General features: G+C 41.7%; 7 protein-coding genes and 4 long non-coding RNA genes across 32 annotated transcripts; 6 read left to right on the forward strand and 5 right to left on the reverse strand.

Moving 5' to 3' along the window:
* Nucleotides 1–3,788: 3,788 nt before the first annotated feature.
* LOC111249589 (choline transporter-like protein 2) lies at nt 3,789–21,724 on the reverse strand. 9 transcript variants are annotated; one of them, XM_022803647.2, is made up of 19 exons: nt 21,586–21,724; nt 21,255–21,461; nt 18,154–18,230; nt 17,709–17,864; nt 16,638–16,816; nt 15,692–15,770; nt 15,154–15,344; nt 13,614–13,716; nt 12,832–12,915; nt 11,728–11,840; nt 11,197–11,294; nt 10,020–10,147; nt 9,439–9,531; nt 8,741–8,993; nt 6,315–6,493; nt 5,607–5,769; nt 5,072–5,212; nt 4,859–4,943; nt 3,789–4,448 (listed from the first exon to the last, which is right to left on the reverse strand). In XM_022803647.2, the coding sequence occupies exons 3-19, from the start codon at nt 18,204–18,206 to the stop codon at nt 4,336–4,338; spliced, it is 2,211 nt and encodes a 736-aa protein (XP_022659382.1). In that variant the 5' UTR covers nt 18,207–18,230; nt 21,255–21,461; nt 21,586–21,724; the 3' UTR covers nt 3,789–4,335. The 9 variants fall into 9 exon arrangements, with proteins under 9 accessions (XP_022659382.1, XP_022659389.1, XP_022659364.1 ...); XM_022803654.2 differs by having other exon boundaries at nt 8,911–8,983; nt 18,154–18,234; XM_022803629.2 differs by having other exon boundaries at nt 18,154–18,234.
* A 1,861-nt stretch (nt 21,725–23,585) lies between these two features.
* On the forward strand, nt 23,586–27,021 carry LOC147758959 (uncharacterized). The gene is made up of 2 exons (XR_015325489.1): nt 23,586–24,457; nt 26,796–27,021. It is a non-coding gene; the product is annotated as an uncharacterized LOC147758959 (long non-coding RNA).
* Nucleotides 27,022–29,880: 2,859 nt separating this feature from the next.
* Nucleotides 29,881–50,304, forward strand: mim (missing-in-metastasis). 9 transcript variants are annotated; one of them, XM_086976944.1, is made up of 20 exons: nt 29,881–31,921; nt 34,394–34,441; nt 35,180–35,271; nt 35,499–35,560; nt 36,221–36,361; nt 37,785–37,894; nt 38,194–38,471; nt 38,688–38,855; nt 39,867–40,013; nt 40,725–40,970; nt 41,316–41,565; nt 41,886–42,084; nt 42,836–43,230; nt 43,664–43,972; nt 44,306–44,534; nt 44,795–45,064; nt 45,494–45,696; nt 46,098–46,296; nt 46,480–46,564; nt 47,097–50,304. In XM_086976944.1, the coding sequence occupies exons 3-19, from the start codon at nt 35,200–35,202 to the stop codon at nt 46,547–46,549; spliced, it is 3,348 nt and encodes a 1,115-aa protein (XP_086833070.1). In that variant the 5' UTR covers nt 29,881–31,921; nt 34,394–34,441; nt 35,180–35,199; the 3' UTR covers nt 46,550–46,564; nt 47,097–50,304. The 9 variants fall into 9 exon arrangements, with proteins under 9 accessions (XP_086833070.1, XP_086833065.1, XP_086833066.1 ...); XM_086976939.1 differs by lacking the exon at nt 34,394–34,441 and having other exon boundaries at nt 29,881–31,608; nt 31,704–31,921; nt 35,185–35,271; XM_086976940.1 differs by lacking the exon at nt 34,394–34,441 and having other exon boundaries at nt 29,881–30,947; nt 31,527–31,921; nt 35,185–35,271.
* Nucleotides 50,305–52,937: 2,633 nt separating this feature from the next.
* LOC111243193 (regulator of G protein signaling 2-like) lies at nt 52,938–74,718 on the forward strand. Its single transcript, XM_022788398.2, has 5 exons — nt 52,938–53,917; nt 57,891–57,949; nt 64,874–64,998; nt 65,439–65,644; nt 67,255–74,718. The coding sequence occupies exons 1-5, from the start codon at nt 53,465–53,467 to the stop codon at nt 67,381–67,383; spliced, it is 972 nt and encodes a 323-aa protein (XP_022644133.1). The 5' UTR covers nt 52,938–53,464; the 3' UTR covers nt 67,384–74,718.
* Nucleotides 74,719–76,705: 1,987 nt separating this feature from the next.
* Nucleotides 76,706–96,096, forward strand: LOC147758960 (uncharacterized). Its single transcript, XR_015318724.1, has 5 exons — nt 76,706–78,657; nt 88,386–91,876; nt 92,641–93,401; nt 94,969–95,049; nt 95,268–96,096. It is a non-coding gene; the product is annotated as an uncharacterized LOC147758960 (long non-coding RNA).
* LOC111243199 (reticulon-1-A-like) lies at nt 79,682–81,762 on the forward strand. Its single transcript, XM_022788412.2, has one exon. It carries the CDS (start codon nt 80,214–80,216, stop codon nt 80,835–80,837), a length of 624 nt encoding a protein of 207 aa, XP_022644147.1. The 5' UTR covers nt 79,682–80,213; the 3' UTR covers nt 80,838–81,762.
* Nucleotides 92,599–96,275, reverse strand: LOC111250598 (uncharacterized). Its single transcript, XM_022805997.2, has 4 exons — nt 96,090–96,275; nt 93,935–94,130; nt 93,455–93,624; nt 92,599–92,852 (listed from the first exon to the last, which is right to left on the reverse strand). The coding sequence occupies exons 1-4, from the start codon at nt 96,273–96,275 to the stop codon at nt 92,709–92,711; spliced, it is 696 nt and encodes a 231-aa protein (XP_022661732.1). The 3' UTR covers nt 92,599–92,708.
* Nucleotides 96,276–100,759: 4,484 nt separating this feature from the next.
* Nucleotides 100,760–114,192, forward strand: Pgd (phosphogluconate dehydrogenase). Of its 2 annotated transcripts, none has more exons than XM_022790523.2 (8): nt 100,760–100,983; nt 109,960–110,180; nt 110,491–110,750; nt 110,966–111,122; nt 111,368–111,583; nt 112,178–112,442; nt 112,690–112,912; nt 113,572–114,192. In XM_022790523.2, exons 1-8 carry the CDS (start codon nt 100,970–100,972, stop codon nt 113,689–113,691), a joined length of 1,476 nt encoding a protein of 491 aa, XP_022646258.1. In that variant the 5' UTR covers nt 100,760–100,969; the 3' UTR covers nt 113,692–114,192. The 2 variants fall into 2 exon arrangements, with proteins under 2 accessions (XP_022646258.1, XP_022646251.1); XM_022790516.2 differs by lacking the exon at nt 100,760–100,983 and adding an exon at nt 107,126–107,842.
* Nucleotides 107,836–109,963, reverse strand: LOC147758961 (uncharacterized). Of its 2 annotated transcripts, none has more exons than XR_015318725.1 (3): nt 109,765–109,963; nt 109,171–109,305; nt 107,836–108,905 (listed from the first exon to the last, which is right to left on the reverse strand). It is a non-coding gene; the product is annotated as an uncharacterized LOC147758961 (long non-coding RNA). The 2 variants fall into 2 exon arrangements; XR_015318726.1 differs by having other exon boundaries at nt 109,690–109,963.
* Nucleotides 114,193–126,025: 11,833 nt separating the features above from the next.
* On the reverse strand, nt 126,026–128,710 carry LOC147758962 (uncharacterized). The gene is made up of 3 exons (XR_015318727.1): nt 128,364–128,710; nt 126,844–128,187; nt 126,026–126,423 (listed from the first exon to the last, which is right to left on the reverse strand). It is a non-coding gene; the product is annotated as an uncharacterized LOC147758962 (long non-coding RNA).
* An 8,490-nt stretch (nt 128,711–137,200) lies between these two features.
* Nucleotides 137,201–143,508, reverse strand: LOC111252215 (uncharacterized). Of its 4 annotated transcripts, none has more exons than XM_086976950.1 (8): nt 143,428–143,508; nt 141,676–141,813; nt 141,213–141,282; nt 140,517–140,656; nt 140,111–140,222; nt 139,878–139,948; nt 138,350–138,472; nt 137,201–138,077 (listed from the first exon to the last, which is right to left on the reverse strand). In XM_086976950.1, the coding sequence occupies exons 1-8, from the start codon at nt 143,441–143,443 to the stop codon at nt 137,914–137,916; spliced, it is 834 nt and encodes a 277-aa protein (XP_086833076.1). In that variant the 5' UTR covers nt 143,444–143,508; the 3' UTR covers nt 137,201–137,913. The 4 variants fall into 4 exon arrangements, with proteins under 4 accessions (XP_086833076.1, XP_086833074.1, XP_022665433.1 ...); XM_086976948.1 differs by having other exon boundaries at nt 137,201–138,074; nt 142,746–143,433; XM_022809698.2 differs by lacking the exon at nt 143,428–143,508 and adding an exon at nt 142,746–143,421.
* Between the last annotated feature and the right edge of the window lie 671 nt (nt 143,509–144,179).

The following is a 144,179-nucleotide window of genomic DNA, read 5'->3' on the forward strand; positions in this document are numbered from 1 at the left end:
AATATGAGTCAAATGGTAGTAGGCCTATATGAAAATCGGGATACGAAAAACAAAGATATTCGTCTGTCGATAAAGAGTTAAAAAAATTACTGGTTAAAAAGGCAACATTCCGAAAGCTTGCTGTAAAGTACCTGAAGGTATACATTTACGTGTTGCTATGACATGGATAGGACATTCTTTTTTGGCCTGTCCGGATTCCAAACGGCACGTTCAATAAAAGAAAAAAGTTCCCGGCATGCTAACAATAGGGTAACGTGGTCTGAGTGGCTTATATGCATCTTTTGAGTACATTTCATGATAACCATAACATGTGAGTTATAAGGTATTATTATCGTTGAGGTCAATAGCTGCTTGTATGGTTGCCATGCTGATTCATGGATGTATTAGAAAAATCCCAGATGAGTCCAGCAAGACCCACTTCGGTTATACTCCTAATGGAGGCGAGTCCTTGATGCTGTTCCGAAAAATAGGGGAAAAACGTGCCAAGAATGCTGAGGGGACCCACTTAGAGATTGCGTATCTGCGAAGCTAAAAGCTTATACCTTACATGTGACGTAATAATGCTGATAACAAGACTTAAGACCAGAAACTTGTGAGGCATCCGAAGCCGAAAATCGGGTGAAAAGATCATCCTGTAGGACCTTATGTAGGTTACCCAATTTTTTTCCTGTTTAGAGAAATCACCACTATCGCGTCATAACGTTCCGTGTCTTTACTTCCGTATCAACGAACGCCATATGATTTTGCCTCTAAGATGCAATTTTTCAATTTTTTTTTCTCAAGAAAAGAGTCGAAAGAGTACTGGACTTCGCTCTATAATCCTTGGAATGAATTTTCTATTTTTCATAATACTTCTTTATTCCCGTAAGTGATACAGAATACACTTAACACCAACGGAAAACATTTTCCTAAAACGCGAGCATTATACACACAAGAGAGTGAATTATTCTCGCCTTCGAAACGTATGAGTCATGTAAGTATGAAAGAAATCAAGTTGACGGCACTAACAAACAAGTTACAAAAAAGCACCAACAGAAAATAGCTTCATGCCGTAAGTAGTGCTAAAAGTTCCATAAAGGCCCATTAACAATAAGCATTGTAGACGGAAAAAGCGTATGTTACGAATCCTGTTTACAGCGTGCGGAGTAAATCTGCCCCACAATTCCCAGTTCCGATTTGCTGATAGTTCCTATATTAATGCGGGCAAAATTACATAAACAAATTTCAAAAAGTACGAGCAAAACAAGGAAGAAAGGATGCTTTATAGTGCCGTCACCACCTGATGTTTTGTGCTCACAATGAACGTACCGGCACGAAATATGAAATGTTGTTTTGTACAATAAAAAAATGTCAGCTTGACATTTTTCTGTATTATAGCTTACCATTTACACTCACCAATATGCTGAGTATATCTAATTAGCTAAGTATTTTCTGGCAAAACGGAGTATTAGATCGTGTATTATACACATTCACAGACGCACCAATTAGACGGCTTTATTTAGATTAAAAGTGATCTAACCACACAAGTTAGCTTCAGCTTTTTTTTGGCTTTTTTTTAGCTAATGGTATAGCCGTTTAAGTCACCTAGTCCATTTAAATTAATAGTTACATGAGCAAAAATGCAAAAATCTATGATTGTTATAAGTTACATCGCCAGTTTTCGCTCGAGAGCAGCTCCAGTACATAATATATATGCACTTTTGTTAGTAAACCATGTATGAGCTGACAGTCTCTGTGACTTCAACATTTAGCGACTCCGACCCGCACAGCCGAAATCAGAGTTCAGTCACAAATTGTAATAATTGGCAGAATACATTGCAACTATACCAGCTGTGTTTCAACGTTTAGGTTTCACATGTCCCACGAATAGAGATCGTAAGGTAAAAAGCAAAGTGATTTATCTCGACAGACACTTCACAGTCAACAAAGCAGCTTAGAGAGAGGCATGTCAGATTCCTGTCGTACGATCCGCTTCGATTTTCGACTTTAAAAAACTATGAAAAATGAAACGTAACTAAGAAACATGCTTTTATTTCACGCAGATTTTCTCCTTCATCATAATGACTTTGCAGGTGCTAAAATAGGACAGCTGGTCGATCTGATTAGAATAGTCTTCCTAATTAATAGATACCTGTAAAATGTTATCTTACTCCTGTTTAGATAGTTCAGTTTAGTAAAGACTGTTTCATTCTGTTACAGTGAACGAGATTTATGACATACCCGTACAGCAGAGTAACTATGACATTGACGCTGGAGCAAAACTGAAGAAACCTTTCGTATCTGGGTGAATCCGTCCGCTAATTGAATGGTGCGAACAGAACAGACGTTTGATTATTGAAGAGATGGAAGCAGATTACGATAACGGTATCTATGGCTTTGTTGCTAATACTCAATAAGAATATAGGAATTGAGTGCATATCCGTTAAAGCTTTACACTCAAAGATGATCTTATGCTATACACTTGGCCAGCCTTCGTGATTCCCGCCTACATTGGCTCCGATGATGGTCTCAGCAGAGACAGAACAGCGCCGACAGAAAGTAAAAGAACACGCTAACTAAGATGTCGAAGTCTGTCATTTGTAAAAACAATAAACAAGTTAAAACTTTGTCCTGTACTTATGTGCCTTATATTGTACTAAAGTCGTTAAATGTAGAAATTCCATAAGGGCATATAATTTACATTGCTTACACGCTTGACTGTCATGGCACTGTGTGACTATTGTATAACTAATTGAAGTAACAACTCATTTATTATTTAAATTCAGTTATTGACATGTAATGCGCCAGCGTGCATTGTGGCGACTGTCACATTTAGCTTTGGAAGCGTCTTGTTGTCACTTCAGTCTAGCCCAACCTATCACGCTTGTGGGTTTACACAGCGCTGAAACCCAATTTATATTCTTTTGCTTTGTAGTTAAATTCAATGAGATTGGTTACTTATCAACAAACTTAATTATAAACTTAATATAAATGCCGACACGTTGCTGCTATTATAGTAAATAGTTTCCTGGTGAGCAATAGAACTACCTAGTGAATATATTTTCGTACATCTTTTTTAACGATAGAGCTAAATGCTTTGAAAGGCGAGCTGCAACGGTATCTCTTATATAATGGTTCAACATGATTCTGCCATTATCGCAAATACCTATTTATTATTATTTTAAACATTTTTTGAACAAAATTTGTTCAAAAAATATTTTACAACAGCTGTCTTAGACGTTTCCGTTAAGCGAGATTCGCAGATCTCATCCAAAAGGCCTCGACAGTGGCTAATACGGCGATCCAATTTTCTTTTTTATAACTATCTGCATCTTTGAAAGCACACCTTGCTCATCATTCTTTTGCTGAGGCGAGTGTCTCCGTGGCCACGTTGCCTTTCAACATTTTCTTTCCGGAACCTGACACGACTAGAATTCGAATTATACCAGTCCTTCAACACTCTCTTCCAGGATTTTTTCCTCGTAAAAAGTCGATCAAACCAAAACAAAACCAAAAAATTAATGCTATGTGACACTTTGAGCGGAAGGGTTTAACGAGCGAAGTTGTGTGAATTGACTCAACTCATTGTTGAAAACTCGAGCTTCCTCTATTTATATTTCTTATAGAAAGGACTGTGGCATCTGCAGCGAGCTGATTCTTGAATTTTTCCCCAGCTTCTTTTTGTCCGCCATTGACCTTTTATTCCAGCTAATTGGCTTGATTATCGACGTTGAAGATTTCCGTCATTAGATGTCATTTGATGAACAGAAAAAGCAAAATAAATTATAGATAAAAATAACAACGACTCGTATAAACATACGTCAGATTTTATGTCTACCGACACTAAGTAAGTATACTACAACAAACTTAAAGTAAGGAGTACACCGGTCCTGCTTGCTATAAAATAAAACGACTATATCGTAATTATTATTATATATAATTAAGTTAGCGTTTAATTTGTGACATGATTAAGTTTTTGCTTTTAAGCAACCATCCAAGGTAGGAGGCAGGTAGGGTAGTACCATATATTTGAGCTTCTAAGGTTGAATTAATGTTTAATTAACGTTTCTGTTGAGGATCGCTCAGTCAGTCAAAGATGATTTTATGCTACAGCGTTTAACAATACGCAAAGCACATTCACATATCAGTAACACACTTTGTTTAGAATCATGAGTGTGCATACGTCTATAGCATAAGGGACACCTCAAGAAAGAAAATAAATATCCGTGTATTCCGAAATAAATGTACAGTGGCAAATACTTTGGGGTACTTTTCTTACGGCATGATATTTGTTAAGCATATCAGTGCCGACGTTCATGCAGTCTTATAGCATAGACTGCTCCGCTCGATGCTGGCTCAGTTCTTCTTTTCACGTCTTCTGTAGTTCTTCTTTCCAAGAATCCGTAGTAGCTCACTAGGCATTCGGTAGGGCCTTTCTCGTGATCCGTCATTCTGGTTTGTGTCTTCAACTGAATTACGGTACGAAAGATAACAACTACTAATGAATGTGATATTTAACGAAAGGCATTTTTCGGCTTGCTTACAACGCGTCTTGCGCAGGCCTCTGCTGTCGAACTCGGCAAAGTAGTCTGGCTAATGAAATTTGTAATCGCCTGTTGTCCTTACAGCTGTTTAGAGTGGAAAATCTGGTTGACTTTCAGGTACAAATGAGAATCGATTAATCTTATTTTCTTCATTCTAGCAACCTAGCCGCGATTTGAGGCAAAAGAATAATATGTAGTTATGAGACCTTTTCTCGGCCGGAAATCTCTGTTAGCAGTGAATCATTTAAACATAGAAGCATATGTCGTAGTTAATTTTATCCACAGGTGCTTAAAATAAGCCTTACTAGAAGGTTTCATCAAATGGGACAACTTACGGAAGCACAAAAACAGCGTGTCTATAACGTTATTGTAAACGTTGAAAAAGCACGAAATAAGCACATATGAGCTTAGTGCTACCGCCTGTAAAAAGATGCGATGTTATTAGTTACTACAGCATATGGGCAAAAAGGACAGGCGCAGATGATTATCTTTAGAGTGATGTTTTACTTCCAATGACACACAATTTTTTAATTCGATATCTGACTTACCGCAACAGGGGCTGCAATATATTTGGGTTCCTTCAGTTCTAAACCGCTTCGTATATCCTCTCGATGTAGAATGAAGAAAGTGATTGCCGAAATGCTTATCGTAGTGGTTACCTTAGCAATGAAAATGATAAAATTTGTCACCTGAAAAACAAAAACACATTTGACGTCCGCAGAAGCCCTAATCTGTGTCTCGCTGGAAAGCAACTTTCTTACGTTTAGTGCAAGCATACTATTGATTATCTTTTAAAGTTGACTGGGACGCCTTGCTATTTGATCAGGAAAAATAGGATGAAACTTCTTTTGCATTCTTCTGGGCTAGCACGAGACTCTCAGTTGTCAACCTCTATATGCCGTATGTGTAATGAAAACACACAAAAATAGTCTAACGAAACTAGACGGAATGAGGTGAAATAAAATAAAAAGCTGTACTTTCTATGGATTTTTTTTCTTGGCAAAGCGCCTCAATTTTATGAATCAGTTATAGACATAATGGCCTGAACAACTTAACTAAAAGCCTTTAAATAATAAAAGATACCTTAGTAACGATTAGTGCTCGGAGTATGTTGCTGACGATTAGGTTAAATGTCTTCGAAGCAGAATAGCAGAAACTTTTACCGTACATTGCTACCATAATGTAGGCGTTCTTGTTCACGTAAATAAGAGATTTCGTAAGGAGCCAGAGACAGCATACGCAGCATCTGATGAAGATCGCATTGTACATTTTATCCCGATGAGAAGAGTAGTAAATTGTTCCTTTTCTTTTTGTTAGAAATCATTAGCAAAATAAGTACATGCACGCCAAGGGAATAAGTACATCCACTGCCTATATTTTCACCATTAAGGTATACTGGGTCAGCGATGAAAGTTAAGGAAAAACTTGCACCAGATAGAAATGAAATCCAAGATCTTAATTTTAGACTGGAGTCGAAAAGCTTAGTAAAGCTAAAATCCTTAGTGCAATTAGCACAATCATGGAGAACTTTGAACAAAAAAAAAGTTCACGAACTGTTCAATCTGCTGTTATAACAACATGCAATGATTGGGCATCGTACCACGATCTTGTTTACTGTTAACCAATAATATAGCTTCTTCAATGCCATAATAAATTATGCTTTAATGAAGGTACGTTGCATAACGGGTGAGATTAAACATATCAAAAATAAAAAGAAAACCATTTAGATAGTAGAATTAGGCCATTGAAATACTTAACAATAGAATTTCGCGTGTCCGCTGATATACATACCTAAGAAGCGTCTTCATGCATGAGCTTGAGTTCACTTTTCTGGCTTTATGTTGAAATTTTTCAACAGCCGCTTTTACGAGTCCAAGTATGGTAATTACCAACGAACCAAGAGCCAACGTGCCCAAATGATACCGGACTATTACACCGATTGAGGATACTACTGCCATGCATTGTGGTTCCTGAGCATCACAATCAGGAGCGAAAGTTATAGAAATACAGTGTAGATTTCTTTACGTTTCCTTTCGAATAATTGCCATTGACTTTCTAACGACACACCATTGGTGGTTATACAATTAGACTGTTAACAAGTAGTGCTAAACGAGAAATGTCAGTAGGACGCTGCGAATTACAAAGTTAAAGAAAAAAATTGATTGCGTAATGCGACTAATGAGCCTTATTTGCGGATATACGATCAAGATATCTAAGTAGAATCTGAAATTGTCGTCAGTGCCTAATGCTAAAAATAATACGTTTTTAGCTCGTCGCGGCAGCACCCGACTAAAGACGAACAGAATAAGAAGTAAATTCAGACCTTACAAGGTTTCCTTTATAAAACCAAATAGGATAGTCTAAGATAGCTTGAGTAACTGGATCGGCCCGAGTTCAATGTCTTGACTGTGTTAACATTAATATACGCAAAACTGTAGTGTACAGTAGACATATTTGTGCCACTATAATGCGCGTAATTTGGGAAGATTTTCCTGTGAAGAGCTTCGAACAATTACGTCATATTAAAGCTTTTTTCTAAAAAGAATCCTGGGACCAGGTGGAATTAACCATCGGAAAAAATGCCTCGCGTATCTGCTCGCCGGCTCTGCTCTACCTTCGACCAACGGAAGCCTTCAAAACAAACCCTAGAGGCTAGGAGCAAAGATCTACGGGGATTGATGGGACTATTCTGCTTCAACTGCGTTGAGAAGGGACAAATCGACTCAACAGATATACCTTCACTCGCTTTGCTGTACATAGGTTGAGATTTCTACAAGGACGACGATGCATGTAGGTGCTGCAGATTCGGAGGAAACTGTGATAAATATCATGTCGCTTCTTGTCTCCGGTACTATGTTTAGAATATCTGGGAAATTTCTCGAATTTGTTATAGAAACTCAACGAAACTCGTGTTAACACAAAGTATTTCAAATGGTGTTATCTATTTCCTTTGATATTGTTGGAATATTTTGTTATTAACCTGTATTTATTATTTACAACATACGTGAACATACGATATTACATAAAGTTTGATTAGTATTTGTGCAATCGGCGTAACCTAAAGTTGCTCGTCCACAGAAAGGCTGACGCATTTGAAAGCCGACTCTTTTACGTCGCCCTATACAAAAATTAATATGTAACTATCTAAAGCGATGCCTTCAGTCATCTAAAATTCTCTTATTGATTTTGCGTCTTTCAACCAAAATTATAGCCAGTTACCTTAAAGAAACAACGAGCACTTGGTGAGAACTTAAAAAGTGCTTTTGGGACTTCACAGAAACGCCTGATTGTTATCAAGTCTTTTTTACTCTTGTTCATGTATGACTAGATCTATATTTGGCCCCTGAAGATGGCGTAATCGATTTGGTAGATTTTGGTTCGAATCAGAACATAGGCAAATAAAATCTCAAAGGTGGGTGTTTAGGGAATTGCGCATGCTAATACATACCCTGGGTGCAGTCTCGAAGTTCGAAAACGAAATTAAACATACGACTTCAATGAAACAAGGTTAAGACACAATTTATTCCCACTGAATATTATCTTAATACAAGTGTCCTTACCAGCTCTTGTAAGTGTTGATACCGAAGTAATTCTTCCGTCCGAATATCACAATGAAGCTGGCATGTTCTATTATCTAAAGTAAGTCAACCGTTTTATTAGCAATTTCGAACACGACCAATTAGCCTCTGTCCTTTTTTATGGTTATATGCTAAAAACCCAAACCTATTTTTTCCGAATGTCGGTCGTTTATGCATTGAACACCATGCATACATACATACATACAGATCTTCCACCAATTAAACCTTATGCTACTGTATCTTAATCTGAGGTTCCCATTCTACTGATAACGACGGAGCTACCGATAGAGCAATCGCTAGTAACAGTCCAGAGCAGTTTATTGGAAGGATAACTCCCGTGATATTGTTGCTTAGGCAGGACTGAAGAAAACATAAACCATTTTCTTTGCGTACATCATATTCAGTGGCGCCTTCTTTTCAGAGTCGGCCTCAGGTCTCAGTGACAATACATAGGTACAGAGTTTTCGTTTCGACTTCTCTGTTAGGCAACACAGTCGTCCATATTGACACTTCTAGTCGAGCACTGATTTTAAACTAGACATGAGGTTGAACGGAGCCATAAGTTACCATGCAATGTGCTGAGTGACCTTCGTTCCTTTCAATGTAAAGACATAGGCAGACACAGGCATATTTGCTTACCTCACTTTTATGTGTCCAGAAGTATTTGGCTACAGCGTGGGCAACAACAAGGTATCCGAAAGCGTTTATAAATAGAACCAGCCAGGTCCCACAAAACACATTGAAAATCTGTATAGCTACAGTATGCTGTAAAAAATCGATGAGTACTCCACAAAAGCTGGCGGCCATACCATTGTTAACATAATCCAAGTTCTTGAAGTCGTTGATGCATGTAGACTTCGCGTTGTCTTCATTGTGTACTGCCTGTATTATGCTTCGCAAAAGAAACAGTTTTATGAAATCAATCTACTCACTTATGTAGATATGGGATTCAAGCTCATATTTTAGGTACCTTGCTTGTTACAGAGCGTCGAGTGCGTGTGTCTTTGCGTGTGTGTGTTTCGGAACAAATGCTATCAATTGAGACGAAGTGCTTCTGACAGGGCTAAATCTTTATCAAAATCAGGTTGCAAGCAGCGTAAGAAGAATACAAATTGTCTTCATATCAAATCAGAACAAGCAGATTAGGGTGACAGTCAATCGGATTTAGAAATAACGATCAAACTTGTAGTTTGATTGATTATAGTTCGAAATCCTAAACGAAATTTATTGCACTTGTCCTTATAGAGTTCCGAGTTGGCTGGATCAAATGGGGTGTTCTGTGGTTTTCCACACAACAAACGAGAGAAGATAAGTGTGTCTCACGTGGATAAACTCACAATCCAAGTGCAACCAGTAACGCTAAACCAGCAGCCTGTAAGATGTACGGGAATACAGGAAACACAACCAATGTCGGTAAACTGGCGATTGCCCTGCGTTAATCAAATGAAGAAAGAGCCAAATTACATACAATGTATAAGGAGGGGAGGGCAAAAGTAGTCTTAGTGTAGGATCAGACCTTAGAAGGAAAGCTCACATTCATTTTCATCGTTTGCTAATGTTTAATGAACAGTAGCATGCTATATAGCATCTATTTCAATTATAATCTTTCTTTTTTTCTTTTTTTTGTAACTTGTTGAAGTCAAACACGCGGACCCTTTGTGAGCATACTTTTGACCCTCCTTTATTTAGGCTTATTCTTTATCTGCGTTTTTTTCCAGATAGCAATTACCGATCACCTGGATCATCTGAGCCATGTTGCCAACGATTTTTTAAAAAAATTTTTCATCATAGGTGCTGTATACTATATTTATATTGTTTAAATAAGCATAATGCTGATAATAAAGTGATAGACGCTTTTGGATTTCATTGACTCAGGCCATTAGGATTGAAATATAGATAAGCGTTATACATGTCCTACCGTGACGCTTGTTTAATCAGGGCGATGGCTATTTGAACTCTCTTTCGTAGAAAAACCAAGAGGACGAGCATAAGCAAGAAGAGGAGACCCAGGACTCCGCTAATCCCGGCCCAAATATACCAGCGACTCTATGAAAGAAACATCCGTTGAACACAAATATGATACGGTTTGCAATTAATCTTGGTATTCTAATACTACTTAATTACCTATAGTTAAGCTTTGACTAGGTTCTAATTTTGTCAAAATTAATTCTTTTAATGTAACAAGTATCCTGATATTGTTTTAACCGTCATAAAACGGACAATTTCAGTAGTAAGCTTTCATATATTAAGGTAAAAGACTAACGTTTAGGTTAACGACCTTAGGAAAGTATAGGACTCTCGTAGAGTCATGCACAATTTCGTAAAAGTACAACTAATAACACTAATGTGTTTGTCCTGATTCTGTCTAAGGGAAATTTTTTTACTAGTCTCACTACTCAATCAAAATGAGACTGTTTGAAAGTTTAGTCAGAATGAATAAATTGCTCGATATTTATATCTTATACTTTTTTTACAGCTACGTTTACCAATGCAAACGGATCGAGCTCGCCGACTCATTTGGACATCTGAATAGAGTTTAAGATCACGATCTTTTTGTAGACCTGGACAAGTTATGAGGATCCAGTCTAAGAAGACTCCGTTGAAATTTCCTCGTAGTCGATGCTCGGCTATTTATGTCAGAGACTTATTCATATTTTAGAAACGTAACAATAGTTAAGAGTGCTTCAGTATATCCCTGTGGCCTCCGAAGACGAGTGGGCAATTTAGTAAAAATGGCACTACACAGTCATTCACAAAAATTCAGATTACTTCTGAAGTTCTTTCATGCAACACTGGGTATGGAATTTTGCAGCTGATCGATCGATTTGGTTACCCTGTTAGTTTAAGTTAATATTTGACAAGAAAAACGTCAACAGATACTACCGACAGTATCGCAAGCCGGGTTATAAATCAACTGAGAGAAAAAAAAACAACTGAACAATTGTAACAGGTGTCTTCATCTTATTTGTTGTTATTGTATTTAGGCATGTGTAGCAGCGTAGAACCGGCAACCCTCAAGCAATAAATGTAACACTATAAAAGCGTGTTTCTATATGTAATTGTTGAATCGCTATAAAAAGTTTTGGCCCACATACCTTCAGGTAGTTTAGGTCGTTTAAGGTTTCAAAATTTATATCGCTTTTCGGATCGATTAAACGCAGTGTGTATGCCTTGTGACCCGTGAATACAGCCACTATTAAAGAAAATAAGCCACGGAATTACAATATGAGTACATCTCGCGACTAAAATATGCTTCTTCATAAAAACGCGAACTTCGATAAACGCCCAACAGTCACCTTAGCTAGTTTTTTAATAATGTAGTTTATGGTGAAAAAAACCAATATAATGATAACACACACACACTGAGATCTGTTCTTAAGCTGAATTAATTACTATTAGTATTTACTATTATTAATAACTGTTATGAGGATGTTTTGTATGTTAAACATTGGTGAAAGGAATCGTTTTTTTTGTTTTGAAAAGTCTTTAACAGAGTGAATCGCTGAACAACGACTAAATGAATCATGAAAGTAGATTCAAGTAGGGACAATAGCGATACATTCTAAGCTAAACTAATTATATTGATTAGGCGAGACAATGTTAGGACAGATTAATAAGCTACTAACAGCCGCCGAAGACGATAAGAAAATTGTAGAATGAAGTCCAAACGATGACACTGGCGAAAAATCGCATCAATAGCGTCCATACAAAGGCTATCAGCAGAGCTACTCCTAGCAAGCTGAAATCGATTACCTCAGATTAGTTGAATAGCAGATGAAGCTTGCACTGTATACACCAAATCTACAATAGTTTTCTATTTTGTTATACATTAAAGTTTTTTTTTTTCTTCATTTAGCTCTTCAGGAGCTCCATGCGTTGACAAAAACAATATGTGTAGACTTGGTAAATCAATGCTTCATAGCAGGAAGTTTCAAGTACGTCTTCTCGTTTGCCATTTCACCAGGTTCTTATTGATAAAGCGAAAGGTAGCCCCCACTAATAATTATAGGTAGAAGGTAAACATCCTTTTCACCACGTTGAACCTAAAATGGAATCTCGCCGCTGCCAGCATGATCAGATTCACCCTTCAAATTGCAAGTTTCATTTCCCTTAATTATTTGCCATTATAATGTTATCAGAATTTGAGCTTGGTTATGCTGTAATGAAATGGATTAACGTTCTAAAAATAAGACAATTCGATCTTGCAGGTTTTTGGTGAAACTCGGAAGATTTGTGCCACAGAAAGTGACCGGTTTCACAACAGTCTGTACAGCCATGAGAACGGATAGGTTCGCTTTCAATGTGCTTAAATATTTTTTTTTTTTTTAAACAAGTATATCGAAATCGTTTTTATATTCTAAAAAAGTATGAAATTTATAATACGAACCTTGCCCGGAGTCAATCCTGTCAAAAATAACTTGATCAAAAAGAATTTCCTTAAGTTGCCTAAAATAGTTGGCTGCGATTTAGATAGTATTCAGTATATTTTTTTAATTATAATCTCACGTGGTACTCAATCGTAGCTTATTTCTGTTTAAGATAATATTCTGTAATGAAAATTTATAAATAACCATATCTTGCCATTCTATTAGTTCTTTCTGGACAGAAAGTGAATACTGTTTTGTAACCGCATGTGGATGCAGATAAATAAGAATGTAAAAAAGCTTTATTTACAGTCTGGTAAATAGGCTTGCATTGAAAAGTAAAAGTTGACTTTTGGTGGGACGTACCCCAGGATAACAGGGTACGCATCTGTTACGTCCCAGAAGATATAGAATGCCATACTAAATGCTTGTAGACGGTCGCAAACTTCTCTGCAAAGTATAATAATAAATAACTTCTTGAATTTAATTGCCGTGGCTTAGCAAAAGAAAACTAGTACTTGCCGATAAATATTAACGAGAGCACGAGAAACACTTATTTGTTAAAGCTAACTAAAAATATCTGTCAAATGGCGTGAGGAGTACGAACAAACTCTCGTAAAATGAACTTATCAATATCAATTATAATTATTACTGTTGTTATTGATAATCTGTTAACATAAATATTTTGGCAGAACTTATCACAGCTGTTTCTTGATATAGCTAACCTACGAGGATCAAATTCAGCCTCAGTAAAAATACGTTTCTTAAATGTAGTACGCTTTGTCTCACAAGTTTTTTAGAAATATCCCAGTACAAATTTAACTTCATTAGCATTTAACAAACTTCATTAGAAATCTTAATCACATTATTAATTAACAGAATCATTCAACCAGCCATGATGATTTCTACCATACTTTTTCCTACGGGGAAAAATGCCAAAATTTTATAGATGTTTTCATAGCTAGTTTGCCTCTTATAGCTCGTTTGCTTGGTGTAAGGTGTCAGCGCCGCGATTCTTGAGAAGCTCGTTGAGGGAACAAACCATTAGCTAAATTCGGTCACTGTGACTAGATCGGTGTCCTGTCACACCTGTCCCTGCAATATTTTTATGGGCTTTTTAAGTAAATAGGAAATCGTTTTTAACTAACGTGAGAGCTTCGCGAGTTGTATCTGGGTAGGGCGTGCTGGCTGTGCTGAATTCAGTAGTTTTGCTGGGCTCGCAGTTTCCTACAGGTATGCAAATACCCAGGACTGAAAAGCAATCTATCAGTTATTAACTCTATGCAGTTTTTATTCTAAGACGTACATTTACGTAAGCGCAGAGTGAGCGACGGTAACGCGCTTATTCCTGCCCGCCAACGTCAAGGTTAAAGAATGTAAATGAACCGCTGGTCGAAGGTTGACAGTACATCAGCTAGCGGCTAAGGATTTCATAACCTAACTGCGTTCGCTAGCAGCTCATTTGTCATCTACATTCACTACCGCAATACTCGGCCACCACCATTGCATAAACCCCGCGCATTTACGCTTTGCGCCGTAGTGATTGACATCACATCGGGTAACGCTTTGGGGCTAGTTACCTCTTTAACGGCTGCACGCCGTCACCACAGTTCTACAGTCGTCCACTGTCGTAATACGTACTGGGCGTCTTCTATTGTTAGGCTTCTTTACGGTTAGTGTGACAATATATTACAGCATGTGGCCATCTATCCCTCGCATAGCACGCATCTGTCTGGTCAGTCACACTTTTCGTGGTCAATAGTTTTCCGCGGCCAATTCTTTTTTTCTGCTTCAGTCGCAACCGGTGCTAATGGTAAGCCCATGAAACCTGCCTTTTGCAGTGATCTGACCGGGGGCTGATGTATTCCGGACAAGCTTGGTTGCTTCCACAAGTCTGAGCATAGGCAAGCTGCGTTCCCACCACCAAATTGTGAAACACTAGGGTATTGGTAAGCTAGCCGCTAGGGCTTTCATGCCCTACCTACATCTGAGCTAGCAGTTGCGCATCATTGATAGTTAGGTCTGTTGACCTAATGAGACCCCGACTAGGGATCAAAGTAGGATATGGTCAACAATTAGTTTATAAATGGGTTTGCAGCTCCTTCCCTACTAATTTTCTAGATGACAATTTTTGAGCAGTGGAAACAGGATTCGTAATTTTAAAGACCCTGCTATGCAGGGAAGCTAAACAATTAGGTCAAAGTAAGCCCCACTTACTTGATGTTATATACAGACCCCCATTAACTGTATTATTCTTACTAAGCATTTTCTTATGTGTAAGGCCCTTCCAGTGCAAATCCAACGCAAATCCTATTATTTTTCAGGATAAATGTATGTCTTTATATTTGGATGTATTTTTCATTGCTTTAAACAGATGTGAAGATATTGCCTTTGGCCACTCGTACCAACCTTGTGTAGAAACCTGCTATTAATCAGTGTGTTGCTTGGTATTGGGTGAGATATTGAGAAACAGTGAAATTTCCTGTTTTCCAAGCGCTTTTTATATAGTTCACGGGGCACCGTGCGTAAAAGCATAATAAAACAATCGAACTGAACCGTCATCATGTAGTAGTAGTAGTAGACGGAAGCAGTGATGAATTTCAGTGTTCAATAATTCATTAAACTCAATTAAAAATAATACGTTCAACATTTCGAAACATGAGTGAAGAAAAAGCACAGACTACGTACATTCGCGAGACTGAAGAACATAGTTCGTGCAAATATCTCTCGTGCAAAATTGACTTTCCTTAGACATCGAGGTCATGTTCGGGCAGCTCTCAACGCAGAATGTTCTAGTACACTTGAACGTTGGGAAGATCTTGCCTGATTCACGTGTAACGCATTGTTCCAGATTTTCTATGTACAAAATCCGTTTGTTCCTAAACCAATCAGAAAGTCAAATGTTATCAACGACAGTTGACTGTCTGCTTAGGAAATTCCAACTCCAGAGTGAAATGCCAGACTAGCTTATCGTGGAGCAAGAATCTCAAAAGCCCCTAGGTTTCGCCGACAACCGCACGACCACCACACATTCGCTGCTTGCTGATTATTTATAAATTATTCTTGATATGTAAAATTGTTTGTAATTGGTTCCGCTGGCTTATATCAAATTAGCGTCATTGGTAACATAATTTACTCTAGCAAATCACCAAGAAATCTTGCGACAGCGTAAAACAATACTCATATTCAGTAACTTTTGTTTCTCTTCGCCTCATACTTGACTTACGTTAAATGGCGAGTTCCACACAGGTTTCCATTGGAGTCTTTGTGTGGCATCAGATTTTCGAGATTGACATTTTTTATCGCTGAAAAACACGGTTAAGAGCTCGTACCTTATAACTATACCATACTGCTTGCATGTTGCTTCTACGATTTGACCGACATTTTTCTGAATTCACAAGAACGTTTCTTTTGAATGACATGATATATCAGAAATACAGTGCAAGTATGTTATAGCTAAATGGTTATTTATTTAAACAAGATGGACGCGTTCGAAATAGAGCCGTCGCGAGACGGGAGCGATGCTGTAAAAGATGTAGAAGATCAAACGACGATGGAAATGATGCTCCACACATTCAAGATCACGTGCCAGTTTGCAAAGCCCAGATCGTCGCAAAAATTAGTCTAGATCTACACAAAAACAACTAATGAGCAAAATGTGATAGAGAAAGGAATATAAGTATTATTATTGACAATGTCAACAGAATAAGTAATTAACATGAAAGTATGAAATAGGCAATCAGTTAATTCGGCTGAGACAGTTTTCATGCTGTTGATTGGACATCGCGTAAAGCTATTGATGCTGCCTTCAGACTAAACAGAACGAGTACAATTTTTCGAGAAGCTTGCCTATTTTAATGAATATAAATGTTGCGCTTCTCATCCTCGTCTCAATGTACTCAGTGGATCTGCTGTTGTCTAAATAAATAATCGTTCCGAAGTAGTTAAATCTACTGGCCGGTATTTTCGTTTAGTGCCGACTGGCTACAGTTAATAGTTATGGTAAGGAAGTTGCATAACGAAGCAGGAGTGGGTTCTACGTAGAGCAAAACGATTGCAGCCGGAAACGGGGACACGAAGGCTCTCAGTTCATAATGTGCAAACTATTGATACAATCAACAGAATAGAGTCGTGACACGAAAAAAAAAAAAAAACGTAAGCAAGGTACGAACCTACGAAGGCAACTAGAGACCACAAGAATATCACCATGAGGAACAGAATTAGGAAGGTGATGTCTGTGCACGATCGGTTTACTTTTGTCGGTATGTTTAGCTGCTTCAAATGTTGTCTGTCATCGTATATGTGATGAGTATTCACTGATACCATTTCCATAGGAGACGGTGATCGACGCCTGGAAAACAACACACTAATGAATCTTCAAATGATGGAGTGGAGTTTTCTGATTACCTAGTTAGTAGTGCAAAACTAAAAAAGCTTTGGTCAAGTTAAATAGATCTCCAAGATAATCATTACCGTGGATATGAGCAACAAAGCGTTGAAGAAGAAAAAAGTAAACAAAAGGTTTGGAGCTCATCCCCATTTGACTCAGACCTGACATACGAAGTCTCTGATTCGATCTCTAGCTAAACCTCGCCGATCCAAGTTCTCCATGTTAGTTTACTATTACATACGTTTGCAATAATTTGAATATAATTGCATTAATGCTGAGATATATGAGCTTTTAGAGAGAATGAATAAACAGAAGTATAAAAGACCCACCGCAGCGCAATTTTACATTGCTAGTAAAAAAACGTAAAAAACGGCAGGAAAGTAGCATAAAGGAGTTTAGAAGTTTTAATTTGTGATCGTTCTGTACATCACTCGCAAGATGATAATCGCGTAATCAACAGTTTTATGGTACCCAAAACACAGGTCAGTCCTCAAGAGGATATAATGTTCTCGGTTCACAAAGTACATCACTGAAGTCAGCAACTAGTGCTACAGAGGTAAGTGTTTACAGCCGAATCATGAGGTTTTCTATTTCAGTTTCTTTTGTAGTTAATGCAGTAACGCTTAACTAACCGCATGGGTGTCTGGATTGAATAAGAAGATACAGTTTAGACAGAACTGTAAGGCGCAACATGCCTGATGTATAACATTGCACGATAATCGGGACATTATATTGTAACGATTTCCTTAATTATGAAAGCAGTACTAGAGACGAAGTGCGCTATTTGCATCCGATTGGACTGATCAACGATAAATTATGGTATAACATTATATATATTTCCTCACTAATTTACCGAGATTGACCGTTTCGATTGCTGTAATGACGATGTGGACGGTGATTATCGTCCGAATCGTTGAGGTGGCTTCTTCGGTCAGTCCGCTGGCCATCACGATAGTCTTCGTGGTGACTGTCTCTACCTCGAGCGTTCCGATGAAAAGACCTGCGTGCCCTGCGAGCGAGGAGGTTGGTAAAGAAGTAAGGATGTTCATAATTATTATTAGTAGTATTATTTTAATAGCATTTATTATTATATTATCTACCTATATGGGGGGAGCTTAACCAGCGGAATAAATTCACAGTTAGCTTTACATGTACGGAAAATATTTGTAGGTTATGGAGAAGCAGGCAAAAACAACAGACATTCTCTAAGTCCTTTTATAAAAGTATATATATCTATATGTGAAATTTTATTCAGGTATTTACTATTCCTCCAGAATCGTCCTTCTACTTATTATTACCTTCCACAATGGTCGTCACAACTGTCGTCGCTTGATGAGTAGTGCCGACCCATCTCGGCATAGATTTATTGACGGGTCTACCTGAAGTTAGCGTCAAATTACTATGTAGTTATTTAAATCTTTTCTTTTTTTTTTTTTTTTTAAAATATCCTTCAACTTCAAACACTCTGAGCCATATGATGTCAACGAACAATGTCATAACACCATATTTACGCACATTTACCTTCGAATCTTTTAAAACCTCCTCCTTACCGAAACCAGAAGTGGTGTTCTTAAAAGTAGAATGTAGATTCATTGTTTTTTGTGTAAAGACATACGTAAATTCATGCGCTTATAATTGTAAATAAGCTAATGGGTAACAGTTGAAAGATTCAACAGTGAATTGATGACATAACTGATTTCACTTGACCAATTTTGCGAATTCGTCGGACAATTTTGACGAATACGGTGATAGAGATTGCTCTTTTATTGACGAGATCTTCGACAGGTGCCGCCATTTTATGCAGTTTTCTTGTAGTAATTCAAACCTAACCATCGACACCTACTACTACTACTACCTAATAATTTGTTTCCTTTCCATTGACTTGACCGCGGCTTTCTCTTAACTAACGACTTACATGACTGCATAGTGGGAAAAGCAAAATATCCTTACGTCTAAGTAACTATCAAAACGTTCGTGCAAAGAGCAGCGTAAACACTAACTAATTTATGAATATCGACTATAAATATTAGCTCCTCTTCCAGTTTTTCTAATGTGAACAATGTTGCAATACGTCGTCACTAATCCAACGTTTTATGTAACTCGAAATGCTCTTTGATTTTTCCACATTTCGACTTTTAACCCGATTAACAGAACTTTTCTTTGATGCTATCAAAATGTTCTGAAAAATAAAAATTGAATTTTTATTTTTCCTGAAGTATATTTCCTGAATTTTTATTTTTTTCTTGAAGAATAGTGTAATGGCATCACATAAAGGTTCTGTTAATTCTATAAAAATAAATTTATCGAGTTCCCTACTCTACTGGATATAACCCAACATTGCACCAACAAAAACATTGGAACTAGTATGTCCGTATCCCGATAACGTAACGGGAGCTCCAGCGATTTTTACAACTTGACAAAAATGCCGACAGATTTATAGGTGGCCGTTGACACACAAAGGTACCAGTTTCATCAAATCTATATCTGATGGCTTTCGAGTTCCACCAAAAGTTGATTCTCAACTAAGTAAGAAATAGTGCAAGGCCTCAATAATGATTTCATCTCTGCACTTATTTTCACATTGGGCGTTGCGGAAATTTGGGCGATAAATTACATAGCGACTATTATTGTCCAAGTTAAAATCAGATTTTAGCGCTTGTAGTGGTCTTACAACCAGCACAAGAAGTGCTAACAAGCTCTTTTCAAGATATTTACGAGCACACTATAGAAAAAGCTATGGGTTTATCAGAATAAAATTGATAGCAAGCAGGAGATCGTTAAATTAAAGGACAAGTGATCATAAAGACTGCAGCAAAGCTTAGAAAAGGTAGGATATATTTAATGAAAAGTCCTGCACAGACTGTTAGCGTTTGTTGCTTTAAAGATTCGTAATAGAAAGATTTGTTTTTTTCTTCTCCTTTACACATATTACGTAGTTTTTTTTTCTGGATAAGGAAAGCTTGCGTTGAAATCATCGCTATAAAGCTCTACGCTAAGGAATTGCTGATAAAATCTATTCAGTATCCTTCTTATCTCTATATTTAAACAACGTTGGTCTGAGGCCTAATGAGAACTTCTGAACTAGTGCCTGTCGCTTACTATATACATCGGCTGCCAAATCTACAAATAAACAAAGCCAAAAGTCTAATTTTTAAGCACTTCCAAACCGCTTGGAGTAGCCATTAGAGTTAACATTAAAAAAAACACTCCATAAGATATGCGTTCTCGTACTGCTCTCAATGGCTGTTTTCACTTTATTGATATTTTACTTATTTGAAGACGGAAGCGAAATACGGGATCGTTAAATCCTTCCTAACACTTCCTAAAATTTGGAGAAGCATCACATTTTCGAAAAATGAGTGCATTTGGTCCTGTTGTTTTGTAAATTACGCTAAGGCAATTCTAGTCTTAAGATCGATTTGCGGCGATGAATTTGCCTCTAGACAACGTATATTAACTGATAGACCAGGGTTAATAAGCTTTAATAATTTCTTAACCATGTAACGTTAATAATACATAACCCTAAATCATAAACGAAGGAAGGCATACATTAGAAGCGTAATGACCTTTATTCTAGAACCATTACCTTCGTGGTCTTGATATTTCAAACCACTCCTAGACCAAAATTTCGGCCGCCCTTTGGGCAATAATCAATTTCAAACATTTTTAGCTTTGCCAACTAAATGTAAACTTCTCATCTAATATTATCGGAGTCCACTGAAGCTGAATCTAGGCGACAAGCAGGCGAACAGGCGATACCTTCGTAATAGTTTATGCATGAGCTATAGGGATATACCTAAAACCCTGAGCATTTGCCTGGTAACGCAACAGGGCCATACTGTTATTCTATGTTCCCGTAGAAAATCTATTTATATCACTGTACTATATTTGCTAAGCATCGCTTACGTTGAAGATACGCTTCTGTTGCTATACAAGCGAGTCTTCTCTTTTCATCAGTCAGCAGGATGTATTGCCATGCAAACTAAGCGTAAGTCACTTTGGCTTTCGTAATTAAAATAAATCTTAACGAAACGCAGATTTGATTTATATTTGAAATAGAAAAACACATATGGGCTTTCGGGTAAAAGATGTATGCCTCTGCCCATAGATCTAAACTGTACTTATTTAAATGTACCTAAGCTAAAAGCTTCAACATCGTACAGTATAGAGATTCTAGAATAAACTTATATTTTCTAGATATCTTCCTATCGTTCCGGCCTATATATAGTTCCATATAAAAAAAGTCTGTAGTGCCGCCAAAACTACTGACATAAATACAAATTTGAAGTAATTCATAACGTAAGGGGCTGAATAAAAAATCAAGAACACGATAAGTCACACTGGAGTAGGTGTGCATTGCAAATTCGAGGCGCAAACCACGGTTCATCTGTTGGCTTACCTCAGTGTTACCGCACTGTATTGATTCACCGTTACGCTCTTGCGTTGGTAATTGTCACAACTTAGAAACGAGTCTAACTACACAATCGTTTCATAGTTATCCAGAGGTTGGTCAGTGGGTAGTGCTGAATACTTAGGCCGCAACAAGGCTATATACGCGGGAGAAAGGGAGCACGAAAACGTCGACGAGGAGTGACTTTTTATACCTCTGAAACGGGTAACACAGATTGGTACTTAAAGTAGAATAGAAGCCATATTCATTAGGGTGCCATTTATGAAAGACAGCTCAAAAAAGGGGATTTGTCTGTTCAATAAGCCACCATCAAACATACTCGACTGCAGTGTAGGCGAGACAAGTTATAAATTTCTAGAATGGCAATTGACAGTTACTACTCTAGTAGCTTATTTTTTGACTAACTGATAGGTCTGTACAGGACATGGCTCTCCCTTAAATTCTACGGTCGCATAACGCGCTCGCAATTGTACTATGGTAAACCACCACAGGTTCGCAAAAACGAATCCTTTTCCTAGTGACCTTGAATTCATGCACAAGCATGGTCAGCGATTTGCTGAAACGCGTAGTTCCATATCTAGACCCTTTCTTTTCCGGCCAATAGCGGAGTTATCCCGGCTTCTACAATGGAAAGACGGATAATGGGCTTGCTATGATTAAATGATAAAGCGTTAATACTGCAAACTCTCACATTTGTGCGGAAGCATCCATGACCTAGCAAAGATGCAACGAGGTTAAGGTACGAACGGCAATTCAGGGTGCAGCGGCACTTACATTGTCTATAATATCTGTATGACATGAATCCAATAATTATATGAATACCCTAATTCTTTACGGATCTATTGCCTCTTTGTTTCGAGATCTATGTCCGGTATCGTCGTTGGGCATTCCATCAGGCAGACGGCTGGCTCCCGGCACAAAACCGTTTGTCTATGCCGAGGTTCGAACCTGGACCACAACGTGTCCCTAAGATCTGTTGCTTGCGGCTTTTCTCCTTACCTACACCCCCTGACTCGATTCATTCGTTCGAGCGAAATAGATACTTGCGTATTTAGGCATATACCGAATTGTCGAAGTGGTCAGGTTGAAATCGTATCATATGACCATAGACAATTTAATAATAAGGAGCGTTCACGTAAAATATTTTACAGAAAACTACAGGAACATTTAACCTAACGCGTCCGGGAACGGTCAATTTGTTTGAAACTTCCCAGACAAAAGTTGCATTGCCATAACCTTAGCTACAGTATGTACTAATGCGAACTTTGTTGTAATGATCTATGACTTCGTATACCATTGTTAGGTGGATATGGCACCGGATCCAGCGTGGCAACGTGTTCTAAGTCATGAAAAGTGTTGGCAAGAGGCCAATGTTCTCATTTAAGATGTGAAGCGGCCAGTGCCAATAAAGAATAATAACGATTGCCACAGCCTGGGGCAGTTATGACTACTCAATTAAAATGAGAACCATCACACTTTGTGACCAAAACATTATTTAAATAGATACGTTCTAGCTTTGACAGCCCCTGTCGTTTCTATCATAAAAACAGATTTGAAGCTTTTAGATTTTAGATCATGTCGTCGTCGGTCACACGGTGATGTCTGGCGGATTTATCGATTCGCAGCGAACTTCTGCGAACTGATGACTAGTAAAAAAAAAAAAAAAAAAAAAAAAAAAATGTGAATAAAATCCTCGTTAAAAACATTCGCTCCGTCTCGATATTTCACCCAACAGAGAGCTCAAAGCACTTACAAATAGTTACTTAATAGTTCACTGCGAATCGTAACGACGGTTATGCAGTGTAATACAGCATAAATCTACCGTAAAAACGGAATTGTACTTTTATTATCATTTGCGCCAGAGAGATTCAAATTTTATTCTGTCTGAAATTGACTTAGCATCGATCTAATAATGATTTCCGTGTCATTCTATTACAGAGCAACTGTATTAACGTATTGGACAAACAAATAATGCTTTCGGTAATACATAAAAATATAGCAGTTTTAAGTTTAAAAGAATCAAAACCTAATCGCGCCCTCAGGCAATATGTACATTTTTGCCTATAACCTAGGTTAACGAATCCATGTACTGTGCAAAAATCTATGGCGCACGCCTATTCAGTATATAAGTAAGTTTTTAGTCCCATAGAAAACTTGGTAACCACTGCACTGTCTTGCGGATCGTTGAATCTTTGAGTGTGGACCGTTGGAAACAAGCCCCGTGCACTTTCCTAAAAATATATAAAAATATAAAAACTGACTCTAGTAGAAACTTGTAAACGAAAATATAATACACGACACTGCTTTAGGACCCGGACATCATTTGAATTTTTTTTTTTGGTACGCCTCAAATTCTAAGAAGATAAACGTTTTAGGAAAGTCTCCTAAAAATGAATACCTAAGTACTGCTGGGTAATTTAGGTTGGCCAACGATAGCAACAATTCTATGTCAGAACGGCGTTTTCACTCCGACTGTCCACTATCACTTCGTAGAAAACGCAGTATTTAAGTCCCTTTCTAACCTGTTTACAATACAGCATTGGGAAGACTTCATTCGATACTTATACGTACTACAACCGGGACGCAAAGAATAGCTCTGCTCATGCGTCGCGAACCTGTCCCATTTTCAAGGCTGTGAGGACAATAGCCAGAAACAAGGTCTTGATTAGGTGGAGAGGCTAGCTCCTGGAAAACATGATTCCTTCTCGAGTCGCCTAGAACAGAACTAGCGGAACTCGTGGAGTTCAAGTACGTCATCATCCAGTGGATGAGAACGCGGAGCGACCACAGTCAGCTAAATCCCTAAGGATTTCATAGGCTGTGGCCAAAGTGGAGTAAAGTGGGCAACAATGGAGAATGAACTGCTGCTATTGCCAAGGTGGCAGACGACGCGACCAGAATTTTGAGTTTACATGCGTTGCAACATATGAGTGGTGACAAGGGGCCCGTGTGTGGTTAGGGTCGCTTGATCCGAATACACCTGTTACTTCTTCTGCTAGTCCCGTGGTGTTACTTAATGAAATTCCGCGACGGCAGAGAGTAAAGCTTAAGGGACGAGATGCATTAGCCGGCATTAGTCTCGGAAGAATCAAGCCTAGCCATCGGGGTCGAATCTGACACTACCCGTCCAGATATCGTTCGGTCCCAGCTCTGTACGCCCGCCTCTGAATCTAGTATTTCGTATTGGATTGGTAAAAATGCTAAGAATTAACTACGTCCATATAACTAATATAGTTCTATATTCTGTACTTGCCCTAGTTTTTTCTGCAACAAAATTCTAATTATGCTATATATTATGGTGCAATGACGCTAGTTAGTTTGTTTTCGTACTTGAAAATAGGCGTTTGGCGTGAGTGAAACAGACAGCCGAACCTGTGGAGATCAACGTATTGCCAAAGGTAAAAAGTGTTGGGATAGCTCGTTCATATCTAAATAATTGAACAGCTTGAAATGATCTTGCCTCATAAGTCGTAGCCTAATTAACTAGCAGGATCTCTAAAATGTTTGAATATGTATTATTTGACTTTCCAATTGGAAACAAGTTTTGTCTTCCAAAAAACCCTTAGAAATTTCTGTTGTGAAGTGATTTGCAAATCGTGGATGTCTCATTTGTTTGTAATAGCTTATGAAATAGTTTGCATGCTAAGTTAGTCAAAGATGCGACGTTCTTGTTGCGTGTGGTTCCTTAAAAGTTTAACTATTTGAAAGGCACCGGCTACGCATAATGGCCAGTAGCATTCCAAAAGCGATTGATCGCTAAAATTTTCTGCTGTAAACTTTAAGATGCTCGACGGGACTAGGGTATTTTTCGTTGTTTGGAAGGTCTTTATCAAGATATGCCCTTATATTACGACGATAGTGTGCAGGTGTTCCGCCCTATGGGGTGTAAGATTTACCATCTTTTTTTACGGATGTGTGATAAAACTGATTCCTACAGGAAGCTAAAGTAAGTGGCACCGACCATTGTACTGTCAAAAAAGAATGGCTCGATTCAATTTATACTTTTATAGCACCCTATATTTCTATCGAATATCTAAGAACAGATCTTTAAATATCTTTACACGTTATGTACGGCATTCGGCAGATCTTTGACCAGCAATCACTTGTTTCAAAGCCAGATGAAAGGTATTATGCACAATAACTGTAGCTAGGGGATGACTACAACAAAGTACCTCCATTTATCGAGCAACAGAGGTAAGACAAGTAGAAAGATGGCTTTTAATATACGCTTGGTAATGTTGTGTTTTTTCTTTAAATGAAAAAAACCTTTCTGCAGCTGATGACACCACGGCCGACAATTTCGACCACATCGTTTCTGCTTACATCGAACGATTGAGTAAAAATGTCATTTTGACCGTAGCCGGCATTTGATACCGGTTTCGAAAATTACCAAAAAGAACAATGAATGACACTTATGGAAAGGAAATTAAAATAGACCTACGGTGACACTAATGAAACACATTTTTTTTTTTTGCTTTTTTTAAATTATTCGTCAGTACTCTTTATTATGAATACTCGAATCATCTCGAGCGTAATATATTGGTAAACATTAGTGGTGTGGTGTGGTGTAGTCTGGTGTGAATCTGGTAAAATCAACGAAAATATATATTTATCGGGTAGAGGGAAAACTACTTGAAGTGCCAGCTCATCAATAGTTTATTCATGTATAAATCGAGAATATTCGCGTAACAAAATTATGATTTTATCAAATTCTAGTATATTACGGTCACTCTTTTTAGACCTGATGTTAGCGAATTTAGTATTATGAGCAAATGACGTTTATATTCACGGAAAAATACTCATGACCAAGGGTGCCGGATTATCGGCACCCTTGGTCATGGAGTGTTTTTGTATTATTCATACGTAAATAAGAGAAACTCATCATCTTAGACAATACTTTAACAATAAGGCCAAACGATAAATTATCGTGTGCATCTAACCGTTCTAAGCCCATTCCCCCCCACAAAGAGTGACACTTTCCTTGCTTATTAACCTTCTGATATGCTGTTCAGGATTGATAAATACCATATTACCACTTCAGAGGTATGGGCTGAGGTCACGGGTGTTGGCAAGCGTCACAATGCAATGCGACTGAAGATCACTAATGTATATTGTCGCTATAAAAAGAATAGTAGCATACAGGAACCTCCCTAAATCATATCAGCAATCAGAACAGCCATGCAGGTTAGCTTTTGCTTTAGCTTTTTTACAATTCCCAAAATGGGTTGGCTGCACTAGACCCCTTCAGTCAAAATATGTCATCGGTGAGATATATAGAAATATTTTATTGCCAAACTACTGTAGAGGGTATGATCCAGTCATGGATAAGAAAATAGATAAGTTTAAGCATTAATTTAATCAAATGGTCTTATTACTTTTAGATGTTTCTGCTTAGAATTGATTGAGGGGTGTTGATTTCGGTAGATACATAATTTATCGCAAAATGATGTAATGGTTATTTTTGATGTATTTGCTTCGTTACGACTTGTTACTTTCAATGACTTCGAGTGTGCTGTCCTTAATTTACAGGAAACGCCGACGTAGAATATCAAAATGCGCCGTACATCCATCTTCCTAAATGGTATCCATAAATTCAGTGGAAATTATTGTTGCAAGGCGCAGTCACCTATCACCGACCCAGATACTCCGATTTCTATACTTTTTTTTTTCGTAGAAATTGCTGAATTTTCCCATCGTACCATTAGTTTAGCAAATGTCATGATATCATTAAAATTTAACCAGGATTGATTTAGAATTGGATTTTTCTTTGTTTTTTAGAACTGTGGATTAGCCGTAGCTAAAAGTCGTGTCGATGTTAGCCATATAGTTCAAACAGCAAATTCAAACAGGCACATTTGTAAAGTTTTATGACGGCAAATAGTTTGCGTAAAACGTGAGCAGCGTAAACGTTGAAGTGCTTTTCGAAATAATCGGAAAAAATAATTTTTGACTAAATTTTAAAAATTATTATTTTTCATTTAAAGGGGACTATTGGGGATGATGTAGTCTATTCATAGACAGGCAATTAATTGAATCATCGTGTTCGGATTTGTGAAATCCTCTCGGTTAGGTATAACGTAATTAAAAAGCACTGCAGCCAACCTGATTACATGGAGCTCTTCATTACTTACGAACAGTATGGATTTCTACATACGCACAACGCAAAAGCTGCATATATGTGTATCCGTATGTGCGAAGTACATCTTCACTGCCTTTTTTCAGACCGAGTTACGGGAGAAACATTCTAAGAGTCCTCCATGTATATTGGTTACCTATTGACCGGGCATTAGAAAGCGAATCCATGAGGTACACTGCTCGTATAATTTCGCAGATAGCTCATCGATTGTTCACTATATAAACGCACGACAAAAAAATACATTGTGCTAATATCTGTTCGAAAGTTAGCGCCGACGATAACTTCTGGTATTTTTAAGGTCTGGGCCCTTTAGAGCTGTCCTACTAATCCTTTTCTATTACTATTTAAACATATTTAGGCGGATAGATCTTGGTTGTATAAAGATGTTATGAGACAGTTGAATTGCACAATCTTAGTTTTTACTTTCATCACTCGATGGGTTCAGGGTGATACTTTGTTTCGACACACTGATAGTCAGGCAGTTGTTTGGCATAGCGACCGTAAATATACGATCACTGAACGTTTTTTTTATTTGTAATCTGTAGGTGTTCAAATGATAGCTTAGTGGATAACATATTTGCGTGCTAATATCAAGGACACGTTGTGGTCCGGCATAAAATGCATTGTGTGTCTGTTTGATGGAATACTTCACGGCGATGCCGAACGTAAAATTCGAAATACCTTAGAATGAGAAGTTTGAACTGAACCTGTTGTCCAATAGTTGTACGACATATAGTACATACCTGACATGCTAAAAAAAGAACATGTTGGCGTCGGATGATGGTCAAATCTAGACTACACAAAAGATATGTTTAAGAGTAAAGCTAATAACGATAACAAAAATTTCCCACCTTCGACGAATCAATATGGTACTGATTTCTATTGACTGTTTACGTAGATCAGCGCTGTGTAAATAGGACACTACCCGTTAGGTTTATTATTGACTCTTGGATAGCACAGCTATATGATATACTAGAAACTTTGTTTTGAGGGTTGGAAATATAATTAATTGCCAAACAAAAGAACTAAATTAGAGTTACGAGATGGTTTTAGAGACTTAACTGTTGTATTCCTTTCGATAAGCTGACACTGTTCCGCTGAAGCAGTCCTACAGAGGGATTATGTAATTAGTAGAGAAAATATGTATCATTGCTATCGAATCTATACGGGCAACTTATGTCTCGACGAGAACTTCGATGCTGAAAGTGTTGAGTTCGTGCTTATGACCCAGTGACAAATAGGTATTGCAATTGCTGTTGCAAACCGGCTGTCGAAGGTCTGTGTGTTAGAGTTTTAGCTCATGTTGTATGTATTTCATTTTTCTCCTTGTATATATGAAATCATTGTGCGATGTAAAAATAGGCATTGATCTGCCAGCTGCTTTAACTATCAAATCCTGCCGCGTCACAATGAAGGGGAAGCGAAGACAAGACGATTTAAAAATGGCAGATCCAGTTCACCAATTTTGCTCGTACCCAATCTAATTTCAGAATTTTGACCATCAACAAGGATATCCTGTGCTTTCAGGTAGATTTGGTGGTTGCATTAATCGAAATGCAACGCTGTTATAATTATTCAAGCCAATACTTCACTAATGAAGACAATCCAATAACGTGTCCAAAGTATTAAGAAGGTGTAACATTTTGTGTGCGGCCCTTGTGCTTGCGGGTTTCATCATCCATCCTTGACTTGAATCATCCAGGAATGCAAACTTACTATCGCAAACAACTCTGCAATAGCAGTGACGTTACTCATTGAAGAACACAAATTCTACTGCTATAACTGAAAATCACAGCCGCGTTACATTCTACATAACTTTTAGAGGGCTCAGTTTTTTGAAGGAGCTTTTTGGTTTTTCTGGCTATTTCCAAATGACGCATCAAATATATACATGCCCATATATATATATATATATATATAGATCTGACGTACATAATGAAAAATTAATTCGCTCCTGTCCTTTCCCTTGTGTCTTCTTCATGTCACCATCAGCCTGTAAGAGTAGAAACATTATGGTTTTCCTCCTTTTTTAAACTATGCAGTCATTCCCGAGAGCTTTACTCTGGCTATACCACTTCTCAGCTCAGGGTGGCGGTGTAGGCTGTCTGATGGACTAGCATTCTGAAAAAAGCGATCCTTGGTAAATTAAAACCAACTAATGTATCGGGCTCCCTTTCACTCAGTATATACAAGGTATTTGAGAAAAGTCTTCAACAGCACCGGGAAGCAAAGCAATGGCAGTATTATCGGGCAGCATGCAATTTACCTCTCCTTTTCTTTTTTCCTTTTTTCTCTCGTTTTTCTCCCGTCGTACTGTCCTTTTCGTTATTATACCGCTAAGTAGTCCTGTTTAAGGCTTCGTGTGTCGCGCCTTTGACCGCTGCCTGTTTTCGCCGCGTTTCCCCTTTCCCTGCTTCCCTTCGAGTCCAGCTCTGCTCCTGCCGCCGTCATAATACCCGATCGTGCAGCACCACTGATCTTTGCGTTGAGTGTCATCGATTCGACAACGAAAGAACGGCAGAAACATACACTTGACGACGACAACAACAACGATATACTCTTTGAGTAGCGGCAGATAAACAGAGCGTGGGTTTGGATCGGAGCGGGACAAGGCAGACGGTAGTGAGCACAGTACCGTCCGCTCGTCGATAGTAAAGTAGCGGCGCGAGAGCTCAGGCCGCTGCTGCCGAAAGCTCCTCTGCTCTGCTGTGTTATATTCGCCTTTTGTGGTGTTGAGCTCGGCTGTGCTCGTGACTATTGGGGTGAGTGGAACAAGTCGCTGTTTGTCCTGATCAGAGGTTATAGACTATAGAGCGCCAAAGCAGGCTGGCAGACGACCAGACGGCTAGTCGAGCGGGCAGGCAGACAGGCTCGAAGAGTGAGAGAAAAGGCTCTCCCGTAACGGCTTCCGCACTACTGCCAGTCTGCTCTCTGCTGTTAGTTGGATTGCTGGACCGTTGCTTGTTGTCGAGATCGCAGCGTTCGCTCCACTCCCGTCGCTTCTGCTACTGCTGCTTTTCCCACTCGTCATACTAGTGTTAGTAATAATTGTGCTGGTGTCTGCTCTCACTCGGTGCTTCCCAAGCCTTCGATGAACCGCGGGGCAGCGGTGCCTGCAACACCACTACCGAAGCGCCAGTTTACGAACAGACCGATAGCAAAGCGAAAGCGGACCACGACATAGCACCGCGTTGATATCGTCGAGCTGAGCTGAGCCGAGTTGACGATTACCCCACCCCTCCCTCCCTACCCCGCCCCAGAGAGAAAATCGTCGTCCTCTACCGTCCGTCACCTGCTGCTGGTTCCGTTGTTGTTCGGATAAAAACGTCCATCCGAGGCTCTGCCTAAAGGAAGAAAACAAATCAAAATCCGTACCAAACTCTTACAGATATCTTATTGGTGCTCTGCGACTGTTGGAAACTCGAATCGCAACGATTCAAGCGGCCTTTGCGCCGGGTCAGCGAAAGATGATGGCGTTAGCGCTGAGGCGTCGCCGACGACGCGTCAAGTGACCACAGTGGACACCAAATGTCTTTCTCGAGGAGGTAGGAAACAGCTAATAACGGTTTCATTTGGCAGTAAGAGTGGCACTAATAACTGGCAGCGTTACTTCGTTAGCAAACTCGTGTCGCCGTTACGAAGTAACTTTTTGCGTATATCTGTTCACGTATGATGTTTGCCGAGAGCTATAGTGTTGATGTACATCTGCTAAACATCTCTCTGGGCAGTAGTGTTCCGTGATGCGGTACTCATGGCGCTAGGTGCGTGATGGTAATGTTAGCAGTTCTTCAGATGCGTGCACCCTGTACGGGGTTATGAGAAAGCGTGCGGTTTTTGCCCGTTTGCTCTTATAGCTATGCATTTATTGGTATGTATTCTGTGCTCGCTATATACTTACTGTGGGTCGTGAACTAACCGCGTCTTCGGGAAATACCACAACACTACGTGAGCGTGAGCTCGTCGTAGGAAAGTGGCCGCAAGGTAGAGCCATTCGTAGGAGAGACGACGGGGAACAGTACCGGCCGACGGTAGACGAACAAAAAAAAGATCGATGCGTGCGTCTGTTTGTGTGTGAATTGTGTTCAAAGTTTATTATCCGTCTGATGTTCCCTTCTGTATTGCAGCCGCTAATCAACGAGGCAGATCCTTATTCTCTGTTTGCGGCTGCGTAGCGTAAGACAATTTTTCAACGAGATCTTCCTTAAGGTACATATTGTTTACGTGCACATATGTTCTACTGTCTTACTTATCGTATATTGATTATTGCGCCTCAGAAGCTAACTTGTCGTTGCTGATGGTAGTGATAACGGCGGCTGGGTAGCTGGTGTCTTCGTTCTCCCTATCGTCGACATCGATTGCTTTGTGTGCTGATTTCATTCATTCTAAGAAGAAAGATGTCGCCTGCTATGGGCTTCACCGCTCCGTTGATACCGCTACTAGTCTAATTCTGCCCAGCTTCTACTTACGGCCTTGGATGTTTGGAGGTTTGGTTGATTCCGCTCGTCGCAAAGTAAAAGCGGTAGGTGTGTCTACAGTACATACAGAAAGAGCAAAAAGATCGAGAGTGGGCGAGAAAGAAAATAAGAAAAAGAGGGAGAGAGAGAGAGAGAGAGAGAGAGAGAGAGAAACAAAAACTATAAACAGAGAATGTATATACATATATCTATTGTATAGGGAAATGAAATGTAGACGTTTGCCCATGTACGGGCGCAAAGACAGTACAAGCGCACACGCGCTTCGAGTCCCGCCGTCTCATATCTGTTATCGTTGCCAGATATCATTGTACTTGTAGTGCTGCTGCAACATCCGCAACAGTAGCCATTGCTGCAGCTCTGAGTGCTATTGTCACTAAAGTGAGTCGTACTCTGCGTCACCAGCTTATAGTAAGACCATCATGGAGTAGTCGGAAAAGGCACGAAAGATAATAGTGAGCGTAGGCCAAGCAAGCGATTAGGTCTGTTAGCGCTAGGGGGAGTGCGTATATTGGGGAAGTTAGGTTGGCACGACGCTCCTGGACAGAAACACCATCCGCAGCAGCAGCAGTAGCTGAAACAATCGTAACAGAATAAGCAGAACACGCGAAGGACGTCGGACCTCTTTCCGTGAGCCTGCACTGTGTAATCTATGTATACACTTGTTGATGGTATTTTAGCGGGACTGACGAAACAAGACGACCTAGCATTGAAATCTTTGGAGCACCTTTAGAACTTATCCGAGTGAACCCGCTAAGAAAGGGGATTTTAGTCAGGTAAAAAGAAGACGCATGAATGCGTCCAGAGAAGTTCAGTCGATTGAACTAGCAAAGCCTATTTTCTAGATGAAAATGCGGTTTGAGAAAATTGTCCCTTCGTCGTTGTCAGTTGGTGTTCTTGTAACAGTCGTAGAAAGACACAAACAATAGCATTTATGGAACTACCGATTCTAATATGAAGCTGCCATGGTCGTTTACCAATCACAACGGAAGATGATACTAGGGGGCGATACGTAGAGGACATTAAAGAAGTCTCTGTTAACGTAACAGTAACTGAGCACAACCTTAAAGATTTTGATATAAACGTGTGTGTAAATACATAAGTGCGTGTTGTTGATGATTTGTAACTTTCTACGTAGTCGCGAAACTATGCGAGTATATGCTTGCGAATGCGTATCATGTGCTATATAAACTCCATAGACATGTAGCTTTTCTAAAAAAGTCTAAAAACGCAGGCACAGGTTTATCTACTTGCTCTGATCGGTAGTAAATAGACCTACTAAGGCCTTGCCAAACGAGGAAATTTCAATTATTTGCAGCTGATCATTGTTTTATGTACATTATTATTTTATTTTCTATACTTTGACTTTTATTTCAATTAACTGTAAGTTCTCCCTAACTGGACAGGTACTCTAATTGACATAACTCTTCAAACGCATTAAGCTGTGTAGGATAAATTTGTAGATCGGTATATCTAGACTCATCCGCTAACTAAATGATATTCCTGATACGCTTTATGTATAATATACTATTTGTTAAATCGGCCGAACAACCTGTCCGTATTGTAGATGTTACTGCTAATTTAGTAGTCGGTTTTTTTGTGTAGAACCCTTTTCAACTTCAAAAAAAAGTTCTTCTTATCTCGTAGTAACGGCAACGGAATAGCTTATAGGAAATGCTTCTACGATAATAAAACGATACAACCCCTTGTTCGGTGAGAGACATCTTGGTGAGGGTTAAACGAGAATTGCTCATCGACGTTCACACTAATAAGTTCTCTGCACAAGTCATTATATCTTCTCAACTTCCTCAGGATGCTGCTGCATCACTCGTTATAATACAAAAACAAAAATCTGTATGGAATATACGAAAAGCATTTCGTCAATCCCATAAGTGTTTATAATTATAAAATTTATACATATATTTCTCGTGTTATAAACTATACTGAGTTTCGGCCACGTATCGAATCCGAGACTTTATGGTTTTTGCCTTTATCGAAGCGGCTATTGACAGCATATTACGAATGATTACCAAAAAAGATACATGGAATGGGGTTGTATAAACACCACATTTTCTTATCGACTGAATATGGATAGAGGGCTGACGTTACTTCTGAAAAGAAGTACATATCATCTACTTTAAAATATCCCTCAAATGTCTGTTCCCAGTCGTACAGCCCATTAAGGAATGACGTAACACGTAAGGACCGTCAGGCCCAGTTAAGAGAGCTACGTATTGGATAAGAATGGCAACTGATCGTTCCGAGCGGACTGTTCTACGAAAGGGTACAAATATAGCAATTGCCGCTTACCTGCGTATAGTTGGAGTAAGCTGTTGTCCTAGAAGGTGTATATACCTATGTACATGTCAGCCGTTTACAGGCTCTATGAGGTAATTATTTATTTGACATAGTACGTAAAATCAGACGACGAAAAAATATACTAGCAGTCCCCAAAAATATGCAAATGATAGCTGCTCAATGTCCTTTTTTTTCCCCTTTTTTTTTTTAATAATTTTTAGGTGACCTTTGTTAAAAGTGGCCTAAAAACTGAACCTACGATAAACGACGTGAGTCTAGTAGAACCTATTACAACTATGAATTACTCCTCCAACATATATTTTAGATCTATAGTATTTTTTTGCGCAAAAATATAGAAGTGTCTTCAAGTTGCTATCAAGCTCTAAGTTTTTTGTTTTTACTCTTTTCTAACTCTGACCCTTGTAGTGTGGACACCTAAAGCTGATACGCCGCAAAGTCAATTGTATCCATATTATCATTATTATTCAAATTGTCTCCCAGCATTTATACTGCAAAATGTGAAGAAATTATCCGAAGATGCACCTGGACGTAGAGGCTACAGCCAAATAAGTCTTCATTTGCTCACATTGAAGTGCTGATTAGCTGTTCTTCATGAAGTGATTATGTTTCGCTGTATTGACGTATCTTCATAACGCTGTAAAAATACTTCTCATAGACACTAACAGTCGTGTTACTTCAGCTGCTTGAACCAACTGTAAAGTCTCGGCAAATGTATCACGTATGTGTTATTAATAAGTAAGCATTTTTATGAAAAAATCTTCATGAACGAAAAATGAGTGCGTAAGAATCTACTGTTTGCTAAAATTATAGCAAAGCTTCTAAAACAGTTGAGCGCTCTGAGTCTAATAGTGAAAACCTTTGATTTTGTCTCGCGTGTTTAGTGTTACAACATAATCGACTGAGAATGGAGCCGCCACACCTAAATAGATAGAAAAATAAAACTCAAATTAACGTTAGTACTTACTAATGTGTTTGTTACATTTCAGCTTAGACATTCGTGTCTAGCATGGATAGGGAGATAGAAAAGGACGTCAGCGTCCTATCAGGACTCTTCACGTTCATTATAACAGACCTAAAAGTAAGCTTTTTTGTCCTTCCATGAATAGTGAATCTCTGTTTACATACATCTCTGCTCGTATTGTCAATATATATATGTATATATTGACAATATTATTGTGTGACCGTTGGATTGAATGAGCGAACTGGGTTGGGCTTGTAATCACCGTGCTCACGTGTTAACACGATTTGGTAGGCGACGCACAACGATCTGTTTCACTGACATACCTGAAACTCGCTTGTTTACAGGGAAGCACGCCGATATGGGAAGACTTCCTCATGAAAACGGGGAAACTTCACTCGCAACTCAAGTAAGTGTTACTTGTTTTCAACGTTCGTAGTTAACAAAAACATTTAAGCAATAGTCGCTGCTTTTATATGTACACCTTAGTTAGTTAAAGTACCGTTTCCAACCGAGTTAGCAATTTCTTACAGGGATAGCTCCGTCGTCGTATGAAATGGCTGTTGTTGCAGAAATTAGTTGATAGATTAGACTTTCAGAAATCGTTGGGGTCAAAATCTAACGATTGAATGGCACGTAATACAGTTGGCACTTTGATTATATGGATTAGGCAAATTCCTTAGTATCGGGTTTATCGAAACTTCATGGCAGACTACCTCAAGTAGCCGCGTTACCGCTCAGAGATTATAAATGGCGGGCTTTCTTGCTCAAATGTGACCAGTAAGCAGCATTTGAATTTTCTATTTGCAGCGAATAATAGTGCGCCTATAAAAGTTTCCATTTCGAAAAACGAAGCATATGAATTTATTAAATGTACTTTCTTGCAAACTTTTTGCCATGCATGGAAAGGTCGAATAGGCCACTTCCTGCATAATTGTCCGTGTGAAGAAGGTAAATCATATCTTACTGGAAATTATCCGGCTTTTATATAAGGAGATATAAAGTACTTCTACAGAAAAGTTACAAATATAATATCGCATTGTGCGGTCATTTTTCGTTTTACTATCAGGGTCACAATGAGCTGTTTAGGAACATTTGTCGAAGCAATGCAGCGAATTGCAGATATGGCCACTTCTGCTCAAGGTGCCACCCGGGATGTGGGCAAAGCTCTCACTCGGTTATGCCTAAGACATCGAGCCTTTGAAAACAGGTAGGTGTTCGTCCTAGAAAAGAAGGCCAGCACACGTCCACTAATTAATAGTTTACCTATGTTTTGTTAGCTACCAAGTATTTATTCCTTGAAGCGCAATTGCAAAAACAGTTCTTGCCATGCGTCAGTATTCGATATATGAAGTAATTTTCGCTATTTTTTATAAAATTCATGGTAATGGGCAGTGCCTCCGAGCCACAGAGGGCTATGTCAAAGAATCGTCCTGTAAAGCATTGGGCTCTGTCCTATAGAGATACCTGCCATGCGCAAGACAATGGAAATTCACATATATATATTGTAGAGCGCGTTTGCGGTAGAGCAAAGCGGGTATGGGTAGAATGAGCTTACGATATATTTACATTAGGGTGGAAGTAACGAGAAGAAACATATCGGATAAGGCGATTCCACTGCTGGTACCGTCTCAAACCCGATTTAGTTTAGGACTCAGGAGATTCTTAGAGGGATTCGAGTTCAATAGGGATCTCCTAGAAGTAGCTTGCTTAAACAACCCATTAGTAGAGAAAGCAGATAGGTCTATTTTAGATATTGAATTGACTTCCATTGGTGGCCTCAGCTGTTTAGACTATTCCACTATATGCATTGTCCATAAATTGGCTTAGCAGGACATATACGAGTCACCTGTTTCTCGAGGCGGTCACTATTCTGCTGTCTAACCTATACAAACCAGTTGCTATACTTGTAACCACAACAAACCAAACCTCGTTAATAATCCTTTCTTCTAAATAGACGACGAATGTTATCTGGATTGTAATGGTTCAATTATTGACCCCGAATCTCTGATCTGAAAGAAACTGTTTTATCAACGGAGAGAAATAATACAAACGATCAACAATCGACTATTGGCCTGAACAAAACTGCACTCGTTTGATTCTGAAACTGTTTAATTTTTCGTTTTTTCACTGGGACTGCGTTTGTATATATCATTAGTACAAGGAAACATCAAATGAAAAACAGCCAAATGTGGTTAGATGTAATCACACCATAGAATATAAACACTCGAACCCGACAGAGGGCACCACCACCACCACCAACCCATAATTTATAGTATAAACATAGTAATCATCCTAGCATTCTATTCTAAAGTAATATTCGTCCTGCTAAAATGATAGGAGAGTATGAACATGTTGTTGGTCCGTAGACAAATACTATTTAGGCCATAAGTTGATAGTGCATAAAGAATTTTGCCTTCTGCTACTTGATTCGGTAACAATCAGACTGCAAGAAAGGAAACAAGTAAGCTGATAGAATTATCGTGGGAATATTAGTGGTACCGTAATAGAGTACCTATGCCTTCCATATGCAGTGATTTGGCTGTATTACATTAAGCTCGTTCGGAAGGCCCATAATTTATACACATGTATTAGCTGATTTTATTGACATCACATAACACTGTGTTATTTAGGCTGAAGGCACTGATCGACGCCCTACAGGATGCATTGATCATACCTATGACGGACAAAATCGAGGACTGGAAAAGAATCACCACTCAAATTGATCGTACGCACAGTAAAGGTACAGTATATTTACCATTTTGGACAATAGAAGTCCGAACCAAGCATGAACAGAATCCTCCAGGCTACGTAAATTTTGCTAAGACATTCAAATCTGGTACACCCAGCAAAAAACACCTGAATATTTGGCGTGTGACGCCACTGCTACCACCGAACATCTCCTCTATCCTACTTACCTCCGTAGGTACAATTATATGTCTGTAATAAAGTTTCTCTTTGTGGATAGAAAATTTGTACTCTATAATAAAGCATTTCACATCGTTGATTCGCTCTGCATATTCGGCTTTTGGTACGTTTCAGAGTTTAAACGTGCGCGGTCTGAGCTGAAAAAAAAGAATACGGATACGCTTCGATTGCGCAAAAAAGTGAAGCGGGCCAGCGCTGGGGTTGGCCCAGGCGGAGGTCTCGGGGGGATGGGCGGCGCCGAATTGGCCCAGAAATGCCTCAGTAACGCCCTGCAGGGCATGCACGATGACTACATATTGCTTGAAGAAAACCAACGGCAGGCGGTTAGACGCGCACTCATTGAGCAGCGCCGTCGATATTGTGCCTTTGTTCACTGCATCAAACCAGTCATGGTTAGCATCAGATTAACTTGCCTTCTCCTAATTACCCAGAACGAAGTACTATTATTGTTGTTAACTTCCCTATTTGTGTTAACTACTATATACTAATGCGCTGTGATCGCCCTGATAATCTGCTTCTTCTGCAGCGAATAGCATATAATAGATTTACGGTTTCATACGCTAATTTTTCATGAGTCAACTTCTTGAACTCAATACGTTCAACTTTAGGACGAGGAAGTACGTCTTTTGGAAGAGGTATCACATCTTGAAGAAGTCGTAGAGTCGTTATGCAAATTGACCACTAGTCCGGAACGGTTACCCACCGCCTCTGAGCAGGTCATTGAGGATGCTAAAATGGGACACGCACTTATGAGCGAAAGCATATACGGGTACCATGTGAGTACTTTGGAGATTTTCGCCTCAAATGGATTTGCAAACAGAAAAATAAAGACAGTAACCCACATGTACGACAAAAACCAAACCTGTACTTTGCGACCTTTTGTAAAAAAAAAAACCGAATAAGTTATTAATAGTAGTAATTATTCCAGTTATTGTATAGATAGGATAGTAACATAAGCAGTCTTGATTTTGCTATTGGTTCTTTGCGTAACATTGAAATGATGGCTGAATTTCTTAGATGCAAGTCTATTACTGCAACATGTTGTTTGTCTTAGAGTGATCAAAAATCTATTTCAGGTGATCAGCTTTTCAAAAGTAAAGTTAATAGGATCGGTTTCAATAGACATAGAATGCCTGAATTTGAAGGCAACTGGGTAGGCCCGCGCGGGTGGTTAGCCAACGAAAGGTAGACATCATTGTAACATCTTATTCTTAGATGAGATCGGCTTTCGTCTACGAATGAACGATCAGAGTCTAGACTTAAGAGAAACTTGTACCGAAAAGTAGACTTCACATAGATTAGATGGACAACGCTGAGTGTTCCACGCAGGTGGTGCAATGCCAAAATCTGATTAAGACCGCGCTTCTTAAGATTCTAACGGAGTCATACAACTGGCCAATATTTAGCAATTCCACTAAGAATATAGAAAGTGGAAGTAGTGGGGGCCCTTTTATATAGAAAGAAAAAACTGACGATATGACTGTATTGTAACTATGCCCTAGTCTTTGAATTAACGTACGGACCCGGGGGATTAATGAATAGAATCACGTCGACACGCATTATTCCCTCTCTCTCTCTCTCTCTCTCTCTCTCTCTCTCTCTCTCTCTCTCTGCCTCTCTCTCCCTCACTCTCAGTAAAGCGTAATATTAGACGCGTTTCTTTGAGAAAACATTCCGTTTTTTAAATCAGCTTCTATATTGTGCAAAATTAAATCAATGTCAGTAACTCACTTATGTATTACTAGCATATGTGGAATCTCATCTATTGCGAACCGTTTTACTTACAGAGCTCAAAGAGTCCCCCGAGCTCTCCTGGAAGTTCACTGGGTTCTCGCAAGTCGTCGATGTGTTCGATTTCTTCGGAATCTAATTCAGCAGATATTTACGGGAACACACATCGAGCACGTTCGCTCTCTCAGCCGCCGCCATTACAGGTATGAATAGTAACGAATGTTTCTTGTAGGGAGTAGATTTAAGGTTGACTTATGTAGGCTCGGTCAAAGTGAACCTACTTGATCTTAATCGTAAAAAGTATTTGCAAGGTGAAAAGTTTATTTCTCCAATGAAGTTCCTACCAAAGGGTAGGACTGTTAAAACGTACTGTACTCGTTAATTTAACCATGAAGAGACATACCGAAATACACCAAAAGTTCAAAACTTTGCGATGCATACCGTACCTTTCACGTCAATAACACAAGTTCTTCATTATAGTTTTGTTAGAATCGTTGTTTTAGTTGAAAATTAGAAAAAGTTCGACGGTGACCGGTCTTTAATCCGCTAGACTGATGTTTACATTAATAACGATTGGCTATACAACGAACCCGCTCGCTGCAAAACATTCTATTTTGTAACGTCTGAACTTGTGACGATGGGCAAATTGGATACTTTGGAATAGGTTAGCTCATTGTGTCTGTTGACATACTTATGTTACTATTCGTATTGCAAAAACGCGTTGATCAGGTTGAAATCGGCAGAACGCGTGGTGTTTACCTAAACCTATATTAACGCGACGGCTGTGAGTACATGCGAAATCATCACTGTACTTGACTAGCTCACCAGTGCAAACCCGAAGGGAATCCTATTGCGAAATGCCTATTTTCATAGCACTGTAATGGATATAACACAGAAAAGACTCTATTCGGCAGGTATCTCGCTTGTGCAGCGTATCTAGCCAGGATTCGGGATTCAACTCAACACATGATGGCAACGGATTACGTAAAGCCGGCCACCGAAACCTGGAAAACTTATTCCAACGACAAGGCTCCTCAGACGAGAATTCTCCGGCAGGCGGATTAGCCACAGGCATGATCTTATCTGCTAACAACCCTATATATGATTCTCGGCCTCCTCTAAAACAGCACCAGCAACAGGAATCGTCTCAAGTAGAACATGTACGACATAATAATAATATTCTAATCTCTCCTACCTTAGTATGGTTTCTCCAATTTGTACGTTAAAATCTGTGTTTATCTTTGGAACACAAAGTACTACCCAAAAATAAGCAAGCGGGACAGGTATCATCTGTGAAAATTTGCCTGAAACATAACGAACGAATGAGGCAGGATAGCCTGTACTGGACCTACCTGATTAGGTTTTTGACACGCCTCCATCTGATCGGCAGCACTACGATTACTGAAATGAAGCCCATTGATTTACTATTCGAAGTCAAGACACAGTAGCGAACGACTAAGTAAAAAACATTAAAAAAAAGAAATGTTTGTATTTGATTATTTAAGGCGGGAAACGTTGGATCCCAGGGACCACCCTGTTTGCCTCGACGCAATAATAGTCTCCCGTCGAATTCGCTGTTTGATTCCCGAGACGATCGCTGTAAGGAGGAAAACGTTGCTGATGCTGATGGTGGAAATAGTACTTCCATGGGAATGTCATGCATCGATGCTTGCCGTTCAGAACCGCAATCACCACAGTTGACGCACAGGGCCCTATCTGTCACTGGACAGACGCCTCCTTCATCCGACAATAATTGTAAGCGTAGCAGAAACTTGTTTTCTGTAGACTTCATCGTTCTATACAGTCTGATTATACGTCTGGAGGAGGCTTGCAGCCTTGAAAGGGAATGCTGGATTTTCTTGGTATTGAAACAATTTTCTTATATAAAACCACTAAAAACTCTGCATACACCAAGCGCTTACCAAAAATAAATCGGAGCTGTTTGTAGTTAGAAGCACGTGCTATTAGGGGGTACCTGTTTAATTAGACTATATTAATGCTCTGAATACACTTGAGACAACGTGTTAATCTAGTCAAAATTGTGCTTTTTGTGCGGTGCTGTCTTCGAAAAACAGATTCAAAAGCGGCACTCTTTTTAGCGCGCACTCCGTCGCAGCATATGAGTACCTTACCAGTTCGTGGGAGAGATCGCTCCCGTAAAGTTCCTCCTGCACCGCCGATCCGACGGACGCCGCCCACATCGACGCTCAACGTGGCGTTCCAGCTTCGCCAACTTGAGGAACAAGGCAGGCTCAAACAGACAGCAAACATTAGGTAAGTGAATACCAACAGAGAAGAATCGTCCTATCGTGTTGCGGGCTCTGCGTACATAAGTTTGATGATATCGGTAAAGGGCAACAAAATGTCTTCAGCCGTTTAAGTTTTGGGCAATATATCAACAAATTTTTTTTTAAAATACTCATTTTTCAGAGAAATTTTGCAATAAGTTTCAAGACTGCAAAATGTTTGGACATATGTGATAGCTTGTGCCAAAGCGAACGCCGTATACAATAACATTTATAGATCGATAACTAGAGGGTTATCTAAAACGAGTGAAGTACCACTGGTACGATACAATCACGATCATTTTTTTCTATGTGGAAACCACTCGAAGTTCGTGAGCATCTCCCCTTCGATGACTTCTTGTAAATTATTTCGACAAATTATACCATCAATTGGCCTTTGAAAGCTGATAAAATAGATATTTCCTGATTACTTTCGAATTATGAAAAATTTTTTACACTGGACCGACTGCGTGATTTATCATTCGCTACTGCGTTACATACACAGACGATGCCCTAGTGACCTACGTTGCATGAACTAACACTACAGGCTCATATTTAATTTTCAGGAAAAGAGAGCATAGTTGCTTTGTAAACGTATAAATAAACAACATCGCCGTATCACTTGCCTCAAGAGCGCTTTTTTTTGTTTTTGTTTTTCTTTTTTTTTATATACTTTATCGTTGATCGCCATCTTCTCCTCAACAATATTTTGGTAATTAATGATCATTCACTTGTCACAGTTCCCACAGTGGAACATGCACCATGAGCGGAGGTGATTCGGCCGCAGGTACAGGCAAGAGTGAAGCAGCGAAGTCACCCGATCTCCCACTGCCTTCTCCACCTGCCGAACTTCTATCACCCTCAGAAGAGAACTCTATATACGGCAGGATGATTAAGAGTTGCCACGCGACACTGGAAAGGCCGACCCGACATCAAACATCCGGAACAGCGCAGGCCGTCATCGGCCAGGGAGGAGCTGGCGGATACCACCATTCTCCCGATCAAAGTTCTACTTATCATGACGACCATAATGCCTATTTAGGGGGCATTTGTTCGCAGATCACAGAAAAATTCGGAGGAGCTGATAGCTCGAACAGTCCCAACTCGAATAGCTACAACAATCATAATATATACGGTATGTGTAGCATTTTACGGCTTCGCATCCAACATTTCTCTGCCATGATGCATAGTTGACTTACATCTATTTGTCGGCTATTACGCAACTGTTGAGCTTAATAGCTCTATATTTTTCCGGTGAAGCCATCCACTCTACTCAAGAGAAGGAGAACCCTCTAGTCGAAATTTAGTGAAAAAAGTAATACTTTTGCCTATGATTTTGAGTCCCAAAGCTCTGGTACATAGACATCCATGTAAAACATTTTCATATCCGGGCAAAAATATTCAACGACTAGGCGTAACAGCATTTCCTTTTTTTAGAATCTAAGATATAAGCTTATTTAAATCTTGAAAAAATGATAATCCCATTAGATAAAGTCTTTCATAGCACTGCCGTATTGTGAAGCAGAATAGATTCCGTTAAGAAACGACACTTCGGCTAATCTTTCCAGGTACTTTCGGTAAAGGCAAAAGGAACACATACCGCCGTATCGATAGCCAGGAGTCAGATCAACAGACCAACACTGACGCATCTGCTGGCATTAAAGAAGTGAAGGACTCCGCTGGCCCCACTAGTAGACAGGGTAGTAGCGATAGTGGCACTAAGCTCCAGCTGGCAGGTGCAGCTCAACGCAACAGTAAGATGTATAAATGTGCCTCTTCTGACGATATTCTGGGTGCTCGGGCAGGGCCTTGGGCATCGTCACCAAGCGCCGCGCAGGAGGAAAATCTGTACGAGCCGCTTAATAAAGAACTTAATGGTATGTTCCACATGCACAAAAAGTGTCAATATTCAGCTTAAAAGCACATTGAAAACAAGACTGATAATATTATTTTCGCGGCTCTATGAATATACGGAAGCTTTCTGTGTGACATGCATATACGTCTTTACCCAAGCTATATCTATCTGTCAGTTGTACCACCCAGTATCGGACGCCACTCTACCATACATGCTGACGAGGCCCCTTAGAGAAGCTCATTAAACGATTCGCTTTAACTTACCTCATCTCATATTCAGTTTCACTTACATATTAATATGTAAACCACCCAGAATCGTATACTTGGCTATTTACAAATGACCTCTACGTCAGCAGAATCGATATACGGTGGAAGCAGCTTCGGAGTGAGCATTGCCATATCAACGAATGATACTTACGGATCAACCAGCCATCAGCTTGCCGCATCGGCGAACGGCGCAGGTTCAGGACGACCAGGAGCAGCACCGCCAGCCCCACCGGAACGACGAACACCTCAGCGAAGGGCGCAGTCATTCAGTAACGATCTCTATGGAACCATTGAGGATGATATCCCACATACATCGAGGTCGGTGTGCGTGAAATACATGCATATAGCTTCTTCCACTCTAGAATAGCATCTCTTTTGAATACGAAAACGCCTTAACGTAAATGCTAGCTTTGAAACATGATTTCTACGATTTCGGGTTGGCCTTATATAATTTTTAGTCCGCATTCGACTCTAGTTTCAATCAAAAAAAAAAAAAAAAAAAAAGATTGAATTTAATCATTCTATTCGTTATTTCATCTTTTACGTTCCTTATTGATTTTCTTGTCGCTCCTGTCCAGATCGAAAGTACAGCAGGTCAAAGAGACGTTTGAACACCTGCGACAGGTGTCCGCTAATGAGCCCCTCTATGGCAGAGTTTCTCAGTCGCAGTCCACTTCGTCAAGGTGTTCGTCCCCGTCGAACCGTCAGGGAACATCGCCCTTTCCAAGTAATAAGCTTTCCATGTACCAGGGACCCCAGGAAAGTCTTCCTGGGGCTCAGAATCAGTCGACTTCTCAGCATCACCATTCACAGTTCAGCATCTACGCTACGAAAAATGAAGTTCTCACGTACGCACTACATATTTATTCATTTCTAACTAAAAGTATCAGTAACTTAGTTAAGCAATAGCAGAGCAATAGATTTGTTTTTGTTCGCCGTCCGCTTAATGAGTGGTAGCAAGTTTATCAGACAAACCCTAAAACTAAATTTGTGTTTTTGGTGAAAAGGCACGGGGTTAACAGTGAAGAACAAGCCGCCGGCGAAAGCATTAAAGGCTGTATTTCTCCTTTAAATTTATCCCGTCGCTAAATTAATTTGTGTACATTAACGGTTAGCTTATTCGAACCTGTGAGAAAGGGTTTTGTCTGGTGTTTCGTCATCGTTAAAAGCCAGTTTGTTCTAGCACGTTTAGGTATCTCTACACCTTGAAAAAATCGTTCTTCCCTAAGCAGTGTGGCTTATTTCTATGCGAACGTTGCGCTGTGTTACGTCAACAGGCCTGGAGTGCCGGTGTCGATCCCGAAAGTTCCAACCGATCTCTCGAAGAAACGCTTCATGCAACAGTTGAATGAAAAGTTGGCGCAAGGTACCAGTCAGGCAAATCAACAACAACAGTCACAAGCGCTACAGCCAAACATGTCACAGGGCACTTCCATTTATGGGACGCTTCGCAGCTGTAATACGGCCACGATCGGTAAAGGTACGAGAAAATAACACATTCGAATACCTTAACAGACCCCTATATCGGTGCATCGAGTCACTAAATAGACCAATGAACTGATCCACAATGACTCCTAGGTTTTTATGTGCGTTTCCCCGATCCAGAACAATTGGACATGGGACCGACTGAACCCGTCAACCCGTTTGACCGTATTGAGCATAGAATCGGCCATATCTTGCCAGGTTGAGGCTTCTGGCATTAGTCATTTAACTGGTATTATAGTCTAAGGACAAGCCTCTAGAAAGGCATTTCTTGCCTGATATTATCTCGCTCGGTCAAAGCATATAGTGAATTGTTATTGTCGGCAATTTGCAATAAAGTTTGCACGCAAAATTTAATGATATGTGAATTTCGCTACCTCGTTTTGGGTGTTCGTTCAGGGCGACGTTGTAGTTCGGAAAGTCGCAATAGTCAGAATGGGTTGCAACAGCAACAACAGCGAGTATATGGGTACGTTGGCGGCGCCACGGGAGAAAGCGAGATTTCACCAGCCACTCACCGCGTGCAGGAGTGGCTTAGTGGAAGACCCCCCATCAAGGACATCGGCGAATGTAAACGAAGCGTGCTAGATCAGATCAGGTAAGTCTAGGATGCATTGGGGACTCTGTCAAGCCTATGGTGTCATTAGATATCCTCTGCTGACTTTAAAAGCAGCAGAGAAAAATGAGAAAATAATAGGCATGAATAAAATACGGATGAGGTCGTGACGAAGCTTATGTAGACTCAAACTCTTGTTTACACCCTTCGCGCTGTTCTGCGCAGCAGGCACATTTCGTACGAGATTGAGGCTTCTGGCCACTCCATTGTGCGTGTTGGATCCTGCGCGTCATAGCTCCAATGTTAACAAGTAAATAATATGTCTATTACTAATATTTGTAAAATATTAGAGCTTATAACAATAGATTATTAGAATTGTTCTATCTTGAAAAGAGCCCCTTTACGCATTGGGTTACAGAAATCCCAACTCAACCCTCTACAGATGAACTATAACAACATATAGGCAAACCTCAATAAAAAAGTTACTAAACAACTAGAGATCGGTAGACAGGCGAACCTGCATGGTTATACTGTGTGAACGAAAAGCAATTGCCTTCATCTCACAATTTTTGCTGGCGCGCACCTGTGCACACGACTGGTTTTTCCCCTTTTCCTTACAGATGACATAACACATTTTCAAAAATTCATTCCAAGTAGACAAAAGCTGCATTGCTTTGAGCAAACGGTCGCCAGGCATTGCCTTAAAGATTTAACTGGCAGAAAGTGAGCCAAATGTCTAGGCTTTGTCACTTTATAGTCTATGGCGCTGGCAACATCTCTAATATAATGTAGCTAAGAGTGAGTTGAACGATGATTTCGAACCTACTTTTCATCTTTTTCAGGAAAAGCGGTAAGAGCACTCCTGGAGGCCCGCCCCGTCTATGAGTTGACTTTATCTCAGGAGCGTCGAGGGCAAACTTTGGCATGCATTATCTTCCCTGAGTTAACGAAATCGATTCTCCACAACGAGTTGGGTGATTCACACACAGAAGGGAGGTGTGCTTTCAGCTATGTTTTTCCTTGTTTTCGGAGATGTCGGCCCGCGAGGACTCCGACGTCTACCCCGTACTCAGTGGTCAAGTTCAAGGGCCGTCGCAGGCCCGGTATTATCTGCAATAAAAACTTCTCACCTCGCTGTCGTTTATTCGAAACGATTCGATATCACAGGGTGCAGTCGCGCTATACGTCGCTGCAGCTTCCCTACTGGAAGACATTCATGTGATTTTTAGTTGTAGTATGGCACAATATGAAGTGGTGAGGAACGATGGAGTACTCGAAGGAGTGTAACCGCACAGAACAATAACCGAGACCCACTACCGACAATAACGCTTACGATGCATCCTTAGACCTGTAGAAACAGACGGCGGCAAAATGATTTCGTGATATGTTTGACGTTCATGTACGAGTTGATGAATCCGTGCCAAGAAGTTCTATCCGATTCACAAGTATCTGTTAGGAATCATTTTTGATTGACACGTTCAGACGGCAGGAAATTGATATTGTTTTGTGGGAATTGAGTAAGCATACAGATATATGTGGCTTGGCAGGCGAAAATACCCGCAAGAAAAGATTCAATATCTTCTTGTCTGCTCTAATTGGTAAAGGAGAAGCCTGCTCTCGCCTTGTCGCTTTAACCCGAAAAGTTTTCATAGCCGATCCGGCTTGACAGAGATGGGCCTCGTTTTTAGCTGAAACGAAAAAAAAAACAATCCAGAACGGCCTAGTTACCATTCAGGGTCGAATGGACAAATTAGAATCAGTATGAACTTCTGAGCATGCATATCAGCAAAATGAAAAAATCTTTATTAGTAGTGATTAGTTGTATAAGCCACCTGCGTATTTTGCTATCCCTCTGTGTGTAATTGTGTTTTTGTTTGGATGAGCAGTTTGCTAGCATATCCGACGGGGCCATCTATTTTCAAAATGAAGATACTGCCAGCCATAGCAGAATCTAACGCTGGCGTTGCATCAACTGATACCGGCCAATCATATTTCGTTCTTATCCGCATCCACAACAATGTCGATCAAGAGCAGGACATTGTCAGTTTGCATATTCTACTTCTATTGATCTAATATAATTTGCCCCCGGAATAACAGCGCACGGCCATTTTCTGCTGCTGCTGCTGCTGCTGCTGCCCACGAGCTAGCTGCTGCGATCAGCCTATACGCCGTTATTCGAGCGAATAAAGCGAAGAAGACACCGAGCTCGCCATTTGCCTATTGCGGATCACTATTGCCTTCGGTGAATCAGTCAGTGAATTTTCCGTGTACGTAGTTGCAATAGGAAGGAGACGCGATGGCAGTGTAGTTCGTCCCTACTATTGTAACTCATATATAGCCCTGTGACTCGTGTAGGTTTATTTTAAACCGCCCCTGCATAGACGCCCCCGCTCGAGTGTACGAGCATGAGCCGCATGAACGGTGGATATCTGGGACTCAAGAGCCAGGGGAGCTAATAAACGAATACGTAAGCGTAGACTTACCTGCAGTCTGACAGAATTAAATCGATGGGTTAGTAATCGCGCAAAGAAAGACCAATGTCAAAATACACCACACTAGGTCTATTATTACTGTATCGGTTAGGGCAAGCACACGAGCCCATAACTGTGACTTACGTATGTATTATATATATATATATATATATATATATATATATATATATATATATATATATATATATAAACCATAATGGCCAAAAGCGACTATTTAATAATAACAGTAAGAGTATTATTACTAGTAAACACTTGGAGATAATCTGGAAACAAAATATATAATGGTAAATATATCTATACACAGGCACAGCGTTGACATGATAGATAAGCTTGGATTATACGGCGGAGTAAACACATGCTAATTCGCGGGGTTGGCTAATCTTCTCCATGAAAAATTGTTTGTGACCCGGTCGGGTGTCCTCGAAAAGCTAAACTGAACCTTCGCCAACAATGTGAAAGCACAGAAAAAGTCACGCCAGCTCGAATTGAGGGCTCGCCAAACATCCTTAAGTAGAGTAAAAACGAAAATGGTAGAAGCAATAAAAAGTAGAAAGTCTGACTCAATAGAACTAATATATAATTTCAAAATAAACTACGATTATGAGTCATTGTTTTGTTTTTCGAGCGGGCGAGCTGTTAGCGAAGCTCAGCTCCGCCAGCTTCGATTCCGATGGGTTTATCCCACTCGCTTTTGAGTTATTACATCTACTATATGATTAAATTTTTCTGTTTTTCCTCGTTTGTTTATGTCCCTGCTGCGGAACAAGACGTCACGTATAAACTACCGTGTGTAATTTCTATGTGCAATTAGTAACTAATAACAAACAAAGTATCAAATGGACAAATCATGTTGCAATCGATTAAACAAAATTGCGCTCGTGGTAAATTATCTGTGTAGTTCGTTGGCGATGAACGACGACGCTCGTGAATACTGTATAGCGATCGGTGTGAAAAATTCAACAGTAAATATAGTATGGATGGATGGTCAAGGGATATGGGACTACGTCGATATAAAGGGTCACTAAAAAGAAGCCTATGTACGTAACCCATATTCGACAAGTTGTTACAACCTTATGATTGGACACAAGTGGACGTAGACGAAAAGCTGCCATGCATTCGGCAAGCGTAGCTAGTGTAGAAGACCGTAACAATTGTCATAATGTCACGAGCTGTTAGCGAGGGCTTTGCATGTGGCATCCTCCGACTTCTAGGCCCCCTGAGTCAAGCTTTTCCTGACTTAGCCCAGTGAGTTATGGCAGACGAATCGATGATGTCCTAATACCTGGTAATGATCATCTCTATATAACCACTATTCATTGATAATGTGAAGAATTCCTGTGTGCGTGTACGTGTATGCCGTCATCTTTGTGTGTTTGTCCTTCAAACCAATTTACAAATGTCGATTTTGCATTAAATAAGTCATATTGCGGCGTCGTTTGGCGTAAGAAGAACTAATTTCTACTGCAATACAACAACAACAACAACAACAACAACATAACTAAAGTAACCAAGCTAGAAACAAAGAGATTATACTAATAAAATATTTTTACTCACAAGAGCATTTGTGTATTTCATGGCCTTCGTATGGGGCAGTCATCAACAGGTCAACTACGGGTAGATTGAATTGTAACAGGAGAGTAAGCCAAAACTTCACACAGGCTGTTATTATTATCATATGAATAAGAAAAGCTAGGAAGTGGTCGCCGCTTCACCTTGGACTCGTGTGCCACCGCGCACCAAAAATAAAGCACGAGTAAGGACAATCGGGTTTTAATTATAGCAACAGAAATATGTGCTTGAGTTATTTGTTCTCAATAACGGTCTTTGTAGTCGACCTACGAGTGGTAACTATAAAATGAGATCTTCTTTATTTCACTCGACTGTGTTCACTAGTCATTGTAGGTTCAGCAGCCGCTATGGTCAGGCTCCTCAAAACAGAGTGTTTTACTCGGCCTTTTTTCATTATTCTCCGAGTACGTACACACATACTGGCTTTAGGAACAATGTCCTCTTTTTGCCTCAATGTCCCTGTCGTCAGACAGGCGTCGACACGAACGATTTTTTTTAATCTCCCTTATATGCTTGAAGTGTGTCAAGGGTGAGAAGCAGAAACGTGGAGATCCCATATGAACTAAGGATGATATTAGCACGTAGAATAATTTATGTCGGTAACCTGTCTATTTAGTTTGATTTATTAGTTAAGTTTCGGTGTGTTAAATTTGTCATTTGTACACTAAGAAAAAAGTATGGCCCACATTTTGAACGGTTTTTATAATAATCATAGTTATTTTATAATGGTTTGCAAAAAAAACGTGGACCACTCTATTTGTCGAATGGTTTGACTACACTTACTTTTGTGAGCCCAAGTCTATTGTATATCTATCGGACAGCATTTTACCTAATGGTCTAACAATAAAAAGTACTTCGTTTCAGATCGCTTTCGGATAGCTCAATAACCCTTTTGACGCCACTTTATCTTAGTAATGAATGTGTTTGTCAAGACGCACTTTCGTTTAAATTGCTGCTTACGAAACTTTAGACCTATATATATATATATATATATATATAAGCACAGGGCAATCTTGCTGCTTAGATCGTCACGCTGCTTTCTTTATCTTGCTGTTGTTAACAATGAATTAAAACTAGTATCTTCTGTAGACATTCGTGCATCTGTTCGCATATCCGCATCGAGTGGGATCCACTCCCGTGTGGCGACCGAAGATGACAAGCTGAGTAGCTTCAGCGATGCAGGTCTGTAGTTCGCAAATGATTTGTGCCGTTTGTCGGCCTGTTTCGCTGCAACAGGCTGACATAGTCCGTGTCGCTGGCGAGCCTGTCTGAGGTCGCCGTTGTTAGGTTGATAAGCGTGATCTGGAGTAGCCGGATCGCATCGCTTTCACCGTTGTGTGTTTGAATATACTGACCCGCTGTGTATGAGTCAATTAAGCTGCTCGTGCACCGTGTTGTCTTCGTGACATCGAGGTCCTAGTGACGAGCACTATGGTGTCTCTATAGGAACGGCCTTGCCGGCATCAGTAACACCGGTAAGCAGGATATGTAGAGTTGCGGTCTTCAACATTAATTGTTGATTAGAATCAGTGCACGCACACTGATTGTAGCGTCTTGACTATTTTCTGCTCGTTCTGAGTGCTTGACTATCTGAATATTATTTGTGTCGTGTTTTGTATATCATATACGTCTGTCAAAATGGGTCTGCGTTTACGCAGTTGTATTTGCTGCGAGGTTTGTGCGTATTTACGAGGTTTTAGCAACGAGGTTTAGGGCGATTCGCCGCTGACCGCCTTACTGGTTTGGAGAACGCTAAACTTCACAACGTCTACGTAATGGTAGCGCTGAAGTTACGCCACTGAACGGTGATACACGCCGACAGTACAGTCTAGCAGTGAGTCCAGGCGTTTGAGAAGTTCTTCCTCATTTCTTTTTTCTTTCCGACTGTCTTGCGCTCCCTACCTGGCCTTTAATTTTGTTGTCGATTCGAATTGGCAGGCCCACCTGTTTGCGCGTGCCTTAATTTTGGCGGTCTTTCCACCTTCTGGAGGCACGTGGCTCTAATTTGGAAAATGACTCGTGGTGACGCTCAACCAGTGCTGCCCTTTTGACTTTCTGGCCATTAACGCAGAGTCTGCATTCACATTGAAAAGATTGGTTTCTGACTGGATGCCTGCCTGCCATTACCAACACATCCTAAACTTTTTTTGATTCTTTGAAGCTCCGCCAGCCTGCAAAAGAAAGGGCAAGATGAAAAAATCGTTGCAGGTGTATTGTTCTTTTACGAAAATCCGCTTTCCATTTTTCTCCGAAACGAACGGCAGAGAAAACGGTGGAAACGGTGCGCGGTGTTTCCCGGACAACCAGAATGGCGAGTGAAGATCTCGCTACCAAAGGAAATCGGGGGCCGCTAAGACCCTGGCTGCTAAGTCGTGTTACTGTGTTGTTAAAGCACGCCATCAATGTTGGTAGCTGCAGCAATTCAAACGAAGGACGGTCGCGCGTAATAATTATAGTTCATCGCTAACAGGCGGAAGGGGGGGGGGGGGGGGGCTGGAACACTAGCCTCTCTGCCGGTAATGCCACCTCGTGTGCGCGCCCGTGCCATTCCCAATCGTCGTCACCTTGACAACCCCCCTCTCCCAATAGTCCAACGCTTTCCCAGCTACGGCCGAGATCCAAACTCCGACCGTTCAACCAGCTGCAGCAAGCAACGAGGCTAAGTCTATATGATCTAGTAAGCGGCAGCAGCGGCGGAAAAGCAGGCACGCTGCCCAGAGCATCGATTATCAGCACGGTACGCACCTGACACGATAGCACATCGTTGGCGCTCGCAAACTTCATCAGAGCGGATGACATAACGCGTGCAACGTGAAATGCACCCGTAGGTTGTCTGTACATAGTTGTGCGTAACCCTTTCGGTACGCTAATTGCACCAAACACGAACTCCCGATTTAACGGATCCTAGCACCACCGAACTAGCAAGCAATAACCATTAAAGTGCGACCGCGCAACCGCCTGCTCAGCCGCTCCATTAACCAGCTGGCTGGAGCTGGCCTGACCGGGCCTGGCTCGCTGGCTAACTAATCCCGTGCGTTGTGTATACGTGTATGTTGCGTGTATCACCTGTTTCCTCGTTCCATCGCCTGCGTAGCTTTGCACCGAGTTTCACCGAAACCAGACGGTAAGTGTAGATCTCCTAGTTCGCGATGCGTGCAGAACGGTCGTGTTCCGTGCAGTCACCAATTGATGGCACGTCAACGAACGATGAGTCTTCGCCATCCTGGGCGTCGTGCTCATCGACACCGTCCTACATGACCAGTGGACTAGCGTTCGAGTTTAATCATAAGTGCACGATCAGCGAGGAATCGTTGCACTTCTTGTCTACGTCAAGCGACCACATAACCTCAGTGCGCCCGTTGTCACCATCGGACCACTGTAGTTTTCTGTTCGGCAGCGCTGGTGCATCCGCCCGGCGACTAAAGCGCGGTTCGCGGGCTTCATGCGATGGTCAATTAGGTGGAGATCCTGCGTCATCAGGCGACGGCGGCGTACCCGGCGAGGATATTCCGTGCGCAAGTGGATCCGTCTCACGTCTGTCGCATTTTCTCAAGCGCACACAGAGCGTCACACCGCCAGCTCATGCACTCTTTCTACGAAAGGTCAGTTAACAGTTCTGCATTCACAATCGTATCATCCTTATGACACGCTCACAACCACCATATGAATGCTCATATAAATTCATACTGAGGTAACAGCAACAGTAACAATATATATATATATATATATATATATATATACAGCGGATGTCTGGGAGATGCATTTGCGGGATTGAACGTGACTCCTGCTATTGCTAGCTCTTTTATTATGAGGGGGTGATGTGGAGTTATTCTCTGTGTTTTGCAACATGTGTTTTCTGTCTGCCACAGCCGATGGCGTTACTTGCGGTCATGCTGACTGGCTTACTGCCTGACGGCGGCGGTGGTATGGTTGCCCGTACCCCCGGAGCCGACCCCGGGATCTGAGCAGCTGTGCAACTGGGTTGTAGAGATAAATTGCATAACACAATGCGAACAACTCTTTTACACTTACTCTCGCCCTTTGCGTCTTGATTATGGTTTGCTTAGTGCGATCTACTAGGAAAGGCAAGCATCTCCGTATGATCTGCCCTTACAACTTTCGTGTAAAACTCGTTACGACGCAGTTTGTTTAGCATTTTGCGCTGGTTACGTACATATGACAAGTTGTTTCTTTACAAATTGCACACATATATATTTTTTTTTCTGCCATAGATATTGAATAACTTCTGCATATATGCTGGAACAAACACAAATGATGTTGTATTTGCATACTGACTCAGTTACTATTGTTTGTAGTTTTCGCGGTATCATTTGTTGCAAGGTTATGGGTTGGCGACAGATAAAGCGCTATTGGCAATCTATCGCAATGTGTCATGTGTCGAATATGCAAATTTGTGAAAGCTGCATAACAGGGGAAGACGATATCCGAACGTCTTCTCCGTCCAACTGAGCTAGACCGAATAGGCAGTATTCATAGGAGTCCAATTTTTTTTTTTATTAAAACCAGCTTCAGCTATGAAACTCTATGTAGCTGCTATGCGGAAAAAGGTGGCCGACGTAAACTATGACGTTAGATAGTTGCAATGATCGATGACCAGTCATTAGAAGGTCTTTTCGAGTTTCGCTTCTAAAATCGTCGCTTTATATCAAACAGTCCTATTCTCTCCCCCAGACGCATTCTGCATAGTTCCATTTTCGACTTACTATATCAAATATACTAAGCTTACTATATCGTACAGACGCATCATGGGAACTCTCCCGCTGGTCGGCGTCATGTTGTTTCTGGCAAAGCGTATTTGCATCGACTAAAGATGATTGGTAGGTACTCTTCCTTCCGTCTTCGGCGAACCACATGTTCCTCCTCTGCTTAGCGTAGCAGAGCGTGTAAAAGGTTCGCAATATCCCCCCGATCAAAGGCTGGAGGTCGCATGACGGTGAGTCGAACCGCGATAACATCAAGATTATGCCCAGTGTGAGAGTGCAACGGAGGAAAGGGATCTTGGGAAAGGTTGGGTCACCGGCATCGCCGTGACTCTCAACCCTATACCATCAACATCATCAGCATCAGCACAGAGAACAGTACCTTTCCCTCTTCCGGCGGCAGCTCAGACGGGTGCCGGCTGAGGGCATCCTGCTGCTAAACCGGCGGGGATCGCGTCGCTTTACGACAGCAGCTTCGGACTCTGGGGCATGAAGAGTGAAGGTGCTATGATGTCACCGTGAGCTATGGGGCAGTGCGGCTGTGTACAGCGTATGTATACATGTGGGTCTGGGTGTGCATCTAGGAAAGAGACAGAGAAAGACTATTTGTGTGAGTCGTTCACACCCCTCACACATACACACACTCACATGCACACCCAGATATACACAGAGGTTGAGTAAACGGTAGACGGTGGTCCCGTTGGAAAGTGGACGCGAGGGTGAACGCTGGCCGGCTAGCTAGCTACCCAACGAGAAAGCGAGCGAGCAGCTTAAACTACCCCCACTACAGACTCTTTCAGTCAATACTATACACAACCCTGCTTCTTGTCCGACTTTCCGCTTTCCCATGTTCCTGGGGGGTATAAATAGAGCACATAGCTCTTTTGCACTGGGCCTAAAGCTTATTTCATGCTCTGCCTCCTGTTTCGTCTCTTTTAATAAGTGGAGGTGTCATCCGCAGGGAAACGTAACGGAGTAGCCAGCACATGGACGACGAACGAAAAAAACGGCCCGTTACTAGTGCCCCCACCCTGAAATTGGGTCTCCCAAGTGGTTGGAAGTTTGCTTGCTAGCTCATGGAAGTTCCTTCTCTCTGTCTTAGGTTGTACCGGTAAGGTAGTGGACCTAGTTGGACATTGCTGTTGTCAGAACAGTTGTGGTAGGCTCTCGCAGTCCGGCGGCAGCCAGCATGTCGGACTTGCGACTGTCCGCGCGAGATCGGTTGACTGCGTTCGTTCTCCATGTGTGTCTGCTCTCACTCCCTTGGCTCACGCTCTAGCCGTCAACCGTGTCCCTGCTGCTGACTGTAGCCGTGGTTTTCGGCTGTGGCGCCCTCCCGCCCCTTTCGCGCCCAGCAAACGAGCGAGCGGAGCGGAGCTCTAGCTAGTTGCATGTATTGGCCAGCAGTCAGCCCACCGCTAATACCAGCCTGGGAGCACAGCAGCCTAGCAGTCAGACAGGATAGACCGCTATTTATCGCAGCCGAACAGAGTGGAACAGAACGCAGCCAGCCATCAGAGTTAAATCGACACGAGTTCAATAGCAGCAGTAGCCACTGCCGCCTGTAGTTCTCTGTTTTTGGTTTTCCTGTTCTTTCATTCAGCGGCAGCAGCAGCAGCAGCAGCAGCAGCAGCAGCAGCGGCCGCCGCCGCCAACTAAAAGGGCCCGAGCGAAGAAGAGTGCCCCAAGCAGAGCGCTGCTAGTAGCAGCAGCAGCATCCTGAGAGAGCCCAAACGCCGAGAGCTGTCGACCACCAGCACCATTAACAGCAGCAGCAGCAGCACCGCTAAGTCACTACGAACCATACCACTGCTGCGACGATTAGAAGCCGCTGCTGCTGTTGCTGCTGCTGCTGCTGCTGCTGCTGTAACAGCAAAAAAGGTACAGCAAGTGAGTGAGTAAGTGGGTGAACGAAAGAACGTCCGCAGTAGCAGCAAACGTTTTCTATAGAGTTGCGATGCGTTTGATGCGTCGCCTTGCCACTGCCATTGCCATCGTCCCGTAGTTCAGCACCAGCCGCCACCGTCATATAATACAACACCGTGCAGATAACAGAAGCGATAACAGTAGCAGTAGCTGCTGTGGTAGTTTTGTTCATTCGTCAACCTAGGGACTCTCAGTGAGTTGAACATTACGACTAAACGAAACCGGGCTGCGTTAAGTCAAGCTAGACCAAACGCGTTCACTGATGCTGTACAAGCGTTATCTCTAGTAAAGCGGCCAACCAAGCAGTGGCTACTAACAAAATCACAGCAAATGCTGTTGCTGCTGTTTGTTCGAATGTAGCGGAGCCAGTTAACTGAGCGTCCCGAGGGCCAAACAATAGCAGGTACGAATGCACAGAGCTCTCGCTGAATCGCTAGAAGGTGTTCAGACGAAGCAACGAACAGTCGAAGCCAGCCGAACAAACAAATTAACCTATGAGCGTCTATTTTGACTTTGCATCAATACTGGCACAGGACGAAACTGGAATAGCAACGCTTGCAGCGGCATCAGTATCCGCTGCAACCGAAATTTCCGCAGCAATAACAGTGGCAATTAAAGTTCAGTCCGATTGGTTCTTTCTCTGATACTTTCAATAGACGTTTGAACACTGTCGAAAGTAAAATACAAAGAGCGGCATCAGAATCTGTCACGGTGGTGTGTGACTTAGCAATAAAGACGGCAGCAGCAACAGCAGAGACAACAAAAATAACAACAATATATATAACTATTGGAACTGTAGTAGCTGAGAAAAACCAACTGCTGTATTAATATACCTTGAACTAGGAAAAGGAAAGAAAGATAGCGAAATAAGACCGGCTACAACCGACCGCCATCACGGAACACCTGTGCTCATTACTCTTCTTTTCAGCCCGTGTCGAAGACAAAAAGTGCCGATATCGCATGCGATGAGCCTAGGAAGAAAACGCTGTAAGTACCCCACCGAGTGCGACAGGGCATTTTACTCTAACTTGCCCCATTCAGTCCAGTTCATTTGTTGGAAGGCGCAGTTCCCCATCACCCAGTTCCGTCCCTTCTTCTTAATGATAACTTCGAAATAGCAGCGCGCAAATCGCCTCCTCCTCCGATCCCCGTTCCCGGAACAGCGAAGCACTGATCAACTCCAGCATTTCTCACACCCACCCCTATCAGCCGATTTATTGTTTGTTGCTCGTAAGCGTACGTACGTGCGCGCGTGCGTATATTTGTCTTTCTGCCCATTTGTCCGTCTGCCCATCCATTTGCGTGCCTGTGTATGTACATGCATGTGTCTTTTGCTACTCGTTCCCCCGTTTAATTTGCTTAATTAATGTGGCATCTGCCGCCGTTTGCCAGCGCGTCATAAGGTGATAGGCAACACGACGCAGAGGCTGCCAGTTGCAAGCAAGTCGCAGAAGCAAGCCACTTGTGCTTGCGTTTGGTCAGCAGAAGGTGTTGCACTAGAATTTTGCCACACGAACTATTGCACGTTTCGTGTTCCTAATGATCCTCGGGGTTCACCTACAGCCGCAACGGTTGGCTGAACGTCTCCCCATTTTACGCGAGCGTCTAGCCCGTTGCCTCCGCTGCTGCCGCCGCCGCCGCCGCCGCCGCCGTTGCTAGTGCCCCGTACGGACACTCGTAAGCAGACAAACGAACATATAAGCAAGACAGACAGACAGGTCGTATCCATTTTGAAACTAAGTAGAAGAGTTTCCAGCCGAGTAGCTTCCAGATCGTATTCGTCCCATTATTATTATTAGTAGTCGCAGTAGCTGCAGCAGCGGCTCATGCCATCACTGTTCTATACGTTAATTCTGCTCTTGTTTCCCCGAACTTTCGTGTCTGCTCCTACCTAAACCCGAGCCACCCACTCATTATCCTATCTGATGTTCGTCGTCATTGTCAACCCGCATCCTTTAGAAATAACCATGCCATACTTTTCACAGTTCTCCTGTATCCTTAAGCCCTAACCCGGTCAATCCTGACTTTGATGGTGCCATTCCACAGCCGGAATTACGTTTTGATTCGATTTAACAACTTGAACGATGAGAAAAACGACGGCGATAACGACGACGACGACGAATAGCTTCTACTATAACGTGTACTACTGTTTTTGCAGCTCACCATTTAAGCTACGACTGCTCCAGCTATTCATTCCACATACTACTACAAGCATACTGCCCTTTTAATTAACTGGGTCCGTGTAAGCGTATGTCATCTGATTCTCTACATTCAAATCCCTCATCGTCACAATGCGTAATCTAACATGGCTTCGTCGTGTTGTTATGGTACGTGCTATTCAACGTTGGGTGTCTTCTGTTGCTCTTCCACTATAGCGGTGATTTACTGTATCGTATCGGGAAGGTAAGTCCACTTGTGGCGCACCTACTCGGAGTGAAACAGCGCGCTCTTGTGCTCCTGCATATACCCATCTATCATCTATGCGCTTTTCGGAATAACAACTAACTTTCGGCATCTGATTAAAACGTCAGCTAAACGACCTCGATAGCCACCCGAAGGAACTCGATTAAACAGGGGTTACACGAAGCAAACGACCGCCATCTCACGGTTCAGCCAACCTAACAAGGCAGTTTTCTACAATGGACGATAACTATAACCTGTACAATGCGTAAGCTAGCCATCGTTGACTAGCGTGGAATTCTGAAGTCACTCGATCAGTACGTCCCCGACTCGAAAGATAGTCAACACTCATCGACAGCTTCCGTGGCCACTAGCGCAACCTGTCACCCAAACGAGTGTCACTTGCCTCTCTAGCGCGTCGCTCCGACGATCCTGTGCGACTCTGCCGGAGTCCTCTACCGTCGCTATTCGTTCGTGTACTCGCTCCTTCACTGCCCGCTTTGGTGTTCGCTACTTCCTGAGTCCCAACAGAAGCAGTCGCAGCAGCAACGACGTCGTCTTCTTCTTTTTCTTGTAATTTTCCACCGCGCCTGAATGAGTTAACGCTCCATTTACTCTCGGTCTATTCTCGTCGTTCGCCTCAATCGTCTTCTATTGGGCCGCTTCTCGTCCCCTTCCTTTCCCAAACGTTATCCTCCTTCTCAACTCGCACCCTCTTTATACCGCTCTCGTAGTATATGTCCCTCATCCTCACCGGTGCCGCTTGTGTTTGTAATGCCGGCCCCCGGCACTGCTCCCTCCTTCGCTATTTCTACCGCTGCCGTCGTCATCATCGCTACTACCTCCTGCTTCGTTTACGGCAGCGGCGACAGTAAAAGCCCCCTCGGTCGGTCGGTCGGTCGGTCGGTCGGATCGGTTCTTGTCTGGGGGCAGCCACTCGTTGGCCAATATGGCCAGCTATGGCCAAGGAAATATAGTTCATGATAAGGTCGAGTGACCTATTTCTGGACTCCATCACGCAGCGGCCCTTCGCTTGCGGCAGCGGGTCTGCTAACCGATCATTTAACTTAGACGGGAAAACAGCCAGTCGGCGAGGCAACACAGCAAAATAGGCAGGCAAACAAGGCAAGCAGGCGTTCAGTCACCAAGCTACCAAAGTTCCAAGCTGTAAGTTCCTGCCACCGCTGTTACTACAAGCTGCTTTCAAAACGAAGCAAAGTACTCTAGGGCGAGCCCCTAACTAAGTCCGAGCTGCCGCAAGGGGCGGCTCTCGCATGACCAGAAAACCGGCTTCGCCATAGATGATGAGGTGAATCAGATAAACCAGTTAGCAAACTGGCCTGCCAGGCGGGAAGTCTGTTAAGGCCGTCCTTTTTTGTTCCTAGCCATCATCGAATCCTTTTATCGCTGATGTCTTCTGGAGCAGCAACAGCAAGAATTTTCAAAAACGACGACGCAAAGGGTCCGATCAAGTACAGCTGCAACAGAAGTGGCAGTGGCAATAGCCGCGATGGCTACAAGAGTCTTCGATTCCTCATACTCCACGCAGCAGGTTCTAGCTTAGTACGCCACAGCAGCGGCGCAGATCAACAGAACAGAGCAGCTGGTGGTGCTGATGTTGTGCTCTTCTCGCCATCGTGGTCATTCGCCTCGTAATTATTGAGAGTGGGCAGGCCGGGAATGTGCAAGGCCCTTCTTTCTCCCAGAGCAGAATCGCAGAGTATGATGAGAGCACGATGGACCAGATCCCAAGTAAAGCGAGCCAGTGTCCTGACGAGTACCGATTCAACAGGACGACGATAGGGTCGACTTGCAGGACAACAACCACAGCATAAATTCTTCGTTTCTTCATAACGTTCAGCAGTCAAAACTAAAATTAAACGACGATGACGACACACGGATGTGCATGACAACGACAAATAGTACAACGTTGACATCACTAGCGTTTGCAAGTACAGAAACAACGATACGTTGTCATAGCACGGCAAGTCACGCTATGCCACCACAGTGCTCCAATAAAATGGCCGTACGAATGGTAATAGCAGTAGCCGGCGGGGCATCGACGACTCGGCCTGATTTAGGCAGCAACAGAGAGAGAAAGAGTGATGAGACAGGAAGTGTCACGGCGGCAGAAACGATGGACAGGAGCTGGAGCCGAAATAGCAGAAGCAAGAGTAATGTTAGTTACAGCCCATTGGATCAGAACGGATGACGAGGTGTGTGAAGCTGACGTCGTACACACATGTCCTAATCGCCATAGTCAGCACGAACGATACCACCGCTGCGGTAGGAGTAGCAGCAGCCACAAATACAACAGCTAGTGCAGGAGAAGTAGTTACCGCTGAGACCGTGACACTTAGGATTGTCGCCGCGGCCCTACCGTCGGCAGCGGTTCTTCTTCTTCGCTCGCCTACGACAATATGATATAACCTCACGATCGCCTCGTTCACGCACCTCCAACGTAATTACAAGCGCTGTTCCGTCGCGATTTCTGCAGAAGCAATTCGACATGACAATGAGAACAGTTGCTTCATCTTCTATTGCTATTTCCATTACACCCCAAGAAGGAACAAAAGAAGCTATGGCCGCCATGCAAACTCAACCCCATAGCTTGTCACCACTTTTCTCACATATACTAATGCAGTTTAGACTAGTTAATCTCTTAGTTTTGTCAAGCCAAACGCAACGCAAATCAACCAGATCGAATCAGATTGCCAGGGGCCTCCAACGTGCCGGATCTTTCCTTTGAGTCTCTAGGAAGCCAAATATTCATACAGGCAAACATCAGACTGTACATAAGAAATCTAGCCACCGGTTGATGCAGCTGCTAACGGCTGGCTTAGCAACTAGTCGGCGACGAATAGGTGCTAGTTCTATTGGTGCGCCAACGCTGCTTCAAACAGACCAGCCGAACCCAGGTCGATTATGGTCGCAGACTCTCGGTCACCTTCCACAGTCTCCCGGGAGTTGCCCAGTAACAAACTACAGTGACAGGCTAGCATACCGCAAACAAGGTAATAACAGCTGGTCTAATTACATCGATACTGATCGGCATGACCATATGCGTACTCAGCGACGCAGCATCGATACTAGCGGCCAATCAGTAAGCGTCAGCTGTGCCGGTTAGAGTTGAATGAGGCTCCGTTTCGATAGGTAGCAACCACGTCCAGCGGTGTCACCAACAGCACCAGCAGAAATTCACTTAAACGCAGCACCAACGTTTACCTTGTCGTAACTGTTTAATTAACTCAGTAGTCGTAATTATGACAGTAACATACCAACGCTCCTGTCGCTCGTCCACTTTACCAATACGACAGCAGCAGCGGGTACAACCAAAAAGACATCATCCAGGAAATATTACAGAGCTGTACTCAGGACGCTCTACTGAACCCTAGCGGTACAAGTAATAACGGCGCAGTAACAGCGCGTCAACGCTACAGTCCGTTACAAAGGCGGCAACAAAAATACAGAATTCGACGGGAAGAGACACAAACCGTCACATCAGCCAGCTTGGCTTTCCGTCTGCCCCTGTTTGTGTGTATGTATATGTGGACGTGTGTCTGTGCGTGAGAAAATCAAAAGCGAAGGAATAACTAAAAGGAAAAAAATACAATGCCACCAACACACGACAAACAATATACCAGTCAGGGCATCAGCAGCAGCATCAGCCACAGCACGAGGATAGTGTAGTTCCAAAGACCAGGTGAGGAAGATGTTCAGTTGGCGGCGAAACAGTCTCAAGAAGGCTGAAGGTCTTGGTTCAAAGGATGACCAACAGCTGCCACCAGACCCGTTGGGAAAGCTGAGACAGCGTAGCTTGAGCGTATCTTTCGACTCGCCGAAATTTGCAGAAAGGTGTGAGCCCTTAGAGTAGGATAATGCACTAGGCCGAAAGGCCGCAATGTTGACATCCCTTCGTGTGCATCCATTCCGTACACATCTTCCGTACCGTATACTATATATATATATATATATATATATACATACACGTATATTTGAACTAAGCAATATAGGTCTCATGCGCCACTCACGTATCTCGTATCTACCCGTGTATGTCTATAGTGGACGGTATGAACGAAGAACACGCCGGAACATTAAACAGGCACCTGCCACATAAGAAGCACAAAGTTCCAAAAGAATCGAACTGTTGAAACCAAGAAACAAAAAGGCTAGATAGATCCTAGCAATGCAAGATCGGAAAAAAAATGCCCTCGGCAACTTGTTCAGCCTGCTACTCTCTCCCTCTCACACTGAACGATCAGCTGAATAAATGAAACAGACCGTATCAAATCTGATCACCGTCACACAACAACCCAACACTTCTACCTTGTTACGGCCTATTATTACTATTACGATGCCAACTCTGGCAATAGTTGCTATTCCGTATTCCACAGTCGTATCATCGTCGAGACGAGTTCGCTACACGTTTTCCCCGTGTAATTGCCGAGTTGTTCGCGTTGATACGCTATGGCGCGATGCGTTTCTGAACAGAAATAAATCAGCGTATTTTCTTCGCTCGCCGCTAAGCCGCGAGCCAGTGAGGTCAGGCGGCCTATGCATCATTCCCAAACCGTTCACTAAGGAATACGTACAAAACTTTAGGAATCTAGAACCTTGCAGTAGTTCGCTAACAATCTAAGGAGAATGCGGAATGGGTCATAAAACAAAACATTGGAGTCCGTCTATCAGTTTCTCTACGAACTAAGCGCGTAAAACCACAAGTTCAGCACACATTTCACTTAGCTGCGTCGAATCGATGGATTTACCGTTCGTTATGTGAGTCGCGTTATCTTTGTGCGATTACTCAGACGATTCAGTTACTGTTGGGCTTGCGCCGTAAGGGAGCTCGCTATGTGTATTTACTGTGACGAGCAAAGCAAGGAGCGCTTCGAGGAAACTACTTCTGCTTCAGATTTCTAGGCCCGAGTTCCTTTCTCCGTTAGGGCACCAACCCAATCGCAAACCTTTATCCCATGTCTACCCCTACGTTCCCACCGTATTTTATAAGATCAATCAAATTTGTCCATCTTGGTCCGAGGGTCAGCTTTCTGAAAACTGGGTTGATTGATTGCCTTGGTGTTTGCTACCACGCGTATAAGTGTCACTATCTGAAGTCAAACGAAAAATATAAATGTATTCATTTTAAGCTAATATCCACTCTTCGACGAACACAACGTTAGCAGCTTAATTTGTTAGAAATGCTCACTATTTGGTGGTCTCGGCGGCTTCTTCTGGGCGCATTATCGAAGCTTGCATGAGAACCGTTTGCGATCGTTGCTGCGGCCAAGCAGCATGTGGGCAGCAGAAACATGGAGCCTTCTTGGTTACTATCCTATCCTCTAAACCACTAAACAGGCTCGCAGAATCCGCTTTATCGCCTTCAAGGTGGCGACAAGAAACCATAGCCATCACTACTGCGTTTGCATTGCATAGGCTCCTATGAGTTCAGACAACGATATTTACTCGCCACAACCACAAAATATAATGCTACTATCGATGTTACTATTACAGGGCTCAAGACGTACGACTGCGTTTGGGATTTTTGCGGCGTAGGAACACAGACACGTCGATCCGACCGCCTCCCGAAGAGGCACAGAAATGGGCACAGTCCTTTGTAGAACTAACTAATTCCAAATGTAAGTAGAGGTAGCGGCTAATTCGGCATTATTTGTCTATTTAGAGTCTCCTCGATTTATTTGACTAAATCTTTCCCGGAGTATGGCTGCGCGGTTGGGACCCATTCGAAAAGCGTTCGATGTACACCGGGGCTTTTTCCCTTGACGGGAATCCTCCATTTCTGCTTTTATTGTAAATAGTGACACGATAGTAACCTTTCTAGTTAATCAATAGAAATACTAGTCACTTCATTATTGTCGTGTGCTTCGTTTCAGTGCTTTGCTATTGTTTTCAATGATTTGTTAGGCCTTATATACTTAGATATTTACCGCCATCGCTGGCCAGATTTTATTTGCAATTCACGCCTTGTAACCACATTCATGGTCGTCTGTCACTTTCTTATGTGTTCGTAATTGTTTTCCGTGTATATGTGCGTGTAACCTTTACATCGACACGACAGATGGACTGGCGCTATTCCGTGCGTTCTTATCGCGTGAATTCAGCGAAGAGAATATTGACTTCTGGCTTGCAATCGAAGATTTCAAGAAGATGTCGACCCGACCACACAAGCTCCAGTCGAAGGCGCGCAAGATATTCGAGGACTTTGTTGCCGTGCAGTCACCGAAGGAGGTCAACCTCGAGGCTTCCACGCGTAACGCTATACAGGTAATATAGCTAGACGTATAGGACCTTTTGCTTACGGCCAACCGCGCTGGACAATGTACCAGCCAATAGCAATCCAGCTAATTGTAGTTCCAAGCAGCTGTAGCTGATAGCTGACATTTATCGAAAAAGCGTTGTGCCTTATGTGCTTGTGCCCGAAAAATTTTAATCATACTATAAGTGGACTTCCCTGGTATTAATAACTTGGGTAATACATGTGAACATTGATGCTACACAGTATTAGCAAGCGACGCGTTGCTGAGACGCGCTGTCCGACAGACTGCACTTGCTGATTCGATGGCACGATCTGTCGGTTTACATAAAAACTCCTTAACTTTTCCAGAGCTGGTTTTGAACTTTACGTTTGAGATTGCCGTTGAGCATTGCTTCAGACGACTGGCCTCCATAACGAAAGCTTTTGAACCCAGGCCAACTCAACTTACTGCGATTTTAGTATACTGCAGACACGTTGCCATTCGACTATGTTGGGTACCCCTAAGTTTCTTCAGTCAGTCTCCTGTGTCCTTGGGGCATGAAAAGAGAGCGAGGAATAGCCGGGTCGTGGCATCAAAACCAGACATCTGCCTATCGCCCTAGAACATGGTTGAGAGCCGTGAAGTGAATGAGTTTAGTTTTGCCTGAAACTTTGCTTTTATTAGTAGCATAATATCTCTTGAAGCCTGGTCACACCGAAACTATAAGAATTTACCAATCGTATTGAAAAACAGAGACACAGTTTGATGATTACATTAAGTTTCTATAAGGAACGATGAATATGTTTACGTACATCTAAACTCTTGTGTAGGCCTCTGCACTAGATAGTACAGTGACTACTCCTAAAACAAATGGATTTCTCCAGAAGGAGGCACGATAAGGCATTTAGTTTGTACACCTAGAATACGTTTAAGACACCAGTTAGATCTAATCTTGAAGCGATGCAGATTGTCGCGTTGGCTGTCTGCAGGAAATTAATTAGCTTTTTCTTCTAAAGTATTTTTCAACTGATTAAAGAATCGGCATCCGTGAAGCTGAAACACAAGTTAATTAAGAAATACATTGTACTATACGTCCGCCTGCTACCATAGTACTGTTCGAAAAGTAATGATAATTGCAGTTGTAGAAATTGTACGTACCATGACTAGATGTAGTGGTTAAGGAAGGCTTAGCTTGTCCTCGTCCTCTAGGGATTCCTGTTCCCCCGGCTTACCCTTTCTCGTTGAGTTCAGGCCGCGCTTCAGGCTCCTTCGCTCTCCTCGAAGCTAGCTACCCCAATGTTCAACCAGTTCCCGACGAAAGAGAACTACTGCACCTTAAGAACGAGCAGTCAATTCCTAAAGTATCCTTTAGACAGCCACTCACATTGAGTGGTGGGATCTATGCGGCCGCTGGTGTGACTACGAGTAACCGCTACACCTAACGACAAAGTGCTTGCTTGGTTCGTTGTTCGCACGCTGGACGCCGTTCGCGCACACTTCGGTTCGTGCGTACGATCCTGTTTGAACTTTCGGTGGATGCTTGAAACCGTTTCTCGGGCCGTCTGCCTGCATTTGCTGGGTCGACCTGCGGGCCTGCGTGCATGGCGTGCGTTACTGTTCGTGTTGTCTGTATTACAGGAAAATCTCGACAATGTGGATATACATATGTTCGACCAGGCGCAGCGGCGGGTCCAAGGTCTGATGGAGCAGGATGCCTATATACGTTTTTTGCAATGCGATCTTTATCAGGACCTGCTCAAGCAGTAAAAACAAAAAAAGAGGAGAAGAATGCTGAGCAATGGGATGTGGCACAGTCAGAAACACACGGCGTCTATTTACTATAACTACTGCAAAAAAAAAAACCGACATTCATCGCTGGTATACGTGTTCTACAACAATATGCTACTTGACTGGGTGTTTACTAGAGAAATAGAAGGATCCGTCGCGTGTGAGAGTTTACCGCATTTCCAGTAATGATGACGTAGCACATGTCTCTCCGTAGAGGAAAAGATAGAAGAAAGGATGACAAGGAAAATGAATCATCTTCCACTGTTACAACGATTGTTCGTATTTTCCTGACCGTATATTCGTACCGTATGAACGGAGAAATTACGCTGCCGATCTTTCTTCAATTCGACGTTGTTTCGTTGCTCCTATTACGCGAAGAAAGCAAGCAGCGGACAGATACTGATAGTCAACAGGAAAAAGAAGTATGTATGGTACAGAGAAAGAAAGCAGCTACGGCTCTCACAACTAATGAAGGAAACGACGTGGTGGCCACGATAGGCCTGCTTTGCCTCGCTGTCCTCCACTGAGGCCGCCTTCGGACATTTCCAGGGTTGGTCCCTCCGCAAAGCAATCTTGCAGGACGGATACTACTACAAGTTTATTTTTGAAAGCATTATTATTTTATGATTTATCATTACTATAATGACAACTATTATATATAACAGCGAAAGGCTGTGTGGCGATAATTTAAGATGAGAGTTGTGTCGAGTATAAACACCGGAGTAAGCAGAAAAAACTATGTGTATATCAAAAACAAGACTTTATGACATGTACCAATAATATAGACATGCTAATTTATGACTATTATTGCCATTCTTATTACGAATACTCGAAACGATGTTTAGCGGCATTGGACCAGAAGGAGTGTACAAGCAAACAAAGAAGGAAGGAAGGAAAAAATCGTCATAAACACGAACTGTATAAATAATCAATGATGATAACTATGATGATATGACAGTACGACGTTATTTAGAGCATTCTGGGAGCAACAAAGATGTTCGAGTTAACTTCGTTGTTACCCCATCCGAGATGACAGATTTAAAAGAAAAGGAAACGAGAATAAAGCAGACATATGTGGCGAAAATAGGTGGGTTCTGCCGCTATAGGCGGCAGTACAAAGCGAAACACAAGGGTATATATATCTATATACAGTAACATATGTTTGGGCACCGAAGACGATTTATGTTCGGGGGGCAGGGTAACCGGAGGAGCTGTAGAAATATATAAATGCGATAAGGTTGTGGCCTACGTACTGGGTCATCTTGCTTAACTTACAAAATCATTCCTCGTCCGAGGACCTTTAAAAATTGCCAGAACCAATGTTGGAAAACAAACAGCATGTTCACAGTAAATAAAGAGAATAAGATTAACAGGATCACTTTGACATTGTCTATTTCCCATGACATACAGCTGACGGGCGCATATCATTCAAATGACGCTATGAAGAGAAACAATTGTAGAGGATACCACGTTTTAGCGAGTGTGCAGTTTTCACGCACGGAGCATTTCCCGTAACGGCCTGCATTCCTCTATGTTTAGTAACGATTTACCATGAACAACGTAATGTAGTCGCTATATATAAGACGTACATAGGACCTTGCATTGTGTAAATCATCTAACAAACGTCACTCTCGAAACGATCAACTGACCAGTTGGTAAAAACTGCTCGTTTCCACATACGTGACAGCTCTGCATAACATACCCGTCGCATACTATTGAAAAATCCGATAAAACCATCATCTCCAACGCTAGATACATTACATATATGTTATGTTCGCTGGTGCCAAGGGTTCCCTCATTTCAAACCGTGATTCGTTTTCCGCCATTGCTTCAATCAAGCATACAGACAGAGGGATTGACTCAAGTCTGACAACTACCACTACTACTGGTAGGTTGCAGAAAGACAAGGTCTTCTGGATCAATCAAAAACCTATTTTTGACGCCACTGGCACTCAGTGTCCTCGGACGAGAATTCTGAAGAAAGTACAAAGATGAGCCTGGGAGTGTGGGAAGCGGATGTCCACCCCCCTTATGATAACGATGATGATGATGATAATATAACGAATAATAATGATAACTATATCTATGATGGTGATGATAGTGATAATAATAGAGTACTTGAATGTGCTCGTGTGTAAGACAAAAGGGGTCGCCAAAACGTTGTTGTTTTACCTAGAAAACTAAATAAGAGAGATATAGAAGAATGAAGAGAGAGAGAGGGAGAGAGAGAGAGAGAACGCTACACAAATGCTTGTAAGAATGAGAAGATAAATCCGAGCAGATGGTGTTGCTATACGATACGTAGGTCGATCATTGCGATTGTGAGAAACATACAACTCCCGTCAAATGTCAGTGTGATGATCTGGATTTGTTCGTCGTTCATTTCCTATACTGAATTAATTAAATAGTCTGAAATTACATTAGGCGGTCTTAATCAGCCGACTGGATGACACGTTTGGCGTTATCTAGTTTATCAGAGCGCTCTAGTTTAAAGCGGCGTAAGGTTTGATAACGGAATGTCCATAATGTAAAGCATGGCGTTTGATGCGAATATGACAGAAGGTAAAAGCGGAAAGCCAACGAGGCCGAAGACCAGAGTTAACGCTATTGATGTAACAGTTACGTGAAGATTTCATGTGTCGAATCGGCAACACTGACGTGATGTCGCGGTATCTCAGCCGGTATTTTTTGTTCGGTCTGCTGTTACTCTTTCAGTTTTTCGAGGGTTGAGAGTGGATAATGTTAAGGTGTATCTATACGCGGCTCCAGAGACGCTGACATGTCGTTATCGGCTGTGCGTCTGGGTGCCGAAAGCGCGTGCAAATGGCGTATTTGGTTCGGCTGGCCTGAGTCGTCGGTTCAAATGAAAGCCGCAAGCTTCCTAAGTATTACCCTCTATTCATAGTCATAGTGATGACCAGTATTAATTGAACTGACTTCCGCCATAGCGTGACGAAATAATAATGATGATGAAATCGAAGAACAAGCTCATTTGGAAATTGATCGAAGACAAACGATGAAGAGAAAGACCAAATACAATATTATGATCATTATTGCCGCTGAAAAATTATTGCTTTGCTTGATTGATATTAATTTAGAATATCTAATTACTATCTTATAATTACCTAATTATTCCGACGCTGATAATAACGTTAGTGGCGCCTATTTCTCTTTAGTCGTTTGTTATGTCTTCACCTTCGATTTCTTCGTCCAACTTCACCAAAGGAGTTATGCGAACAGAGAACAATGCCAATTCAAATATGTACACATCTATTTCGTTTACAATCATTGTATCTTTTCTCGAGTATTTTCAAGCTTTAAATAAAGACTGATAAAAACATCAATCTGCTGATTTCTATATTGCTCCTGTCCAATGAAAAGTCCATAGTATTTCGCCATAAATTATTTGTTGTATCATCCAAAGCGACCAAGTGAATGGACATGGAAATTTCGGACAAATCTGGTTACCGCTACAAATACACTACGGGCACCCGTTCTTCAAAAATGAGAACAGCAAGGATGATACGTAGCGATCAACGACGAAACGAAAGGTCGAAATTTACACAGAGGGAACGCTACGGGTGGGGCGTACGCTTCAAGCCTCGGTTCTTAACTGATCTCCGATTGTTACTTTATTTACCAGCTATGCTTGACGCATATACGACTCAATTTATTGAATCGGAAATTTTACGACACACGGTATATAGTGTATACCGATAGTCAGGCTAAAGTGATGACCCTGGCTCGTTCGGCCAGGATCTAGCTGTTCGCTCCGCCGCGTTCGCAATACAGATTGTCTTTTATTTGATAAGATTTTATTACGATCTTGGGTAGTTTAAGGGGAACTAACAGTAGCAATGCCGCTCATTCGCCCCATTCACCGTACAGAAGGGGGGCTAACGCTTCGCTGACAACGTACCGAACTCGATTTGGGTTTTATGGATTTTAACAAATCTGGAAAAGTGGCAATAAAGGAAAAATTAGTCCAACATTAGCGTGATGACTAACGTGCTGGGTCGTGGCGCAATACGAAGCCAGTGAAAACAACCAGGCAGGGCCATCGCACGGATCAACGATAGCGTAGCAAAACGACAAACAACAAAGCATTAAACATTACAAGGAAACAGTACTATAAGCGTAAAAGAAAATACAAATACATTGGCAAAGCAACAAAAGCCGACTAAATGTAACAGAAGTGGAAAATACATAAAAATTATGTCACACACATATATGCTCATATCTACATTCAGCAACAAATAGGCCGCGTTAATATGATTGATACATGACAAGGTCACTAACAATATGGCTATGAATATGAATGGGAGCTGAACGCAACATTGAAACAACAATTACTAATGATACGAGTGGTTCATTATTAACAGCCGAGAGAACAAATACCTGGCCACGTAGCACGCTTCACGGACAGAGCGTCAGCTATCAGCGAACGTAAAACGCGCACGTAAGAAGAGGTTCGATGCACTCAGAGGTAGAGTATTGGGGTGCACGTTCGATAGAGATCGACTACGTTAATTCAATATCACTGAAACGATAACAGCGGAGTCAACCAGCCGCTTGATATCGATAATATGTAACCTAAATTTTAGATTCTTCAACGAAAATAATAGACGAAAATGTACGAGTAAAAGCATTCGGCAATGCTTTTTCGTTAGCCGGGACCTTCTAGACAGACCTTCTGTTAGACGGGACAGTTAGACATAACGTAAATTGTTTAAAAACAAACGTTACCAAAAAGATATCCGGCCAGTTGTTTTCGACTGTCCATAGACCAGCGCAGTGTTATAGACACAAACGTAAACATTGCAATAACATAAATAAATAATACTTTTTCGTAATACCGTTCTTCGATTTAGCAAAGTGCATGTAAAAAGGCCAGAGCGAAACAACGAACGCATATGATGAACACGGTAGATCGTTGTCGACTTAGCTTATTTGTGGTGACACGAGGTACCAAACCGCTAAAAACGCGAAAAAGATCATATAGTGCGCATATATACATATATATATTACATATAGACACGTATTCGACAATTAGACAGGCATGCATGCATACAACTATCGAGTTGACGAAATGTAACACAGGTGAAATCAATTGTAAGGCTAACATGGGACTATGAATAGGATCGTGCCATCCTTCGGGTACATACGAACGGAGATTTCAGAAAATCACGACAGACTGATACAAAGCTACTGTATTTACTTCAGACAACATTGGAGTACTAGATATTCTCTGTAGAGGGACATATATATATATATATATATATAAAGAAAAAGAACACAAGTTTGAAAAATGCAAGTCGAGAAGAGGTGGAAGAAACAGAGTAGAGGCAGAATATTCATTAACGTTTGTCGTTGTATAAGGAAGCTTTCTGTTGCGGGCAATGATAAATAACTAAGGCCGATAGGTTGGGGAATAAAGCAGGAAAACTATGACAACGATCATAGAGATCATAGTGGTAATAATTATTAGTACTATATATATATATATATATCGGCTATGATATTAGTACTAGTTCTACAAGAAGCCTCATACGAATGACGCAAGAGAGAGAGAGAGAGCGAGCGAGAGAGAGAGAGAGAGCATTAAGCTGTTTGTCCTTTAAAAACGTTAACTGCGTTTTGTTTGCGCGGACCTCTTCCATATGTTTTTCTGCCAAAAAAAAACTAAAAAGAGAGAGCAGGTAAGCGAAAAACTATTATGATCGAGAGTGTAAAACAATGAAAAACAGATGAAGGTATTAACAAGTGGTTGGACACACACAAGCACAGATATGATGAAAAGAAGCCACTAGCAGTAAACACATGAGTATATTATAATTATTAGTATATAACTGTACTGTTACGCTAGATATTATCATTGTTGTTAATGATTAGAAATAATATACACCGACTCTAGCATTGTTGACAAGGTCCAAAACGCATACTTTGGATAAATATCTACAGGATATAGAATGCTGTTTTTGTGGATGAACGAGTAAACATTGCTAAAAAAGGGGATTAATTATGTTTACAGTTACCACAAGGCAATAAAAATGGAACTATAAAACATAGTCTCTGTACAGTTTGTTTGTCACTGTCGCACTTGCAATCGTAGTCATTGACAAGCAATAAGGTGCCGCCAACTCTTGGCACTGATGGAACTTTTCTCGGGGGTCGGCGAGGGCAAACTACCTGATGGAAAATACTGAAAAGGGATAAAAGGTGTCCTAAACTATCGGAGCCTTTAAGAAAGAACGCTCCGAACGATAGTGCGAAATTTCAAAAAGTTTATATATTTGTTCCCATCATATGAATGGACTACTGCTATACGTGGACGAGAAGCAAGGGATTTTCTAAACGACAAAAAAATTCAAACATACGACGAATGCCTTCAAATTAGTATTCACACGAGGTCTCATCTCACTAATTCCAAGATCAATTGCAACGGACAGCACGGACCCAACCGAATTAACATGCCAATACGTATATAGGAGGACTAAGCTTATTCTAAAAACATGGTGTGATCAGATTGATGACGACGGTGATGCTGACCATCGTCAATAGGACTGATCAGGTTTTATGTGTTCGGTGCTTTTCTCACCAGAATCAGCATGGCGGACGGAGAGCTTAATTGTTATCCCCGAAACCTTGAATCTGCCAACGCTCATCTGTATGTCATCTAAATGAAGACCATGTTGAGATATTACGATTGATTACGGATGGCTAATTACGCATTTGAAATCAGAGACCCTATTCTTCTATTGAACTTCATATAGTTAAAGTTACTGTGCTTAAGAAAATTCACAAAATTTTTAGGGGTGTCACATTTGGTCAAATGGGAAGTAAAAACGAATTTTTTGCGGGAACAGCGGAAGCCAGGACAAACTAAATAAAAATCTAGCAGTGGTCTAGTGTTTCGACGTATTTGACTCCCCTGTATGTACTATTTACAACATGCTATGGGACAGGACTTTCTTCCGTTTTCATGAGATGCCTGTGATTAATTTTACAAAATACTTGTGCCAACCTAATGAACAATGACGAAGATGAATAGAAGTGGCGGCGTGATGGAGATGAGTCCGTCATTGCTGGTCCGACCAAGAATTGCGGTTTCAAAAGAACTGTATTTAGATTGTTTTATCGCAATTTGAAAACAGAATACAGCCCCTATCAGGTTGTAGGCAACACTGACAATGATAGGGCAACGCGAACACCCCAATGGCATTAATCGGCAAAGTCAAAAACTAGAATCCATTTTGTATATTGCTATGCAAAGATAATGGTAATGATAATAAACATTTATCCTTCATCGGCAAATTTTACATGTGTCATCTTATCGAAACCCTCGCCCTATGCTCCATACATCCGTATAATCTCGTGAATAGACGCAGTTACTTAGATAGATGCATAAATAACGAATTTGTCCCAATCTTTTTAGGAGGCCGAGCACGGCAGCAAAATGAACCAGAGTTGTCACAAGTGCCAGTAAATCATTGATAAAATTCGCGAGGACCTTTCGGAGTATTTTTGGGTCGTTACAAACGAATTTAACATTTAGTGGCCATTTGTCGCATTTAACGGACCTACGTCGAGAGTTATCTATGACTTTTACCACTTAGAGATAGTACAATTTAAAGGTACCGACTAATACTTAAAATGTGGTTCTAAACTGGCTTGTTGATCCATATGGCTTTAGCAATGGTAAAATATAATTGATTGATATACGTTAACGATCACGGTTGACTATGATGAAGGTTTTATGTTTAACAGTTAGTAGCATATAAACTATTTCAACGGATTTCGTGATGACACAATGAAACACGTTCGGCATAAACAGTAGCTCTATTGATATTCAACACGCAGCGATCCGAACTGATACATTCTCTAAACCTAGCTGAATGTGAGCCATGATAATGCCAACCTTCCTTTTTTCACCAAAATACCCATTTAACTAGTGTTTTTCTCTGTGTTTGGTTTTCACTTATATGATTTTTACATTCTTGTATCACATAATTTAATAATGCTACCTAATTTATATAATATTGCTTTACTGACTTCAGACGAGTTTAAACACTTCGTATATAATGTTATGTAACGAACCCGTCAATTCTTGTAGTTCAGTTTCGAGGCGCCCTATGTGCGCGTGCTTCTGAACAAACGTAATGTCATCGGCAGGCGTATGCCGTACATTGTTAGCTACATACAGTCATTTGTAGTTACCGCCGTTTGATAATGCGTGCTGCGCTCGTATTTTAGAACAGCGCGTTCAGACTTTGCCTAGATAGATGCCTAAGATGTTTCAAACAAAGGGATTCGAAAAGTACTTTTCGTGGTACCGCATGTTCGCGCACCGTTAATGGCTGCAAGCGGAGATCTCTGCAAAATGTCTACGGTGCTCAACAGCGGCCAAAGTGCTACTGTCCACTAGAATATTTTTGTTAGATAAATATGAACATATCAATAAACAGCCCTGCAAAAGTGTTGTCACAAGTACCTTTCAGTTGGGTACGTGCTGAAGTATCACCGAAATTCCAGAAGGCTCGTATTTACAAAAACTGTATGAATGACAGTAGATTTCACTTGGAACTTCGTATAGTTTTAGATGCCTAAGAATTTAGGAAGTAGGCCGACATGTATTCCTCAAAGCAGTCGGAATGTTGCCTTTAATTATGCTTCGACAAGCGTATGATAAATTAAATGCTTTCAGTCCAAGAAGACCTGATCTTAATCTACTCGTTGTTTTTGCGCCGATTCCATATACGCTGACCCGAAATCTAACATTGACACATCTTCGGCTTGAACATCAAAACTTCGGCTTGATCAATAATTAACGATGGATCCCGCGCTGGGCGTTAGAACGAGTTGATATTAATCCCTCTCCTCCGTTTATGCCATAGGCTGCATTCAAATCCCTGCCAAAATGATGACACATATATCGTTCTGAACGCATCAAACGCGTCAGGCAGCTATAACTTCACCGCCGAGTTAATCATTGACTAGCAAACATTATTTCTACAAACGATTATTGAGAACGTATTTAAACATGTTAGATGGCTAACATATGGCCGCTAGGCGTCTTTAATTGCATACAGATTAGTCACTTGCAAACTTCTAGCTTACTGCCTGCTTTGAGGCATTCATTCGAATCTGCTGCGTTCATTTTACCCGTTATTCCGCTGTTTCCAGGCTTATTTCATTTATTCATTCTGCACACTACAACATGGGTAAGTCGATCGAGTTAAAAAATAACTTCATATGTTTTTCTCTGAGTTTCTACGATCTCTCGTCGCCGTTCCTCGCTCCCTCCAACCTTCGTCCAGTTATTGCGTTGGCATTACGGGCGCCAATATTTACGTTCATGATAATGATGACGACGGCAGCGACAACGACGGCAGCGCCAAGATGCTGACTATTAACAGCTGCCATCTTGCCCATCAGCATGTCACATTTTGTACGACGTCAGGTCCGCACGGTGTTATGCCTGTTCGTATGAGAGTGCATGTTGTTAACTAAAGTCGACGACGCACGTCGCTAGGTGGCGTCGCTCGCCGAGAATAGAGAGCTTGCCGCTGTAGATATCTTCTTCAACGTGGAAGCTTCGTTGTCGAATTGCTTGTAATGTTATGGCCCAAGAGGTGCGGGGCAGGCGGCAGCACTGGTGCTCGTAGAGCCAATGCGGTCGGCCTCTGCGGATCAGCTTGATTACCTACTCGCCTTTTATTATTAGGATTACTGCTATAGCATGCCAAATCTAGCATAAGGAGCAGCTTTAAGAAACTTTGTCTGACCGGAGCTTAATAGACTATTGTTTATCATAAGATCTAAACGTATATTTTCACGTACTTTCGATTTCAACAGCGGTCGCTAACAATAAGCTACTTTATTGCTAGCTTGACAGCGTGTCAGCATGCGTCAGCGCTATACTGCTAGGCCTCCGCGGATAACTTGCGATGAACCTTGGCCAGCACCTACTAATTTGTTCGGTTATCCAAAAGCGTGTCTCTATCTGCCTATTAGGAACCGTACGAAGCAGCAGTGCCATATTTGTGTCTACCTCTCGCGAGTGGGCAGAAGGCGCTCATGTCGTCAAGATAACGACAATTTTTTTCATCACCACCGCCTCCGACCTTGCAAATTTCGTGGAATGCGTTATACGTGTGATCTTTTCTCTTCATAAAATAATTTTAAATCTCCGAAAAACACTGGCCACGGGCTGCTTACATTCTCGCATAGGACGCTTTCGGGGGATGCGTACGCGTTTACCTATAACCTCGGCAATGAGATGATCCAGCTTGCTCCATAAATTTACTTCTTGGACTACCTAACCGCTGTCTCTGCCCAGCCCTTACTAATATTAAGCGCCGCTCCCAAACTTCTCCGGGAACAGAAGAAGACATTCTCCTTACAAACCCTACTTTCATCTTCTGCTGTTGAATCTGGAACCGGTGGGGCAATTTTATGCCATATCGGCTTTTTGTGATCCTAAATCTGAGGAATTTTTAAGACAGTACGGCCTGGTAGCAGGTTCAGAAAGTGTCGTGCTCAAACTCTCGCCTGCAGAAGTTTAAGGAAAATGTCTTTCAAGATGACATCTTTTGCAGCAGAATATAATCAGATCGTTACATCATGGGCGCTTGATAGCTATCCTAATGTGCTCAATGTTACGTCTAAGATAGCCTCTTACCTTCCGAAACAGGTCACGTTATTCACAGTGAAAGCGTAGTATCCCAAAAAAGGGCAAGTTTTTGAGAAGTTCCTAGTGCCCGAACTACAGCACCACACATCTCCTTGCAAATTGACGTGAATTAACCGCAATTAGCGTCATAGTTTTGCATACAAGCAGAGATGGATATGTTGCCGTTAGCTCTCAACGTACCCATGAAGTATACGTTCACGTTCTGCAAAAAAAGGTTTCGTCGTAAGTACTGGATAAAGTACATCGTGTCCCCTGGATCCCGATTTGACCTTTCGCAAATTTCACGTCTAATCACCGTATTTCGAATTCGCGATCCAAGTCTTTTTTTTTTTTGTTTTTCTATGAAAAGCGCGTCTTCGTATGTTGCAAGGCCGCTTGGAGGATCCGAGAGGCTGCACGCCCTCTAATATCAGCTTTTTACAATCTTTAGCAGAACGCCACCACGGATTTATAGGTTGTTACTTCTCAAGGACATCGGCTGACCGTGAATGCAAAAGTATATACAGTTTTATGTCAAGAAATACTTCCTGCTAACACTACTGAGTGCAACGATGAACGCAGTACGTATGAATAGCATTTTAGGCCTTAGCTAAATGCGGTCTCAATAAACACACGTATAGAGGCTTTTCTCACAGCGAACAAATCGCATTAAAGCCACTCACGATCTTGCGATTGGCAATAAAAGAAGATTATATCTTGTATTTGTGAGATCATCGCTGGTTTACTGTTGGTCACAAACCGTCGCTAAGTCTCTCTAATTGCAGAGCCGACCAAAGCAAAGGCTGTCGTCAGTCTGACTCAACCATTACCCTGATGGTGTATTGTTGCTTCTGCAGATGCGATTCCTGTAACCTCCTCTGACAAACGCCAAATAATGGGCTCGATCTAGCATAGCGGCCAGCTAGAGGCTGCTTTACCAAGCTGATTAGGTGACGGCACGGTAACTCGGGGCAGGCTAGGTCTGGCTGTTTGGCCTGTTGACTGCTGACTTAGAAAAACAGGCGCCAGCCTTACTAGTCGGTCCATACATACTCGCTACAGAACATGAGGCAGTAATGTAGTCTGTACGATATCTAGGCCAGCTGGTGTCTCATCCCATCGCCCCTCTTGAGCATCACCGCGCCGATAAGCAGCCCTCGAGGCAGAGCTGTGTTACGGACACAGAATTACGAAGGGAAAAAGCCTGCTTTCTTTTTCCTTCTCCTCTGCTTTCCCGGATAGGCGCAACGGCGTCAGCAGCAAAAGCTTTCTTTCTCACTGTTTTAACGCGACGAAACCGACATCGTAGGTAATACAGCTGGTAGCTGTGTCTAGCGAACAACAGCAGCAGCATCGGCAACCACAACGCCGAATGCCAGCAAAAGAAGGCAGACCGAGCGTATAGACCCTGCCGCATAGTCGTCGTAGTGGTCGGCCGAACTGGGCAGCGAACAAACGACTGAATGGCGGCTGTCTGGCTGCTGTAGCCGCTGTGGTTGTAGTGGTGAGTGAGTGCGGCACATAGATGCGCTGCTGCTGCTGCTGCTGGCGAGGAGCAGCAGCAGCAGCAGCAGCAGTAGCGGAAGCTACATCAGCAGTCAGCGAAAGAAGCTGACAACGGGCGGATAACATCACGGCCGTCGGCACAAAGTGAGGCAGCAGGACAGCGACGGTCAGAGCCTTTTTTGTACGAGACCCAATAGCAGCCGGTTGGGTCGTCCCAGGAGCCGTCAAAACTAACGGACGGCGCCACGTTTCAGCGACTAACCAGCCACCCAACCCGACGGAGCCAGACACTGACTCGACGACGTGCTTTGGCAGTACAGCCCGTGCGGACGGTACCATAGGTCGCCAAATGTGAGTGCGCTACAATCGCCGAACAATTGCAGCAGCGTGCAGCAGAGGCCCAATAGTGAATCTTGTTCATTGGAGTGGGATCGGTGGTCCATGTGTGTGTATGTGCAGGAACGGCATTAGTAACTGCAGTTCGCTCTCGGTCGTCTCTATCGGAGTCTGATTAGACCGCCAGGTAGAGAAGCGAGTAACCAACTAAGCGTGACCAATCAAACACATTTAACTTCTATTACCAGTTCCGTTAACAGTAACCGGCCCGTTGTTCATAGCTTCAAACACAGTAATGGCTCCCCGCAAGAACCAGAAGTTCGGCTCGCAGGAGCCTGAGTGCGAGTCGTGCCCATGCCAGCGCCTTATCTACTGGAGGGACCCGCAGAAATCGGGACTTGCCCTTGGCTTAGGTTTCATCATTCTGCTTTCGATTTCAAAATTCTCACTCATCTCGGTGCTGGCCTACTCTCTACTGGCTGCTGTTTGTAGCGCGTTTGGCTTCCGCGTCTACAAGCTCGTCATGTCGAAAGTGAACAAAACAGAGGAAGCCCATCCGTTCCAAGAGCTGCTTGATACTCCTCTTCCGGAGGCGCTTTCCGACACCGACCGTGCGCGAAAATTCGGCGAATCGCTATTCTCAAATACGCTGAACTTCATCAGCAGGTTTCGATCGCTTCTGCTCATCGAGGACCTGATCGAGTCGGCCAAGCTTATCATCGTGCTTTGGTTTGTCACGTACATCGGTGCTTGGTTCAACGGACTTACCCTTGTCATTTTGTCCTGGATCGGCCTCTTTACCCTGCCCAAAGTTTATCTCGAATACCAGACCGAAATCGACGAGCAGCTCGACAAAGTGTGGTCTATATTTGGCCAGGTTCGAAGCAAGATTCCCGGACAAGTCGCTAAAGAGGACTAAGTAACGCATGCCCTATTCGCACGCCGACCTTTTAATTAATCACAAACCTACTATCTACCACCACTGCAACAACGGCAACAACTAAAATTAAGAAAACCACACAATCCGCTTATTCGATTGGCCGTCATCACTGAATAAACGGATTACTTAGCCTGGTTGCTTCTTTCTCTTTTGAAGCCTAAAACTCATCAAGGATTACTCTGCATCATCCACTTGGCGAATAGTGCGTCCAAGTGGGTTTATATAAAACAAACAAACAAACAAACAAAAGACGGTACCCACGAAAAGGTGTGATCGATATAGCATGGAATATTACCTTTACATACAATATTATTAATTGTAATTTAATATCAACTGATGATGTGTAGGACACATACGAGTGTTGCGCAAGTGAAATAGGCCTGAAAGGTTGGTGCGAAATGATGGGATCGAGTGGAACTAACGCTAGGAAAAGAAAGAGTTAATTATACAGGCTACAGCTGATGAGCGAAGGACAAACTGCTGCAGATTTTGGTATGTCAGGTGATAGGGTGGGATGAATTATCTGCACACTAATTAAGAGAAGTTGACGTGTTGGCGTGATGAAATTTTCCATAGGCGCCTTATAGCTGGCCAAGCCAGAGACAATCAGCTGGCGGTGTTTTTCGGGTTCCTACCCGTTAGTCGTAGCTGAAGGTGATTCAGGTGACTAAACCTCTTGAAGACGGTTACCTATAAAAGCGGTACACACATACAAGATTTCGACACTTAATACACTCGATAGGTGTTATTGCCTTTTGTAATTAAAATAAATTATGGTTATGACAAAGACGAAGACGATGTGATGAATAGTGACGTTGGGGAGAAGACGGGCGAAGATGGATGATGAAGCAAAAAAAAAGAAATAAACCATTTATATCTATAAAAATTACAATAAAAAAACCGAGTTACGTGTAGTCTTTTCATACGCACGCAGATTTACGGCCAGAGTCTTTTAGAAATATGACCTGATTTTCGCTAAGTGTGCCCTAGTTTTTTCAAATATGTCTAATAGTCATCTTCCTAGATGAATTATTGGTGCTCAGTATAATAGTTGTATGATTATCGACGGTACGTGTATATTTTGTGCGGTCCCACAGATGGTATTTGACCGATGTCGGAGTCCTTTTCAGTGCTGAATCGGTTTTGATAGGCGTTTCAGGCAATACGGGCAGCCGCGACAGACGTGCTAAGCTGTTGATGAGTCGCTCTTGTATGAACAACGGGTCATTTGGTTACTTGATAGTTAACATTTTGGTAGTTAAAAGAATTAGCAGCAGCAACGCCAGCGAAGTATTTTAACGGAGGCTAGCGTCTCTTCGGTCCGCCCTATTCTCAACCTGATCAGCGGTGGTCGCCTATTGCAGCGACGGCCATATTAGCATCAACGTACAGAACGAATGAACGGACACCGGCCGACTCTATAACAAGTTGTTTCGCCCACTAGCCCTACCGCCGGCCCACTATTGCTGGCTACGGCGCCGATGTCTAGCCTCTGGCAAACTCTCCTCGCGCGCCGCCTATGAGATGAATGGTTCCTTAGCCAGCTATCCCATCGCGAAGCCATAAAGTCATGACGAAACTTGTCCCGCAGAGGCTCAAGAGCGAGCCAGTCTATTTAGATCTGCATACCTGCCTGCCTGCCTGCCTGCCCTGCTGTATCTGTACTAATCGAATAGGGCAACGGGTGTCCTGGCCACTTGTGACCCTCGAAGCTTTTGCCGCATTGGGGCCTGTTGGCTTTCGCAGCTGTTGTGATATACCGTTAGAGTCACGGTTGGCTAGCTAAGTCGAAAGTTTCAAGCTTTGGCTATAGTGCAGTGGTTCGTCAAAGTTTGCGCCCTTACCAGTTGTCGCTTAGCGAGCCCCTAAGGGCAACAACGTATGCTGCTAACGATAGGAAGGCATCGTCAAAGGTCGTTTCACCAATGGCTACTTGCAGCTGGGGCGCTAAGTTCGCAGCAGCAACAATTATTGCTGCCACTGCAGTGAACTGTGACGGCAAGCGCCGGCTGTCCACCGGGTTGTCACAAGGCGCGCCTACGTTGTTCGGCGGATGTCCAACGTGTCAACCTGCGACGCGGCGTCACCTGAACAGAGCAGGCGACAATGGTGGCGGCAGTGGTTGCAGCAAAATGGTTGGAAGAAGTCGAAAAGAGCAAACGCAAATGGTACCGTTGAGCGAGGAGAAATATGGCTTGCCGCCCATACTATCTGAATGGATAGAAGGAATAACGACCGTAGGGGCCGCTGATGTTGAAAGGGCTCAGTCAGCTCCGTTATCGTGCACATCAGAACTGCTGGAACTTCTAGCAAAAACGCGTTTTCAGTTTGGCCAATCGGCGGGACCAACAACACCTTGCCAGAGTGCTTGCTTCATATACAACGCATAGAGACAGTTATCCTTTATATGTTTTGGTGATGTCTGTTTGCGTTGTACACACCCATACAGGTATATACACACAGGCATTACGGCATGATAAACTGGTTGATGGTTCTACGTCTTTCAGCACCCCGGCGCGCATTTAGCACTTGGAAACCCACTCGTTATAGGTCATTCACTACCGGCTGGGAGCTACTAATGAACCGATACGTAACTTCGACGGCAGACCCTTTTTGTTTTCGTCTGCTTCGCAAGCTGCAGGCCGCGTGAAAATACATAGTGATACGCAAATAAAACAGACGAAGGCATAGGAAAAAATCTCTTTAACCTGTCATTTTAAGTAGTACACTGGAAGTTGTAGCGCAGGAACTAACTGGCCCTAAAAAAACTAACTTAACCGAGTGTTTGTTAGATAATAGCTTTTAAATGTCTGATACTTATACCGTCAGGCACTGCTTTTGGCGGCTGGTTAAATTCCAGTTAATTGAATACGGAGAGAATATGGGGTTTTAGATTATGCCGGCTTTACTGATGAAACATTCGAAGAAATCAGCGCCGTGAGACCTAGTAATTCGTTTAAACAATAAACTTCCGGTAACGTATAGCCTTAATTGAAACCGATTAAGCACATATTATACAGGGCCTAGATAGAGATAGGTCTACTGGCTGCTATATGAGCGGTATCCCGTTCGAAACATTCTAGAAAAGCTGCCAGCATGAGTTAGTCTCCAATGAAGGATATGTAGTATTTCACCCAAGCATCCCTGCATCAAGAAGATTCAGTTTAAGTAGGAAAACTTGCACCAGGCAGAAACTCTATGCGGTTAGTTGTAATACTAATACCATTCCTTCGTATTTCCCAATATCCTGTTTGAAATTAACTGTGCATCTTGTAACGTATTAGTAATTCAGGCGTATACCTATTCGAGACGCTTAAGTGCAGCACATCACTTATTTCATTAGAGAACTAGGAAGAAATAGGATTAACTATGAACAAACACCCACTATCTTCCCATTTGATCATCATACCTTCGACGCAAACTTGTCGTAATAAAAATTGCGTCTTAAGAGATGTATTTCGACCCCGGAAGCTACCGATCGCAAAATCTTCATTAGCGTTTTTTAAGAGCATTGTGAACTCTTCAGATAATGAAATGAACTCGTTGCTTTCATAAAAATAATTTTCAGCTGTTGGCAATGTTAGCGGCTACTGTCTACTACAGTAACCCCAATTACTCGAGAGCTACCTTCAACCGCTCTGTCTTTATAGCCTTGTAGCACCTGGGCCGGTTCTGGACGGCATTCGTGCATCGAAGTTGGGCGGGTTGGTATGGTAAGACCCACAGGGCGCTTTGCTCATATGCGTAAACCTATTAAAAAGCTGATTTCGTTGCAGAGTTTCACATTTGTTGGCCACACGAGATATTTGAAAACGATGAAACGCCAACTGTAAGCCCAGGCCTTAACTCAAATACTTAAATAGCTTTTCCAATCGAGCTGCTCTTGAAGTGAGCCTGTACGCAGCTAGACTGCGAATTACACAAGGAGCTATATAGAGCAGTATTCGCTTTCGACAATTTATATAAAAGTTATACCAGTTTTATATATATATCTAACGTGCTAAAAAGCAACAAGGTGAAAGTAGCACAACCCCTTGATGTATTCGATGCGTCCCTTAGAACGGCCACGTTATGTTTCACGGTTGTTTTTCTTTATAATCATTAACAAAAAACAGATATTAAACACAATGCAGACGTTTTCTGGGAAATATTCCTTCTACTAGCAAAATTTCGCGCAAGTATTGCGGACAACTCATGAGCCTGATGTCTTATTGGCTTATCTAAAACCGAGGCCATTCTGGCAGTAACTAAGCATAGTTTATAACTAATCAAACTTAGATTGGCCTTCCAAGTTCTTCGCCGAGACTTATTTCGTCTGTGTGTGACGGGCGTAAACGTAAGATGCCAAGCAAGACGTATGTATGAAACACGCTAATCAGGGTGCCATCCAGAGATTGCCATTTTTTGGCTCACTTAAAGTTATTAAATCACTTCCGCGAGAGTTTTTACTTCTGGATTTGTTTTCTAAATACGAATCTGCTAGCAAGGCAGATCCGACAAATTCTGAACGACATTTAGAGGTAAGTATCAGGTTGGCGGATCACTCTCGTCCACAGCCAACCTTACCAATTAAATTAACATCATATTATTTTTACATTGTGTTTTTTTCTAGACGTTCTACACATCCAAACAGTGGGAATAATTTCATAAGCATGCTTATTGTCGTCCTGTTTCCCGTTTTCATTTTAGCTCCAACCCTCTCAAGCGACCGTATCGCACTTGCTAGTAAAAATAGTTTCCAATAGTTTCTAATAGTTTTCAAAAAGTCAGTGGCTTTCCAAGATTTCGCTGTACAGAATTGATCCTTGGGCATCTAGGCGTGGGCCAGCTGGGTTCTAGCTAAAGGGGCAGATGCGAACTGTTCTAGCAAAACACGTCAGCTGCCGAATGTCACATTAATCAGCCCCTCAGATACTGGGATTTCTTTCAGCAATTAAGAAAGAAAAAATACAAGTTACTCCAACTGACTAGTAGCTAATTGTCGGCCCGCAGAAACTGTGAGAATAGAATTTGACGAAGTTAAGCCATTGCCTTGACGAGAAAATCCTGACAGCGTCAACAGGGGCTGTTGTGAGTCACAAATTAATCGATCGAGCAGCAATTTACTAGGAGCGAAAAATGGAGGCTTGACAACAGTGACAATTACCATTAGCGTTTGTATGGTGGACAGTATCAAACGCTCGTCGCGTCTCAACGGAGTTAGAGGACTGATAACACTCACGTTGAACATAAACGGAAACTAGAATATCTACCGGCCTATAGCAAAGCCGTGTCCGTCCTGCTGTTATCGCTTCGACCGATCAAATGCGGTTAACCAACGCGACTCGTAGCGATTTTGCGGTGATCGCAAATACAATGGGAACACAACGGTAATAGGGAGTCGCGAACTGAGCCGTTTCAGCATAAATATTTTATGCTGCCAATCATAAACAGCGAGTTGGACAACAGCAAAACAACGTAACCCCCATGGCAGTGGATCGTCGTAGTTTTACGTAGTTGTAATGGCGTACGTTTTTTTATTTCTGGTCTGGTGGCAGTGACTCACCCTCGTCGACTAAAAATACGTGGGTATATAAAGATATGTATTTCGGTAACGTTCGGGAGTGGCAGCCACACTCAACAGTCGAATTCAACGAATTGCTATGAATAGCGTTGTGAGTGCCGTTTGTCCAGCTGGGCCTAATCATCGACAGTGTCAGTTGTGTGGATAGCCCAACGGCGGAAGGCTTCAGCCACTGCTGGAAGCGCTGTAAAACTTGTTTGCCTTGTTTAATTAAGGTAACCTTAGGCTACGTAATTGTTTACTTCGCACGAATATGAACTCGTAAGCATACGGGAATTTTGCCGGAATACTTACAAACAAAGCCTTCTCGAAGCTGTTCACGTGAGAAGTTTGTCCTCTAACGTAACCACACGTTAGAATATTGCGAAAGTATGTGCGTCAGAGTGATAATGGAGGCTGTTATATGGATCGCGTCACGTACCATTTTCCGGATTTTGTAGTTTCTTCCAGCTGTATTTAAGCCATTGCTATTTTCCTCCTTCTTTTTGCTTATTGCTCCTTCTTTTTGGCGACATCAAAGCACCCTAGGGGACGCTGATCAGCTCATGTACAAATGTAGACGTCTTTCGCGAATTGTCTTATTGCACACGCATGTACGCCTGGATTCCCTAGACCAAATATTTAGGCACCAGGACCAGTTGTTTACGCATAGACCCGCCGCAAACAGAGAACAAGTTAAGTTGTTGTCATTACGGTATGCTTTAGATTTTAAATATTAGATGTATGATTCCAGCGGCGCTAGCGTTTTTTTTTGCTCGAAGCAAATGGTTTTGCGTGAGCGAGACTACGGCCATCCTACGCGAAGCATACGTTGAGTTCTTCATTAGCTCCGATGGGCTCATCACTACTGGGCGTTTTTAAGCTGGAGCGGCGTATCAACTGGCGCACACTTAGTCTCCGGCGTAAGCAAAGAAAAACTGAATTTTGTCACCGATATTGAATTCGGAAATTGGAAAACGCGATAGAAGATAGTCCGCAGTCGATTCCCGTCGTGTACGGCCGCCCGGAATAGTAAAACAGCGTCTATAGCAAATCACGACCGCTTACCAGTACGAGTGCTGCATTCGCTTTCGCAGCCAGCGGCACCGCCCAATACGCTCTAAAGGCGAGATGCTGCACGAGATCTTCTGTTTGGGAAGAGGATTCTTCCCGTCGCTCGTCCATGTCGTTTGCCAGTTGCCTCATATCGTAACATGGATCCGCTAACCAGTTGCCTAATAGTATCGCATTGGCAATTTATATAGGCTATGAGACTACCAGTGGTGCAGTTCGGTGTAAGCGGATCTGGAATGCGTACATTTCAAGTTTATGGTAAACAGTATTTCATGGCTTCTGATGATGTTCGCTCCTATTAAGGCTCTAAGTAATGACACGCAGTAACAGGGCTAGTTACATATAGCATTGAATAGTTATTGACAGAAGTACGAAGTAGCCGAAGCATCTCTCTGGACAGCTCAGGAGTCTTTGTTTCACAGCAGTAAAAAGCCGATTTACTTACGCAACACATTTGTAACAGATATTTTAGCACCATTTATAGGCATGCTACAGGCTGCTCTGATACGAGTAAATGAAACCATTTAAAAGACAACAGTAGTTATAACTGCTGGATTTTAGATAAATACTAACGAAATCGGATAACAACATAGTAGCCTTAGGGTACTTGTGACACGTTGCATAAATTTTTTTTTTAATCTAAATGTAAACTATCGGCATATGCATTTTTAGTAATGACGGCTTTTGGTTTAAATTTCAAGTAAAAAGAGACTTTCCGTCTTTTCTTGCTTTTTTTTTTTTGATGGAAACGCTTTGCATTGTATCATCCTGTTGCCAGGATTGCCTTTGTAAATACAGAGAGCGTCGGGGATAGTTATACTAAGCAGATTTGTTTGAACAAAACTGCTATATGCTACGATCGGCTGGAAGTTCTCAGCGTCTGTTTCTTTTTCTCGTTGTCGTCGTTGTAGTCATAGTCCCTCTTTCTGCTTCTGCTCCGTTGCGTTCCCCTTCTTCCGATAACATGGATTACCCGGAAGCTCCGCAAGTCGTTGGGATGGACAAGTGTTCCGGACCGGAGAGACGCACTAACGGCTTCGGCGCGATCGGTAACGGTTCGACCCCGGGGGCGGTTTATGCTCCTGCTACTGATGTTGGTAGTAGATGAGATCGACACAACTGCCGTTAGTTACCTGAGTTGTTGACTGGGTCGTGGGATAGATTTGGCCGAACTAATAGAAGAAATAAGACCATCACCACTAGCGTTACCATCACCAGTGCGTTTAGTCAGCGAAAACAGCCAACACAACGAGCTGAAGTGTTTCCAGCTGTGATCGGTCTGCCTTCGTCGTTCAAGAGGATGGCTTTAACGACGCGCTGTCGGTTGTTGGCTCGACACAAGAGCAGGTGTTGATAGACACTTGCGTAATCTGCATAAGGTTAATGTTGGTTATATCCTTGATGCACTTACAGTACGACACTAGGGGGCAGCAGCAATCCAACTCTTTAGATATGAAAAATATTTATCTTAATTGAACTTTTATTTTGTGTCGTTTCGTATTGTTTTCGATTAAATTTGCGCGAAGTAGGTGCTTCAGTGATTTGAATAAATAATATATAGAGTCGCGCGCATTCCTATGAAAAACGTTCAGCAAATACGGACGGGAATTGAAAATTTAATCGTAATGTATGAAGCTGCAGTCTGTAGTCAAAGTCTATACAAGTACAATTCTAGGTTCCTGCAACGTCTGGAATAAATATCTTGTACGAGCAGTTAGATATAAACTCATACGAACACCACGCCTCGAAGAAGTTATACAGGGGTCCTAAAATGTGCCTTAGCCACCTTTCTAGTGATTGATAAAATCTTGACTTTCTGAATCCTACAATCCGCACATAACCATGTCATTATTTAGGCAGTTAACAGCCTTCCTCTAACTAAATTAATCTACCAGCGTGACTGTTTATTTACAGGGCCCAGTTATAAATGAAGCTCATCTCTTAGTTCTGTATTTCGTCAAGGTTTGCTTGAATTATTCCAGCAGATCGTACGAATCTTTTGAAAGACATGCGAGCGACTACGTTGCTGGGAATTCTAAGAACGCAGCAAGGACTTAGGCCAATCCAGTTATAGACTCGCGTGTTGTGTTGCATGCGCAACGGCTTTTTTAGGTGATCTTTATAGGATTGAAGGCTGAAATTTAAAATACAGTAAAATTCAAAGCAAGAAGATGGCGGCTTCGGTGGCACTAACCGAGAAACGGGTCCTATGTTAGCACGAATTTTGTTTACCCGCTTTCAAACAGAAGGCAAAGACCATCTGACCCTTTTGCCAAACCTCTAGATTGATGCCTAGGTATAACGTGTTCGCTATCTTATTCATGTCTTCATTCCTATTTTTGCCCATTTTGACTTTGTCTTTTTGGTTACTGTGTTCTTCTTCTTCTTACCTGGTGACATACAAAGCTACGCGGTGCAATTCGGCACGGTGATGACGTCATTCAGAAAAAAACATTTCTGTTTGGTCGCCCCACATATACGAGCGTATTTTTAGCGGTTGAATGACCGATTCATCTATCTCGCCCTATGTCTCCTGCTCTAGAGATAACGGCGAGTAAAAATCCTATTCCAACTTCAAGCGGTGACAACGTTGGATGCTCCAGCCTGTGGCTGTCTGAGTCTAAAAGCTTTCGAGCCTTGGCGCGACCTGCAAGAAACCGGGAGTTAAGTCCTAAGAAAGAAAGTGTGGGGAAGACGGAAAATAAGGTAGGAACAGCACACGACATCTACAAATAGAAATTCAGCCATGATATTTTTGGACGGGAATGAAGCCTTGCGGAATCGCGTGTGAAGAAGGCCGTTCTCAGGTAGGCTAAATAAAGCAATAGCGTAGACTGCCTGCTTAAATTCTATAAACAGCATAAAGATAACCGTCACATCTTGCAGAAAAAGCCATGCAGAACTGCATCTACAACTTGCATAACTTAGCAGATATTATAGCGTAGTCTCTTCATAGAGCAAAAAAGCGCATAAAGATCCTGCTACAGTTCGGCCAGTGTTTAACTATTACTGTGTCGTTTGTCAAAGAGAGTATAACTAGTTACAATCTCACAGTTATGTCTTCAGTTAGTATTATTATTATTAAGATCACACCGGAGCAGCCATTGTTTGATTTGCAAAGGCGGCTAGAGGAAACTGTAGGCACCGTGACAATCTCCAGAACGCCGAGTCCAATCGGACGCCGATCAACTAAAAGCAAGACCTTCAAACGTATGGAAACACTCCTAGGTTTGTTTAGGTTCCAGTGATCGCTTAGTGGGTAATGTTATTCCTACTAACTAACCTTAATATCTAAATCTTAATGGAATTCCGATAAAATACCTAACGGCTATATCGGGCGCAAGACTCGAAACATAGAGGCTAGAGTTCCAGCGTGAAAGGTAAGTCTAGCTAGATGTGGATTATTGGGGTTTTGTCCTCACTTGGTTTTAATACCTACAGCCCAAATCTATAATTAGAAGAAGGATTTGCAAATACGTATAGTTAATCTGCTTCGTTTTCAAAGTATTCCTTGATCAATTCTCATTTGATCTATTCAACTCAGTAGTCGCTAACTAAAAACGGATCTAATATTCGGAATTTCAACGACGGCTTTTCCAAGCATTGTATAAGTGACTCAGCCAAGGAAACTATCTAGTAATAGCGAATCGTTCAGAGCATAGTAATATGGGCATTTTTAATAATGTGTTTTTATGTACCTGGTAGTCAAGTTACGGTGTTGAGGACGCATGCGGCATGCCACTACATTCTTAAATTAGCTCTAGGGCAGTACAATAAAAGAGCCTTAAATACAACTGAGATATTAAGGAACGTCACCTTCGGTCCTCACCGGTGCCACTCGATCGCATACTCTTCAAAAAAGGGAATATAGCATTTTTTACAGTAGACCTGTTGAGGCATTAATTTATAGGGACATTTTAGGTATTGTTTTCACTATTCCACAGCATTTCATAGCTACAATATATAGTAGAAATAACGGTCCTTCGAACCGCGACGTCAAACAGAAGGACGAAAAAAATCTATTGCCACTCAATAAATTGTATAACTGAAGGGCTTATCGGCGTTATTTAGATGCGGCTGGCCTTATTTTTACATGCGTAGCTCGTCCAAGCCAACGACAATGACATATAGAAACCTATAGTATTTATACATAGCGATCGCGGTAAAAATAGAACGATATCACCGCTCGCTTTCCGTCTATCCCAGGGAAGACAATGTCAGTTAATCTCCAGTGAGTATGCAGTAAAACAAACGATGCTGGACACCGCATCAACCGTAACAACACATAGGCCAAAGCAATGGCCACTGTTTACTCTGGTGACAAGTATTAAAGGTGAAGGGTTACTGTCGCTTTCCGACCGATGGTTAAATTTCCGCGTGTCAATACAATAATAGATGATTGGTATGTATATAAAGCTTAACTAACTTTAACGTTATATTATTATTACGTTACGAGTATCTACCTGATATATTTGCTTGATTGTGACGGCAGTGAAACCGCAGTGATCGTAAAGAACGCTTACGCTAAGTGTGCTTCTATTAATTGGAAGCTGCTATCAAGTAGTCACTCTAGACCGTCGTCACAAGTTTTGTGCCGTGAAATACTAGTTTCCTTTTCATGATAATGCGCGTGGAACACGAGTTTAAATCAGAACACCTATTATCGATAGTCTCATGCCTTTATGGCTATTCCAGTACGTACTAAATATATTGTACGAAAAATTATCTCCCGAAACATTTTGTAGGCTGTTTAAATACAGAAGAAAAAAAATAATTGAAACTGACAGGTTTGGTTTAGTAAGAGAGCTTTCATTGTTTGGTATTCAGTTATTTCTATATTATATTATGACGCTAGTCGTAACGTGGAAACACAGATTTTTTTGGAAAAAGGATGCACGGGTGGGCATGAAACTGGAACGGTGCCTTTGACGCTTGTGCTATTGGAGGTTGACAAGCCTTACCCTGACCATCGCGGCTTCATGCGTTTTTTCATCAATGAACGGAAAATATTTGAAAGGAAGGTGATACCGCACGTACATCATGCATTAAATATTCGTATTCTGACAATCGACTAGCACTAAGTGAGTAAAATGAGACTGATATGGTAAATAATACGCCAATGCCTCGACTTTTGCATTAATATTTTATTAATCACCTAACTAACAGGTGAAATTGGGCCAACACAAACAAGTCGCATCGTCCTGAAATCGGAACGCGGAACTTCACCGAGCAAGCTATATCCCGAAAGGATTGCTATAAAGATAGTCCTGAACGGCTTTCGTCATGTATTTTGAAATCACTGATGTAAGCGTCCTTTTAGGTATGTTTTTAAGTAAATTGTTTATCGTATCACTGTTGATTCTGCTGTTTTCTTTCACCTGAAAACAACGATAAATGTTATCTGTTAATAACAGAGCTACACATCATTTGCCAAATGCGAGACAATAGATAATCAGGTCAACTTATCTATACTTTTTTTAATGTTTAACAAGTTAAGTAGTTGAAGTGTTCGTTACTTTACTGTTAGTTTGTTGTTTGGCAGTAGAGGCTCGTTAGCAGCAAACGGGTTACTTGAAAGGTCAGGTTAGTCTGAATTTACCAAAACGTATGAACGCTACTTCTCTGTAGATCTGATGATCAGGTAACTGATCAGTGTTCGTTTCCACTGAACATTGAATTGTGCGTATGATATGCACGTACGTACGTACGTACGTACGTACGTACGTACTGGGCAGTCTTGCGAGGAACTTTTGCTTTGTACTTGATTTGAAACAATTGCTTTGGTACAAAGTTAAAATCACAGAGACTCGAATGATTTCGTTTGACAGTCTTATTCGTTCACTCAGCCATTGTGGGTACTGTGTGTGTTTTCAAGTACTATAAACAATGCATTGCGCGTCCCTTAGTCTTCTCTACAATGCACAGCCGTAAGTGTTACAGTTGGCTAACTAACTGTCCACTCAAAATCATTTTGATTTACCTCAACTTTGATATGATCCATCCGAAGGATATTGATCGCGTCCACAATAATTTTCGTATCTCTACGCGGCAACGTGACTATTGCTTCTGCCTCGAAGTACGACAAGGTTACAGAAAAGGTTCCAGTTGATCCAGGCTTCTCTTTTAGAATAATTTCAGGATCTCGCATACCTTCAACACAGCGTGCAGTTAGCATTTAGATGACTCGAAACAGCAGACAGTGAGCAACGTAGGCCGCGAAAGTATAGAAAGAAAACAAAAGCACAGTGGACAGAGAAAAGGATTTTGACACTGATCGATTCTATTTCACATATGGTGTATGCTCGAGTCATTTAATAGATTTGTTCAAGCTAGAGAACAGATACATCAATAGTTTAGGAACAGAGCTGTCGTTCGTGATGTTTAGGTAGGGTCGAGGCAGCAGTCATAGAGCATTCTGATCAAAAGGTAATCAGACCACTTATCGTTGTTACACTCATACCAAAACTTAGATTCACTTTAATGTCGTTCTCGTCGCACGTGATGGTTGAGTCTTCATTGACGAAGAAATTTTGTGTATTTTTCAATTCAATTTCACGAATTTTGAACATCGGAATCGAGATGCTCAGGTTTCTGAGCGTGATGCTATTCGATCCACCTCTGCTCGGGTCTGCCGCTTGAAACCCAGCTATCAGGAGCTGTGAGAACAAATAGCAAAATTCATAAATATCATAATGATGTGTAATACCTTCTATGCGATATATTATATTGCGCTTGTGTACTAATCCACGGTAAGTTTTAGATTTACATTTGGTTTTATTTAACATCAAATAAGGCACTATATGAAGGCCAGCGATACGAATCGTCCACTAATGCCTGGCAGGCCTCTAAAAAATGTGTCGCATAGCTTTTTCAACTGGAATAACTGACAATTTTAAGTTATGTGCAAAATACGTATAGAATGGATCCACGAACGTAACGTGGTAGTAATCAGCTGCCGAAATGATACCTAGCCATATCACTAATGGCATCGACTGTGCATCGACGATTTAGTCCACAGCATTGGGTTTATAGGTGTGCCAAAAGACGAACGATGTTTCGAACGAATGGTTATCTTCATAGGTGGGCTCTATTGAAATATGATTTGCCCAGGAGCTAACGCTAACAGATGTGATGAATAGCCTCTGATAGCTATATAACCCTATATACTGTCTAGCTTTCAGAACTATCAGTGTAAATATTACCTAAACTTCGACGCGCTAAATTGGAGCTCCATGTGATGAATAGCCTCTGATAGCTATATAACCCTATATACTGTCTAGCTTTCAGAACTATCAGTGTAAATATTACCTAAACTTCGACGCGCTAAATTGGAGCTCCATAAATCGTACTATTTATTAATTATAGATAATGAACGATTTTAGATACAATAAAATTAAATACAATAAAATATTCAAAAGGACCGGTTCAAATAGCCAGTGTGCAACACACTAGGGAAGCGAGCTCTATTTATTTAATACCTGTCGCTCTATTTAGGTTTACGCATCACTGAACTGTTCTTCGTGAGAAAAAGGGAACCTGACTTGGGTGATGATCAATCACATAATAACTACGAAGGTATTCATTCATCTTATTTCATCAGAGAAGATTTCATTAATCAGAGAAGGGTGACATAAACTGTTTCAAGATCTACTTGTCGCTAGTTGCATTTAACCCATACTCGAAGCAGGCACTTTCAAATAAACATATAAATATAAAAGTTCACAAAAGGAAAGCCTTGCGTAACGGCTATCAGAAGCCAATTTCGCTATTGCTTTTAATATTGAGGATTTCAGAACGGTGTGCAACGGTGCTTAGTAACTTCCGAAGGGACCGTTGGTCGGGTATTCATTGATACAGTTGTCACAAACGACGCACAGCTTAAAAAACGAAGGCAAAGAATTGCTATCGGTACTTAACGATCTCCATCAAACTCACCACGCGAACGGTAACAGCATTAGTTGTACATCAACGACTTCGGTAAAGGCCTAAAAACGTTTCTTCGAAAAGTAGCATTTTTTCGTATGTCAGTTAAACTAGCCATGTTGAACGCCGGCCTTCCATTTTACTTAATAAGCTATCGCCATGTATTTTGATGTTTTCGTTTGTTAAATTGTCAGTGGATCACTATTATCGGCTAGCAGTTTGCATTTTCTGAGATTTTAGAGTACTAGTAGACCAGCAGTACACAAACATACGAAGTGTTTTCTTCTGTGGCACTGAAGTACCCGGGTTTGACACACTAGCTGACTAAACTAAATCCGATGAGATTTGCCATGTCTCTCATAGGCTATTTTCGACACCGTTCCACAGATCAAACTTTCGTATGATAACTATAGTAATACATTTTATTACTCGGCCTGTCATAGGACACTGCAAAACCTTTTGGGTATAGATTATTTGTGTAACACGTTACAAACGCGGTTGTTACATGTTACTGCACTTCGGATAACGGAGCTTTTTTAAGGCCCTTACGAACAACATTCGATTCACATTTTAAAACCCACGTTCGGCTTTTAAGAATAAAGTTTCTGTTACACTGCCAAATGAGGACCGTATAGGACAGAGTAACTATGTGGTGTTTTTTTTTAATGTGCTTAACTGCGTGCTTAAGATACCTGGGCGAAGTCTTTGCTGCTAGTTTGACAGAAGGCCACGGCAGGCCGATCCTCTGACAAAGCTCCACCCTTCACTAGGACAGACATAGCCGCCCATAATCCCACGATGTAATACAACAAACACATCCATGCAGCATAGCTCTCTCGTTTTCCACATTTGATCAGTTCGGCATTTGATGACGGCATATTTTATGTCGACTTCAGAGGTATAGATCTATTATGCTTGAAACTAGCAGACAAATCTATGATAAACGATGCTGTTTTGGTAAAGCCGAATAAGGGAATCTTCGAATAATGGCCAAATCATCCCAGAGTGCATATACGTAAAATACGCTATTGTCGAAGAACTGAACGATCCTTTCCAGCCAGAGTAATGGTTCGACAAACGTTATTTACGCCCTCGAAACATGAGCACCGGTAGCACTGAATCAATACTGCATTTGTTTAACATTAACTAGGCTTATATTCGTTACCAGCTGCGCGCACTCATAGGAATAATTCGAACTAATCTTTGATCAGAAGCCGCGTTTTTATGTGTTCGGACAGAAATCGATCAATACTATGAACCATAATTGCATTGACCTTTAACTGCGTCTTTAGCAAATTGGTAAAAGGTAAATTTTCCCTCGTGTAGATTTGCATAATCCAAATAGTTATGTCACTGTTAGTTTTTTTTTTTTTTTTTTCTTTTTTAGATAGAACAAGTTATTGTAATAGCTTGTTGATAGTGGCTCACCGTCCCTGTTAAGTGTTCGTATGCATTACCCTGTTACTAAAACTGTTTTCTTTTTTTTTTTTTTCTCTATAATATGTACATGTGAGCCACGCCTACTATATACGCAGGGCGTTTGCTGATCATTTTCATTCGCCTGAATGTTGTTGACCTGTCGAAGGATTCATATGCTTTCGAGCTCTATTTTCCAGACGACTGGATTTTGAACGATTGCAATTAGCTACAAAACAGCGCGAATTTTCTCAGTTTACACGACTCACGTTTGGTTAATTAGAGAAATGTTCTGTAATAGCTTTTTTGACTTTACCAATTAGTGGCTTTAGGAGAGAAGCACCGGGGCAAAGTTTACCGAACCGCCGAGTCAACACCCTGTGTCCAACAATGATATTTCTAATTAAGACAGCTATGGCTCGACTGACAATTTTAGTAAATTTATAGCCTACTAATTATTATGAGGGATTGATGAAGAAAAGAGGTTGGCGTACTAAAATTTCATCATTTGCCAGGAGTAATGCGGCGACAGCAAGCTGGAAATTATAGTCAGTAAGTCCACCTTTCTCACTGGTTAGAGTCTTGCATCATAAAACTGCTACCGCGAGCTACTATTAATTGTACCAATGCTAACTGAGAAATCGTTTGAGGTCAAGTGAGGCACTGGCAAATGCGCTTTCGAAAAGGACACACCACATAAATTAACGAACACTTATGATTTTTCTTTACCTTAGCCATATTGGCTCACTGCTAAATCTTTCATGCACTCGCCAACTAAACTTGTACCACGCTATTGTTGAACAATGGATTCTGGCTTTTTTTGTTCTTGAGTGTGCATATCCTTCTATTCGCGGATGTGCCAAGGAGACGCTAGTTGGCACGACGAATCCGCGTTTAAATGCTGATATCTTTTTTTCAATAAGACTATTACAGTGGGTAGATATTCATATGGAGAAGGGCAAATGTGCACTGACTGCATTAGAACATCTAGAATTCGACTAGTCTAGGCAATAGAACGGTGTTTCTAATTGTAGTATTATGATAATTTTACATTGACTGCGATGACTCTGACATACGTCTGTACGATCTTAAGCTATTGTAATTTTCAAGTTTGCCTCTTTCTAATAGTGTTCAAGTTTTATCGTACTTTATCTTACCCACATGCCCCGGATCATATCTAACGCGTTTTTGAAGGTTCTGGCTAACGATGCAATGATATTGACATGTTATTTTTACTAAGACCTTAATACAGTATTCTGTAAATGGTTGGACTAGCTGTTATGATCTTTGTAAAAAAAATGGCTCTTATTTATCAGCGTACTTTCGTGTAGATGCGAAAGGATAATTGTAAGATATTTCAATAAATTATCGAAATTTGATCATAAGATTAGGCCACAATCAATTAGCTCTATATGCATGTGTTTTTCTTTAAATTTCTCAAGAGCATAAGGTGGTCCAGAGCTAGGCCGAGTAAATACGGTAATTGGCGCATAAAAACAAATAATATTTATGTTAATTTGTCTCGATTAGTTAGAACTCTTAGGTATTGAGCTTTTCAGAATACAAGTCGGCCTCAATGTGAACTAAGTAGGCCTGGAGTTACAAGTTGGAAAGCAAGCTTCTACTTTCCTTCTGGCTTTTTACCTTGGGTAGAAGCAATAGAAGCAGTCAAATACGTTGTAAAGAAAGCGTACATTATTTGGGGTTCTCATGAGGTCTCATTATGAATCCTATGGGAACTAAATTAATATGAATAATAAATAGAGTTAGTGCAAAAGTTGTCATTTGCTTAGTTGAAGGTCTATTACTGGAACTAGAGATGCTCTTACATGCACACTTTGGCGTGAGTCCTAAATAGTGCAATTAAAATAGTAGGGGATGCTTTAAATAATTTGCTTGCATTTCAAACCTCAGCTGCGTGACAGAACGTTGCAATGATTTAGCCCGCATACACCATTAGCACTTGCGCACAACCATTAATTAAAAAGAGGAGGGCTTATTGACAACGTTAAGAGATTATAGACAAGTTGTTTGGCTCTCACGCATCTACCAAAACTGGGACCCCTTCTGCCTGTCCCCTTCTTTACCTGATACCAAGATATTTAGCTTTGTGTATTCCGCCAATACGTTTGATGTTTCAGGTCTCTAAAGGCACGTTACGGAAATAGATTGCTGTCTCTATTGCGCACAATATCTGATATAGGCTAGGAGTCTGACTTAAGTTGCTTATTTCTAGACTCATCATGTATTTATTAGTCAAGGTTTAAAGAGGGCTGATCCCATTACACGATTAGTACATAAAAGTTTGCCATTCTTAGTAGAAATAACACAGCTGATATTTTGTGAAAAAGGTAAACTCCCAGTAGTTACATGCGACCCTTTTGAAATTAACAGCGACTACGCTATTGATTGTTTTGGGAAATTTTCCAAATATTTCTTACTTCCGCATAGTTTAATTGGTCATTTTCTCGTTAATCATCGAAGCAAGCCTTAGCGAAGATTCCTACAGTAAAAAAATTGAGTTGACTTTCACTTTCTTAATAAAAGGCTTTTGAATAACTGGATATTTTCAGTGTGTGTCACACGTTCGGTTTTAAGAAGGTATTTACCCAAATAAAAAACTTTAGCACATATTATTATTAACACATACTATTAATTAGTACATATATTATATCATATTAGAACATTATTAACGTAAACATTATGAAAGCAAAACATGTGTGCAAATCTTGGATGATTTGCTAACAAAACAAATCTCCGGTAAAGAGAACTTGCGAGCTATACAGGATCGGCGTACGCGCCCATTCTTGTATCTTTACTTTAGATAATATTGTTTAAAAGTTACGCTTTGAGACGGATGCATTGTAACGAAATATACTTTTCGAGTTTTAAGCCAGCCTCTCCTAAAAACGCTTCTCACTGATGGATCCAGAATGAAGCTTGACCGCAAACAAACTTTACACTCAGAATTTTTGTTTTTCTCTTAGTTTACTTCAACGTATTTTATGCGATAATGCCTGATTAAAGTTACTCACTCCCACGTAATTTCCACCGGTGTCTAGTTGGTGGATACTCCTTGACGTGAAAATTAATCTTATTACTGTTCTATATATTCGAAACGTTGTGTTTGTTTCCTACTAAAGTAGGACTCTTTAAAACGTCTTTGCGAGTGTGGGAGTAAGGCTTTCGTGGGACGAGGAAAATATTAGATATTTATACTGGGTTCATGTCCATTGCTGCCGTGTGTGAACTGCCCACGGAAATGTTTCGCTTCGTCACTATAAAATAAAAAAAACTATAAAAATTGCTAGATCTATTGGTTGCGATTGCGGAACAACCATAGTGTCTCACCTAAAAATTTAAGAATTTCTAATGACATCTTTATGTATAAATAGGTAGCTAGAACAATTATTTGCTGTATATATATATATATATATATATATATATATATATGCCACTATAGAAAGCATACATTTCCATGTGATATACACTCAAAACATAATAATAACCTTTCTTACTTGTTAAATAGTTAACCCTTAAGTTATCAACTCGATGCTTCGAAAGCACCTCCAGATCTTAAAAACCTACTTATTGCTTCGGGCGTACATGTTGATTTTCTAAGGCGTTAAACACTATTTAATTTTTTATACGCATCGTTGTCTAGCCTTGACTATTTTTCCGCATGATATTTTCTGGTGCGGCCGTGCAGACCACCTTGTCTTTCGTCAAGCGACGTCAATAGGATGTGACGTTATATCAGTCACAATGCCCTCATGTTAACTAGCAGGAATACTGCACACAAATCGAACAAGCACCTCGTTATTGTAGAATAGCAGAAAGTCTGTCTCAATGCCCGTCTGCGCGTAATCCGGTGACGGCGAGGCTGTGGCGCGATTCCCTTTCCGCTGCCAGGTGGCGCCTCGGTCGCTTGTATTGAGTTATTCGGCAGGATCCAACTAACGACCATTTTCCTGTATTGTTCACGTAGATATCAAACGAACTCGTCTCGCAGTGGAACAGTGAAGTGCGGGTTTATTTAATTTTAATTGTATGTTCCTTACCGGACGCAAAACACAAAAAACATTGAAATCGTGTGCCCTTAGTACTTGGTAGTGTATTGTTACAGGCGGAGTTCGACGTGAGTAAGCTTAGTGCCATGTCGGAAGCAACGTGAGTACCCAAGCAAATAATATTCTACAACGATTTAGTGAGTCTTTTCGTTTAATAAGAGGTCTTACTGTTGTTTACACAAATATGAAGTCCGTTTAAGGCTGTCCGGCGTCGAAAACCGCAGTACCTGTTTGGAACATCGATTTCCGTTGAGAATTAACGATGCGCACAAACCTGCCGATCAGCTGGCACGGCAGTATGCGCGAATGTACTGTCAGGCCAATGGCAGAGTAGACTCGTTAAGCAATAGATGAAAAGGCAAAAGGGCCTACCGAAAGAGCCTCGAGTAAACTCTGCTTTGCCTATTGGCGTATGACAGGCCAGTTTCTATGTTCAAGGTGGTGGACACGAGTTGATCCATGAAAGAAGTCAGAGGAAGTTAACCAATTTTACAGCAACTTTCATCGCACAATTTGTACAGTCGTTTAAGTTATTTGATGGGTCCGATCAAAGAAAACCTACGCGGGTTTTTGAGAGATAGTAAATGCCTCCTTCACGCTCCAAGATGCTCAAAGGTACAAAACTGTCACCCACAAGACGAGCCCACATCCCGTAACACTGCTCGTCAATTGGGTTTAATGTTAAAAGGCATTAGATAGATTTCTACTACTTATATTCAAGGTTATATCGATCTATTTGAACATATGTGCATAGTGCATAACTTAACAGCATAACAATGTAAATCGCGAGTCAGCTAGTCAGTCTTAGATGACCTAAGACCGCGTTTCAAATATCATGATTTCACCCACCCGTTACAAAAGTACATCAGCGCCAGCTAGTATAGGACGCTCGCATGATTCTGGCGCGATAGAATCACTTCTATCTTTAGATGCCGTTTGTTAGATAACCCGAGATTATTTAGAACAATTTATTTAAAAAAAAATACTAATAAAACGGAAATATATAGCTTAAGCCATGCGTCATATTGCAACTAGATCTAATAAAAGTTACCATCGTCTTAATAAATCTTGTGCTGGGTCTTTACTCTTCCTGGCATCGATACCTAATTGACTTAGAATGGTTTGTTCTCTTTACTACAATCGATACGATACCCTTTCAATTTTGTGTGTTAGCCTCAGCGTAATTCTTTAAGACACATGCAAACAGGCGATCGAGGATTGCAGTAATCCGTATTTCTTTTAAACCGTATTTGTGTAAACGTAAATCAAAATAAACAATTCGGAAGCGACGGTCTATATTACTTAAGTTTTTAATATTACTTTATAGTTATAAGTAATACGAGTCGTTAAATATAAACGTTGCAAAGAACTTGCGGGCTACCTATATTAATGAAATCAACTTCACCAATGATAGATAAATCTGTATAACCATTTTACTCTGATGCAATTATCTGATGAACTGGAAAACACAGCCTGAAAAAGATACTGCTGTCGATGAAAAATTTATTACTCATTATCAAGTATATCTAATCGGTCCTAGTGGCAATGCAGGCTAGGTATCTTATCTGTTCGCGTAAGTGGCAAAGTAGCTGTTAAGCAATGGTGCTCCTAGCTCGACTTTTACCTCATATCGCTGTTTTGCCGGAAATTAAATATCTATATACTGTTCAAAACGTAGTTCATAAATAATACATTGGCGTGCGGAAAATGGCATACAGCTTTCGAATAAAAAATCTGTCGTGCTTAAAGGATGAAGCTCGTCGTATTGACTACGGGATAAATTTTTGTGTTGCCCCTGCTGTATTTATTAGGCTATCATCCGAATAGCGAATCCGGCGGAGCTTGAAATTATTGATTTTTTCAATTTTTTTTTTCATTTTCTGTTTTGAACTACTCGCCAATAGAAGAAACTTGGAGGGCAAGTGCTCTAGAATGTTGGCAATGAAAACCCGGTAAGTTTACGTTAGGGAAAATGACTTCAAAACCGTTCGAAAAACTTTTAGTCCGGAAAATCAATGCTCAGTAGGGGCTAAGGTCTTTGATCGTTGAAGGCCATGGCGGTACGTAAATCCGTGGAAGATTGGTGAAGACGTTAGGCAAATGAACCATAAGCGAAAGCATAGCACGTGAATGGTGCAAACGTTTCAAGAACGGAGATTAAAGTGTTGAAGCAGGTGACCAACTGTCGCATGACCGCAATCCAGGAGGTTTATCATACAACCAGAGCTTGGATTTTATAGGCTTCACAGGCCAACTATAAGTTTTACATGTAACGAATAAAAGAATTATAACTCAAATACTGAAAATGCGAAAACTAGGTAGAAATGGGTTTCCCGCCAATTAACTCCGGGCCAGCTGGGATCTTTGTGCTATTATATATCACATGTAGTTTATGGAACTTCAACCAGCGAAAACCCTCCTGGAGTATACAGCCCATAAATGAGGCATGGTTTAATCTCGACAGGCAGCCATAAAGTAACCAGGTTGATCACAACGTCAGGCTTCATTGCGGTGCCTGAGTTACTCATTAAATTGAGCGAGGAAGGTCAGCTTCAATCGGCATATCCTCCCGACAAGGATGCGAGCAATGACGAAACTTTCCATGTCCTCTGGGCAAGTATAATCCAATATTGATTCACTTCGAGAAGCCCAATTAAATATGGGAACGCAAATGGTAGGTATATATATGGCTGTCCAGAAGCTGCCAGGGCAAGCGAAGAAGTGAGTTAAAAATAGAGGAGGTATTAGAACAGATATTGAAAAATCATTATTTTAGTCTAATTAATGAAGTTCCAAAGTACACGGCACTTCGGCATTCGAATGGATACTGGATTTCATGTTTGCCACTGTGTCTATTAGCTGGTCGAATTATGGCACTGCGATTTCCCAATTAGTTATGTAAATATTAGTTTAAACTCTTCACTTAGTCGTTTCGTGGTACCACCCACCCACCCACCTACTCGCTCGCCTCGAATGACATAGAAACCAACAGAAGCAGTTTGGCAGTCGACGTATTCTTAGACTGTCGTCTATGCCATTCTTAAAGAGCCAATGTCCTTTGACTTCCCTATTGTTTGATATTCGGGGCGGGTCTTCACAAGCATATATATCGAAACGGCGCGAACACGAAAGTCCAGCAGTAATGAAGTTGTTTCCTTCGAATGATGATGGGATATCGAATTCAATGTTCGCGTTAGGAAATCAATCGAATGTAAAACGGAGCGTTGTTATGTGCGTTCGTAGATGTAACCTCAAAAAACAGAATACCTTTTGGCCATCTGGACTTTGTTTATATGAGAGTCTTAGAATGTTTGCGCATATACATTTGCTCTATCGATCGTGTTTTTATAATCAGACATCGATCTCTGTCACAGTTATTTTTGTAATATATTTATTTGCTGAATATGATTTCGTTTCTGGCCGTTTGCGTTTTGGAAGTCTAGCTAATGCATGCGTCACCAGCGTCGTGCGTATATCAACGGACAGAGGTGTAGAAAATTAAACTCTGCGTGTTAATTTGCATAAACTTTTGTTTTTTTTTCTTATAACAATATGCGTAAGCGAATGCACGTTTATATGGAGTATCTGCATTTAACCGTCGCTATGGTCCTCAAATTGAAGCCTGTGTAGAAGTTTTTGGCGTATTTAATGCGTGCGAGCTTCGCAATCATTATTCCAAGACTCGATGCAATTTCAATTTAGACTACTAATCAGCCATGATCTATATTTATTAGGATCCTATAATACCACTAAAGGCTTCTTCTAAAAGTCTTCGATTAAATGGCCTAAAATAATATTCTACCGTATGGTGAAGTATAATGTCACATGACAATGGAGAACCTGGATTGTCGGAAAGGTGTTGAATTTATCAGATACTTACAGCACTTTAAGATGATACAAGCGAAAAGTCTGAAGTACTCGTGCGTGGAAATTAAATTGACGCTGGTCTCCTTCCATAGCATGCAAAACAGGATGTCACAATTATGCTCTATGATATTACCTAAAACACCGATCATGATTGTAGAAGAGCGAATCGTACCGCTAAAGAAAATTGTACGGAGTTTCTCAATTAGCTATTATTACAAATTGTATCAAAAATACTTTTTCCGGTATTTTTTTCCATGCGTTGTCCCGGCACTTGCATTTTCATATCTCATACAGCCTTGCTTATTGACTTCGACGATTGCTCCATATAACTAACTGCAGGAGTTCGTCGTAATGTTTTTGGTCAGTTTATTGGAATTATGGGCCAGGTTATTAAAACCGTCTCTATTATCAATACACCTCATCATACTCGTTACGATTTTGTTTCAGCCAGTGGCTTGTGCTAACTTCCTCACAAAAGCTTATCTGATAAGCCAACGATTCCTATGATTTTTTGATGAGGCTCTGAAATCAGTTTCAGTAGACCATTGACATTTGCATATAGAGCTTGTCGCGCGCGAACTAGACAAATGGTTAACAGTCCATCAAACAATAGGCGTCTTTAGGTCATCAGCTCTAACGAATCCCTTCCAAGCCTACCCACATGGCTGTTAATTTTCAGCATCGACTGTGATAAGCTATAAGTATTTTTATTCAATGATAGGAAAATTAGTATGTCAAGAGTGACCTTCTCAGGACTTGTTCATACGGAACTGTTGGCTTACTAGCTCTTCGAGCAAGTTTTAGATAGATCGTCGTCTGTCGTTCCGTTACAACTTTTGGCCATTTTCTTTAGAAAGTGATCTTTGTTTAGTGTCGTACACTGGATACACTGGGAATATGGATAGTTCTGCTTCAAAAAATAAGATTTCATATCGTCCTCGTGCAGCGTACATGGAAAATTTTAGGTTATTGTTTTGCTTTCAATTTTAAAATCGCAAACGATGTGGGTAATATTTTTTCTTAGTTGTGCGATTTTTAATACGAGAGGCATGGCCAGGTCGTTTTAATTTCCCTACGACTGCTACCGATACGGTTCGTTTAACGCTTGTTTTCACGGTTTTTCAAGGAAAAATGACTTAGACCATAGATCACATTCTAATAGGTCTTACCTAGGCAGTTGGACAACCAGCGTATAAATACAGATGGTCACAGAACCACCTTGGGCTAACGTGGGATAAGGCAGCTATAGATGGAGTGTCATTAAAAAAAATTTAGTGTCAGGTCTGGATTCGCTGAGAACTTGGGAACCTAATCTTCTTGCGGCTAGCAGAAACGAAATGAAATTTCAAACTACAGGAAGTGTTTATTGATTTTAAGTATGATATTAAATACTGCCTATGTAAAACTTTCTCTTCGATCCAGCTTAACTTTTTTTTTTTCTATTCAATTTAAGGAAGCGCACAAGGATTTCGTAGATCATCGTACCATTTCTTAAATATTTTTGTTGTATAAATGATTGCCTAAAGCGTGGACGAACATAACAAGATTGCCTAATGGAAATGTACGCGTGCTCATAGCAAAGTGTCTTTATCTGAAAATTTTCTGTCTGAACAGGCTTATTAGTAGAAACATTGGTGCCAGGCTTTTTAATTATATATTAATGCTCCGCTAATTACGACAAATGGAGTGCTGTCTCAGAGATAATCACAGGTAGACCCAAGATACGAAGCTAGCATGGGGGGATTGTGGTCCAGTTGTCATGGGGTTCGATGGTGCTAGTCTACTGGCCATTTTTAAATTAGCCTCTTATTTATTCTCTGCTATCAACAGGCACCTGTGCAATTTACAAGTAAATTTTGCTAGTGGTCAGTGCACCGATTTGTTCCCTACGAAAATTATACGGTGTCCTCCCACTGAACATTTTCCTTTGGCTCACTGTCAACCTATTTTACAAGGTTAAACAGAGCGTTCAACTATTGCGTCATTAGTATTAAGACCTGCTCCGGCCTACTTTTTATTACTGGAAACCACATCACACTACCACTGTGGGCCCTGCGGAAGCCTCGTTATCGCCGACAGGTCATCAGGGGCCCAGTCAGAATTAATTACGATGTTCGACAAACTCTCTGTAGTGTCGACTAATGTGGAGTAAGATCCGTGTACGGATCTGAGGTAGCGTTCCAAATCTGTTTGATAAAGGCCAGTTCCGTTGTGTGTTAATTAGACTAATTTCTGTATCTCAGCGCAGTTCGTTCGATCTTAGCAACATAATAACCTTGTGTTGCTAAGGGGGTGTGATTCGCGCACCTGGGCGTATTATTCGATACGCCCACCTGGGCACTCGGTGCCAGCCATAAAATTACAGAAGTAGCCGACTGCAGCATGTGAGTGGTCTAATACTGCATTCGAAGTTTGGTAGACGCCGTATGGTTTCTGCCTGGTTTATTCGGCTACCCGAGCCAAAGATGCTTGACTTAGCGGTCCGCTTGCGGCGCTATCTTCTTTCCTTCAAGGAGAGGCAGTCACCTGCACAGCATTCTTCTCGCCAGCGCGGCCACCTCGTCTAATCGTATGGAACTAACTCATTTCGACTCACCCGTTCTAAGCATAACGTACCTTTGCGATAACAGCGACTGCGCAATTTTGCGGATCTTCGTTGCTCCTAGGCAAAACGGAACGAGCTATCTGCAGGCCAAAAATTTTCCCATCGCAGTCGAAACTAGTAGCAACAAACAACTCCAATATAGAAAAAGAGGCGTTCCAAGACACTGTGCTACCATATGAGAAGAGTTTTCAGTCGAATGCTATATGACATATAAAAAAATTGTGCGGATTATCTGAATATGGACGTTGTACGTGCACGGTACGTTTACCATTGTTTTCAATAAGCTGACAGTGGCGCACGACATACCCGACGGGTGATCTCAGCTGACCTTAGGCGTGATTTAATCTAATAAACTATAACGAACGGACGTTTTGAGCAAACGTGTAGTTCAAGCTCGCAGTCAGTCTTGCCTAGATTATTAGCAAGGAATGGGGGCTGCGCTTTGTACAAAAGACGAGAAGGCCGCGTGCGTGGATTCACAATGTGGGTATGTTAAAATTATAAACAATGGAATAGATCATTTGGATCCGTGTCTATATACATATATATTATTCTATATCACTAAATAATTGAAATAAAGGACCTATCGAAACGATTGATTATTATACAGTTAGTCGCCACTATTGGGAAACTAGTTCTTTGTATCGTTAATAGAGTAAACTTTACAGGTATGTCAAAAGCGTCTTTGCAAATAGTCCAACAAAAGATCGATTGTGTATTTAATTAAAGCGGTCGTTAATATTAACTACAATGGCAATGCCGGTATAGATGAGCACAAGCCCTTCGCGGTGTTTGTCAAATACAAAAACAAAACGGTCGTGTGTATGAAATTTATAGTCACACCTAAGAAAGTGTTTTCGGTCTGTTGCGGATACTATTTAATTACAATCGCCCTACCCACTTTAATCCGTATCTGTATATCAATATTTTTCCAAACAAAATTATCAATATACCACCTCATTCGATCGTCTAAACATGCACATTCGGACCTGCACGCATCATGCTAAGACTTGACCAATGCCACCGGCCATACATACTTCAATTCTGATAAGTTACCATTGCATTTGTATCATAACTGTACACCAGAGAGGGCTGTCTCAAGAGTCGCTGTGCAGCGTGTTTTGTGACTGACGAAAATTCGACGATCCGGTATAGCTAGCTATACGCGCAGCGCGTTCGCCTAAGCGCTTACGCCGCGAGACTTTTATCGCCGTAACTGTTGCTCTCATTATAGCGTTGAACAGTAAACAATGCAACCGGTGATAAACGTTCAATAGAAATGATCTGCTCAGCGCTGACTAGAAAGGTCGGAACCAAAATCCAGAATCTGAGCTAGCGTTATAGTAGTTAACAGACGACAGAGTTGCGGTCGTCTATTGTTCCGTTCACAACTTCTTTTCAAGCGAAGAGAACCAAATGAGTTGTTTGTTACTGGATGTACTTGTTGCTTGAACTTGTGTGGTGTTTGCTTGAAACTCCTTCAGCCTTTCGGATTAGGGTACGGTGGACGAAAGGGTGACACGTCGGCTTCCGGCGCGCAAAGAGTGGCCCTGAACAAATACAGAAATTTATGCAAACCACGATATAGTTAGCTTCAGAATTTAACACTAAAACGCTATATTGTTTGCACACTTAATCTTATAGTTTGCTAGGTTTTATCGTAGTACTTTGTAAATACTTGTATATAGTGTATGGGCTACGATATATTTGTTTTAACCACGTTATTGTGGGCCGGACTCGAGCAAGAGAATGAATCGTAACATCGTTCTATTAGAGTTTCGATGAAAGGAGGTACTAAATAATAAATAAACTTGCCTTTTATGATTTGTTCCTTAGTAGTTAAACCCAAGCTCATAGCACACAATCAGGCTTATTATATAATTCTGTCTACATGGATTGTAGAATAGACGATGACCGATGCGTCCGTTAATCTAATAGACACTAGCGCATCTATAAGATTAATAGATAATAACAGTATCTCGTTAGAACAATCACGGCTGAAGACAAAGAAAAAACTGAAGAGCTGAAAATAGAAGTTGAATCGGCGTACCTTGCCCCCGCTTACACAAATATTTGCGTATAAGTTTAAGACACGATTATAACGCTTCGAAGAGGGGCGGCCCCTTGTACTCTAAACAACGCCATAACAATTTCCCCTAATGATATCTTTATCTGATCCACGATATAATATTGAACGTTCCTTTAATAACAATATTAATTATTGTGGTGCGACGCTATTGAGGACGTATGAATGACCACATCCTAATCAGTCTGATACAATCACTGAATGTAGCATATATGCAGCATTGATGACAACAATATATTCTTGTATACCATAGAAATAAGTTCTGTCCGAGTGCTAAACATATAGAGCTAAACATATAGAGTCAGTATTAGATCCATACTCACGTGCTTTGTTTTTGTTAGACAAATGACGTACATTTTTTTGTGATCTCATGCAGAAATTAAAATGAGACTGCTTAAACGAGCAACGGATTCAGTTATCGCTGAAGATCCGATTGAGCGTATTTCATACATGAGTGTACATATATATGCTAGCTCGTCACACATATTATAGTTTTAACTGCTGTTTTTATCGTACAGCGGAGATATTGCCCTGATCGGTCTGGCTGTAATGGGGCAAAACCTTATCCTGAACATGAACGATCATGGGTTTACGGTTGTTGCATTTAACCGTACCGTAGCGAAGGTAGATGAGTTTCTTGCTAATGAAGCAAAAGGAACAAAGGTAATTGGAGCTTGCAGTCTTGAGGATATGGTCAGCAAATTGAAGAAACCCAAAAGAGTCATGCTCCTGGTCAAAGGTAGGTTTTACATTTACCCGTGTTATCATTTTTGCTAGTTGTATTACCGTAGAGTACTCGAGTGAATGGCCTGTCTCAGTTTTTGAAGGGCTTTAGTATTGAAGTAAATGAATTGGAGGCGAAGCTGCATTATCCAAAACAATGTTTGCATCTTTGCTTCGACCAGGATACCCAGAAAGACAATGTGCTTTCGTACAACATAGATATGAAATGAAGGAGAACACATTACTTTTCCTGAAATGCTTTCATCTTGTATAGATCATTTTCAGAACGATGCGCTTGATTAACAGCAAACTGAATCTATTTTTAGCTGGATCAGCTGTGGATGATTTCATTCAGAAGCTTATCCCGTTGTTGGAACGGGGCGACATCATTATTGATGGTGGAAACTCGCAATACAATGATACGGAGCGTCGAGTGAAGGAATGCCAGAAGAAAGGAATCCTGTTTGTGGGCTCCGGCGTTTCAGGTGGCGAGGAGGGCGCTCGCTTCGGCCCATCACTGATGCCTGGCGGACATAAAGACGCCTGGCCCCATATCAAGCCTATTTTCCAAAGCGTTGCCGCTAAAGTACGTATGAAACCAAATCAGAATACATCATATTAGACAAGTCCTTTATTGTCCATAAGCAAATAAGTTTTTACATGTAACGAACAACTTTAGCTCTGCTTACTTACTTAGGCTCGATGAAAACAGCTAGGTCAACTCTTTGAAAAGAAGTATATGCTCGGCCACGTTGTGGACCATCAGTTAATTGAACATTATTATACTTGTGACTTGTACAGGTGAGTGATTCGAAAAAAGCCGACCTGTTGGATCCGTGCTGCGATTGGGTTGGTGACGGAGGTTCGGGCCACTACGTAAAAATGGTCCACAATGGCATCGAATATGGAGATATGCAGCTTATCTGTGAAGCTTATCAGATAATGAAGCAGGCACTTGGTGATTATAATAAATAAATTATTGCAACTATTTTACTACTGCTATAGGAATTTTCAACCGTGTTCTCACATTGAACCTTAGATCATGAGTGGCTAGGCTGTTATTTAGAAGCTGACTTCCTATGTGTGCCTATCGATTTGGAGAGCGTATTAACAAGCTTGATTAATGGAAACTTTACTCCACTCAATCGCCGTTGTCGCTGCTTGTATTTTTGTGTCGACTTTAATTTCCGCCTTTAATCCCAGATATGACTCCTGATGAAATAGCTGACGTTTTTGAAGAATGGAATAAAGGAGAGCTCGATTCATTCCTTATCGAGATTACCAGTAAAATCCTTCGCTACAAGGACGAAAAAGGAGAACCGCTTGTTGAGAAAATTCGCGATACGGCTGGCCAGAAAGGCACAGGGAAATGGACCGCAATTGCTGGACTCGATAAAGGAATTCCCGTTACCCTCATTGGTACGCATTTACCTGCACGGTTTGGTAGACTGTAAAGCGATTAACGATCAACTGTCGGCCATCTCGATGACTGTCAACATTGTAGATCGCTTAGTAAAGTATATAAGTGGTAAGGTAATGAACCCCGCCAGCTCCGAGTTACTGGGAAAATCAGTTTACCGAAAAGGCTAAGCATAACTAATCACTGGCCGATTAAACAAATTCAAATGACCATTGGCTGTTTGGCGTAATGTGTGTTCCGGCTGATCTGTGTTCAACGAGACGGCCCTCGATTGCCGTTGACGATTTTCCAACGCAGTGGGGAACAGCAGCCATGTTCACGAAGACAGTTTTACATGTACAGAAAGATCAATGGAGACTTTAGTTTTTATACGAAAATTTGTTAACACACAAGCAGCGCAGTTTACATTGGCTGGAGAAAGTTAATTAGTTAAATATACGTAAAGATAAGTTGCAATAACTAAATAGAAGATATTGGGATACTGCATTGCCATACAATTTAGGCCAAACTATCACCTACTTAGAAAGCTAGGCCCTTTTGAAATGTTCACAGTTTTCTTCATTGTTGCTCGTTTCATTTTTATGCTTGAACAGCTGAGTCCGTATTTGCGCGCTGTTTGTCGTCATTGAAGAGTGAGCGCTTTGAGGCGTCCCAATTGTTGCGTGGACCCGCTACGACTACTTACGAGGGCGATCGAACTGCGTTCATTGAGAACATTCGAAAGGCACTGTATGCGTCGAAAATTGTTTCTTATGCACAAGGTTTTATGCTTTTCCGCGAAGCAGCTAAAATTTATGGATGGTCGCTTAACTATGGCGGAATCGCTCTCATGTGGCGCGGCGGATGCATCATTCGCAGGTACGCGAACCGAGAACTAAATTGCAAAAGAGTAATTTATCTCTCATGGTGTACATCAATTACTATATAAAACAGAAATTAAGATTCTAGCCAATTAATTTTTACGTTGCCGTACGAGTTCCAACTATCGTGGTCGCAGCGTGAACGGGTCGGTTTAGGCTATGATATGGATACTCTGCCCGAAGGATAACACAGTTGCCCGATGCCTTAAGTAACTTTAACAATGTGTACTGTATTATTCACACAGTCGTTTCCTAGAAGATATCAAAAAGGCCTTCGACAAGAACTCTGAGCTGACGAACCTTCTGCTGGATAACTTCTTTACCGAAGCCATTCATCGCTGCCAATCGTCGTGGCGTACGGTCGTAGCTACCGCAGTTCAGCTTGGCATTCCAACACCTTGTTTCTCGACAGCGTTGGCCTTTTATGACGGCTTCCGTTCGGCGCGTGTATCAGCTAACTTAATTCAAGTAAGAATATTAACGCGAACGTCAACTAATAATGGTCAACTTTTTTGCAGGCTGTTTGTCGTAGCGTTTTGAAGATGAGGGTACCAATTGCCACCGGAGTTGCTCAGAGAAACTCGAACGACTAGCCTTTTGGAGACTGTTACATTTTTGGGACCCTTAGCCTTGAATTTAGTTCGCTAGAATATTTTACGAACGACACGCTAACGAGTTCGCATTTGTCAAGCTGGCTACGCACGGTTACCATTAGTTACTTGCGGCTTAAGGAAGAAACATTTTAGAGGGGAGTTTCTAAATTGGATCTGTAATCGCGATCAGTACCGGGTTATGATGAATAATGAAAGAACTATATATTCCTACTTTTCACAGAGCACCCCGTATATAACTCTTAATATTTCTCAGCAGCCTTATCATATTGTGTCTCATAGAAGTGATGTGAGAAAAAATCGCAGACAGAACATTAGTGCCGAAAACGTGAAACATGAAAAGAATAGGTAGCGAAGGAACTTATCTGCCACTAGATATCACGGCTTCGATTACTATGGAAGCACGTAGAAGCTTGCAAGTATTAAATAATACTTTTGTGGAAAGCGTCGATATGACTTACCAAAACGGACGCCTCTAGTACCTTGGCCTAAAACTCTTTTAAAATCTGAATACAGGCCCAACGGGACTTCTTTGGAGCTCACACCTATGAGCTGGAGAACGCTCCAGGTAAATTCGTACATACGAATTGGACAGGAACCGGTGGGAACGTTTCATCGTCGACGTATAACGCTTAAGCATACACATCGACTACCCTATGCGCAATCTGTGTAGAATCCGTTCCTAAACTGATTTAATCTCTGGGGCGTTGTTGTGTTTGACAGAAAAAAAAAAACACTTTTGAAAGGACAAGCGCAGCTCCCGTAGAGATCAGTAACTGTTACAGTGAACGGACAAAGAAAGAACATTGAAAAAAAAAAGAACTAAGTATAGGATTTTCAAGAAAAAAAAGAGGCGCGAAACACTCGTCGACGATCTGTATGATTAGATTTTACTTGTTTCTTTTAGCCATTTAAGGAATGACAAATCTATGACTGGACCCATTGCACCAAAAAAAGGTCAATGATTACCGGACTGTATCAACACTATTAGTCTGTATATACCGGCATTTTACTAGTGAATAATTATTCGAGAATAGAAAACGATCGACGTGACCCGTGCCTTAAATCTCAATGGTCGTGATGCTCAAAATGTCATCTAAAGACAAATAAAACGCGTTTCTCTTTGGCGCAAATTTACGTCGTTTTTTTATATTTCATCAAGTTGGCCAGTATAATTGGCCAGACGTAGAACGAAAGAGGTCATAAATATGTGCATGTTTCTTTATGCCGAATCTGAATTAGTGATATAGGTTATAGTCCAGATCTACGGACAAACCAAATGTTGGCTTAATTTGTGTCTTCCCGATATCCGTGCTGTATATGAGCGGTTAGCTCTCCATGCCCTGAAGCACATGCCTATTTATTGTTGAGCTTCTTACTTCTGACCGTAAACCGTATATTTTCATATGTTATTAGCAGTAGTAGTCACTAGGAGACAGATTCTTTCACGTTCGTAATTTAAGGGACGAGATATTTAGGCAGCACGTGTGTGCTCACCGTAAGTATGAGTGACTGCATGAAATTGCGCATGGCCTATTATACATATAATAAGAGATTTAGTATATATTGCTTTAATGCGATTATACATATTATGGGTTATACGTACGATGGGGATTAGGATGTAGAAGTGAGTGCCGGTTATAAAATCGCTGTTATTCAATTCTAAGCCAGTCTTGTCGATAATGAATGATATGATCCTTATGCACAGAGCCGACATTCATTTCATGTCGGGTTCATTCAGATGGCGAACGTATCCGGACGTTGCATAGGCGTGCTCTCTGAATATGAAAGAGAAATAAGGTCTGTATCTGAATGTACTTCATGTGAACTTTGTCGTGAAGTCTACTGCAGAGATAATGTATGATCTTCACCACAACGTCCACCTTAAGAGATCTTATAGAAGTGATTTTCGTCCTTCAAGGTTATCGACAATAAGATGTCGTGTGACATACAGCTTCTGCTTCAGCAGTTTAAGATACTTTACGTAAAGCAACTTTATGAGCGCCTTACTGTACCTAGTCCCTAATGTAGTTTCTGTTCAGGCGTACGAAAATGCGTCGGTCGCATTTATCTCTGTGTCGAATTTATATGAAACCGCTACGTGTTAAAAAGTAAATTTTAAAAGCGATTTGACTGCTCCACAACAACTAAAAGTATCACTGACATCTGAAGTTGATCGGTAGGGAGTTATCGTTAAATTCTATACTGTGTATAGCGCCTGCCCCTTAATACCTGGTGAAAATAATCTGAAAAAAAACTAACGCGGAATCTTTATGAAAGACTACTCTTGTTAAATCCTTTCAGTGTAACTTCCTTTGAACATGAGTTTCCTTAGCAGTCCATATTTCTTTAGTATTCCACGTTTCTCTTACTGATCAATAGGCGTGTATAGCACATCATATAATGTAAAGCCTTCATTTTCTAATCGAAGTTAGGTGTCTTCTTATGAGATAGAGGCAATTCAAGCCGATGCCGACCCACAACTCTAAGACAAGAAGATTGAGAAGGTCAGCCGCGTTTTGAGAGTTTAACAAACGTATCTGTCTTAAAGTTAAAAGGAATGGCACATAGGGATTTTATAGATAGATGTACTAGCGCTGATTCATTCTAGGCTTCACTAAGCTTGGCACATTTGAAAGGAAGACTTTGGAATGGAAGGAGCCTTTAAGACAGTTTTATTGTCTTCAAACGAAAGGCGCTTAGATTCCAGTTCCCTAACTGGCAGTGTAGTAAGCTAGCTACCCTGGCTATGGGTTGTTGTCTTTTCCACCAGGTTCCGCTCATGGTTGGCGCAGCCAAAACACCTTGATAAAGAAGGGAGAGGTGTTCACTTCCTGCGGTAGAAGGTGAACGGCCTACAGTTCGGAGCTTAGAGGTGGCATAGCTTACAGCTTAGCGGTAGCTGTTCGTCTTTTTATGGACGATCCTGTTGCCACTGCGATGTGCCAGTGGAGTCAACTGACTATCTTATTCCTCTGTGCCATCTCGTCCGTGCTCCCCACTTTCCCGTATTGCATCCCCAGCTAAAATAGAAAGAACCGCTTTTGGCGGTAATTGAGCCCCGAGGCAAATGGTTCCAGCAAAGCGGCGTCAGAACCGCGAGCCAGAACAACGCCGTTTGGATTACCAAAAGCTGGCCCCTTTTCTTTTTACCCTGTTCGCTCTCCTGCGCGATCTCCGCCAGTTAGTCTCCGTTCAGCGTTTTTTTTCGTTCCTTCTTTGCCCCTGTCGCCGCCGCCGGCGCTGCCACAACGGACTCCTGAAATAACAAATGAAAAGTATAACAACAACAGTAGGTGACGTCACGGAGTGCCAAAAGAACTGTAGTGATGAGGCTACTACAGCCACTGACTCTATCGCCGCGCCCGCTGCTCGCTACTCTGCCCGTCGAAATACCGCTCCAAACCGCTGCCGCTTCCATTCTGAGTTCGAGGCGTCGATGGCGGAGCTGCTTTTTTGAAAGAGACTACAACATCGTTGGCCACTTTGAGTTCTTCGGTTATGCCCTCTTTCCAATTTCATACCTCAACATCTTGTTTCATCCTTTCTCGAGCCCTCTACTTGGCAGATTTAATTTGATCTCGCTTGGCGTTTGGGCCTAACACAGTTAGTAGGTTCGCTGTTCGGCTGTTCCCATCGCATAGTCAGATGACAAGCAGTCCATTTGCCCGCTCTTGATCCTGCTGTTGCTGCACCGAAACAGACGCCACTTTTGCCCCCGGTTGTTGCTATCGCTTCCCTCCGTTGAACCTGTGACATCTGCGACATTGGCCGACCGCTTCGGCAGCTGATTGACTGGCCACTTTTCCGCTAATCCAATGGAGCAGCTCTGAACTTTGAACTTCAACCGCATTTAGGATGAACAATAGTAGGGGCGCGGCTAACGGCTCAGAAAGACGCTGCTGGGATTTCTCGGACTATTTGATTCCTGACCAAACAAAAGGATAGAATGAAAAAATACCACGACCAACGTTGAGAAACATAAGTAAAAAGCCAATTTTCTACAACGGCGACCTTCGTAAATCCACCAGACAGCATAACGATTTTGTTCGACTTGGAGTCCTTGCTTGGAGTCCAAATGCTCTCCCGGTATTTTGATAGAAAAGGAAAAGAGAACCAGACGGCGCAGAATCGGCAAGAGGACAGACAGGAATGGAAGGGAAGCTTATTTTGTCGCCAGTTTGTTGATTTTCTCTTTCGTTACATTGGGGAGACCCTCACTGCCACTCATGGGCCCAACGCCAACAATGCATAAACAAAGGCATTAATATCCATTTCAACGGATGATGCTGGAATTAGCGACACACTCAATTTTGATAACCCCATCGTTGGCACGCTTTTACATTTACCCATACGCCTTAATCGGCAAGAGAATGAATATACAATATATAAGTTTCATATTGAGATGAATGTCTTACCTCAGTAACGTTTCGTTGAAACAGAGCTTTGCTAAGGTCAAACAAATGTTATGTTGTGAATTACCAGTACATATTTGCTGTTTCAAGAAAAAAACATCAGTATTTAACGCTATACTACGATGATATGCGATATCATCTACTCCAAGTTTGGCCTATAATCGATTTTTCTAGAGTCTCATTTAATATGGATAAATTAAGCTGATATAAAAGAGCCTTTTGTTGTTAAACTGTATTTCGTTCAGAATAGTACTCTACTTTTTTTTCATTCCTTTACAACAATTTCACGCATCATGAGGCGTTCCACCGTTATCAAGCGAATAGTTTGATGTGTGTTAAACGCGTCATCATTCATTAACTTCTATAATATTTGATTTCTCTCAAAAGCTACGAAGTAATATTTTCTCACGCGAAAAAAAAAAAAAAAAAAGGAAAAGACCGACTTTAAGGAGAAGTGATACATATCAGCCCCCAGCTATATGCTTTAGTCTCAACATAACGCTCGCGCTATTAAAAATAGCAAGTCATTATAACATCCAACAGAAGTGCTATGACGCCGGAGCAGACCAGCATCATTGGGCTGGTAAATGAGACATTTCCAGTATCATCGACAACAACGAATACGATAGTCATACGATTTTTTTTACATACTCTTCATACTTAATGGTACCCGTAATAGTAAAGGACTTCCACGAAATGAAAGTTCAGATTTTCGTTTGAAAATTTTAAACAGAACTTTGCTGGAGCGGACATGAAGCTGAAAAAAACAAGATATTTATGCTGACTTAAATTGCAGGTAATGCACAGCAAAAGCATCGCTTTTTCAATGAGGTCCAGTTAGTACCGTAGGCTTTATTTATTGCACTCCAACAATTAGAGTATGCAGTACCCTCTGCGCCGAAAATGGTACTAAATCACGGACCTATTTCATCTAAAAATTATTTATATAATTATTATATCTGGAGGTAAGCTTCGTGTTATCATGTAAGCTAATGTCATGCACTACTTAATCTAGACAAAGGCATGTGTCATCACCCGCATGAGCTCTTATTTAGTTAAAGTTCTGTTTAGTGCAGCGAGAAGGTGGCAACGTTGGAAAGATGTTGCGAGGCGTTGTCAAATCTTACGTAGCACTAGCTCCTTCAATAGTTTTTTGTTAAATTCTATTTACTTCAGGATATCAGTTTCGGGCCCAGTAATGTTGGTGTCTGCTTCCTTTTCGTCCATCGCCATACCCACCAGAAGCCACACACATCATACGGCTGACACACGGGCACGTCTCTAAACCAAGTTACCTTCTCAGCCAAATCCAGAAAATGACTAGCTTTGAAAACGTTTACCGTTTCGTTGGGGGGCTCCGGCCGAACTTTAGAAACACATCCACGATACAGACGACGAGGCTAAGGATGAAAAGGCAGCAAAGCTTTAATTTTGCCCCTTCGGACCAGACGACGGACGCAGCGGGTGACCGGGCGGGAAATTCGCTTGATGGCGAAATAACTTTATTGAATCCAAAGAAGCAGCCCTAGCTGACTTGGACGCACGGTTACGCTTGACGCAGACAAGTCCCGGAAACGATTTTAGTGCTCGCCTTCGTTCTCCACCCCTGCTTTACAGGATCCCTGCACTAGGGTTTGCTCACAGGGCATTCCCACGAAATCTCCTAAGTCTAGCGTCCCCTCATCCTTGAACCGCCAGGAGAATTCGCCTGATCACACATACTACTACGTTCAGCTGTTCGCCGAGATGGTGACGGTTTAGCATTTGGACGTAAGACGTATGGGCAATATTAAAACCAACCCATAGTTTTCTTCCAACGAAGCCCGTCTCTACGCAGTAATCCTGGGGCAGTGTTGTGTTCAACAACATAAAACCTTCTTGCGGGTGGGACTCGCAAGTATTTTTTTGGTTCTCACAACCTCAATGTTTGTTCATTAGCAGGCACAACGAGCTGCGGGTAGATGAGATGAAAGATCCAGTAGAATGTTGCTTGGTTATAGCAAGGCTAGTGGGGCTCCCTTATAGACGGTAAAAGTTATATCACCAACATTGGGTGAAAGAGGCTAGTAGTAAGGCAACAGGGAGATCGGGGAGAAGGACGAGGAGGGACGGGGCCGTATTGAGGGCATCAAGGAATGAAATCAAGGAGAAGCGCAGAGCTTCATTGGCTAGAAATTGGGTGCCCGTCTGTTGCACCAGTAGCAGTAGTAAAGGCGACGGTGGTCGGTAGTAGAGGCAGTGAGAGAGGGACAGACGCCGGCATTTCAGCCAACGAGTCGCATGGTTGGCTTCAGTTATTAAACGAGATGCGGGCTGGAGTGATGTCTTTTTAAATTGAAATCGCCACCCGTTCACCAGCGAGGTATAGCAAGAAACCCAGCTACCCCAGCTCGAAACAACCGGAATTTGCGTTCTGCTTTGCCACCTGTAAGTGGAATCATTCGACTACAAGTATTATCTTTGAAAAAAGGCGTTACTATCTGACGTCTGGTGGTGTCGAGCCGTGGAACAGAACAATCTAGAACAGAAATGTGACAACATTGTGTTGGCTATCTGTATGTAGGAGTATGTGCCCAATCCTTCAAACATTTCCGTTGACAATGTTAGCTTTTCAAATCTTTTGTTGTTGGTATTGTAAATGAACTTAGCTATTTAGGATCGCTAGATGGGTACATTCGCCAATTGCCAGAAAGATGCAATTTCTTTGGCTAGTAGATCAACTCCCGATAGTATTTATTGAAAAAAAACAACCACCTTATTTGGCTTGTCTAGTACGCGTTGTTGGCGAGATTTTAAGCAGCGATCCCCCCCGGGTCTCTTTTGTCCAGAAGGTTGATCGTTCAAGCCACCGCGTCGACAAATGACATTTGTCTGTGGGTTCTAACTATTAAGACCTGAGAAAAAAAGCTAAGGTAATTCCAACATATTGAAAATTTTTCGGTCCGTATTATCATCTTCATATTATTGATTCATAGGAGTTTAGTAGACGTGAAAGTTTCAATAATAAGCGCGATTTTTCGGCCAGATCAGAGTCAGAGACTATCAGGGTCTAATATGTTTGGTGAAATACCTTAACGTATCTTCAGCATAAGCAGACTAAAGAAATGGTTTTTTAAGTTTTTCGTAAAAACCGTTTTGATGTACCTGGCCTCTATATATGCCAGAATATTTATCGTAGCAAAATTTTCTCATTTCTTAAATGGTTCTTGAAGATGACGCCGAAATAGCATTGTCAATACGTCTGTATTTTAAAAAGTACAGACTAGGTTTAAAAAAAAAATGTTACAATCATCTACACCTCTAATGATGAGCTTCAAAGTACAGAATTCTAAAAATCGGGAGGATATCTTTACGGATCGAGCTCTAAGAAATCAAACCAAGTTCCTGCATGTATTGGTTTTAATACTTTAAGGGATATACAAATAAGTTACTCCTTGTGACTGAAATAGCTACAATCGGAATATATGAAAATCTACCAAAACCAGACAAACCATTTAGGCGTACAGGAGAGTTCTTCTGAACGCTCCTGAGACAACGTCTCCTTCTATCATGATACGTGTTTGTTGAGAGGAATAGCGTTATAATGTTATGACAACGTGCTGCCAGCAAGAGTACGGGCTATCTTCAATTTACGATGATTATTATTTTTATCATTGTGAAATCCCATTCCGTGACTTCATATATATTTAGGGTTGCTGTCGCTTCAGCAAGCGGAGAAGTCGAAAGAACCAAAAGATGAGTCCACGGCATCGTCGTATGTCGTCCAACACTATCTGTAACATTTAACATTGCGGCGGCCGCCATCGCTGTCCTCGCCGACATTTCGCTTGTACGTTGTAGGCCTGAAGGTCTATAGCGATGGTGGAGTGAGCTTGTCGCTTCTTTCTTTCTTGCGATTCTTCCCTACTTTGTTGTATGCCCGCTGTCCATCGTTTTCGCAGGCCTTCGTAGACACCGAGGGTGCGTGCCTTGACTCATAACGACAAGCTCGCCCAGCGAACTGCCTCCGAGCTTAAAGTCTTCTACTAGCTTCTCGGTTTGGATTCGAGGCTCTAGCTAAACAAGATAGGGGCTGCCTGCGAACAGCATACGTAGGCCACGCCGACGTTGGAAGGAGCTAACCGAGCTCGATTCTAGGATTATCTTTACGTAGTTGATGTCGCAGTCAATGAAATGAGGGGTCTTCCTGTGGTCATTTGCCTGTGGTGGGCGTGAACGTGAGATGAAGATGAGCATGAGAACCCCGAACGAGAACAACCACGAAAAAAAAATAGTTTTCCTATCTTTCGTGGAGGACGCAAGGGAAACGAACTTAAGGAGCCATAAGGAAACGAGAATAGTATAAAACCAGTACATGCTACAGGACGGAAAAATGTTGGGCATGAAGATATTACTGAGAGGGCTTTTGAGGGACAAGAGCTACACAGGAACAGGCGACGACGAGTCGGCGCGGAGAAGAGGCGGCATAGATTCGTTGCGAAAACGACGAACGGCTGATCAACGAGCCGGTCAATTTTTAGCTGCCGGACGCCAGTCGGTCGGAGCCAAGCCGTCGCTTATGCCGAGCACGATCGAGCCTAATATGGCAGCAGCCAACAGCATCGCTACCTTCTCTGAATGGGAAAAATGTTGAGATACCATTGTCTAGGCTTCAGTTTTAGTGAACATCATGTAGTCAACCAGGCCCCGCTCAGTCAGTGGTTTGGTAACCGCTGGTCCTGTCGTTGTAGGTTGACCGTTGCAAGATAACGAAGAAAATTTTGTCACATACCGTTGATACTCGTGTAAAAGGGAATGCGGCGGGGACAAAAAATAAGGGCCATCGAGGCAACCTCGAATGTGTCACCACAGACAATTTAGACAGAGGCTGCCTGCTAACCAGCCTTTAGTAACAACGAAAGTGTGGGGTGACGCGAAACTACACGTTGATGATACGGGAGGCATTGAATTCAGATGGCGCGTCCCGTCTAACCTATCGTCGTCAACTCGTTTATGTTGTCAGCGATTCAGTATTTTTTAGCCAGCGTGAAAAAAGACCTCTACATAGATAAGACAATAAAATTGTTGCACGAAGCTATAGAGTAATAAAATTACGCTATGAATTGAATGCCGGTGAGGTAAATAGTGGAAGATGGTTATTTTGCTAAAAATGGCACGGGATCATGATAAGCGACGAACAAACCAAATCGCAGTAGTGCCTGTCAAATTCTATTTTGCATTACGTTGATCGATATACCTACATAACTGTATCTGATATAATATAGGCCAAATATAATATGTTTTATGGTGTTACTTTACTCTACTACGCTACCCTGATGCAGTGACTAAACTATTCATCAACGTTTGCTGGCAGCTATTTCGGAAACGATCTTGGGAGGCTGTGAAGAAGACTGCGGCGCATACTGATATCATGTATTATGTTTGTTCTTACAGGTAATAACTGAATAGATGTTTCGAGTCTTACTACACAAATTGAAGGATGTATATATATATATATTCTTTAATTCAAACGTGCCAGCCTACGATCCTGGTAGCGCACGTAAAGTGGACGTTAGATATTGGGCGTAAACACAATACTTGTTTTAAAAAGCTAGCCATCTGATGCAATGTCAACTTGGAGTATTTAAAGTTTATAGATTATTACGTGCGCTCACGACACGGCGATTAGAGAACAATTGCTTTAAAGCAGGCTGAGCCAGTATTGTAGAATTAGTCACATTTATAGCGGTGGTTCATGCTTATGAGCAGCTAGATCAAACTTAAACTAATCGACTTAGGAAGTAACTAGTCAGTTAAAAGTACAAAAGAACTAACATAAAACAAAAAAGACAGAGTGTCAGGGCATTGAAAGCCAAATCTGTCACCATTATCCAATCGGCACTTGTTGCTAATGGCCGCATCTATTGTAGCGTCTAAGTCTAAAAGGAAAATCTTTAATTGCTTTTCCACAGTTTAAAGAAAAGAAACAAAATGCATCATGTTTGTCCGAGATTGTACACAACCTTTTGTTCCCATTCTTCATTCAGTTTCATAACAATCTTGTAGCCTTGCCAATTTTCCATATGCTTTACCAGTGCCTCCAACCTCAAAAAACAGAAACCTAATCACTCAGCATTGATTTTTAGCGCTAAACGATATAGTCATGACGTTCTCGTGACATTTAGTTGGTGTATATAGTTGTGAGTAGTCGAAGACCAGGTATATAATTTCCAGGAAGTCTGTCAGTGGCGCATAGTTTAAAAGTAACTAAAATGATCCGCCCTGCTAAATAGCTGCGCAAGCCAATGTACAACCTGCAATGAAAATATATGCACGCACACACAAGTGCTGATGCTAGTGGACCATAGTTACCGTATGCACATGTCAACAATAAAACGTTTCGAGTAGGCACGCAGATTCCTACAGAACAACAAGGGAATAATAGAAACGGTGTGTCTCGTTAAGGTGTTTCTGGCAATAGGTTTATGGGTTTGCTGCTGTATTTATACTAATTTATTAATTATTACATACGGCACCCCTCTACCTCTAAGTTCCTCCTATCTTGTCCAATGATCTTCAATCAAAGAGTATTGTGGGCGGGCTAATACGTGCACAACAACCGTCATTTGGCTCCATATGTCGGATGTCCTGTTGTTATCTTGTTATTTATTTTCTTCCTACATGAACGACCGCCCGGGACCGGGACAGATCACTAGACCAGCTAACCACAGACATCTGTGTCTTCGTACTGTTCTATCGTGCCTTGTGCATGAACGGTGCAGTACCCGGAAACCGCTAGCATATAGCACCAGCTATTTCAGGTCGACCCAACCTGACCGCCCTCGGCTACCATTTAGTCCAGCTTAGCCTGCCCTTTATTAGTTCCTGTTCGTCCATTCCATAAAAAGCAACTGGCTGAGCCAAAACCAATTCATCTTTATAACTTCCTTTCATTGAGTTAGTTAGCTCACATCAATTGCAGAAACCCGTATTAAAGCTTTGGAAATGAGTGAGTAGAAAGAAGACGACAAGTCCGCAGATAGGATACAACGAAGACGTATTTATTTGATGTCGACCAGTTTAATGACCAACCATACCACAACGGTTAAGGATTAAGTAGCACATGTACACTGATGTATCGATACATACATCATGTACAGTGCGTATGTGTAGACCTATACAGTATCGCATACATACCCTTTTGCTTCGTTTTTCTTTGCTACTTATATTGCTATTGCAGTGGGCAATTTATGGTTGAAGTGTGTATGATACGATGAACGTGGACGAAGTCAATGTGACTCACCCTTCGGTAAGTAACTAGAAGCTTCTTTCTCATTTTTCTCGCCCCGGCCAAAGTGTGGCCGCTATGACCCTGCGTGTCTGGGCTTTATTGATATTCAAATGACGCTGCTGGAGGAGCATCAAGCTGCTGCAGAATCACCGCTAGCTCGTTAGAGGCAGGAACTTGCTCACCTTTTTCTGAGTACGCTTTCCCCGCCGCAGTACCAGGGGTCAGAGCCCGATCTGCTCGTTCTTAGGCCCCGGGACCCGGATCTTTCGCTCTCACTGCATCTGAATGAAAATGCGAAACCGCTAAGGCAGTGGCTTTAGTGGCGATATACTGCCATCGGCCATCGACTCGCATTGCTCCAGGTGAACATACACACCTGTACAAAAGCTGAATGATAGTAAGACAAGGAAGCACAACCTTCGTGGAAGCGGCGTCCTTCCACCATGGTAGCAGTTCATAGGCGGCCGTACACGACTATCACAGTGCTAGTAACGGCAAACACAGTACATGGCATGCGTGATGCATGTGAGCCTGTATATAGCATATTAATGTGTCACATATATATATATATATATACAATTACCTATTAACGGAACTACGTTTTACATGCGGTTTTGCCGTCAGGCATTCCACCGGACGGCTGGCTCCCACACGTAGCAAATTGTGTCTACGCCCGAATTCAATCCTAAAATTGGCAGACAAATAGGTTACGCACTACGCTATGACAGGGACCTATGAATCCCTATTCGAAAGCGTCTTCTATCTGATCATACGTAGCATGTTTCCGAAAAATGTGTTCGACATAAATTGTGATGTAGTACACACTCAGGACTTTTCAATGTTGAGAAACTTTCGAGGTAGGCGGTATACGCTTTAATGATGCTCGTCGTAAAATTAATCCGTGCATTAGTTGTTTGGACGAATCGTTTAGAAAAACAAGTTTCACGGTTATGATCTAATGGCCTTATTAGCGAGCAACAACGCTATAGTGATAGTTATATTTTTACGTGATGAAATGCAGATGCTAAGCTATAGTAAAGGCGCGCAATATAACACTAGTGTAAAATTTATAAACCCCGCTCATATGTTCATTTCCCTGAAAATTGCTTTAGTTTTTTGAAGTTACTGCAAAGTAATGATCAAGAACTCGCTAAAAATAACCGCAATGCGGAAAAAATTATGACGCGCCGAGGTTTCTGCCAACAGTAATGAATAGTAAAACATCATTAGTATTAATAATTATACATAGATTATATTAGTAACTGTGATATTTATATACTGTATGTTAATAGCAATAGTTTTTGCGCAGATTTATTGTTATTTATATTTCGCACACTGTCAGTTTTCTTCTAACGGTGCTCTTTTGCAGAGAAGACAGGGGGGAAGACTAATCTTAAGTTTCCAGTTTCTAATACGGTTAGAGTTTGGTTAGATTCCACGACAAAATGAACGTTTCTGTATTTTTAAAGTCGAACCTTCACTGTTAGAAATTGAACACGTATTGGGCGGCTACAGTGAACATCAATGTACGAATCATATGAGCTGTACATAGACAAGCGCTTGTATCTGTTTATCCTGTGCTTTTTCTTCGTAGTCAGAAGGACATCATGGCCCTTGAACTGGGAACCAAATGGGGCTGTATCACGTCGTATGTCGAACGTTAAGAGAAACTGCAAGAAAGACCTAGTAAAAAAAATTCCCAATTATATTTAACACAAAAAACAATCGGTGACATAATTTGATATTGGTGATATAAAATTATATAAAAACACTAATCCTGAGTTTGTCGAAAAAACAATAAAAATATATGCAGGCCTTTTTTGGGTGGAAAATTTTCACAGTTGTAAAATTTCGAGATCTAAGCTAGTCCATAGATTATTTGAATTTTAATATTAGCCCATAAAGCAATCACGTTTGCCGTTAATATTGCTGCATTTTGCTGATGTCGTAGATATGATCTTGTCCCCGTCGTACATGCATTGATGTTGAAAGACTTTTACCCTTAAAAAAAATCATCTGCGTCAAAAGCCTGATGTCTCCCTAGTAGTTTACAGTAACGAATCGAAAATTAAATCAAATGCCGTGAAATTCAGTGGCACTTACCTCTGTAAAATTCTCCTCCGCTTTTGGGGCTCAATTGCTTTTGACTTACTAAAAGACCAAGAATTGACAAGTCTCGAACCGACATGTATTTAGCTCTCTTTCCTAGCTAAAGTTTTTCCATGCAAGACATCGTGGCAACAGAGGTTCGTTCGTATATCAACAACGGAACGCCGATAACAGCGATGGCGTGGAAACGGGCTTGGTACGCGTACGATGATGCTTTTACCGATACAGTGGTTCTGCTGCTAATATTGCTACTGGCGTGCCCCGCCTCTGTCCAAATACCGATCTGCTTCACAAACCGTGTCTACATCACCATGATTTGCGATTGTGAGCTGCTTGTTACTCGTACTTTACTGGTTGTCTTTCACACTTCGACTACTAAACTGCGTAGAGGCGCATTCCCCTGGTTTCTTCAGTGTCTCCTTCTGCAGAGTATTCGACCCACTCATAAGCTGCTGCACAAGTCACGCATACGCACACACACACTTAGACGCGCATGACGCCTGCCCCCTGGTTCTCCAAGTTAGCCGAGTAGCCCTACAATACACGACATTTTTCCTCGGTACTAGCAATGCGTCTATGTTTGAACATGCAGTGCCAGCAAGGCGAATAGAGCCGGTTAGGGGATGGGGGTACAGGGAAGATCTAACAACACATATTTTATCGACAATTCGATCGGGAAACGTTTAGCACCACTGGAAATGGCTCAGTTTCCCACTCGCTTGCCCATTCACCCAAGCTTTAGGCAGCCACGACTCTCGTGCTCACCATTTCTTGGCAAGTTCCCTTTCTCTCTTTTTTTGGCCACCGCAGTTCGCTGCACGTCGCCGTTCTTCGATTGGTCGGTCGTCCTTTTATCGCCTTACACTCGTCTGCCCACCGTTGCCTGCTTCCGCTGCTTTTTCTTCTGCTGTTGCTGCCAACGGTCGCTATCCTGATTGGGTGAGTGGGCACGTAATGCACGCTTTGGCTGCAGGCTTGTCTGCCTCCGTCAACGAGAAAGGAAATAAGACTGGAGAAGAAGGACAACGCTGCCGACTGTGAGTGAGCAAAAAACGACGACGAAGACGATGGAAAAGGCAGCAGAAGCAGCAGCAGTGCAGGTCAAAGGAACACGAAAAAGAAAACCCGTAAGAACATGTCGACACGACATGCACACCACCATCACCACCTCGACGGCCGCTCTCTGCCGCTACCGTTATTTATGCCGCCTTTCGGATCGACGCAAAGAACCCACCAGGTGGAAAATCAAGTTCTCCAGGTTGTTGTCCTGGACGGTTTCCTCTCCCTCATCCCTATTCAGTCTGTGCAGTCTTTCTTACGCGTACGCTTCGTACTTCCCTATGGAAAAGGATCGAATCGTTAAAGTGAAAAGTACACACACAAAACACAGCCAAAGCATCCTAGTTCGCGAAAAGTACTGGTTCGCGAAGGGTTTGCTGAAATTATCCGCTTTCGTCCGTTTTGCGTACCCGCTAACTATATTTATAGCATACTGTATATAGTACGTTACTTACTCGAGGTCGTATTTTGCTCATATCGGCGTCACAAAGCAGAAAGCTGGCTTTACCGACTTAATGCTCAGTGTGGAAATAAGCGTAAAGAAAAACTGTTTATATAGAAAGTGTACAGAAAGCGCGTTGAGCATAAGCCGGAAAGGGTCTCTAGGCGTAATCCATCTAGTGTAGCTACGTTTTCCCTTGCTTGCTCTCCCCGTTTCTTGCTGTCTAGGACTCTCGACATCTACCGTGACAGGTCAGTGTAGTGGAGGTTAAGAATGAATTGGCGTGCAAGCGCGCAACTAAAAGAAGTCAAGTACAGAACAAGAATATAGAAACAGAGAAATATATATATATATATAGAAAGGGACAAGGAGAATATACCGTGGGTCTGTGGACCCGATCTGTCGGTCGGCAAACGCCAGCAGTATATCGGCAGGAGCCGGCGGAAGAGGATAGCGCAGCCAGCAGCGGAAATACCTCCGGAAATCCGACAACACTCGTCTTCACGGATGTCATCCTGCTGTCGCCCATCGGCTAGCGCGGTGTACGAACGCTTACGTATGTGCAGTGGGGCTTTCCAAAACGGATATTTGAAAAAAAAATTCGCACTTTGGTTTTTACGAACGCTTCGGCGAGAGAAGATACTCAACATGGCTAGGTCGTTTGATGGTCCTTACGATATAAGGAAATGATCGAGGAAAGAGTGGGGTGATGCTTTAGCAAAGCGACCTTGTACGTTTAAATTCAAATATGCAACTCTTATTTCTGAAGGTGCAACGGGTTCATTTCAACCGGATCGCTCTGTTTTATGTTACAAAGTCGATATGCGGGGTATCCTTTGCAGACCATGCGGGAGGAGCAGCAATCGCCCACCTATGATCACGTCCGATCCACGATTGCGGAGGAGAGGCAAATGACATGCTTTGTGTCGTTTGCTCATGAGGCACGAAAAATGGCTAAATGCGAAGGATGAAAATCGCTGATGACGTTTCAGATCCAGAACATTGGTCGAAAGCTCGCACAACTAATTGACCCATTGTAATTTCTGCCAGACTGACCGGTGACCGCATGGAGCAGTCGATGACAATGCGAGAGATCTCTCAGGGATTAAGTAGGCCGGCTGGGGAACAAAGCATAGCTGAACACATGAACCGAACTCAAGAGACGATCGGACCCATAGGCTGTGCTGGAGAGTATTGTCCAGGAAAAATTAGGCTAAGAGGATATCTAACCATGTGAGTAGCTGCTGGGTAATCATCAGCCACTACTAAGCCAATGAGAAAGGTCAGAAGCAGAGCTGTGCTAAGCTGCTGAGCCTGACAAGTGGTCGTATTTCGGCCTGCGGCAGGATGGACGGCCGATGAACCCCCATCGGCAAAACATCGACGCTGGACATACAGGCCAGGGGATAGAGGAACGGTCCATCATAGGAAGAATGCAAGTTTTTGATGTCCACACATTCCCGTGGGCTTAACGCAATCCAAAGACTACTTCCAAGGAGAATGCGACAAATAGACAAAAGACCCACTCTTCGCAATCACTCGACTCTATATAGAAGAAATGGGCTTTGTCATTGGGGACAAAGCGTGCCTCGAGACCTATGGTTCCGGTATGTCGATTCTCAAGCCAACAGGAGGAAGGACGAGTGGTCATGAACTAGCACAATATTTAAAAAAAAAAAAGAGTGCGAAGCTTCCAGCAAAGATAATCAGGATCGTTGGAACGATCATTAGGAGCATCAGTTGTTATGGAACCACTTCTGATCAATTGACACCAGAGCGAACAGACAGACGGACTGTGTATGAAATCGTGAGTAAACGAAACTTGATAAGCAACATATTCGACATCGTTTTAGTAAAACACAAATGTATAGTACAGATTGCCCTAGTCTGGCACAAGTGAACTTCGTAAGTAAATTGGCTATCCGAGGTGAGCGCGGTCTGTCTACTTCATACGCTTTGTTAGATCGTTTATTTGGGACTGGCCGTGTCTGCAGTCGCAAATACAATAGTATTAATCGAAAAAGAAGCTGACCTTGGTCACAGTCTGCGTCAGTGCTATAAAGAGCCATATCCCAAATATTAGTTCGTTTAGTAATAGAAGCGGTGTTGCGTGCGACCGCGGAAAACCAACGCGGGAAATGTGTGGGACTAGCTGTCGGCTTCTTTTGCTGAAAGAATGGTACTAGGTAAATGCAGTGGATGGTCTGTCACGGACTCGGAATAGTTTCGTGGCTATCACAGAGGGATAGAGTACATGGCCGTTGCAGGGTTGTCGTCGCCAAAGTTAGTGTCACTGGGCTTCGCATCAACCGGATTAGGCGAACGACAACAGCTCAGCTTTCGTGACTTCAAGCAACGCCGCACTAAGGAATCTGCTTGACTGTGAGGACCCTTTGTTTGGCCTGGGAGCACTGTCGGGCAGGTTATAGGTAGCGGTACTTCCGCAGCGTTTGCTTGCACGTTGCCAATCCTCCGCGCGTATGGCGTTCAGCTGAAAAGTTTCTCCGAAGGCGACAGAAAGTGGATGAAAGGATTTGTTAAACGGGAATTGATGCACACACATAAGCTCTGAAGTGCTTTGCCCGAAGTGTCAGTGTCGAGATTTGCTCAGGATTGCCCGAACACTACAAAGCATGCCTGCAAACGACGCATTATATTCATTGCATATATGTGCAGGGGGCGACGTAAAGATCGTCACTATGTTTCTTTAGTCAAATCTGCGGATTTGTCGTAGTTTTAGTACTACTTTCGTTATTGTGTGCGTCTTGTCCTTTTTTAACCTACGAAACAAAGATCTTTTTGATCGAAGGGAAAATGAAGAATTTAAAAACATACGAGTGCTGATACACCCGATGAGTCGTGAGAACGAGCAACCTGAAATTAACGGCGCCCAGATGTTCTGAAATTTTTTTGTTCCCTGCACATTGTACGGAAAATAATGAGAAGGGTTTGCTTCCAAACGCTCATCGAAACAAAACAACCGCAAAAGTGAACTTGCAAATTAGGAAGTGCTTACGTGATCAGGCCTTATTAGGAGTAACACTCCGTCATTTTGTTTCCACTTTGCCATCTAACTCGGAATTTAAGTGATTTACCCTACCCATTACATACGATATTGCATCCATCGTCTAGTAATTCTACTGCTGGTTCTGTTTCTTGTTGCAGACATGGCTCTGGCAGTTGGCTAGCTACCTTACGACCTTCACTCCGCCAGTACAATGTAACAGATTGTCTGTACGAGCATATAGACCATATAGTGAGTAGCTCATATTAGGCAAGGGAAGTACTTCAGTAATCGTTTTAGCTGTCTGAACTACTTTCGTTATCTACCTGTGTACACATGATGTAAGTACCGTCGATACATGCATAAGCCTGTAAGCTTGGTTATTCGCTCGTCCATTTATCAATCGCTGACAAGTTTGTTTTAGCCTGTATCGTTTTACGAGGTAATATCAGGCTCGTGGTATTGACAACACATTGCTACCTCGTATGTCGGACACCTCCCGGCAAAACTACATACAGAGACAACGTTCATATCATAAATATAAATACGATGGGCTACAATCGTTGCCGTCTAACGACCAGCCCGTTGTATGTGTATCTTCCACAAATCCATTCCTGTAAGAAGCACAAGGTTCAAAGCTGTAAAGAATATTCCGGCGATGCCATAGGACCGACCACCAGTACCCGTACGCCAACTTTATCAAAGCTGGATGGCAACGATAACTTTATCTTTGTAGGAACTATAACGACAGAAACACTAGCACTAAAAACAACAAAGCCAAAGTAACATTACACGATGCCATTCTTACCCGTCAGCGGTCCTGCGACGCTTTGGATGGCTTTTGGAACCGCGCACGAAGCCGTGATGGGACGCCGCTTCGTAAATCATATTACCCTGCTATTAAGAGACGAGGAAAAAGATGCAACCCAGTATCATTCGTGGTTAGTAGTAGGTTTCGTTCTGTTCAACCACCACCATGAGCTGCCCGTATAGATCCACAATTTCCACTGCTGTCTTTGTGACTACGATCACTGAGGCTGGATCTCTGATGAGTGCTGCCATAGCGGGTCGCATTGGATCTGAGAAACGCTAGTCGACAGCCGCGCAAGAACTCCTTAGACGCGGCAAGAGATGACGAAAATGACGATAGACATTGCAACAAACAGTGGCAAGATGATCACCCCCCACAGTTTCGCTGGTCAAGCCGGCTCCTCCATCAAGCAAGGGGCGGTTGCTGGTCGCTTACTCACTCCATCTACCGCGGCGTTCATTCGCCGTCATCGCGATGACACAATGAAAGTATCAGCACAAAGGATAGCGCCTATGGTGTTTCCGCAGCCGCTGTTGGTCGACATAAGATACCGGATAGCTCTGCCTACCACAAATGTATCTGTAACTCCCTCGGGTGCACTAACACAATTTGATTTAACGTTTCGCTCTTCTTTTTCGTCAACAAACGGCTGCAACAACGGGCGGCAAAGCCATCTCATAGGCCACTTTAGCACATTTCTATGTTTTTGGCAAGATGCCGAAGGAAGGACGAAAGTTAAAAGGGGACGATATTTTTAAGGACTGACCGCAATGTGAAATGCTCAATAGGATGACGGATAGCCAATATATCTAGTATACGTTTCTTGCGAGAGCTGATGGCAAAAAGGAAGAATGGTAGGACGAAAACGAAAAGTGCCGAAAGTTGTATGGGATTTCGTTATACGCAGACAAGATGCTGCCTGATCAGTTTTTCAGGCAGGAGATGTCCATGGTAGTAAAATTTTGTTTGCATTTGTTTGACCACTTTTCAACGGATGCTTTGTTTATCACAAGAAAAACTAACTATTCTTTCTAGTCATCCATAAGCTCGAACGAGTACTCGAGAGGATACGCACTGAATGATATCAATGATTATTACAACTTTTCCTCAACGAAATGACTAAATCATCACCGTTTTAACGCAGCGGCAACGTGTTTATTTACTAAAGTTAGAAACACGCAACGTTCGAGATTGGGCGTAGACACATTTCATTCTACAGCGGAAGCCAGTTGTCGTCTAAAACAATACTTTACGGCAGTACCGGACATCAAATTCTAAAAGTCTGCATAAAGTGGTTAAAAGATTGCTATGCAAATTTAAGCCTAATAGATGGTATCTAAAAACCTTTGTCTGAAGCTCTGAAAAGCGTTAACGTTAATGCCTCCCTCAAAAAACGTTCTTACTCGTTACTGCGTGCCTGATGATTAACTTCAATATAATACATACGAGGCAACGAATATGAGTGTCGTAATTGTGAGTCGAAGATATTTCAGTGGGAGACTGGTAATGGAAATTCGAATAATCAAACACATTATTCATTGAATCCCCCTTAAAATGATAACCTTTGGATAAGATTGTACTTTGTGTTCAACTCTCCAGTCATTGCGAAGGCTAAAGCGAAATGGTCAAGTTAGGATATTAACTTCCACAGAAACGATAAAATACTTCCAATACTTTCTACTAGGATTGCATAAAGCTCAGCTGTAGATTCTGATACCCAGGGAGGCCTATTCTAAGAGCTAGCACAGGTCATCGCTAACAAGATTTTCGCAATGTATTTATGAACGGGTTAATATACAACTCTGAGACATCAAATCATGACTCACTATTGTCAGTGCCCACTTGCACATTTGGCTTCCACGCGCCCATTGTGTGTGCTGAAACATCGTTATTACTGCTAAATTTTTTTGTTGTAAGGTGCAATATATAATATATAGACATATGACTCACGGCCATGAATGAGTTCATAGTCACAAAGTATACGTGTGCAATAGGTGTACCAATATCATGCTTATTTCTTGCAAACTCCAAACCTATTCATTTAAACCAACACGTTACTTTAAAAACAGGCACATACGTTGTGTAATGAATTTGACTTTTATTCTAGACCTACGCACATATCAGGAAATTATCACCAAATGAAGATAAACGAGCAACACGTTAAAACATAATCATCAGCATCGTAACCATCATGAAGATCTTGGTCTTCTAGCATAATCCCGATTGTTTCCCGTTTGTTTTCGCCCGATACGCACTCTTACGGAAGAAGAAGGCGCTCTGCGTTCTTGTGACTAGTCGGCCACTTCTGCCGCAGTCATACTGCTTCCCCTAACGTTTAAGTCTTATGACTAGAGCGGGTCGTACAGCTCCTTTGCAGCCGTTGTTTTCCTCCTCGAATGCTACTGGTAAATTGTAGTACAAATACCGCTGTCCTATACAGTGGTAATAAAAGGAGCAACGGTAGGATAGACTTCTTTTATATATACTCTTCACGTCGTATGTGCCGGGTTATTTATCTCGACTTCTGTTGTTTGAGTTTCGTGGGTTCGTTTGCCCACGCTGCCTGTTGCCTTGATGGCTTTCCTCTCCTCTCGGCACTAAATGACCCCAATATTATAAAAAAAAAAAGCTGCTGTTTTTTCCAACGCTTTAAAACTCCCTTCTTTCGGTACTGCTACTATTGCTGCGAAAAGAACTACCTCTTCTCCTCACACATACTCGCTCTTGCCCCTTCAGTAGACCGGCACGGTTTCATTGTTTATACATGCCAAAGATCCGCCGTCTCAATTCAAAGAGCCAAGCATCGTTTCTAGCAACGAACATACACAATACTCCATTTTCGCCAACGGAGGAAGCCACAACGCACTAGCTTTCGTGGGGTACGAAAAAAAGTTCGTAGGGGATGGGATGGGGAGGGGTTAACGGCGCAGAAGTGGGTGTGGATAGTAGAATTGGCAGCGGTTCGGAAGTTGAAACGAAAACAGTTTATTTGCCTGCTTCTTCTCTTCTTTTTGGGCGACTTTTTTCTGGAGGAAAGTGTTAGATTGCGATACAAAGGCTGCACCCGTTTTCAAAGCGTTTTTTTTTCGCCGTGAAGATGTTAACATATGGTTGGTGTTTTCAGCAGGAGGTTTTGGAGGGTATCTACAAACTTTATTCCATGGTACTAGACTAATGACTAAGGCGGACGGTAAGAATTGCTGGTTATTTTGTTAGATTGCGACCGTACCAATGTGCTCAAACTGTACTTTGGTACGTGTAATATCCACAGGCCATCACCCCCATTGTTGAATTAGCCTGTTAACTACGTGGTTATCTCTGCTATATACCTCAGGAGTCAACTTGCCATGCAACAGTCGGAACATGAAAACCGCATGTGTTTGATAGTCGCGAACTTCTTGCTTTTAGTTCGTATTGAATTTGAAGAAATTATGGATTAAAATGCGCATGAAGGCTTGTTTTACAAAGAATTATTAAATTGGTTGTTATTTTGCAGCACAAAGCGCACACGAAGACTTAATAAGATACTATATTGTCACAAGCTTACTCATGTACATCTCGTTATAGTTCGGCATTCGTTGTGTACTTTATTCTATATGTTCTTTCCAAATAGCATATAGTTTTCTACCTTCCTATTTCGAGGTACAACTTCATTCATTTCGTATGGCTTTGCATGAGACTGTTTGCGTTGTTTCCAACAGATCCGAGGCGTATTTCAGTCAAGTCATAACTATGTTATAACTTCCGCTGTGTACTTATTTGAATATATAGAACTACAATTCGTCTTTTTTTTTTTTAAATGATGGAATCTGCAATGAGTTTTCGTACACACATGTCTAAGACCTACAGATCGCTCGGTTCCGCAACCCCCAGAGACTATCCATACGACCTTTTTCATTGTTTGCGCCCACGCCGTCGTCGCTTCGGCTCGCGCGTTCTTCTATCATCTCGTAAAGGGATAGGGGTTAATCGGTTCTGTATGCAAATCTGAGCCACTATTCTGTCGTCACCGTTTGCGAAGCTTTCCTCGACGTTAACCAGATGCAGCTTCAAAGAAGGAGAAAGTTGATAGTAGGGGATATTTTAACCCGCTTGACGAACCCTTTTTCATCTCTTCTTGAGAGTCCTCAATGAGTGAACCGTGAGTTCCTCTTCTTTCCAAGCTTAACCTCTCATTCAGACCTATTCCAATTGTTCTTCATGCTCCTAAAGCTTAGAGGTTCTTCGAGACTGAGAAACCGTCACGGGGGGGAAAGGGTAGACGTTTAGCTGTTATTCCTGCTGCTCGTTTATCGCATTGCCAATAATGTTTGACACCCCACTGCGTGCTAAACAAATGCCCTATCGGATAATAACCCAGCCCTATCACTACCGATGCAGCTGCATAGAGAATATCTATTCGTCTCACATTTTTTGATATATTAGTCTAGACAAACACCCGTTACATAATATATGCGTACATGTAAATATAGCATTTAATCTCTCCTCAGTCGATATCGTCCTCAAAATGTATATATAAATTTAATGCATTCTGCTAATAGAGGTGGCAAACAAGACAGAAATAGGGACCTCCGACCCGATCTGGCGTTCGTATGCAACTTATATCAGCTTAGCACAGGTCTAAGATCAGGTACGTTCTTACAGACGCTCATGCGAAACTCGAGTTTACATGGGTGCCACCAAAAGAATACAAAATTCATACCGATTGTGGCTACAAAAACATCCCACGATGTAAGCGTAGAAGGCAAGCCGTTCGTCTTTCGTCAGTTTGCCCACAGACCCTGTCTTTCTCCCGCCCACTGTATATCACAATATGAATGTATAGTATGTAGATGCACATACTCTGCATCTAGCCTCACTAATCATAGTGGTTTCCATTCGAAGCGGAAGGGTTGAGACAGTTGCTCCTATATCAAGTCTGCTCACAGACGCTAGCCACGTGTAAAATTCTTGAAGTAAACCAGTACAACACATCTTTCTTAAAAAAAAATAAAACAAAAAATATTTCTATGCTGGGGCAAAATTAAAACAAACATTTTATATGCTTGTGAAATATATAGGTTTATTCTGGTTACCAGTGTTGCGGATACATTTCTAATGACACACAAAGGTCGCTGTCAGCTACAAATTTTGTATTGGGGGGGGGGGATGAACTTCCGTGTTACAATATGGCGGAAAATCATCGGCAAGTTACAAAGTTTAATTTATGCTACGTAGTATGTTAATGGATCATGACTTCCGTAAACGGTTGCTGCAGTTAATAGATCCTCTTATGTCGAAAACAGATGTTGACAGAAAAGTTAAAGAACACATGGCAAATAGCTACGGGTTGTTTTTGGAATCACATTTCTCATAAGCAATAACAAATTGTAACAAGTTTGTTTTTTTCGACGTCATACCGACGTCACAAAAGGACATTTTAGAGGAGGTAGAACAACTATTGACTCATCGCAATACCCTTAAGCCATATAAACATTGACATTTGGAAACAGATGCTCAATATAAATTTTTTCTAGGAAACCACTATAAAGAGAATAATCTTAGTTTCCATACGATCAAACAGCAAAGTTCTACTTGCTTTACAACAAAATCAAAAGTATAGCCTTAGAGTAAACGTCTTTGCTCACTATTTAACTTGTTATTGTTGATAAATACATGTGTTTCTGTATATGTTAGCAATGTAGATATGTAACAGAATAATAATAGCAATAGCTTTGTTTACGTTCATGCTTCAATGACTTTATGATTTTACGACGCTTGTGGTGACCCGCTAATTTCCGATATTATGCTGATACTTACTTCGCTTGAACTACTGTGAAGAGACCCATGAAATAAGGTCCTGAAACGCAGAAGATGAGACCAAACGGCAAGGACAACAAACCAGATGATGGTCAGGCCCGTCAAACCAACTTCTGAAATATGTGATAACAATCTATTAACACTTTACCACATAGGCCAGAAGTCCTGAAAGATTATACTCAATGAGATTTCAAGCTCCATGAGACCAGCCAAGGTGATCCACAGGCTTACGGATCAGTGACACAAAATGAGAGCTTTAATAGAGTACCCCTTTGAAAACGTAACATAAAAGGGATAACAATAAAAAGAGATATGGTGTTAAGGAAGACAGCTTTGCGTATTAGCGAAGTATGATAAGCAATAAAAAATTATAGTTTCTACTCACTCACGAGATCCAGTTCGCAGTTTTCACCAGCGAACCACAACATACAGCGGCAATGTAACTGTTCTATGCCAAAATTGTCTTGAAGGAGGTAGGGCAGGCCTCCATTGAGACAACGCCGTTTGCCTGGGTATCAGCGCATGACACGCCAGTAAAGTTGCATGTATAAGCCAGTAGCAGGACCTCAGCCATGGGCAAATAAGCGAAGCGATCGCAGATAACAGCAACGAGGTAAAAGCGAACGTGAAGCAAAGACAAAACAGCAAAAATTAAGGCATGGTAATTAGTCTCCATGATGAAAACACGAATGGGTGACCCTGGCTTAGAGAGGTGTGTGAGCAATGGCAAGGGAACGCATGACTTAGGTAACTGTTAGTATTTGAGAGAACTGGAGCGGCATAATATTGTGACGGAGCGAGGTGGCGGCGAGTTGGGCTGCTGTAGTAATATATGGGACTGCAGCTAATTTGCTGCACCAAACGGCCAGTGTTTTCGTCGTGGACAAGCAACACCTTCTCTTTAAGACGGACAAGAACGCGGCCTGGCTTTTTCCCGTTACCCTAAGGTTGTACTGCCTTTCTCTCTGACGGCAGTGACTCTTATAGCGTGCCCCATGCAAAAGCAGTGAAGGCCACAGCTGTGGCTAAGATGAATAGTGATAGAAAGGCGGTCCGCTCGAAAGACCCCATCCGGGAGGCTTACGACGGCTATGCGCCTCCAGTATGCGAAACAAGGAAAGCAAAAGCGATAGGGATCAAGCCTTCGCGCAAGACGGACCTCTCCGAGATAGCACTCTACCATCATCGGACCGACACATGCTAGAGGTAGCGATAGCTAGTCGTAGAACGGCTATGGCAATGTTGGTCCGGTAACGTTTTGGGAAAAATCGGTGCAACAGCGCAACGTGGGCTTACACTCACACAAAAGCCTTGCTATGAAACGGCCGTTCAATGAGCTTTCGTTGTTTCCGAAGGGCGCGACATCGATGTACGTGGAGTACTGGCGCGTGTGCATAATGGACAAACGGTGGGAAGGTAATGAAATCGTATAGAAAAGGTAAAGAAAAAGTGGTAAGACGAGTGAAGATGTCACTGAACGCGAAAGCAGGGACTGTTTATGCAGCAAAGTCGGTAGGGAAGAAAAGAAACGAGGCGAAGAAGCAAAGCGTGGGACAATGATATAGGCCAGCTGTTAGGTACCTGTGTATCGTGCGCCTGAAATAATGAGTGTCGATGAAAACAGTAACACAGGTTTGGACTTGAGAGCGTGCGACACTGAAGCAAATAAATATCCAGAAAGAAGATAAAAGGATATAAACAAACGTTGAATCATTAGACAAACGAATTGGTGTAGCATCTGTTGTTCCAGAAAGCTTAGTAAACTAGGTGCCAAAGAGGTTCTCATATTGCCGTGAAAGAAAAATTATGATTTTGTTAATTGATAGAATGTGATGTATTGATATTCATATCTAAAAACCAATTCCCATAATTTTCACAAGAATATTTCTTGTGTAACGGTCAAAGCCACTTACGGGCGCATATACGGCCAGAACCGGTCGATAAGTCTTCATACCCAAAACGACATAAGCATTCCACCTGGTACCTGCAAATCATAGATATATATTATTTTTTTGTGTTTTTAGTGTCAGAAGACATGTATTCTATTCTAATGATTACGTAGTGAAAAAAAAAAGTTCTCTACTTTATTGAAGAAAAATAAATACCGTGACTACTCGAAGAAACCTTTTCTTTCTACAACACATACCTATATCGGTTGGTAATGCAGAGTGCATTTGAGCTGCAGGGCCGAGTTTTCGGTGAGTCACAAGGATTGCGGGCCACTGTGAGATTCAGGATGTTCTTATACTCTGAGCTATCTGGAAAAGCAATGATGGCCAAACCTGAGATGCCACTGTTTACTTCAAACGATCGTTCCGTTTGCTCAGGCACCTACAAGGTTTCCTTATTCCACTTTACCAACTCCTCAGTACTAACACCTAGTTTTAAACAAATTTTTTCTACTCTCCGGATGTCTGTGACCCCTATCAATTTGCTGTTAAGCGACCTTTTCTATTGCTACTTAAAAGAAATCGTTCCATACAAAATGCAACCAATTTAACTACTGACCAGGTTATGCTCTCGAAGACATAGCTTATTTAGTCGGAACTAACCTAGTAAGCTTTGCAGGTTTCTTTCGTCATCCGCCCAGGAGTTACTGAATTCAGCGGCATCAACAAAGATTGTAGTGCTTGCTTTTCCATTCTGATTTTCAAATAGAACATGTGGTGATACTTCTACGATGTTCTCGGACCTGCAAGGCAAACAAGCGTTATACAGGTGCAGGTGTTAGCTAATGTGATGATAAGCTTATCAGTATTGAGCTAATAAAGGTTAGTACGTAACGAAGGTTTATTCTTCATAGAGTTAACTCAATAGAATTTTTTATTTGTTTATTATACTGGAAACTGCGTAATGTATGTTGCAGTTTTTTTTTGTACCGCTGGTACACATGTTACATTCATACATTTGGACGGAAAACACCTCTTTATAGATGCAGCACGTTACACACGAATAAAAATAAACAATTAGGATGATTTCCTCTAGGTCAAATGGAAAATGTCCTCGATATCACCGTTATCGTCTATTTGTACGTGCGCATATTATTACTAACTTCTATTCCATAGAGGGAATTATTATATCCAATTGAACCAAAGATCCTAGTTAACCAAAACCTTCTTTGAAATGCTCCTACTAGAATTTGTCTCAAGGGACTCTGTAATAGATTGCTGGTATATATATAGATATTTCTGGAGTGCAGTGTGGTATTCAGGTTTGGATATAGAAGGTAATAATATGGTTTACACTACCTCTCCAGGATATCATTGAACGGGGCCACGAAATCCGCCGAATTGAGTTGTATATACACTGCAATCTGGGCTGAAAATAATCGAGACACCTTTGAGTTATCATTTTGAGGAAATGATCTTCGAAGAGAGAACCTAGAATAGGTTTACCAAGAAAGCAAATTCGTCTTTTGTTTTTATTGCTTCATTGTAGCTAAGGCTTTCTACTACAGGCTGCAAAAAAAAGCTCGTTTATCGTCGAATAGAAATATAATGGTTTCCTTTCAAATCATTAAGTTACCCGAATGTTGTGTGGCCGTTTGCGAAAATTTTCGAGCCGAAGTTTTACTGAAATAGCTGATAATGGCAAGTACTAAGGGGCTCGGTGTTAGCGTGCGTCAGCTTATCCTCATTGCGTTTCTGGGCATTACGCTTGCCAATATGATACACACATTGAATAAGAAACGTTTAATGTAAAATATAGCACCTTTACAGTGTCCTGTTTTGCGGGATCGAAAAGTGTATGTAGGACAGGCACATATTCTGAGCGACTGGTCACAAATCTCGCCAAGCGTCAAGTTACAGGCCGTCGTACAAGGTTGCCCCCAGTGGTGGCGGGTCACACCTAGAATGATACCATCTGTTTGTATTAGCATGGTAAGAGCTGGATTCGAGCAAGTTTCATGCACCGCCCTATTTCGTATAGTATGGCCATTACCAAAGTTATTTAAGGCTTTTATAACAGTTTATGAGCTTCTGCTTCATTTCCAGCGTATTTTAGAGGATTTTTCATTCATTTTCATACGCCTGAAGCCGCAGTCGAACTGGACCAACAACAGCACCAAGACCCTGATGATCAGCCGATTTTTTCGAGTTATTCCTCGCTTCCTTTTCGTTCTTTACCGTAGGCGAGTGTTCAGCCAGCCTTTGTCCCACTTATGTTACAGGCTACTGTGAGTACACAAGACACATTCGGCTCTGATTTGCCCGCTTGTTTTAGCCTGTGCTTTCGAGGGCACACATTCAATGCAAGCAGTGCCTATTTACCTCTTTGTATTTCCTTTTTAATGTGTGCTTTACAGCCAAATACCGATATAATTACAGTATCATCGTAAGCTAATGCTGTAGGATTCATTTACTTTACCTCATTCCCTGCTACTAGAACTACCCGTCTCTAGAAAAGCAAAAACGTGTTAATTAATATGCTTCAAATATGGGAAGTAAGAAGGTGTCCATAAGTACTATTAACGTGTAGTCGACTCATAGTAAATTAGATTTCGGTAGAAAACATACACATGGGCTGGATATTTTTCTTAATCTAGATATAATTTTGTAATGGCCTTGTAATAACAGTTAGTACACGTGAGTAGCACACTGGCCAGTCAGCTGTATAAGAGGCTATAAAAACAGAAGTTATTAATTTTGTCCCATTAACATGTTGATTGTGTTGTTCCGAGAAAAAGCAGATAATTTTTTCCTAAGACGAAAGCATTTCTACATTACAGTATGAACACGCTTAAAAGTAATGCCTTCCTATATGTATTTTGTATGTCTAACCTCTCTCCTCAGTGGGAATTGGGGTCGTAGTGAAAGACTGCGATGTTTCGGTGGTCGGCCCACCCAAGGACTCGATTGCTCGACTCGTCTTTGTTTTGGTCGATAGGTCTGCCTCTATCCAGTGCCATACATGTTTCCGTTCTTGATGAGCATTTCGTACGGGTACTACTGATGCGAGTAACATCAGCAGAACCACCGTAACTCTTAACCACTTCATCTTAATATCGTTTTAATAATCACGAATAATTGTTACTGCGAAATAAATTGGTTCGACTCATGCCAGCTGTTTTGTCGCAAGAACCACGGTAGTAGCATCATTATTGCTGACGTTGCCACCTTCAACAATTTTGCTTTCATTTCAGCTTGCACTGACCATCATCGATCTCAGCAAGCCACTCTAAGGGTCAATTTGACTCGCGTACATTCGGTCATAAATGGGAGTCAGGTGAAGTCGATCTCAATTACGTGTACGCAGAATGTGAGTAACACCACGTAAAGCACTGATTGTCCACACGCACAATCAGACACGCATAGGCTCATGCTGTGCCCGTAAGGACTGGGTTAACACGATCGTACATGCACCAAGGCGTTGTGACTAAGCAATCAAGCGCTGCTTGGAGAAACACGACAATGGCCTATTGAAGGTAGAAGGCCAACGGAACGGTAGACAGTCTTTACATACCTAGCGCTGTAAACATTGTCAGTTTTGTTGGGGCTGCAAATGCCAGTGCTGCTTCGGCAGCTGACAGAGCGTTTTCATGCTACTTACTTGGACTTAGCAAACTGCGATAAGGGTATGTTGATAGACGCAACGCATAGGCAGCGTTTGATATAGTGAGATTGTGCCCGGTAAAATTTGAAGACTTTCTGTACACATACGCATCGTACAAACATGCGTGCACTAAAGCGACATGAATAACAGTGAGCAAGCGTGTACTCAACTGAATTCAACGCGATCGTTTATAATAAAAATTGTTCTTGGGAGGATGAAGTGAGGACTCGAGATATAACCGGCGAAATGCACGATACTGTTCGACTTTGTTCCTGGGACAAGATATTGAGAAAAAAAAGAAAAATATATATATATATATATATATATTAAAAGGCTAGTAGATTTTAAGAAATTTACAGAAAACATTTTACGTTCGAAATTTGAACTCGCTTTTTGTATATGTATTGCTTCCTTAAAAAGCCCATGTCAAGCATGTTAGCGAAATATAGATGCCGCCGATTCCTGTACTGCGCAAATTAATACAGCAGTACATAATGAATAAAAGTGGGGCAACGATGCTTCCTTTATATGGGGCAAGATCAAAACTTATCCTAGTTTATAGCCTATTTCACATTTCTAAAATGAACAAATCAACTAACTTGTCTGCTGCAAGCTAAAATATACAGCAGCGGCATAATGTCGGAAAATTGCCAAATACCGCC

The sequence above is a fragment of the Varroa destructor genome, unplaced genomic scaffold (genome assembly GCF_002443255.2).
Source record: "Varroa destructor unplaced genomic scaffold, Vdes_3.0 BEIS01000001.1, whole genome shotgun sequence".
NCBI classification, from domain to species: domain Eukaryota; kingdom Metazoa; phylum Arthropoda; class Arachnida; order Mesostigmata; family Varroidae; genus Varroa; species Varroa destructor.

Coding starts and splice junctions, on each gene's coding strand:
- LOC111250598 (XM_022805997.2), bottom strand. CDS start 96,275: ATGCCGTCATCAAATGCCGAACTGATCAAATGTGGAAAACGAGAGAGC. Junction 94,131..96,089: donor GCAGCAAAGACTTCGCCCAG/GTATCTTAAGCA, acceptor TTGTTCTCACAG/CTCCTGATAGCTGGGTTTCA. Junction 92,853..93,454: donor TGGATCATATCAAAGTTGAG/GTAAATCAAAAT, acceptor CGTTGTTTTCAG/GTGAAAGAAAACAGCAGAAT.
- Pgd (XM_022790516.2), top strand. CDS start 107,784: ATGGGGGCTGCGCTTTGTACAAAAGACGAGAAGGCCGCGTGCGTGGAT. Junction 107,843..109,959: donor TGCGTGGATTCACAATGTGG/GTATGTTAAAAT, acceptor TTTATCGTACAG/CGGAGATATTGCCCTGATCG. Junction 111,584..112,177: donor AATTCCCGTTACCCTCATTG/GTACGCATTTAC, acceptor ATGCTTGAACAG/CTGAGTCCGTATTTGCGCGC.
- LOC111243199 (XM_022788412.2), top strand. CDS start 80,214: ATGGCTCCCCGCAAGAACCAGAAGTTCGGCTCGCAGGAGCCTGAGTGC.
- LOC111249589 (XM_022803647.2), bottom strand. CDS start 18,206: ATGGGTCGGCACTACTCATCAAGCGACGACAGTTGTGACGACCATTGT. Junction 6,494..8,740: donor TCTGGACACATAAAAGTGAG/GTAAGCAAATAT, acceptor TGTGATGCTCAG/GAACCACAATGCATGGCAGT. Junction 5,770..6,314: donor TGCATGAAGACGCTTCTTAG/GTATGTATATCA, acceptor GATCTTCATCAG/ATGCTGCGTATGCTGTCTCT.
- LOC111252215 (XM_022809698.2), bottom strand. CDS start 142,962: ATGAAGTGGTTAAGAGTTACGGTGGTTCTGCTGATGTTACTCGCATCA. Junction 140,657..141,212: donor TTCAATGATATCCTGGAGAG/GTAGTGTAAACC, acceptor TTTGCCTTGCAG/GTCCGAGAACATCGTAGAAG. Junction 139,949..140,110: donor TGCATTACCAACCGATATAG/GTATGTGTTGTA, acceptor TATGATTTGCAG/GTACCAGGTGGAATGCTTAT.
- mim (XM_086976938.1), top strand. CDS start 31,877: ATGTTTGGAGGTTTGGTTGATTCCGCTCGTCGCAAAGTAAAAGCG. Junction 37,895..38,193: donor TGATCGTACGCACAGTAAAG/GTACAGTATATT, acceptor GGTACGTTTCAG/AGTTTAAACGTGCGCGGTCT. Junction 44,535..44,794: donor GATATCCCACATACATCGAG/GTCGGTGTGCGT, acceptor GCTCCTGTCCAG/ATCGAAAGTACAGCAGGTCA.
- LOC111243193 (XM_022788398.2), top strand. CDS start 53,465: ATGCGTGCAGAACGGTCGTGTTCCGTGCAGTCACCAATTGATGGCACG. Junction 64,999..65,438: donor AGAACTAACTAATTCCAAAT/GTAAGTAGAGGT, acceptor TCGACACGACAG/ATGGACTGGCGCTATTCCGT. Junction 65,645..67,254: donor CCACGCGTAACGCTATACAG/GTAATATAGCTA, acceptor TCTGTATTACAG/GAAAATCTCGACAATGTGGA.